The sequence below is a fragment of the Cinclus cinclus genome, chromosome 2 (assembly GCF_963662255.1).
Source record: "Cinclus cinclus chromosome 2, bCinCin1.1, whole genome shotgun sequence".
NCBI classification, from domain to species: Eukaryota; Metazoa; Chordata; class Aves; order Passeriformes; family Cinclidae; genus Cinclus; species Cinclus cinclus.
The window spans coordinates 32,111,691-32,235,073 of record NC_085047.1 but is presented as its reverse complement, the minus strand read 5'-3'; the positions used below and the strand labels follow the sequence as shown (position 1 = coordinate 32,235,073).

At 44.0% G+C, this 123,383-nt stretch overlaps 5 protein-coding genes across 5 annotated transcripts in view; 3 read left to right on the top strand and 2 right to left on the bottom strand.

Moving 5' to 3' along the window:
• The first annotated feature begins 5,790 nt into the window (after positions 1–5,790).
• Positions 5,791–29,951, top strand: LOC134041146 (ovostatin-like). The gene is made up of 35 exons (XM_062487456.1): positions 5,791–5,900; positions 6,419–6,602; positions 6,953–7,109; positions 8,213–8,265; positions 9,148–9,168; positions 10,221–10,389; positions 10,951–11,035; positions 11,845–11,956; positions 12,299–12,413; positions 12,606–12,715; positions 13,904–14,062; positions 14,436–14,663; positions 14,985–15,042; positions 15,499–15,644; positions 16,718–16,867; positions 17,412–17,582; positions 17,875–18,007; positions 18,563–18,659; positions 19,152–19,380; positions 19,945–20,068; positions 20,399–20,517; positions 20,966–21,017; positions 21,806–21,889; positions 22,775–22,951; positions 23,468–23,549; positions 24,025–24,181; positions 24,597–24,671; positions 25,652–25,817; positions 26,054–26,274; positions 26,832–27,047; positions 27,467–27,591; positions 27,769–27,859; positions 28,428–28,496; positions 29,427–29,532; positions 29,890–29,951. Exons 1-35 carry the CDS (start codon positions 5,791–5,793, stop codon positions 29,949–29,951), a joined length of 4,413 nt encoding a protein of 1,470 aa, XP_062343440.1.
• An 8,042-nt stretch (positions 29,952–37,993) lies between these two features.
• LOC134041148 (alpha-2-macroglobulin-like) lies at positions 37,994–73,567 on the top strand. Its single transcript, XM_062487459.1, has 37 exons — positions 37,994–38,268; positions 42,263–42,446; positions 43,147–43,303; positions 43,862–43,914; positions 44,606–44,626; positions 46,982–47,150; positions 48,987–49,071; positions 49,768–49,891; positions 50,617–50,731; positions 50,859–50,968; positions 51,302–51,463; positions 51,727–51,954; positions 53,268–53,331; positions 54,576–54,718; positions 55,060–55,209; positions 55,421–55,591; positions 56,304–56,414; position 56,538; positions 57,699–57,825; positions 58,110–58,338; positions 59,395–59,521; positions 60,073–60,194; positions 62,557–62,608; positions 63,250–63,333; positions 63,441–63,617; positions 64,511–64,595; positions 64,780–64,936; positions 65,225–65,299; positions 67,482–67,647; positions 68,601–68,824; positions 69,204–69,422; positions 69,782–69,909; positions 70,243–70,333; positions 70,909–70,983; positions 71,415–71,517; positions 72,099–72,140; positions 73,542–73,567. Exons 1-37 carry the CDS (start codon positions 38,180–38,182, stop codon positions 73,565–73,567), a joined length of 4,446 nt encoding a protein of 1,481 aa, XP_062343443.1. The 5' UTR covers positions 37,994–38,179.
• A 2,988-nt stretch (positions 73,568–76,555) lies between these two features.
• On the bottom strand, positions 76,556–106,161 carry A2M (alpha-2-macroglobulin). Its single transcript, XM_062487435.1, has 36 exons — positions 106,076–106,161; positions 104,247–104,430; positions 103,046–103,205; positions 102,095–102,147; positions 101,579–101,599; positions 101,058–101,226; positions 99,742–99,826; positions 98,861–98,984; positions 97,285–97,399; positions 96,937–97,046; positions 96,279–96,437; positions 94,670–94,897; positions 94,282–94,345; positions 93,688–93,830; positions 92,871–93,020; positions 92,005–92,175; positions 91,226–91,376; positions 89,430–89,538; positions 88,885–89,113; positions 88,490–88,616; positions 87,735–87,856; positions 86,417–86,468; positions 85,828–85,911; positions 85,263–85,439; positions 84,671–84,755; positions 83,319–83,475; positions 82,953–83,027; positions 82,507–82,672; positions 81,330–81,553; positions 80,734–80,952; positions 80,247–80,374; positions 79,823–79,913; positions 78,524–78,592; positions 77,992–78,094; positions 77,369–77,410; positions 76,556–76,581 (listed from the first exon to the last, which is right to left on the bottom strand). The coding sequence occupies exons 1-36, from the start codon at positions 106,159–106,161 to the stop codon at positions 76,556–76,558; spliced, it is 4,458 nt and encodes a 1,485-aa protein (XP_062343419.1).
• A 3,333-nt stretch (positions 106,162–109,494) lies between these two features.
• KLRG1 (killer cell lectin like receptor G1) lies at positions 109,495–118,241 on the bottom strand. The gene is made up of 5 exons (XM_062487455.1): positions 118,124–118,241; positions 113,322–113,414; positions 112,511–112,662; positions 110,551–110,654; positions 109,495–109,606 (listed from the first exon to the last, which is right to left on the bottom strand). The coding sequence occupies exons 1-5, from the start codon at positions 118,239–118,241 to the stop codon at positions 109,495–109,497; spliced, it is 579 nt and encodes a 192-aa protein (XP_062343439.1).
• A 3,571-nt stretch (positions 118,242–121,812) lies between these two features.
• Positions 121,813–123,383, top strand: part of M6PR (mannose-6-phosphate receptor, cation dependent) — a 4,643-nt gene continuing 3,072 nt past the window's right edge. The window contains exon 1 of the mRNA XM_062487454.1: positions 121,813–121,931. Coding sequence (XP_062343438.1) covers positions 121,867–121,931 — 65 coding nt within the window. The 5' untranslated portion in view covers positions 121,813–121,866. The remainder of the gene's footprint in view (positions 121,932–123,383) is intronic.

Here is a 123,383-nt window from a genome sequence, read left to right as displayed (position 1 = left end):
TATGTCAACAGTCTCTGAAACTTCAGGAAAAGACTTTATGGGTATGATTACCTCAGTAAAACCCTTATAGGATCTGTAGGCTGATGGCTGAATTCCTAAGGGAAAGCAGAACTCTATGACCCTTCCCAAGTCAATTCAGAGAAGAAGGGCAACCAGCCAGGGAAGGCTGTTCCACTCTAAACTAATGGAGGGAAAGAGAAGAAAATAAGAGGGACTAAGGAAGCCTCAGATACTTACAGATCTGTCATTAAAATGCATTTATGAGTCACTTACTCAGAATGAAATTAAAGAACAGGCTTTCCATAGAGCAGAAAAAAGCCATTGCAGTATGAATGCGTCACAGAGATACTTCTTTTTACATATGCCTGTCACAAGTTGTCTCCTGAAATGAAAGCAACTGCTTCTGCCTTTAGAGTGCAGAAGTTGCAGCTATGAAGAGAGGGTAGTTGTGCACAGCTGTGAAATAGAAACAAAGGGTTAGGGGTTTGATCAGAGGTGAAAATGTCAGAGAATGGTTTGGGCGCCCCCACCATGCTGGAGATGGCTGGTCTCAGTCACCTTTCTGGTAGCCAGAAAAGACAATACATAACAACATCATGTGCAGCTTACATCAGCTCTTGGTACCCAAGATGATTTCTCAGTACCAGTCATGAGCTGATTGCTGGCATGGGAGATTTAGGGGGGAACATGCAGCCAGACTAGTTTTCCCACCTTAACTAGTTACATTTTATGGATTACGTGTGGAATATTCCCCACTAGATACTCATTGTTAAGTATTTTATTTCCCCCCTTTAATAAAAACCTGATTTATATTTGCAAGTGTGAAGAATGAACTTACTAAGTACCAGAGATTTTTTTTTAGGGGCTTATTTAGTTATTTTGTTGGTGACCTCTTCACATTTGAACTAAACCCTTGATGCTGCCTACAAAGACCACAAAGAAAGGAGGGCTGAAAAACTCTTGTTCCTGTCCATTCAAGGGCAGTAAAACTGCAAAGCACTCCCAAAAGGAATGCAGACTCTCTTATTAGCCTAACTATAGCACCGCATTTGTAGTTTAGCCTGAAGGCTACCAGGTAATCTGTGTATAAATAAGAAAGATAATTTCATTTGTATATCCACAAGTTTCCACTCTGAGGCTTGCAGAGGTGCAGTGACAATAGCCAGATTCCAGCTTTACTCATCTTTCACTGGCATTTGTCACCAAAACTGCACAGCAAAGACAGGCTTCATACTTCAGCTCACAGTTCTTCCTGCTCAGATCTCAGCTTCTGCACATGTGTGGAGAAAGGTTTCAGTTTTGAAAGCAGATTATGGATGACCCATCCACACTCAACAGAGTCACTGAAGCCTTGCAACTGGCTGACCTTCAGCTGCCTTCATCTTTTATATGGCTGCCTTTTCCAGGCATCATAGACCACTGAAATAAACTGCAGCCCTCCCCACCACCACATTTTGTTGAAAAAAATTCCATCACTCATCAAAATCACTACAACCTGTGACTGTTCCACTAGGGATATATGTATATTTTCTTTTATGACCTCAGCATCCATTTAGCTGCTAGAAGACTTTGCCAAGGCTCACAGATCTTAGAACAATGAAAGAAATCTTGAATGCTTGACTAGAGACCTTATTGACCAAGCAGAACTTTATCTGTAGTTACCATGCTTCAGCATTGTTCCCCAAACACCTGGGCCAAACTAAGCATTTCGACCTTTACTGTGTTTAAACAAATCATTACAATCTAATCTTCTTAAAGATGGTTTTATAGGACACAGTCATAGCCAAAATCACAGATTGATGCAGTGCTTTTCAACTAATTTTTGTAGCTGTAATGACCAAGTTTCTTTGCGTTGATTTTCTGATTGCAGCAATTAACCTGTTCACAAGAAAGCTGACAGTGCCTACACCATAAATATATAGTTACAGATCTTGCAGACACATCCAAGCTGGCTTTAGACTGCATGAGTGAGAAGGAATTATAGGAATTATAGAATTATATGAAATGTTAGCAGCCAAAAATGCTTCAAAAGCCGGAAAAAAACATGGTGCTCTAGAGACAGTTGTAATTTTCCTAAAGTCATTTGGTGATTCCCACAGGAAAGAGAGGTTCTTTTCAGTAATAGTGAGTGAAATTTGAGGTCAAGAAATCACACAGAAAACCCCAGAAAGTACTGTGACTGAGCTGACCTATATGAAAAATTATTTGCTGTTGAGTTGTATTACTATAGCTTTTCACAGCAAGACAAATTTTATTTGTAAATATAATCTTATACTAGTAGAACATATCTAGTGCCTCAGATAAACCAAACCACACCATAAAGGCACATTTTTTGGTGTCTAACTATGGCTGCAGCAGCACTGTTTCAGTGGCAGAATGACAGCTGTACTTAGCTGGTAAGTAATTTTTTTAACAAAGATAACTAAATCAAATTTAACTAAATCAAAACATCTCATTCTGCTGTTGCCAAGGCTCCCTGTCACTGCTCTCCATCTACAGACACACAGATCTCTCTCTCTCTGTGCTACAGCTAAGCACAAGCAACTGAGATCTGAAGTTATGGCTCGGGTAACACTCAAAGTTAGCCTGGAAAAGGCCTCCTTTTGAGTCAAGAATGCAAGATAATCTGTCTGTATACAGACATTTCTCCAACATTACCCAAAACAAAGAACCTCTTCCAGTACTTGAAGCTACAAGAAATACGGAGAGAGACTATTTAAAATATATAGAGACAGAACAAAGGGGAATGGATTCAAACTGAAAGAGAACACATTTAAATTAGAAATTAGAATGAAATTCCTTAACGTGAACTTGGTAAGGCACTGGCACAGTTGCTCAGAGATGTTGTGGATGCCCCATCCCTGGCAGTGATCAAGGCCAGGCTGGATGGGCTGAGCTACCTGGTCTAGTGGAAGGTATTCCTGCCCATGACAAAGGGGTTGGGACTGGATGGTCCTTAAGGAGCCTTTCAACCCAAACCATACCATGATTGCATGAAATACAGACTTAGTGATGAAGTATATCTCTAACTTCCTCATAGAGCAATCTTCACAAGCTTCTTGAACATATGCAGCTGAGTTTAAAAGAATCGGTAGGATTTGAAAAGCAAAGACATGCAGTCTGCAAACAATACTGACAAAAAACCATAGAAAACAAATGTCAACAGTTTTGTAAATATTTGCCCTGAAAGCAAACTTTTACTTGTATCCAGTGGAACATTGTTTGATTCTCCTGTGAAAGACAAGTTGTTATATGTTATAGCCAAGAAGATGGGATGTCCTCTGTTTTCCTTTGTTGTGATAAGGTTACAGTGGCTTTTTTTCACCGTGGGGATTTGTTTGGTTGCAAACCTACTAATTCAATAGTTTCTCTATGAAAGATCATTGCATTTTTGTTTATTTCCTTACCAGGTGCACCTACTTCATTGTGATTAGTGGAGGTTTTAAACTAGTGCAGTGAATTATCTGGATGTAGGATACATGGGTAATCTTTGTCCTTCATTTGGTTACTGTTCAGGAGGTGTGTGTGCTCAGAAGACATTGTGACTTGTGCCAGTTCTTGGAAATACAATAGTGCACTTTGTGACCAAAGCCACAATCCAGCCTATATTTGGGCCAAAACACCTGCTTGTTATAACAGTAGGTTATACACAACTACCCTTCTCCACCTTTACAACCTTTGAATGTCACCTAACCCACTTCACCCTCTGATTAAACATTCAAAAGTTGACTCAGAAAGCTTCTGGATTGTGATGATTGTTGATTTAACTTGTTTGGAATTAATACTTTATTAAGTTGCAATAAATTTATACTTACCTGAGAAAGCCAAGAAAAGCAAGAACCTGCAACACTGGTCATCTCCTTTTTCCACAACGCCAGCTCAAGTTCAAGGCCTTGTTAGTGAATTTCTATTCTCTGGAGCTCAGAGAATAGGTATCCCATTGCAGAGAAGATAATTCCAGATCCTTAGGGAAGCTCCTTAACTGTAGAATCTCTTGAGATCCTCTGCAATAGAAATGACAGTGAAGTGGACTTTCAGGACATAACCTCACTCTGTTGTCTGTGTTCTAAGCACCCACACCATACCACCTCTGGGGAACCACCTGCTACTTCCACCATGTTCCCTTTCCACATGGTTTGATACTTCTGGGAAAAATTTGAAAGCATGAGGGAAAATGTTTCATAGACACCCTATGTGCCCTATGTTTTTATAGAAAAAATTTCACAGACCAGAAAGAAACCAGAAGAGACAATCATAAAACATATCAGGATATTAGAGAAAATCATGCTCCCATACAGGTACTCTGCCCTTGGACCCATATCTCTCTGGCAAGCAAGCAGCCACCCAATTTTTCACTCACTCCCATTTTCCAGGAAGCATGTCAAAGAGACTAGTGAGTTGAAATAGCAGCTTAAAAAGGAAAGCAGAAGGTGCACATGAAAGAGAAGTCAAAGAGGGACTTATTCACTGCTTCCTATTTGCAGGCTGATGTTCAGCCACTCTCTGAGATGTAAGGTGTCAGTAAAGTAGTGGTTGCTTCAGAAGACAAATGTTGTTACCACAAATGTCCCTCCTCCTTTCCCCCACCTGCTATTGCTAAGCATGGTGTCATTTGGTAGGATATCTGTACTACATGGTAAGATCTGTACAAAGTTTGGATACAGGACCCAAACTTTGACCTGTTTGGGTCATCTGTCCTGGTTGTGGCCTCTCACAGTCCACTGCCCACCCCAAGCTCCTGGTTTTTGGGTGGGAGATGGGGGAGATAGAAACCCCTGACACTCTGCAAGGACTCTTCAGCAAGAGCCAAAACTCTGGTGAGTTATGAACACTCAAATGCAAAGCACAGGAGGCTGCTGTGGAGAAAGCTGACTTGTAACCTTCATGCCAAACAGGTCCAGTACCAACATTAATGGGAAAAAATTATTTACAGTTATCAAATAACTGCTTTCCAGCATTGTTTTTCTTGTGGGGACCAGCCCACCTGAGTGCTTTGTTTTCTCTTCAGAGTGCAAAAGAACAAAGGAACTTCCTTCTCCCTAATAAAAAAAAAAAAAAAAATCCATTAGCTTCCACACAGGTGTGAAAACTGGAAACCTGGGGAACTAACAAATTCCCATAGACCCAGCAACTGGCTAATTCTGAGCTGAAATGAATCAAACTTCAACAACACTGTCAAGTAAGTGCTCAATGGCTAAGGTAGAATTAATTAAGACTTTTTAGATCTATTTCTGTTTATAGCTTCTCTATTTTTCCATTTTGTCAATTTTCAAAATACCTATGAAGCAAAGGAAAAGAAAGGTCAATGTATTCTTTTAGCCAGAATCTGGTGACAAAGTACAGAAAATTGGTCTACTTCACCCAGATTGTCAATCCAGTAGGTAAATTACAAGAAAATGGGGGAAAGCCCTCAAATGTTAATCTGGTGTGACAGACTTACCCGTGTTTAGGTCACTTCATGCTTTTCAGTACTGTGACAAGTCTCAGTGTAAAACCCAAAGCCCCTTTCCTTGAAAATAAGACCACTAAAGATTTTTTGTGCAGACATTCAGAGAAGTGCTGTGAAATGTTGCAGTCTGGAGACAGTGGGTTGATTTTCGTGGCAGTAGTGTTAGGGGAGGTTCTTGCAAGGAGTAGGATCAACTGGGATCTCCACCCCTGGCTGCAGTTATAAAGGCACTAACATCAAAGGAAGGAGCCAGAGAGGAGTTGAAGAGCAGACTCCTTTCCTCTGGAGCACTGGGTGAGAATGTTGTAGAGCTCTTAAACTAGTAGGCAAGGAATTTTTTCATGGGAAGAGAACTTATCTCTTTCTTCTGTCTCCCAGTGAGAAAAATGTGGCTGAAGTTTCTTTTGGCTATTCTTCTCTGGCATGTAACAGCTGCAAAGGAACCTGAGCTGTAAGAACTATCCTATTACTACTATTAGTATTTGTGAAAAGGCTTTAAAGACCGTGCTAATCAGTGTTATCAATTTTTCTCTAAATTTAAATACCCCTAGGGGTCATCTTTTATATCTGAAGAGCTAAAGTGGAATGGGGATGGCAAGTGAATCATTCTCATTTAATATGATCAGACCTTCCACATATTGGCAGAACTTTCATGGAAGTTGACGTGTGTCCAGAAAAGGCAATAGCAGTAGTGACAGCTGGGCGCTTTGCTAAAACCAGGAGGGTCCAGGGCTCAGATAAAGGGCAAAAAGGCAGGAGCTGGAGGCAATACCAGAGCTGTGGGCAATACCAGGACTGGGCTAGTTCAGAGCTGCAGGACAGAGTGAGGAGCACTGGCAGTGTGTCCTATTTAATCTGAAGAAATTGGTGGGTACTGAATACTAATGATTTTATGTGTTTACTTTATCCTGTTGAGGCTGTTTCTCCTGTACATGCGAAATTGATCACTTTGATGTTCGGATTTCACAGGCAGTATGTCCTGCTGGTGCCTGCTGTCCTCCAGAATGACTCTCCAGGTCAGGTTTGCCTGCAGCTCCTTAACCTCAACGAGACAGTGTCCATCAGAGTAATCCTAGAATACAACTCTCTTAATACCACTATTTTTAAGAAGACCATGACAGCAAGCAGTGGTCTGCAATGCTTCAAATTCAAGGTAAGTTAATTTGAATTTATGTCCCCATGGAAAAGAAATGTAAACAGGGACAAAAGGAAAAAAAAAAAAAAAACCCTAAAGCAGAGAGCACAGGAAAGGAACAAACAGGGAAAGAAATAAGACTTTTTAAAGGGAAAAGGAAGCATAGGAGAGTAACACAGTAACAGACAAGGAGGCATTTTTTGTAGGCATAAGTAATAAGAAAAAGCCCAAGAAAGGGGATGAAGCTGGTAGAAGTGAGATTGTGTCTCCTTGTAGGAGCTCAGGCCACAGGTATTGCTGTTCAACAGGTTCTGTAGCAAATTACTTCAAGACTAACAATCTCCCCATGCTTTCCTCTTTCTTCACAGCTTCCTCCTGTCCACTCTGCACCACTGGCTTTCATTTCCTTCTCTGCCAAGGGCTCCACAGTCAGCCTAGAGGAGAGGCAGTCAGTGCTGATCTGGAACACAGACAGCATCGTCTTCGTGCAGACAGACAAACCCATCTACAAACCAGGACAGACTGGTAAATGTCTAGAACATGGGCCTTAGGAGGCAATTTCTTAAGAAAGAATTTCTTTGTCTGGTGTTTTTCAGGCTGAGCTACATTCCAGGCAGTTTCTTCAGAGTTTCTCTTAAAACTATTACAGTTATTTGCTGTGGAGCTTAGGGAATCATCCTCAGGATCTTAGGAGAATGTCATCCCATGATGTCTATTATTTTCTTCAGCCCCTCCTCCCAGGTGATAGAAGCTATCACTGCTGCTATTTCATTATTGATGACAGGCCAGGATAGTGGGAAGAGATGATTGGATCAGAAACTGGCACAGGACAATGCTTCCCTCTCTGGTGCTGGTCAGCATCAAAATAGTCTAAATAACAAGAGAGAAATCTCTTTAAAATGAATTATAAGTTGTTAAAGACAAAATCATGCTATTTACCTTCTGGCCTCCAATGTGTTTGGACTTTAGATTTTCATGCTGTATTCCTGCACTTATGCTATCCCCTTATCCATGCTTCTACCTGGCCATCAAGCAGAGCTCCATTTTTCTAGATCCATTCCTCAATTAATTTCTAGGCTTTAAGCTTTCTAGCACACGCTACAGGAAACAACAGAAGAAGACTTCTTCCCAGAGATTAGTCACATAATGCAGCCATTAGACTAGATTACTTTTACTTTAATTAGGATGAGTTCTATCTACATAGATACACAGTAGGAAGAAAAGCTTTCCAGTTGGAATTTGGTGCCATCAAGGTGCCAATATGGACTTTTTATTGGTAAAATGGCTTGATTTTGAGCTGGGGCAAGCATCAGACACAATCAAATTATGAAAAGGTAATGCAGTTCTTATTTCTTCAGTCATTCCTTTCTGTGAGGTTAAACTTTTTTGAAAGTAAACATTTCATTACTAACATTAAAGGAAACTTTTATGAAAGAGTACAAGAATTTGACACTAGGGGAAAGAACCTTAATCAAAGTCTATGTAGGACAGATGCATTTTATTATGTGCATCCTGTGCAAGCAGGACAGTTGGAAGATCCTGTGAAACCGGGAGCACTAATGAATGCAAATCATCCTCAGCCAAACAAACTATGGTCAGTGCTAACACCCTGTTCCTTGCCTTTCCAGTGAGGTTTCGTGTTGTTGCCCTGGATTTCAATTTTAAACCTGTGCAGGAGAAGGTGAGTGACCAGTAATGTTCCCCTGTATTTAAAATTGCTGGGAGACAACTTCTTCTCAAGTTTTACATAAAGCATTACTGTGGATAAAATGAGATGTTGCAGAGACTAGATGCCAAAGAATTAACCTGATTTACTAAGCACATGCTGTAATCCACCCTTTCATTAGAACAACAGGAAAGAAGGCAAGTGTGTAGCAGTTTGAATTCCTGGCAGGACCCCTTCTGTTATCACTGGGAAAGAAGCTCAAAACCCCCTCCACTTTGTTGCCACAGACATTATTTTAGCTCTGACCAGAAAGCCCATGGCTCAGTTTCCTGGCTCTTACAGTTCAGCAAATGTTGCTTGCAGGCATCAGTAAATCACCCACCTGGCACTTTGCCTATTTCAGGAATGAGGGAAATGAAAGAGAAAGTTGCTGCCACAATTATTTATTTCCTCAGAGGAATTCTTTCTGTTGCCAGCAGTCTCTCTTCATGCTCATAGTGCATAAGGAAATGAATGGAAGGATCTTCACTGGCCTCCTCTCCTGTGCTTGTAATGCAGGAGACAGCACAGTGGTAGCAAAAGAACTGGTGCTCATAAGAAGCCCCAGTCATGGTTTGTGTGCACCTCTGTAACTCTGCTCACTCATGCACTCTGAGACTGCACTAAAACAAGTACAATCAGAAACTGTCCCACCATTCTCATTTCATCCCTCTCCTTTATGCAAGCTTCTTATTGAAATAAAATTGCTGTTAAACTGATTAAAACAAGAGATGAGGGCCTCTGATTAATGGTTTTATACTGAATATTGGTTATATACTTCTCCCAGTCCTGAGGAAAAATAATTTGAGTTCAATCAGCCATCTAATATCTTCTTCCATCCTGTTTTTCTTCTTTCAGTACCCCTTGATTGCAATTCAGGTAAGAAATTTTTGTCTTTGTACTGCTTTATTCCAGGCACACGTCCTTGCATGGGTTTGAATGTGTCCATATACAGACAAATGTTGCTGCTTAGTACACCAATAGAAATTAACAGAAACTCCACAAAAACAAGGATGCTCTTTGAGCTTAACGTGGAAAGCACACCTATAATAATTTCAGCAGTCAAAATTCGTAGTGTTCTTATATCTGCCTTTAATTCCCCTCCCCTTCCCCCAGTTTGCTCAGCTTATTTTGGGGCATATACTTTTGTTACTCTAGTGCTGCTAAAAACTATGAACAAATATAGGTTGTGAATGCAACTACTAATTATGTCAGTACTTTCATGGCATTTTCTGGTGATTTTTAAAACAATTGCAGTTCATGTCTAGACAGCATACTTTCAAGTTTCCATGTTAGACTATGAAGTCAGAGGACTTTATTTTCTTTGCAGTGAGAACATACATCTTTTGAGCCCTCCACGTGTTTTTCTTCTAGTCATTGCTATAAAGAGTCAAGGAAATAGTGTGAATGAGTTTTCTTTAGTCTAGCTAGCACAACATATGCTGAGAGGAAAATGCCACCCCACTGAATGCAGAAGAAAGGTTTCTTTCCTTCTTCTGGCAGCTGAAAAAAAAAAAAACAACAAAACCTGGGGTTGCTAAAGGCCAAGATTTGTGTGGGATAAACTTGGCTGAAGGGAAAGCACAAAGATTTTCTTTCTCTACCCTCTTGACACAAATCTAGAGCAACATATACTAAAGAACAGGAAAGAGCAGTATTGTGCAACTTTCCCTGATGACTGAGACTAATAAGTAGGCTGGCAGAGAATGCCTAAATCATGAATAATAGATAAGAATCTAACACCATTAATAATAACTTGAATAATCAGACTACAAAGGCACAGTTTAACTCAATACACGTGCATTAAGCAGCTTCTCCAGCGAGTTAAAACAACCTGCTCTGTTTTCTTCTTTGTTGCTGGTTTTGTGTGCTAGTAGCAAAAGATTTCCCAAACAAAAAAAAAAAGTGACTCTATTTTTTTTTTGCTTCAGGATCCAAGGGGCAACAGGATCTTGCAGTGGCAAAACGTGAAGTCAGAGATGAACATTATTCAGCTAGAATTCCCACTCACTGAAGAGCCTATTCTGGGGAACTACAAAATTATTGTATCAAAGAAGTCAGGAGATAAAACAAATCACTCATTCCTTGTGGGGGAATATGGTAAATGCCACCCATTTTTTTTATTCAGTGTAGAAAACATTATTAGATATCAGCCCATATCAAGCAACCTTTTTGACTGCTAAAACTTACAAACAGCTTCCTGGCAAATGCAGCTTCAATTAGTTGTCATTAAGAACTGGGGAAAATATAAAAGAAAGAGAACAGTTAAAAAAAATATAGGAAACATTTACAATTTTTCACACATTCAGCCAGGAAAATAATCTGCATAAGAAATCAACAAGTTGATTGCAAATTTCAGTGAGACAAACTAAATTTTTTCCCAGTTATGTCCAATTTTCTTCACCAAAGTTCTGCAAGGCATCTGGATATGACAGGATTCACTTCAGAAATCCTGTCTTCTCTAAAAATGTTGCAGAACTACTTTAGTAAGCCTTTGCAGATCAGACCATTTCTTAATCACATTGCCACCCCGGTTCTGAGATCCCATTCCCTCTATGACCAGCAATAAGATATATCCTCATTTTTGCTTTCATCATAGGAGGGTCTGCAAATTTACATTATGCCAGTGTTGGGGTTTTTTCTTTTCATTCTTTGTCCTAGTGTTGCCAAAATTTGATGTCACAGTCTCTGCACCAGAAAGCCTTACAGTCCTGGATTCAGAGTTCACAGTGAAAGTCTGTGGGTTGTAAGTACCATGTGCAGAGTTATTAGGTAATATGCTGAAGTGGAAAGACTTCCAAAGGACTGGGGAAGAGCCAGGGCTTAGAGAAAAAGCCAAAATATGCAGGGGCCCAGAAGAGGTTGGTGAGGATCAGCTTGGTCATTGGAGCTTTCATTTATTTGTGTGCTCATCTCATTTTATTGTAAAAGTATTCAGTTCCACATGGTGTTCTACGAGGGGGATAAATCTCTTGAGAGGTTCCCTGGTAAAGTAGGATGTGTCCACTCCCAACAACCCACTTCAGAGGGAGACCTTCATAAAGCAGAGCACCATTAAATTCTAGCAGTGATGTTATGGTTCCAGCTGTATAACTCCCCCTACAAACTTGGTCCTTCACAAGGACCTTGCTTACACCAACACCAAGATCTTGTGATTTGGAATCCAGAGTTGAAATCCTGATCCCCTAGCAGATGTGAGGAGTTTTGCTTTGATTTCAGTGAGGCTGGAACTCCAGTTTAAGCTGAAGATCAGACAGTCTTAATTTGGTCAGTAGCCATGTCTCTTCATTATGTTTATAAAGGTATTTGTTTTTACATTCAAGACGTAGGTTTGTTTTATAGATTTAGGTGTGAAAAAGAACTTATTTTGATTTCTGAGTTATATTTTCTATTTTGTTAAATCAGGAGACTTAGGAAAAACCTGTGAAACTATTCCATGCTCTGGCTTCCCAGTTCACTGCTTGTCCTGGATCTATTCCAGCACACATTAGCTTAAGAAGATTTTTCAAGCATTACCTCACAGACCTCCTCAGATCATGTTTCCTCTTTGCCTAGATACACCTATGGCCAGCCTGTTGAAGGGAAAGTCAATCTCAGTGTGTGCAGGGATTTTGATTCATACGGGAGGTGCAAGAAAAGCCCAGTTTGTCAATCGTTTACCAAAAATGTATGATACAAAATTATTATTCCTCTTTATGCTTGTCCTCTCTTCTGTGTTCTTGTTTCTCTCCCTTTGCCCATCACACTTTGCTTTCTCTCTTTGAGGCTTCTCTTCACCCTACTCATCTCTTTGCTTGTGTGACTAGCTAGGAGCTCAGGGCACCTCATTTCTCTTCTTGGCTTCCTGCAGTACTGAAGGATTGACATGTTTCTTCTTCATTACTCAGTTTCCCATAAACATGGATAAATCATGTTAAAAGCACTGGGAAATGCTTTTTGATGATCCTTGACAATAGGATCATTGTCAATATGATCCTTGGCAATAGGATTTGGCTTCTTCCCTTTCCAGCTGGAGAGAGATGGTTGCATCTCCCAGGTCCTCAGCTCCAACATCTTTGAGTTGCATCGCACTGGTTACATGAGGAACCTTGATGTGAAAGCCACTGTGACAGAGAAAGGAACAGGTAACCCCTTCCAGACAGACAGAAACAGCAAAAGCCATGTAGTCAAGAAGGAGAGTAGGAGATATCCTCTGCTACCTGGGTACAGGAATGTCTCCCTGATTTTGCAAGCACAGTGACCATCTCCAGGAAACTCTGAGGATGCTCTGTGCAGGACAAAGTGTGTCTCCTCATGACTCTGGGCATGTCTTCCAGGCCTGCAGTTTACAGCTGCTCAGGTTATTTCCATAACTCGAGTGATGAGCACCATACAATTTGAGAACGTGGATCACCACTACAGAAGAGGAATTCCTTATTTTGGACAGGTAAGCAAGAGCTTGGAGGGCTTGTATTGAAGATGATTGGCAGACAATCATGAAAAAAACAGTGATGGCAACATCTAGGAGACTGTTTTGGGTAGGGGTGTTCTCCCCAACCTTTTTTTGTTACATGCCATGCCCTACTGGTAATTCTGAATACTGAAGACTATTAGTTTATTCTGACTTTGATTCTGCCAAAAATACTTGAAGTCTGAACAATTCATTAATTAGCATTTCTCTAACTTGCATTTTAAGTTTGCTATAAATCACTGCCTCTTCCTTCAGAACTGACCATCACATGCCAACCAGACATGAATAAAAACACCAGTGGATGAGGGAAAAAAAGAGGGAAAGGAATTTAGGACACACATAAAAAATCAAGGAAATAACAAAAGTTTCTGTCTCAGAAAGGTTTTTCATTATTTTGTTTCACGACAATACCCACATAACTATGTCAATGGTTTAAAGGGTAGGGATAAATCTCTCTCCTTCAGTCCAGCTTTTGTCAGTGAGGACAGGATAAGGAGGCCAAGTAGCACTGAAAGGAGACAACATTGTCTTTCAAGGGTGGTTTTTTTTTTTTCCCTCTGTAAAGTCTATACAACATTATTATTTGGTTCCCATTCCCACTCTGTTCTTTTTCTTTAAAAAAATCAAAATGAATGATCATTTCTAGCAATATAGAATTTACTTAATGGGATCTCTTAATCTGGTGGTTTGTTTGATTGTTTGTTTAACACATAAACAACAGAGACAGTGTAGACAGAATCAGAAAAAATGTTCAAAACAAAGATGTGGAGAAAAGGTTTTCAGACACTAAAAACAGCAGCAGCTATTGAGCTACTTGAGCTACTTTCAAGACTAAAGAAGGAAAAAAGGAAGGGAGAAAATAAATTTTTAACTGGAAATATATAGTCAGAATGGACTGATCAGGAAAGAGATGAGACATGAAAGTTCTTGCTCCACAAAAGGACATTATCAGTGGCGTGGCAGAGGCTCAACTCCCACTCCAAACCTCATAAGATAGCTCAGATAGTTGCCAGAAAGTGAAGAGAGACATTTCAGTTTCAAGTGTTGCTTTGAAGGAAGATAAAGAAGTAATTCTGCTGTTTGGAGACCAAAGGAGTGCAAAATCAGTATCTGCATGCAGAAAGACAACAATATGCTCAACATGTTTCACATTCCCTTTTGCAGATCAGGCTGGTAGACAAAGACAGTACTCCAATTTCCAATGAGGTTATTCAGCTATTTGTCAATAACAAGAACACCGACAACTTCACCACGGATCATAATGGTATTGCTGAGTTTAGCATTGACACATCCGAAATGTTTGATCCCGAGATCAGTCTGAAAGTGAGTATGAAACAAGGCTGAAGAGAGGCACACAGAGACATGGCTGCTTTCAAACTGAACCCAAAAAAAAAAAAAAAAAAAAAAAAAAGATGGGATGAGGCTCCAATTCTGGTAATAAAAATATGTTTCCTTCATCTTTTTTCATGGTCTAGAGCTCTCAAAAACTACCATAAGAGGAGTGAATTTTGAATTTGAATTGTTGCAAGGCAATGGCTTGCTGCAGGGCTGCTCTTCCTTTCCAGTTTGGCTTTAGATGCCGTTCTTACCTATATGCATTACATGACTTAATCATTCTGATGTCAGAATGTAATGACGACTTCCCTAGCGATATATGTTTGTCTTCCTTTTCTTCCCCGCTCTCTCTTGTGTTCAGGCAATTTATAAAACCAGTGACCACTGCCACTATGAAGGCTGGATAGAGCCTTATTACCCAGAAGCATCCCTCTCCGTCCAGCGCTTCTACTCTTGGACTAGCAGTTTTGTGAGGATTGAGCCCTTGTGGAAAGATCTGAAATGTGGACAGAAGAGGATGATCACTGTGCACTATGTCTTAAACACAGAAGGATACAAGAGAATCAACACCATGAGCTTCTACTATGTGGTGAGTAGGAGGCTGTGGGTTGATTTGCTGAAACGTATTTACTGGGCAGCTATCTGGCAATCCATCCACAGGAATTAAAGCAGTGAGTGCTCTTCATAGTATTCTCTGTCCCCCTTCCCCCTTACTTTTGCTTCTGCTTTGTGATCAGCAGCAAAGTTGCCAGCAGCAGCAGTGGAAGCATTCAGCTTGCCCTAAGGGTTTTGTTTAAGCATTTGATATCATCTCATTGTAGATTTCCCTGTCAATGAACAATGAACCTGATTGCTGCTTTCTCCCTCCAACTTCTGCCAACTCATACATGTCTTGATCTTCTCTGCACAGGGTATGGCAAAAGGCAAGATTGTCCTTACAGGGGAAATTAAAATTAATATCCAAGCTGGTAAGTTAAGTTGCTGATTCATATTTTTGGATTAAAATAAACAAACAAACACCCAGATGGTTGACTATAGCAGTTATAGGGAGGGCCACATCTCTCTCCACCCATGCATGTGTGCATGATAGCAGCACTACCTCTAAGATCACTATAGAGTCAGGTTTAGTCCAGCAATTAATTAATTTTATATGAGTCAAATAGTGCTCTCTAAAGAGACATAGGGAATGCAGAGTGTCTGCTTTAGGGTCTTACCTGAATATGGCCACATGTTCAAATCTACAATGAATCTGAGACCACCTGGATTAAACCCAGGCCCGCCACCTCCTGGAAAATTGTTCAGTTTATCATCTAAGTCCAGATCACTCTACTGACTGGTACAGTTACATACCCGTTGAGTTTGGCTACTACTACAGTAAATCTTTGATATTCCTTCCTTATTGGTGCCTCTATTTCTTCTAACAGGTCAAAATGGCACTTTCACCATTCCACTTGTGGTCAGTGAGAAAATGGCTCCAGCCCTTCAGTTGCTGGTGTACACCTTACACCCTGACAAGGAGCTGGTGGCAGACAGTGTTCAATTGCCAGTTGAAAAGTGTTTCAAAAACAAGGTGAGAGGCACTAAAATATGGCAATCCTTACCTGCTGTCAGATAAATACAAATTCTTTGTGCATTCACCCACAAGGTATTTCCAGTTTTGTTTCTTGTTTCCTTCCACTTCTTTCTACATTGCTCCTTTCATTTTTATTTTTTTCCTCTTTGGCCTTATATCTTTCCTCTACCTTCTGGCCTTATTGTCAAAAGATATATCTTCTTTTAACATTAAAAACTTTTCAGGAGACCCACATAAATCCCAAATGATTCTTGCTTCTCTTAAACTCTACCAGTGTTCCATTCAGTTTTAAGACTTTCTATTCTTCAACACAGTGAACACACTTTAGACTTTTCCCACTTCATCATTCAATCAAATTTTTTACACTTTTTTTGTTGAAAAATATAGTTTGGGTTTACCACAACTAAATACAAATAGAAAATAAAGCCAAAATAACATTCTGGGGTTTAAGTATTTCTTCCTTTTTTTTTTTTATTCATCATTATAAACTCAGATTTCACTAGTAAGATTTTTCTAATCTTTAGATCCTAAAAGCTAAAATGCCTGAAAAGTATTGAACAAGACAAACCAAGTGACATTAAACAAAATGTTTCTAGTTACCCATTTCTAGTTACCCGTCCTATTTTTTTCCTCTTACCTAAAATAAATGTGAAATATATTTCGTTCCAAATAAATTCAAAATCTGTTATATATATATTTGCTAACATGGGCCATGGACCTAGGAAAAGTACAATTTGTTCAGTGAAGGGATTATTGCACGTAGTCAAGTCATTATAAAGTTCAATTTAATTCAATAATGACAGCAAAAGAATCACTTTGTTTTAAATCACTTGAGGTAGGCTTCATTTAAGCTATCACAGGAATCTAAGTGTGCTTATTGCCCAAGTCCCTGTTGTAACAGAGCCTGGTCAACAGCTACAGTGGAGACCAGACATCCTCCTCCAGGCAGATCTTCTGTGCTTTACCAGAAAATCCTTCCACTCTCCTTCTCGCCCTCCACACACATACACAGTCAGAGCAGCCCCAGCAGCACGGGTCAACCACGCCAACATCTGTTTGACGAATTTCAGGTCCGCTTGGAATTCTCTGAAAAGCAGATGCTCCCAGCTTCCAACATCAGTTTGGTCATTGAAGCTGCTGCCAACTCCTTTTGTGCTGTGAGGGCAGTGGATCAGAGCGTGCTGCTCCTGAAGCCAGAGACAGAGCTGTCCATGGAAATGGTAAGCTTCCAAATGCCTTGTCTCCTTCCACTGCTTCTTCCTCCTCCATTACAGCGTTTCTCCACTTGAGATCATTAGACTGAGTTAGGCTTCTATAGCATCTGGCATGTGATGGTCATAAGCCATCTTTAGTATGCCATAAACAGGTTTTGTTTCCTGTGGATTTTAAATCCTCTTTCATGTGGGATTTAGTTTAACTTGTGACTGGTCTCTGGCAGCACACCCCTCCAGCTTATCCACTATTCCCAGCTTTGTTGCTGAGGGTAGACCCTTGCTGCAGCAGCTGGATCATCAAGGAAGATACTGAGCAAGATCAGACCCAGCACTGGAGTACCCTGTGATACATGGCTGGTTACTGGCCTCCAGCTAGACTTTGTGCCACTGATCACTGGCCTCTAATCCCAGCCACTCAACCATTTCTCAGTCCAGGAAACAGAGCACGGTTTCAAACAGGCTGTCATCTCGGTTTTGGCAATTTACGGTATTTGACTGTAAGTAACGTTGTTGTTTAAATAGACAGTTCCTATTTCCTTACTCCTCACAGGTATACAGCCTGCATCCCCTACAAGACTTTCAAGGCTACATCTTCCATGGGTTCAATCTAGAAGAAGACTCCCAAGAGCCCTGTGTCTCATCTGACCACATCTTTCACAAAGGCTTGTATTACACACCTGTAATGTCTGGATTAGGCCCAGATGTGTATCAATTACTCAGGGTAAATGTCCTGTACATTACCTAAATATGCTGAAGTGAGTTTCTGCTTATGTTAGATTCTGCAAACAACCCTATTAGCAAAACTCATACATGACAAACTCTCCTCTTAGACCTCTATTCTTAATTGATTCTGGTGCCTACTGTGATTTTCCAGCACACAAAGCTCCCAAAAGTCTGTATACATATCTCTGGGCATCTCTGTGGTGGAAACACAGTAATGGGGAAGAGGGAAGAATGGAACAAACGTCAGCTACAGTGTGGTTACAGCTAACACTAAAATGTGTTTTTTACAGGATATGGGAATTAAATTTTTTACCAACTCAAAGGTTCGACAACCAGTTGTATGCACTGGTGAGACTGTAAGACGTCAACCATATGTAATGAATGCAGGACACATGGCTTCTGCACACCATGTCAAATCATCAGGTAATACACAGGACAGGAAAGAGACTTTACCTTTGTCTTTAAAGGAACATTAACCACTTTGGTTTTGATATTAAATATTAGCCTGGCACAGAATGAGGTAGCATAAGATAATGGCCAGTGCCCAAAAGAGTCTTTCAGGTCTACACTTCTGATTCATGTCCAATTTCACACTGGGAATTGTGGGCAATTGTCAGTGTCACACAAAACTAACACAGTTGACATTGATCCCCTTCTGACCAGAGCTAGTTGGAAAAGACTGCGCCACAGAGTGAACAGTAATTAGAGCTAAGAGACAAGTAATCTGAGTTCTAGCCCTAGGTCCCATGTTCATGAGACACCAAAACACTTCAAGCAATGTTTTCTTTTTCCTTTGACACCAGGTTACATCTGAGAGATCTATCAGCAACATTTAATAATATCTGTGTGCCATTATGTATAGTCTCAGGTAGAAGGAAATGGTAAAACACTTTGGCCCATGTGCATTCAACCCTGCCCTCTCTGGGCATCTGCATTATATGAACCAGGTTTTACTAAATTCTCATTATCTCTTACCAGGTGAAGCTGGTAGGGAGGAACGAGAGAGGACATTCGTCCTTGAGACTATTCGGGAATTCTTTCCTGAAGCTTGGATTTGGGATATAGTTCCAATTAAGTGAGTACTGCTTCTTTCATATTTTTGCCTTGCCTTAGTCCTAAAGGAATTACTAAATATGTTCTCTGATGTCCTGCAAGGTGGCAATCCCTTGCCAAATCTTCTTTTTTGGCCCTAAACCTAGTTTTTCAATCATCATCTGCCCATCCTTTCCACAATCAAATTACCAAAGATGTCCTTAAGGACCCCTGTTCCCACAGCATGTGTACCATGATTCATGCTCTCTTCCTCAGAAGGACACTTCTATTTAAAATACGGATTTGCAGAACAAGAACTCTGAGTTTTCTTTCCAAACCCAAGGATATGATGGGCAAAAGAACTTTCAAATGGACTTTTCTCAAATTTTAGTTATAAATTTCAGGGATTGTATGTGGGATTTCTGCAGATAGAATTAGGTAGTTCTGGTTTTCAAAACTTGTTGCCTCTACTGAGAAGCAAGTTATCTGAAATTTACCCTTTCTAAAACTTTCGTCCTTTCTCCATTCTCACCAGCTCTACTGGAAATGCCAGCATCTCATACACCATCCCTGACACCATCACCAAATGGAAAGCCAGTGCTTTCTGTGTGGAAGAGTTGGCTGGATTTGGCATGTCTGTGCCTGCTACCCTGACAGCCTTGCAGCCTTTCTTTGTTGACTTGACCTTGCCATACTCTATCATACGAGGAGAAGATTTCCTGCTTAGAGCCACTGTCTTCAACTACCTTGACCAGTGCATTAAGGTGTGTACTTCTGCCCACATTCTTAGACCTTAACCCTTCTCCAAAGAAGCTCCAACAAAATGACTGGTGTAGGTGGCCGGCTCAGCTCTTGACTGAGGTGCTGCTCATTCTAGCTGACAACAGATTATCCTGACTGGATTTGTCCTGTGAAACCAGTACAGAACAAAGGGAGATCTTGTGAGCTGTGACTAGGGCAGGTCTGTGAAGCAACTGTCTTAAGATACATAGAGAAAGGAAACAAGGGCTTCACAGAGTGTCATTCACCACCCACAGTTATGCAAGCCATCAGTGGTTTCACTGGGGCCTTTTCCCTAAGAATCAGGTGTGCATAGGATGCTTAACATCCTCTGTTAACAGTTAAACTGTTGAGAGAAGCAAGAGGGACAACAGTTTAGATTACATCTGATGGATGATTAATCAAACATCATAATCTGAGGCCTTAAATCTGCTGTACACTTAACTCTAGATGTAAACAGATAGTGTCCCACCCCCACTAACAATAAACCACCATTTGCAATATGGTACAAAACCTTCATCCCATTACACTACTCTTTCTATTCTCAGATTAATGTTTCACTGTCAAATTCCCTTGATTATCAAGCCAAACTCATCTCCCCAGAGGATGATGGATGTGTCTGTGCCAAGCAAAGAAAGACCTATGTCTGGAATATTTTTCCCAAAGAAATTGGTAAGTGCTTTGAATTTAATTTGTTTCAGTTCCAAGACTGATGCTAATTTATATCTCACCTGAAAAAAACTTAATCCTTTTCCAACCCAGAGAGCTTGGCCTACCACTGTTCTTTCCAGTTGTCTGGGTTAAAGAGCTGCTCCACAGCTTCAGTGTGTTTATCATTGCCATTTTTAGAGATCACTTCTCTTCCCATATGTCTCACCTACAATGACTGATCATTCATTATGTTGAACTACTTTATCTTATTCATCAGATGAAATTTCTTACTTTGTCAGTCATCCTGCATGGCAGAGGTCCATTTTTTTTTCTTTTTTGCTGCTATTTAAGGTAATGTAGTGCTCAGCATTACTGCAGAGACCAAGGATGATGAAGGTTGTGGAGACAAAGCTAACAGGAATGTCAGTATTGACTACAGGGACACCCAGATAAGAACACTGCTGGTTGAGGTACTGCTGACAGCACTTGCTGTTTGTCCTATACTCCGTTTCATAAGGAAACTAAAACACAGCAGAAGTACCAAAAGTAAAATATTTCAGCTTCCCTAAAGAACTCCTGGTATGGCTCCACCTTAATTTGGTTGGGACAGGGTCTGGCTGTTCAATCTAAAACCAAGTCCACTCCCATCTGATGTTCTCTATCATGAGGATCAGTGGGTGTTGACAAGTGCATGTCTTCCTTGTGCAGAGGAGAAACTGGAAATGAGGGACCCTCATCTGATGTGATCTCCCTTTTAGGAGCAGCCACATCATACATAAACTTGTAAACTGTTGCTTCAATCCATTTGTTTTATTATATAGGACTTTGGGGAAGGGGGTGGCTTTTTTGCCACTGACTTTCTTCTGCATGCTTTTGTCTCATACACTGCATGTGTCTCTTCTTTTCATCTCCATGCAGCCTGAAGGAATCAGAAGGGAAAAGACTCAAAGCTCCTTAATTTGTACAGAAGGTAAGTGTCTTATGTACTACTGTCTTGAGAAGAATTGAAAGAAGGGATGGAGTCTGCACCCTTTCCTGCAGTGTTTGTTGATGCTTTCCCTTCCCTTTTTCCCAGAGTTTTCCTTATGACAGCTAGTGTGAGTGTAATAGTTGAGCTCCCTGCTACCTGTGTGGTCTGGTGCAAATCACTGAGGCAGCATCTGTGCCTTGGTCAGATGTGCTCAGATGCTGCAGGAAGGCTGCTATAAACCTCTCAGAGGGAGACAACAATTCTGTGCAAATTATGTTCTGTGTTTCATTCAGTCGTGTTGACTGCTGTCCTCTCTTCCATGGACTGCTGTTTTCCACCTCTGGTGGGAACAGGAGAGGGAATGTAAGGTTCCTTTCCACACCATCTCAGTGCTGGCAGCAAACAGCTCCTAAGGTTTCCTAATTGGCCTAAAAGAGGCAAAAAATCTGTTCTGACCCTCACCAACTTCTGGTAAGGCTCAGAACAGCTCCTTCAGTGATAAAATGCCAGTTGTGTCACTGAAGGAATCCCCAAGGGTCACAGATACTACAACCTGTGAGCACCAACCTTACCCTGTTTTACTGTTTTTCATTGAGCAATGACAGTGATTACACCACTTTATCTGTTTTTCTCAGTTTTGATTTTGATGTGCCCCCTTGTCTCTTTATGTTCTTGGTGAATGCTGTGAGTTTCACTTTATCGTTTTCTCTTGTGTGCAATTTGTACCAGGAGCATTTCACTGTTATAATTAGTATTCCTAAACAAATGACAAATATTTTTCTCCACAGATGATGTAGTTATTCGAGATATAGCTCTAGAGCTACCTACAAATGTTTTGGAAGGATCAGCCAGAGCCTTCTTTTCTGTTGTTGGTAAATACATAATTAATTAAACCTTAAAAAAGAAAATATAGAAAATGCAACATGAAACCTCTTTCAGGATTCAAAATGTGAGTTTCCATTCCTAGTGTGGGAAACTTTTGAGAAAAGAAACTGATTCTCATCTTGTCCAGCAATGCTCTGCATCAGCAAGATGAAGTTTAAATATCAGTTGCGTCACTCTTCACTATTCTGTTTAAATTTAGTGCATCTGAAAGCCTTTCTTTGAAGCAGCAGCACAGTTCTGACTTATGACCTCAGCCAGATTCATGCCAGTACAGCATTCTTCTTCACACCCACCTACAAATCAGAGATGGCAGTGGAGTCTATTCAGTCTTTTCAGGACATGGATTTGGTTACATGACTCATAAGCCATAAAATCCTTGCTTTGCAATGCTGGTGACTTTTAGAAGCTCATTCCAGAAAACCCTTGCTGGGACTGTGCCACCTTTCCAAGAAATAGCAATTAAGGGGTGGCCTGTGATACATCTGCTTTATCAATGTCACTTTGCAGCATTAGCTGTTAATTTTGCAATAAATGCTTGCAATAAATAGCTCTGGTTATTCCCTTCCATCCTTTGGAAACAGAAATTTCCTGTAAGCTTCTTTCATTTCCAACAAGAAGTATCTGCTTAAAGTGGCACCAAAATAAGGAGTGCTTCTGGTAAGGGCAATTTAGACTCTGTAAGGAGAGGCAGGAAAGGGATTCTTTGTTGTCTGCAAAGCAGAGCAGAACTCAGCACTGAGAACTTTCCGTTTTTTCGGAAGGCTCCCAACCCCTGCTAGAATTTTATGACTCTGCCTGTGGAATGGACATTATGGGCAATTTCAGTGGCCATGAGCTGTGCTAATCCTCCCCTCTCATCTCCTCTTCCCTAGGTGACATCATGGGCACTGCCATGCAGAACCTGCACCAGCTCCTCCAGATGCCCTTTGGCTGTGGGGAACAGAACATGGCCCTCTTTGCACCCAACATCTATGTCCTGGATTATCTGAACAAGACAGGACAGCTGAGTGAAGAGGTCAAATCCAAGGCCATTGGATACTTAGTGAGCGGTGAGGGCTTTGTGGTTCCCTTACAATGTGTGCTGAAATTCCTGTTGAGGGCCAGTAAGGAAGCAGCAGCAGCAGCAGCATGGCTATCCTGGCAGATGGCATCACAGCTCTAGCACAGCCCAGCCACCCAAGTATTTCCCCTGAACAAGACATTTTTTTACTTTCCTTCATCTTCTTATCTTGTGCCTTTTTGCTGACATTCAACTGCCATGTTTCCTTTGAGGTTTTGTCTTTCAGTCCTCTTCTCTTTTCCCACTCAGTCACAGCATGTATCCTGATCCTGTAGGTTTAGTTGGAGCATCAACCTGATAGAGCTGTCCCTATTCTTTCAGTGTTTCTGCAAGACAAGGTGTTCTGTATTTCCATTTATAGGATCCCTCAGAGCTCCCCTCCTTCTTGGTAGATGCACATTGCCTTTCCATTCTTTCCCACTGTGGTTTCAGACAAATATGTTAGCAAACAAAATAGGGTTTTTCTTTTACATCCAAGAACTCTTCCTTTTCCATGTTCTCTCAGGCTACCAGAAGCAGCTGTCATACAAACATCCTGATGGGTCCTACAGCATCTTTGGCACCAGAGATAAAGAAGGGAACACCTGGTGAGTGACTGGGAGCAGAACTGGCTCAGAGATGAATTTGCATTCCATTATTATGGTGCAGGTAAGAGGCAGCTTTGCTGGCTAAATCAGATGTACAGAGCTGTCTAGGACTGGATGTTGGAAAGTACTAAAGGACATGTCTCTCCATCCTCTGCCAGGCCATGTGCATGAAAAGAAGTTGATCCCTAAAGACCCAGCTGACTTTCTGATTGATACTCCTGCTGTCTCCTATGACATCCTATGAGCACTGTGGTGCTCTGTAGACAGGATCAGCCAGAGTGTGCTGGAAATCCTTCCCATGTCCCATCTAGCTACTACTCCTGTAACTATTCTCTCTCTGAAGAGCACACAAAGAGAAAGCAAGCCACCAACACACTGGCTGTAACTCTTCATGCTCTTCAACAGCACGAATGGGATTGCTGATTTCTTCTGTTTCTTCCAGTGCTCATCTCACAGTTTCATCTTTCCCTTGCAGGCTCACTGCCTTTGTGTACAGATCATTTGCACAAGCTGGTCGCTTAATCTATATTGATGACCATGTCCAGTCTCAAACCCTAATGTGGCTGTCAAGCAAACAGAAGCTAGATGGCTGTTTCCGGAGTGTTGGGACACTCTTCAACAATGCATTGAAGGTAGCAGAGAATTACTATTTGGTCAAATTTATAATTTTTCATTAAGAATATGTTCTTCTCTTACTGCCAAAAATTATGTTTCACTCCAAATGCCTGTCTTGTTCCAAGGGCTAATTCTCCACATCTTATAATGACTATTTTCAGCTCAGTTAGCTTTCATACACCTACTTTATATGTCATGTGCACCTGAGATATGGTTACAGGACTGTAAGCTTGAAGGAATGCTGGTTTTTGGATTTAATAGCAAAGGCTTCTCTGGATTTGTGAGCTATTCAAGAGCTATGTGAATGCTCTCTTTCCTTTTGGGCTGCCTCCAGAACTGTCTTCACTCTCTCAGCTGGGATGTGGCAATTCATATTTAAAGGCTCTCATCTGTTGCATTTACAGATGATTCCTCTCTCCATATTGTTTTTAGGGAGGAGTAGATGATGACCTGTCACTTTCTGCCTACATCACCATTGCCATGCTGGAAGCTGGGCACTCCAGTTTGGTAAGGAGATTTACCTGATATTGTGATGGAACTGCCCCCCGTTTTTGCCTTGGGTCCAGCATCTGATAAATTGTCTAGGTAGTAAAGAGAGAGAAAGAGAGGGAGAAAGCTCTCAGAGTAGGTAACCATGCTCTGTATCTGCAGGGGCTGCTGTGATAGAGAAAGTCCCCATCCCTATACCTCTTAAACCACCAGTATTCAATCAGAAACTGTACAAACCTCAGTGGGATTAGATCTATTTGCAGGACACAAAACATTTAGTGACACCCTTTAGTTTCCAATAAAAAGACTTGACAGGTAGAAACCCACACATGACAGGTAGTAATCCACACCAGTATGGCTTAGTCTCAAAGACAGCCCAGTAAAGAAAGTTGTTGCAGGTATATCTATAAAATCTACAAATGGAACTAAAAGATATGTTGGAAAAACAAATGTCCATCAGAGCAAAAGCTGATAAGTCCTTTCCAAAAAGTTGGCAGTACAAAGGGAACTACAGAAGAGATTATGGGCTTCAATACACGAGTTAACCTGCACTTTTTCATATCCCTTCTGGGGACACCGGAGTCAATCTATACATTTTTTTGTGTGTGTAAACCTGGTACAACATTACAGAATTAAAGTTACACCAGAGTCAGTGAGGATAGAAACCACTAAGATTTGTTCAAGACAACTAACTCTTGCCTGTAGAAATGCAGAGGAAATAATTTTCACAGAGATAAGCAGAAGGAATTATCTGTGAAATATATAGAACAATCTCATCAAGAACACCATTAAAAGCTATTTGATTTGTTTGATATTTCCTGCAAAATCCCTCCTTAAGGAATTCTGTATTCTTTCTCCTGAAGTCACTATACAAGCTGAAGTCCCACTCACATTGCTGTAATAGTGACAAGATGAGGAACAAATTCAAAGAAAGTAAATTTTTGAGCATCTTAAGACTACTATCCTGAATTAGACCCATATTCTTTTTTGTTTTAAAGTACCCTGTAATCCGAAATGCCTTTTTTTGTCTGGAGACTGCATCTGAGAAGAATATCAGTGAAGTTTACACTCAGGCACTCATGGCCTATGCTTTCTGCTTAGCTGGCAAGGCAGAAAAATGTGAATTATTCCTTGAAAAGTTACAGAAATCAGCAAAGGAAGTTGGTGAGTTTCAGTCATTTGGGGATTTTGGGAAGTGGGACTATGGAACAGACCTTAATGATGGTCTAACCTTGGCAATATTGAGAGTGTGGGCACATGAACCAAACCGTGTGAATAATCCGTGGAGTTAATCTGCAGGGAGTCCTTTTGAGGAAGAGTCCTGGACACAGTGAGACTCCAAGGCAGTGCTGAGCAGTGACACCTGCACTCAGTACTGGCTCCTCTCTTTGTTTATTCAGATGGCTCACAGCACTGGGAGCAGGAGGAGAGGTCACCATCAGACAAATCTCCCTCCTTCCTTGACCATGCCCCTTCAGCTGAAGTTGAGATCACCAGTTACGTGTTGTTGGCATTGCTCTACAAACCCAACCGGAATAAAGAGGATCTCACAAAGGCCTCAGGGATTGTGCAGTGGATCATCAGGCAGCAGAATCCCTATGGAGGTTTCTCTTCTACCCAGGTGCCAAAACTACCTTCCACTCCACATCTAGTCCTAGGAATCGGGGCACTGTTTCAGGGTTCCAGCAGGGTTCTGGCTACCTAGTCCTGTTTCTCTTTTCTACTTGCTATCTATGAGAGAAAAAAAAAATTAGGAGACCAAAAACTTCCCCCCTCCCCCCCCCCCCCCCCCCCCCCTTCTTAACTATAGAAAGGTTAAAACCATGCAAAAGTAATTTGACTAGCAATAAATACAGATATTTGTGTCGGGGATGAGCCTAGAAAACACCAAGCCCCATCTGTTAGATGACCCATGAGTTCTGTGTAGGTCTTCAAAAAACACAGGCTTCATCTCTGCTGCTCAGATTTTATGTTCTGAGACCCTTGTATAAGGGGAGAGATTCTTCTACCCTAAAGCATACATGGGGAGAATGAAATGGCTCCTTTTGTATGGGAACCCTGGAATTACACACAAATTCATAAAGAAGCAACTGTGATTGGTATTGCAACAGTGACTGATCTCCTCTGCTCCGATCATGCTGTGTAGCCAATTGTCTTTATTATTTTCTTTTTCTTCAGGACACAGTCATTGCCCTTCAAGCACTCGCTGCTTATGGTGAGGCCACCTACAACTCTGCTTCACAAAACAGAGTCAAGATCACTTCCATAAAGCCTTTTGAGAAGGTATTTATTGTCAACAATGAGAATAGGCTCTTGCTGCAACAGATTCCCCTTCCAGAGGTCCCCAGCAAATACAGCCTGACAATGAATGGCAGTGGATGCGTATTTATGCAAGTAAATGTCTGCTTTCTTCTTCATTGTGCCTGACATTTTGCATACAAGATAGCCATTGTTTTGATGATTTTCTAGCTGACTTCACTTTATTTTTCCTAATTGCTTGATTTCCCTAAACCACTTAAACCCTCTTTTCCCAGTCCCACATTCTGACTCCTGGGGAGTTCTGGCATGGAAAAAGCGTCCTTTCTGATCAACATCTGGTTTCTTTCTGGGAGGTGACTCTGGGTACCAGCACCTTCATTGTTAAAGAGTAGAAGTCTTATGTGTTCATCATTGATGTAAGCAAGGATCTTCCACATAAAACCAAGTTTTCTGGAAGCATTGCCAGAAAAGTTCACTACATCTGATATTTGTCTTTTTGGAATGCAAAGAAAACCTTTGGCATTCTTGAACAAAAGGGTTTTTCCCTCTTCCAGACAGCACTGAGATACAACATTCACCTTCCAGAGGGGTCCTTTGGATTTCTGCTTTCAGTACAGACATCAAATGCTTCCTGCCTACAGGATAGACCAGCAAAATTTGATATTGTCCTCATAAGCAGGTAACGTGCCATCAGCAAACCAGCTGTGCTGATGACAAGACACACAGAGAACATTGCTGTGTGTTTTCACTTCAGCTTATGATGTCGAGAACCACAAGTTGATCAATATGCTGATGTTATCAGCCTGTAAGACACAGTACCCCAGAAGATTGCTGACAGGGCTCTCTGTTGTTTCAGTTACACGGGGAAACGCAGCAGCTCCAACATGCTCATTATTGATGTGAAGATGCTCTCTGGCTTTGTTCCTGTTAAGTCCTCCCTGGATAAGGTAAACTTAGAGGAGCAAGGCTAAATTACTCCCCACAGGGACAGAGGAGAAAACCAGAGGCATGGTTGAGAACCATTCAGCCACAGACCATGCGAGGTGTTTGCATGGCTGCACTGTTCATTACTGGGTGGAGGGAATGCACCCCAGGGAGCTTCACACACACAGACCCTCCTATATTTAAAACTAGGAAGGGTTTCAGCTCAAGCCTGAGCAGGTGGGAGCTGCAACCAGAGCTGGAACTGCGCAGGTAGGGAAAGGGTGGGAAACCTCTCTCTCAGACTAGTTCTGAAACACAGATCACACCAGAGTCAGGCAGAATTCCCCAAATGAATTGCAGTGACCTGTGCATTTAGAAAGACCTCATGCCCACAACTAAGTCAAGGGATAGGTTTTTGTCAATCCTTTCAATCTATTCAGCAACATGTGGACTCTAAAAGCCAGCTACCAGCCCTTGAAACTTGACTAGGAGAAGAATGAGTAGTACAGACATGCAGCAGTTAGGTTCTGAGGCAGCACTTATTTTATAATGTTTTACAAATATATTTATCTCAATTTTCTTTTTTCAAAGCTCATTGACAGTCATACAGTGATGCAAGTAGAAAACAAGAAAAATCACGTTCTCCTTTATCTGCAAAATGTAAGTTCTGGTCACTGTCTATTTGATTTTCACAAAGGATGGAAACAGCATGTAATAGGTATAACCACAATATGGACATACCCTATATGGTGCATTTATCATGTTCTCTTCCTCAACAGTTTTCTACTGTAATCATTAAGCTGCTTACTTCTCAAACTGCATGTAACTTCCCAACCTTCCAGACAGCTTCAAACAGATACCTGTCCTACAAGCAGCTAAAAAAACAAAACCAAAAAAAATTTAAAAAATAAGCATGTTGAAATTAATCAGAATTCTTTCTCTTTTCAATAAAAAGCAGATAAACACCAGAAAAGAGGTTCCCTTGTGTATGTCTCTTTGGTAGACTTCTTATAAACCTTGGTCCTTCTAACAGGACAGGAAACACTGCTTTTATTCTCCTCTGGAAAGATTTCATTTTCTTCTCTTACACTAGATCATTGCAAAATTTTGCTTGCAATTTAATCCCTCAATCAGAATTTACTTAGTAAATCATTTGCTCAGGGCACTGTAGAACTAACAGAAGCCAATACCCCAGTGATGCACACTGTAAATTGATTCCCAGTTTCCTGGTGGCACATAATGTCCATGTCTGAAATGGGAGAGATTGGAACACCAGACTTTATTGTCCTGGCCACTGGGAGATCCTGGAAAATTAAACTCAGTCCTTTTGGACAATCTTCCCACCCCTGACAATAGAATGTGTAGTAATTACAGAATCAGGTGATACAAACAGGACAGAAAATCTATTAACTTTTCAGTTCAGTTTCACTTTGGACTCTCCAAATATGTTTAGATAATGGTTGTCCCATATCTGTAGGTGTGGCATCAGTGGGATTTGGAATATGTGAGGGTGGTCAGTTACTCCCCTTGTCTGCTCTAGATGGTGTTGTACAAATAAAGACTGATGTGATCTCTGACCTTCCATTCCAGATCTCACAGAAGAAAAGGAAAGAAATCACTTTCTCAGTTGAGCAGGACTTTGTAGTGACCCACCCCAAGCCAGCACCTGTGCAGATCTATGACTACTATGAAACAGGTATGTCTTTGATTTTAGCCAGTGCGAAGTGTGGCGGAGGGACAGGGACAGCAAAAACACTGTGTGCCTTAAGGGAGACCCAGAACCAGCCCTGCTGCAACCAGCCTCTTCTGAACTCCATCAGCACCTGAATCTAGGGCCAGGGATGAGACTCATTTCATTTTAATGACCTTGGTCTCATGCCCAGGGTGATCAAACAGGCATGACTAGAAAGTTGTGAAAATACATGCACCAGACAGAATAAAGGATATGTCAAGGATCTCCAGTTTAAAAGTGCATAGGTTATATCCACCTCCAGGGAAAGGTGCCAGAAATATTCTCCGGGTTAACAAGAATATTTCTATCCTTTTTCTCCAGAAGAGTATGCTGTTGCTCAATATTCATCACCTTGCAAAGAGGTTGTTGCAGAAATGGACTAAGGATTTCAAAAGGTAAGTGAAAGCCATAAAATAACCAAACAGGCAGATAAGGAAGTGAAGTATAAAGCATCAAAAGCAGAGTGAATAGAACAGTAACCATTCTCAAATAAACGAAGTCTCCGTGAGGCTTCTCAGAGAGCAGGCAGAGACAGTGACCAGATCCTGTCCCTTGACACCAGTGGAATCCAAATGGGGACCACATCACTCTTCGTGGGAAGAGCTTAGCTTCTAGAATGAAAGGCAAAGTGCAGAATAATGGACAGACTGGGAAATACCTTCAAAGTTTCCTCAAATGCACGGATGCATAGCCAAAGAACCATTTACCTATGGCCATCCTTGAAAGTCTTCCCTCTGCAGCCTATGCTTCCAAGGTCCAAGCAAGGTTTTCCACATGGACTAACACAAACTTTTTCTGGAGCAATAAATACATTGTCTGAGGAGAACACAGGGTGGCATGAATCATGGAGGCAGTGTACTAACTAGTCAGAGGTATGATGCTTCTTGGCTGTAGAGGACCAGCATCCTACTGTCAGCATCCTACTCAGCACAGCAGTTCTGCTGGCTGTTATCTCATGAGCAGTTTCTGAGGAGTCCAGGCACAGCTTGCTGCAACACCTTGGTCCAGCTTTTTTCTGTTTCACACAGAAAGAACTGACTACCTTGTATCTTGAAAAAAAATACCTGTGTTTTGTAACCTGCAGCTATTGGTTTGTTCTCACTGAGGTTATCTTCCGTTGATTTTAACCTGCAGGAGCACAAAAAATGTTGAACAAGTGGTCAAGCACTGTATTTTCTTCTGTCATGAAGTCCTGGAAAGGCCTGTTGCACCTTAAGAATCAGAGTGGGATTCCATGACGTTGATCGAGCTAGAGTCTGATTCTCTGTTTCCTTTCACAGCACATCTCTCCATTTCTGTAGCATAATCATCTATACCTTTCTACCAATAAACCTCCCTTTTACACTGGGCATTGGCTTTATTTCAGTGTCACAGAACAGGCATTTTGATCATAGTCCAGGTGTCATGACTGCTGGCTGGGGGAGGATGAGGAGAGGAGCACACTCATCCTGCTGCAGCACTTGGCCACGTCCCTCAGCTACAGCTGATAACCACTGGCCACTACTGCAACACGCATCCTGTTCAAGCCCCGCACATCCAGAGGTGCCACTCGCTGCTGCTGGACAGCCCCTCGCCTTTCCCATGCCCGGCTCATGCAGTCTTCCCGCACCTCCTGTCATCCCCTCCTTCGTCACGCTTGGAGCCGCGGTGGTTCCTGCAAACACGAACGCACACAGCACAGCAGCATCGGGGGGGCTCGGGAAAGAATCACAGATGCTGCTTCTCTTTCCCGGGAGCAGCAATGGCACCGGCAGCCCTCGCCCATCCCGCCGGGCTCCAGTGCCGCGGGTGGATGAAGCCGGGGGGGACAACGGGATACGAGCAGGGGCCACGAACAGGAATTTAGTGCAAAGTGCCGAGGGATAGGATGTGTTTCGACAGGATCCTTTCCAACAGGAGATTTGTAGGAAGCTGCGTGCGGACTCGCATTTTTTTTTTTTCCCGGGGAAAATCAGGTCAACACAGAATACCCTTCTCCTCAAATCTTTTTTTTTTTTTTTTTTTTTTTTTTTGTAAAACGCACTAAACAATTTGAATTTTAGAACTCCACAGGGACAACCATGCAGGATATGCATGATACTGGTGTTATAAAAAGACACTTTCTTAAGTTCCACAGATGAGGAATTTGCGGGACATGAAATGGCTTTGGGTACAATTCTGATCTCCATGCAGAATTCCAAAATTAAAACATCACTGGCAGTAGGAAGAAGACGAAGAGCGCTAGAAAAGCTGTGACTGTCACATTCCTGACTCAGCACAGATTGTAGCAACTGACTTGATTTACAAAAGCATTAGGCTGGACTAAAGCAAGAGAAATCAATACTTACAGTAAAAAGGTTGAAAAGGACAGCAGACTGAGTGGATGTGGATACAAGGTGTATATCTTCCTGAGGAATGTAAGGCAAATTAACTTAAGGCTTCAGTGTCTCACATGGAACACATAAAAAATGCCCTCAGGTCTGGCCAGCTATGTTATTCTGTTCTGCCAAAGAAACAAGGTCCTGTAAAAAAAATAAAAAAAGGAAGTGCATTTTTATCATACTTTTGAAACCTTATCTTCCTGCTAGGCCAAACCTGACTATTGAAAGATGAAATGCTCATTTCCCACTGCAAACTCTTCCTTTGCGTGCTGAAAATGAAATGTTTGTTATCCAATTTTATCCTATGACTCAAACAGATAATTGCTGGCTGCAGTCAGATCTAATAAACATCCCATGCTCACACTCTCCCTCCAGATTTTTACATCTAGATCATGTCTCCCTGCCTTCCACTCCCTTGGGGAAGAGGGATATTCTTAAAACACATTCCATCACCTCCAAGAGGTCTGGAACCTTGGTGTTGTGTTTCAGCTCTAGGTTTTGCATCACGCACCTGAAACTGAAGCAAGTATATTAATAGTCAACTGAATAAGCCAGTGACACCCCCTAGACTGTCATTTCTTCCTCTGCCCTCTGATAACCCTGAGGTGCCAGGGGAGTGTTCCAGGCCACAGAAGGTAGAATTACTGTAGTTTTTTTTGACATACAGACTAAGCAAACTTTGTTGTCCAAATGTGATAAAATCAGGCTCACTGGCCCAAGAGCTGCTACGAGGTACCATACTGCTGCCAACTCAAAGGCACGTGCACTGGCTTACTGTGCTTGGTATTGCACATCTCGTTTAAAGAAGCTGAAATTGTTGTGCAGGACACTGGACTGAGTCTGCAACATTGCAATAAATGGGAAACTTCCAGCCTCACTGTAGGTGTCTGCCAGTGCCCTTGTCCCTGCTCTGAAGCTTCTGGATGTCCTGTGGGTCCATGCATGGCTCTGCTAGAAGTACATTAAAAGCTGTTCTGAAATGCAATTCTTATTACTAAAAAAGAGTTAACGAAGTATAACCATGCCATAGTGTCTTTGACTAAAATGCCCTGTCAAGCGTACTTCCCTTTTGTGTTAAATAATTCTTTGTAGAGTTTATTTGTACCATGGGAATTGATTTGCTGCTCATGTGGAGTCTAGGCTCAAGAATCAGCAGAAAGCTGATGTTATAGCCTAGTTAAGAAGAAGACTTATAATGACAATACTATGAAAAGTGAACATAAACCTTTATACAGTAGAAGATGAGTCTCATCCATAGTCTCATCCTGCAGACAGCAGGATGCAAAATCTAGTGGAGAAAAAAAATGGGTCTCTCCAGAAAAATGAGCTCTAGTGTCATTCTCTTGCTTAGGCCTCTCAAATGCTTAGCTAGGGTCACAAATGCTTAGCTAGGGTCAGAAAAAGGGGTCCTCAGTCCAGGGAGTTTGGTTGCTCCATCTTTTTGACTCAAAGCCTCTGTGATCCCTGCAGTGTCACAGGTATTAGTGGCAAGCCATTAACAACAGCACAGCAAGACCCCACCTGTATGATCTAGATGTTTAGGTTTTCTTCTCAGCACCTTTGTCAAATATGAAGTGTGAGTAATGGCAAACCAATTCAATGATCAGAGAAGATGAGGAATGTGTCAGAAGACCCTTCAGTCAACAAATGATGATGTCAAATTGCTCCGAGGAAAAAACTCAGTCTTGTTCTCTGATTATTTATTTTTTGATTTCATTTGTACCTGTTGGACAATTAGGGAGGTAGGGCTTTTCTGCACTGAAGAGACCCCCACCATCTGATTCATCAGTCAGGTGACACAGAAGAGTGGTCACATCTCTGGCACCACTGGCTGTGAAACACTGAGCATCAGAGAAGGACTTCCTGAGGAACACCACTCACACATTTGAACTTTTTGTTCAGAGCAACAATGAAGAGTTCCTTAAATTTTTGAAGTGGAATAGCAACATAGTGTAAGCCAATCCTGTGTCTCATAGCAAGAGAAAGCTTCTTTCTGCTTCACCTGGTAAAGAGTCACATTTTGAGGGTCAAGAAAATCCTAAAAGCAAGGTATTACATTGAATACAGGACCTAATAGCCTCCCTCAAGGGAATGTCTCTATCCTCCCCTTTCTGACACTCCTGCATCTCAGCACACTGATCTCCTTTCTGGCACACCACTGCTCCTGCTGGGCAAACCAGGCTCTCCCTTAAGAACATGATTTCAGTAGGGCTTCTGGACCCCATGTTGTCACACTATATATACACATGTGTATATATAACCTGGCAGCTGGGAGATTTAAAAGTCCTATGTTTCGAGAGAGAAGAGAGGGTACATACAAATGAGGCAGTCAGAGGTGAAGGGAATAAAAATCACCACTGGCTATTGACAGGACTCTGTGCATGCTGGTGAAGTGCTAACCTCACACATTTTTTCAGCCTCCTACCCTTTGACTCACTGCCCATGGGGAGGTTAAGGCTGGGTTATCACTGGAAGCTATTGCATAACCCTGCCAGATGTTTTCCACTTCACTTCTCTAGCAGTGATAAGATCCAGGTCCCACTGGTTCACCTTGCTGTCCTTGCTGTCAAGGCAATGTGTGTCCCCAAGGCCTGTGACAAGGTAAAGCACATCTGGGAAGTCCTGTGTATTGACTGTGGGATGCACAGCTAGCTCTCTCTTCAGAACCCATGTCTAAGGAGAGATCTTGTCCTCTTCCCAGTGCAGGCTCTGTAGCAGGACACTGTGCTCAAAAGGTTCCTGATGAATGGTGTGCTCTCCAGTTGTGTCACACTGTCATGGCTCACACATCTTCCCCTGACTGAAACGTCATCTCTGCCCTGCCTAACAAGTTGAAACAGAGCAAAGCAGATGTGCAGGGAAAACTATTAATGTGACAGTATCTGATTTCCTTGCCTTGTACTCCACTAGGACTTTCTTGTTTGGCTTTCCTGTAGCATTCTCTATCTCAAAAACCTGGACAAACACATCATCTCAGCCCCAGATCTTCTCTGCACTGGAAAAAAAGCTCAAGTCATGGATAACAAACATCAGGTTTAGCTGTAGCACAGAGAGAGCCTGATGGCCTTGCATTATGTTACCCAGCAAGTCAGGAAACGAGCTAAGCACAAAGCCCTCTCCCTTGGCCACCTCAGCTCAGACAGAAAGCTCTGGGAGAAGGGCGGAGGAGCGAGGGTCTCTGCTGAGACACCTGTGCAGCAGGTGGGGGCTGCACCAGGTGGGTACAGCATGGGCTGTGCCACAGGGAGGTGGCTCTGGCACAGCCTTCTGCTGCCTTCCCCGAGCAGCCCTCCAGAGGGAGGCAGTGATCTGGAGTTTTACTGTTTTATAGATAAGTGAACTTTAAATCTAAATGGGAGCAATCTCTGAAATGCCTACACACTGTGAGTATGGGTTTTTTCTACACTGGCACTTCTGTTCATGGCCTTGTGCTGTGAAGTGTGGATGGTCTCTGGGGATGGATGTCTCATGATGACTGTGGGTGCCTGTTCTGTTGTTATATAGCCCTTGGGAGAATTTTTTTTTTTTTCCTTCCACGGGCTCATCGTTTCCCTGTATGAAGTTTTGCCCATTGCCTTTGCTCCTGCCACTGTGCACCCCTGAGGAAAACCTGGAGGCAACACTGTTCAACCCGACTTGAACATAACCTCAGGGTCAGCAGAAGAACCTTCATAAGATGCCTGTTCCTGAGGAGATAGCCCAGACAATAACTTAACAACCAAAGCTCTACCGAAAGTCTGTATGCATTTAATTCGTCTTTTTATATGGTAAGTTTTTATCAGAGGAGTCATATGACTCAAAAAGAGATTGTCCTTAATTGAGTGCTATTCCTAGACACATTTGTAAGTGTTTTGGCTTTTTCTATCCCCCTCCTTGGCAAAATTCTGAGTAGTACAAAAGTATAAATTAAAAAATCTTGTCATTCATTACTACATCAGGGATTATCTTCAATTGTCTGTAATATCAAAAAATAGCTGCTAACATGCAAGCAGTTTCCTGTTTACACGTTTTAAAATTATTATATATAATTCACTAGTTACCTTAGATGGACTTTATAATGGGATTTCAACAATTTATCTGGCTTTGTGTGTGCTGTGTATTGTATCAAACAGGCCTACTGTAGATTTCTCATGCCTTGTTTATAGCCTTTCTTGCAGCATACTGTATAAATTTCTTCTAAGGCAAGACCAAGTTTATACATACTGTAGGTGTTTGTTATAATATAGCTGAGAAAGACAGAAAACCTTTCTATACTCTGCTTATGGTTTACCCTACAGATGGCTACCTCACACCACACAAAATATGGTCACAGGACCATTTATAAAATTCAGCTAGCAGTCTGGTTTGAAATTTAATCGACAAAGTGAATTAAAATGAAAATAATTCATTGATGGTTTTGCCATGACTGAATTTACTCATTTGTTCATATGACAGCAGAGAAATATGTGTTATATTTGACAGCCTAGCTGAGCATGTCTGGGAAAAGCAGTTCATCTGCCATCAGGCCCATCTCTCAGGTTAAATTATTCAACAAGCAACTAAAGTGGATAATCTTTATTCATTCTGACATTTTCAGTTTCATTTGAAGTTTAGCTGATGAAGCTGTTTTATGGTATTTCATTTCATTGTGTATCTTCCTGTTCCTGCTTGCTGCAACTTGTAAAATGTTCATATTGTGTGAAGCTTTCTGATAGATGACCTTCCCTTCACTGTGGTCTGTGAAGTATTTTGTCTCCTGTACAATGACAAACCTCTTTTTATGTCTTTGGCTGCTGCTGTTATTCCCGTTGATTTATCTGAGTACTTTTTCCCATCATACTTTTTTGCCATATGAAATAAACTGCTTTGGGTTTGTTTGCTTTAGATTCTCAGTCTGGGAAAACTAATATCATAATTTGGATTTCCTTTAAAATAACAATCCTGATTTTTTTTCTTCTGTAATAATTTTTCTGCCTTTAGCTGAACAACTAATACAATTTATTAACTGTTGCTGTTAATATAAGTCTTAGGTATTGCATTGGGTTTTTTTTCACCTGCCATCACACAAAGCTGATGTATGCACTAAGGAGAGACATTCCTTTGCTAGAGCTGCTGGTTTCCAACAGGAAAAGGTTGAAAGAGTGCGGACCACCTTAGGCATGATGTCAGTGTCCTCAAGAAATGTTTCCACAGCTTTTTGTTTTCAAACATGCCTGTTCTTCAAAGCCAAAGGTTAAAGTTCACTTTATTGCTTGGCTTTGGCCTTGGGAGCTGAGTGCTGTGCTACAGCCCTTGAGAAGACTGAACAGGATCATATTAGAGAAACAAGTGTCTTTCTTGGGATTATTTACCTTTGTTGGCAGGGGTTCCAAAATTGCTTCAGACTTCTGGAGCAGACAAGGATTCCCATATACACTATTGTGATAGTACAGAGAGTATTTACAAACAATATCAGATACCTTTTCTTCCTGCAATTGCAGCCAGCAGTGAGCCACTCTGTTTTTGGACAATTGGCAGACGCCTACAAGGCTGAAAAATAGTAACTGAAAAGGAATCAGGGGAAACTATACCAGAACTGGGTTAAGGTGATTAAATTTACACAGCTCAATATCTTGCTTTATTTTCAAGGGGAAATGTGTTTTCTATAGTGGTCATAAACTTGGAGGTGTAGGTCACATCAAATTTCTGTGTCATCTTTTGCAGTGAGGACTGTAGGGCTCAGAAGAAACTTTGCAGAATGCTGTGACTGGAATTTATCAATATTCATGATGGCCTGTATTAACTTACTAATTTCATCTTTTGTGACAACCATTCCAACTCAAAACAATGTATTTTAAAGTGCCGATGAAGAGGAACTATGAAGGAAATATTGCGGAAATTTAAATCAGATTGCTGTGATTGGATGCTGCCCACAGGGAATATTACCATGTGCTGAACACAGTTCATATCCTCAACACTGCTGATTTCAGATTCGTTAAGGAAAACAGGGTATGAATCATTCAAAGATTTCTAATATAAGCATTATTCAAATAAATACCCTTCCCCCACTTGCAGAGTCTCTGGCCAAATCCTGTCCCTCTGTTCCAGCTCCTCCTTGCTGCCTCTCCCTGTTTCCGGATGGGCCCTGGCCCCCAGCCCTTATCTCCTCCAGCCCCTGGGCTGTTTGCAGAGAGCAGCTATAAAGAGGCTGAGAGAGAGCAGAGAGTGGAGGAGAATTACAAGGTGCAGGAAAACAGCAGCGCTGCTTGGGTCACCACGACCTGCTCTGCACCATGGGGAAGGACAAGCTGCCCAGCAAACCAAACATCTTCCTCCTTCTTCTCTTCTTCCTTCCTGGAAATACTCCTCTCAACACAGAACCGTAAGCTACACGTGCGGAGGGGGGAGGGAGGTCTAAGTGCTCCCTTTTTCCTTCAGTTTTCTTCCCACTGATAGCCAAGCCCTGAGTTTCTGGAACAGCCCTGACAGTGGTCCCCACTCCCATCCTGTAATCCCCGTCTGTCCAGCCCTGGGAACCCTCCCAGCACCACCTCTGCCAGTGGCCTCCTTCCCCATCCCCACAACCTCTGCCCACAGTGCCCTCAGTCCTGCCCTGCAGCTGCCTGACAGTCCCAACCTGGATCCTCACAACACCTTTGCCTAAGTATGTTTCTGCCTAGAGGCCTCTCAGGGGCTGGGATGCTGTGGACATGATGCCGGATTCTGGGTGCTTACCTTTCCTGGAGTATCCTTATTTCCATCCCTGAGTTACTTCTCCCCATCCTCCTGTTGCTTTCAAGCCAGTTTGTTCCCCTTTCTCCTGCCAGTTTGTTTCCCTTGGCAGCATCAGATGTACTTGTTCCCAGAGAGGATCTGTGACCTAGATTCTCTTCCTCCAGCACGGAGGTTGGGCTGGTGCCAGCGCTCTCCCTGGACCTCCAGACCAGGGCTGTGCAGCCCAGCAGCATGGCTGCAGCCTGAGCTCTGCCCATGGCCCTGGGAGAGAGCCAGCCTGGCATGGCACAGGCGGGCTGGAGTCCAGCATGCCCACCCCAGTCTTGCCCACCGGGCAGTGCTGCCCTGAAGCCTCCGGGCTGGGTGGGATTTTGGCTGCCATTCCTCTTGCTGCGCTGACAGAGGTGCAGTTCTCACCAACACGGGTCTTGTAATGCTCGCTGCAAGGATTTTGTGCCCATGAGCACTGCCACAGGGCTGGCAGAAGGTGCAGCGTTACTGCTGCCACTTGCTGTGTGGTCAGAGGTAAAGCTGTGACTGGGTCAGCCTGCAGGACCTTTGACTCACACTGTATCATCACTCCCTGCCCTGTTTGGGTGCTTCTGGGGTAGATCAGCCAACCAAGTCTGCTTTGGGGTCAGGCAGAGCTCTCTGTCTCCCTACAGTAATCTGGTTTTACTAAGCAATGAAGGTTAAGTAATCTTAATTCATCCTTGCCCAACATCAGGGGGAAAGGGAATGAAACCACACTGTTCAGACCTATGGGCAACATAGAATCATAGAATTGCCTGGGCTGAATGAGGCCTTAAAGACAACTCAGTTCCAAACCCCCTGCCATCGACAGGGACACCTTTCTCTAGACTAGGTTGCTCAGAGCTCCATTCAACTTGGTTTTAAACACTTCAGGATGGGGTAGCCGCAGCTTGTCTGGGCAGTCTGTGCCAGTGCCTCACCACCCTCACTGTGAAGAAATTTTCTCCCTAGTGCCTAAGCCAAACCTATTCTCTTTCAGTTTGAATCCGTTCTCCCTTGTCCTGTCCCTTGGCAACAGTCTCTCTCCATCTTTCTTGTAGGCTATTTTTTGTCCCTTACCTGGGCCCCGTTCTGGGAGGGAAGAACAAAGAAAAGCTGAGAGGTGGGAGAAAGAGGGGTGTTTTTGGGTCCACAGAAGGAAGACAGGAGCCCAGCAGGGACGCAGTTCCAAGCAGTGAACTGCTAGGTAGCATAAGGGTAGTGGTTTTGTTGTGGGTGAAGGATAAATGAGATGCTATATACAACACAGAAAGGAAGCAACCCTTGAACTGAAGACAAAAATTAAACTTCCAACCAAGACTTGCTTACTATGCCCTATGCAGGTAGAGGTATCACTCCTTTGGGCAGAAATAGCTGCTGCTATTTCTGTTTCAGAGGTGGCCAGCTGGACAGGAGACACAATAAAGGCTCAGATTATATATTAGAAAAAAAACCATATTCATCAAGCTAGTGCAGCAGGGGAACAGGTGACCCGGATAGATGATAGAAACTCCAGCTATGGTGTCCTTTGCAAAAGTCCTGTTCCAGGAGGGAAGGTGGGCTTGAGACATCCAGAGGTCCTTTGTAAACAAAACTTCTATGATTTTGAAAGAATGCAGCCAAAGGTATTGTTCTCCTGCTCTGGTTGTGCATGTAAGCTGTTTTACAGTGCAGTGGACATGCTTGGGAGTACTCTGCATTTGGTCTTAAGTGTGAGGTCAAAATGATGCCTGAATTGGCAGGTATGGATTTGGGCTGATGAAATTGACTGCCTTCTTTGGCTGGGTGCTTGTTCTAGTAGGTAGCTGAGAGTTGATACACAGACATTATTCCACCTTAAACTACAGTATTACCTTCTCTGTATAGACAAACTCACCATTTTACCCTCAGCCACCATCTCTAGGGTCTCCTATTCCTTGATGCATGCCTCTGTCAGAGTCACTGCCTCTCTTGTCAGAGCAGCTCGTTGCATGCTGAGGTCTCTTTTGTCAGCCCAGATGCTTTTTGTCCTGGAATGTCTATACATGGATTTTGTGACCAAAGTTACTTAAAACACTCACGATAATTTAATTCATCTGTCTCTTCTCAACAGCACATCCCAAAACACCTAAAGAGAGGCCTATAAACAGCATGGTTTGTTTCAAAGGCAGGGAAGCCAGCCTAAGGGGAAGTTCTGCAAGTTGGCCAAAATTTCAGCAGAACAGTGAACAGGAAGAGAAATGAGGCCAAATTCCCCACGAACTAGGTCATGCTGTCCTTTCTGTATACTGGATGTTATTGTCACATTGCCAGTGCCACTGACAGGGGCAGGAGGAATGGCATTAGGGGAAGCAGCATGGGCTGAAGCCGTGGTAAGAAGGTTGTGGAAGAAAGGAAACGCTGGAGAAAGTAGAGAGTCACAAGTTGTAGCTCACTCTCTGGGAGGCTGGAGTTCCCTCCTTTCACAGCTTCGGCAGCAGCACTGGCTGAGCAGAGATGCCAGCAGGCTCCTCACTACATTTCATCACAGTGGTGCCTCATGGTGAAGGAAATCCAGGTACTGCCTGGATCCCACTGCCTCCACAACAGCTTTAAGACTCCCCAGAAAGCTCGGAGTCCAGGAAAAATGGATGTATCTGTGTTTGTCCTCTATTTCTTTCTGAACACTTCCTGACAGTCTGTCTGTTACTTATTACTGACTGAGAATTTTCCAAGAATGACCAACGGTTCTCAAGTCTGAGTGGTAGGAGCTTGCTTGTTATTTTCCCTTTATGAACAGTTCATTTGCTATTTTTGCTACTCAGTTCTATCATGCAAAAAATCTTTTCCACAAATAGGTAAGTTAATTTTTAGAATTTCCTTATCCTGCACAATTATGAGAAAATTGTACTTCTGAGATCATTTAGGTATGTACTGAAGAGCAAAGGCCTCAACACAAACTCTGGAGGTTTTCACTAGCTCCTACCCCTTCTGTCCTATCTTTCAACCAGTTAATCCAGGACAGAATTAATAATTTGATTTATTAGTAAAATGATCCCTTTTATTGAAAGGCAGCTTAGTTTAAGGGTCCTTTGTGGGGGACCTTTGTCAAAAGCTCTTTGAAGATGCAAGTACACTTGAGCTGCAATAAAACACTACACTCTGAAATCCTTTGTGTGCTCGTCTTAATAAGGTCCCAAACTGCAAGCACTCACATCTTTGCTCAGCATGTGAAGGATCTGGAAACCTGGATAGGCAAAGGCTGGAGCAGCCAGACAAGTGGGTGGGTTTTTTCCAACTGTTTTTAGCTAATGCCTCTGAGTCTCAAAAGGAGATTGTGGGATATACAAAATTCAATTAACAGCCTGAAACCTTTCAAACTGTCCTTACTCCCTGCTGTGAAGCCAAACAAAACATCCTTTGTAAAGCACTCTCTATTAGCATAGAAATTGTTCCTTCAACTGCAAGCATTTTCTTGCTTTTAGGCTAATTAGTTAGACCGTTTAATATGTATAAACCCAAAATAAAATGAATGCTCATGTTATATGCACTGCAATTTGAAGGGATGGCAATGGATTAGGCATGCTGATTTGTTAATTTCCCTTCACTTAATACTGTTGCCTTATAACTGTTTCACACTTCTGATCTTTGTTGCTTCCCTCTCTTCACAGGCAGTACATGGTGCTAGTGCCCTTTCTGATACATACAAATTCCCATGAGAAAATCTGCATTCAGCTCACCTACCTGAACGAGTCTGTGACACTGAGTGCCACCCTCGAGTACCTTGGGGAGAACAGGAGCTTGATTGATGACGTGGTGTCAGAGAAAGATGTGTTCACCTGCATCCCTTTCTCTGTGAGTATCCCATCCTTGTGGGATGATCTCTTGTGTTTATTGATGGGGCATAGTAGATTCAAACAGTCCAGAAATGAGAAATAAGACACATTGCAATCAGAGACCCCTAAGATAAGTCAAACAAAAGAATGAACTAGATCTGGATAACTGATTGTGGTAGTCTTATGTGGAGTAATTTTCCTCCATTATCAAATTCTGTGTTTCACATTATACTTCTCTGCATGCCTGTCTTAGAGAAGTCTTTTGGAACTGTGACTGACAGAATGTGCCCCCTGTTTGTTTAATATGTGTAAGCCTGAGATGAAAAATATCAGCATGGAGTGAAAACTGTAGAAGGTGGGGAATTGTCAAAGACAGTGAGGTTCATGAAGTCATATGACTGCTTCTGGAGCTTATTCACAATTTTTTACTGTGGAAGGCTGGTTGGTGAGTAATATAAGCAACAGGTTCACATACCCTAATTAATGAATCTGGGTTAATTTTCTTTTTGAGAAATCATGTGATAGAATAAGATCAAGTTCAATATTTCTCTAAGAAAAGTATATAAATGAAGGAAGGCAATTATGTTTTTTTCTTGCTCACTGCACTGAGTCTTTTTTGTCCATTTAGGGAACTTTCTGACCCAGCTAGCACTTCTTCCTTCAACACTCAGTGCAATGGGGTGAATCAGTAAAGCAGTTATCCTCTTCATTTTCCTTAGCTTCCAAAATCCAATAGCACATCAGTGGCATTTCTCACTGTGACGGTGACAGGGAACACACTGCAGTTCAAGAGCCGCAAGTCAGTGTTGGTCAAGAATTCTGAGAGCTTGGTCTTCATCCAGACAGACAAACCCGTCTACAAGCCCGGACAGACAGGTACCAGGAATTTGGCTGGTGTTGACTCTGACAGCATAAAATCTTAAGGGCTTCATTCTCCAGAGGTGCCATACTTGTATTCAAGTTTTCAGATTTCTTCATGGTGGGATCTATAGTACCCAGTAAATCTTTTTTCTGTCAGCTGAGGTCTAGTTCACAGCACTTTCATCATTCCTAGTCTTCATTCTCCAGGCACAGCATCTCAGCCAGATGTAGGCACCAGCTCCAATCCATTCTACTCAAGTAGAGGCACAAAACTGGGATGACTGCAAAGCAGAGTCTCCCTTGCCTGCACCAGAATCAACAAAGCAGGACGGGCATTCCCAAGAGATAATTCAATTCAGCCAAGACCTGATTATCCTTCTAAATTTATCTGCCCCTCACTATCTGCAAGAAAAAGCACCTCAAGTAATTGTTTCTATTACTTAGAGACCTCAATTCAGAGCCTGTTGATCTGTGGAATGAATCTGAGTTATAAATTATTGAAACATTGACATTTCCTGGTGATGGCTACAAATTTAACAGTGTAATTTCCTTTTTTTCTGTCACACTCTTCAGTTCAGTTTCGGATCGTCTCTCTGGACAAAGACTTCTACCCACTGAATGAGAAGGTAGAGTCTTAATTCCTTGTTGTTAGCCAGGAGATTTAATTCTTAATTAACACCACTGTTATCATCCAGAACCACTGAAGGCAGCCTTTAAAGCGTATGATACTCTCTCACACCATGCTTTACCTGTTCCATATTCTATTCTAGGACACACTCCACCTGTCTCTATTGGCTGAAATAAACATCCCCCTTTTCAGAAGCATGTAGATGTTTAAAGCCAGATTTGTGAATCAGTGTATGTGGCTAAGCAAGTGGGCAGGAATCTCATTACTGAAAAAAAATGTGTGGGACAAGTTTCTGCTGGTAGTGACAGGCGTGCAGTTGTTTCTGGCAGTGGGTACAATCCCACACTTAGAGAGCAGAGTGACAAGAACTTGGTTTTATGGAACTGGTCAGGGGTGCAAGCCCACCTTTTATTTTATTTGACAATCAGTTCCTCATGCAGACAAGTTCTTTGAAAACTCATGCTTCATCACATCTTCATACTGTGGTACGACAAAAGGTCGGGTCCTAAAATATTATAGAAAAGATTCCCTTAGCCATTGAGAACAAAGGAAAAAGAGCAAGTACAGAAAGGGAGCAACCCAAAGGACTTCTAAGAAGTTTGTTCTTCTGCCCTTCAGTCCAAATATGGATATTACTTCTGTGTGATTAATGTTTCTAACATTGATTTTCTTTTGTTCTTTCCCCACAGTTTCCCTTTGTCTACATTCAGGTGAGTGGAAAACTACATTATTACTTGCAGAAGAATGTGCAGGCACAGAGGTACCAGTCCCCAGTGGTGTTTTCAGGCTGAGGGGCAAGGGAAAATCACAGGCACGTGACCTTTTCCCTTTGGTTAAAGGCAGGCTGAGGAGCCGGGCATCAAAATAAGTTCCAACAATGGTGCTTTGATCACAGAATGAGCTGTAGGAGAAAACTAATTAACCATTACAAGCCATGCTATGAACAGAACTACACTTGGCTAGAAGTCATCAAAATGGCTTATTCCTCTTCTCAGTCAGAACAGAGTGTTTCTGTCTGCCAAGTGTGGTTGAAATTAGAGACCAGTGTTAAATAAGCTGTCAAAACCAAAGAAACAAAATCAGGTAAGTAGACATCATCTGTCTTCCCAAGCATTTTCTTTTTGTCCATTGGGTTTTTTTAACGACTGGTTGAACTTCAGTGGCAGGCAAAAGTTAACAGGAAGGATGTTTCAATGATTCAAGCACTCACTTTTTCAGATGAGAACCCAAAATTTACAGTTATTGTTTGGGATATCTTCTTTTGAAAAAACTAATGATGAGGGCTTATGGATGGACACTGAAATCAGTGTGCACAAATTTTGTTTTGGTTTACGTGATTAATGAGTCCTGTGTAGTCAGTCCTTTTACTATTCCTTGCTGCGTGGTGTTGTTGTCTCCATTCTGCACCATCTCTGTCTAGAGCTAGAGAGTCATCACAACAGAGGAGACATAAGGTGGGCCAAAACGAGGCTGTGCCCCTTTTTTGTATCCTCTTTTCAGAGTGCTCTCATTCTCTCCTCCCATCAACAAACTTCCACAAAGAGCTGCAGAGCTGGTGGGCTGCAGATGATCTGTGAATATTGGAGAAAGAAGAATAGGACAGTGGGAGATGTGGATTAGCAGGCCAAAGGGAGCAGCTCAGAATTACTTTTGGCAAGGACTGTCCCATGGGGTCCCTTTCCTTTAAATGAGATGATGCTTTACCAAGTACAGGAATTTCATGAAAGGAGCAAGAACAAATACATCCGTTCCACTGCCTCCAGAAATATGTCTTTGCCTAACAAGCTGAATAATTTAGTAACTTCTGTGTAATTAAAAAAAATAGAATAACTTCCTGAGGAAGAAAACAAACTGGCTTTCAGGCCTTCCCTATAGATACATCACAGGAATGGCTACAAGTTCACAAGCTCAGCCTGAAATGTAAACGTTTATGTAAACATATTCTTGAATTCCTCTTCCAAGGAAGCCCAGTGCTGTCCTTCACAATAAGTGGTGAACTTTCCAGCAGGGCTGGAACATGATGATGAAGAAGATGTGGTCAGAGCCATGGTATGCATTTTACTGACTGTGCCACCCTCCCAGGTGGCATCTTGTGAACACGGCCCCTCTTCTGTCCCCTGACTGATGGCCTCCAGCTGGGAGATGTCATTCACATCTCCATTCTCCCTAAGCCCTGAGATAATATCTCAGTGAAGTAAATGCACATAGTCACATACCTTGAGTCACACACCTATCTAGAGTAAATAAACTTTTGGCGACAGTCAAGGTACAATGTAAAGAGCAGGCAGAAAATGAAAGACTATAAACGTTAACCATCCTGCTGAGGAGCCTGAAAAGGATGCATTAAACCATACGGAACCACTGTGCTGTTTCAGTGACTTCTACAAGAAATTTGGGGCTGAGGGGATTAATTATTGATAGTGAGTTAATAATGAGCAAAACACAAATGAAGTAGGGGTGAGACTTCAGCTCCAGCATTGGGAGCATGGAGACACAAGGGAGGGCTCTCAGCTGAATGCCTGTATGTGGAAGTATAGTATCCTCTGCTCCTGTCACCATCCCCCCCCACCCAGCCTCTAGCTTAGGACTCTTACACATGCACATTTCTCAGTCCCATAGATAAGTCAGGTGTCCGATTCCTCAGCAGACTGTGTACTGGTACTTCAGCAGTCTTCATTCCAGTCAGGGGGAAAACAAAACTTTTGCATGCTGTATGGCCAGTTAAGGAAGTTAAGCTTCCTTCATTTCTCCATGTGCTCCAATTACTTCTGATATCAGTTCTGTTCCCTTCTGTTATCCTACCAGTCAGTCTGTCTTGCCTTGTCTTCCTGGCCCCATCCTTTGCAGGTAAAGCTGAGGGGGAGATAACACCCCTGGGCATTAAAAGTGTTTAAAAGCTTTCCTGCATTCAAGTTACACAGAATTGACAGGTAAGTACTTTCAGAACCTCACAGGTTGTTGAATCATTACAGATAGGTATTTCCCAGCTGGGATGTGCATACAGTGGGCACTGCACTGCTCTGTCCCTGGCACTCTCCTGTACTGTCTTGTACCCTCCCCTGCAGGATCCCCAGAGGAACCGTGTGTACCAGTGGCAGGGGGTGGAACTACAAACAGGCTTTACACAGCTCTCCTTCCCCCTCACCTCGGATCCCATCCAAGGCTCCTACAAAATAGTTGTGCAGAAGAGCTTCTCATCCCATGTGGAGCACTCCTTCAGTGTGGAGGAATTTGGTAAGGAGAGGAATTTGACAGTAATGCCTTTTACTGTGACTGCTCGATTTGGAATTTCCTGGGAACAACATGGAGAAGGTAGGGACTGAATATAACAGGCAATGGGTTCATAGGGGCTGAGCCAGGCAGCACAAAGTATCAGAAGTGGTTGCTGACTTTACAGCATCTCAGCAACCTGCCTAAGCTTGTATTTGCTCATAGTGCCCTTGGGAGCACAGGACGTGCCAGAATTCCTGTGCATGGCTCATGGCACCAATTTCAGCTGACTTTGTCTTAGTTGATTCCAGTCCAGCAGCTTGTTGCAAGTAGCACTAGGTATGAAGTAAGAGATGACAATATTTTGGTGACTCTATTTTACTTCTCTCATCATCCATATAAGGTCTCTCTCTCCATTCATAGTCCTCTCTATTTTTGATCTTCCTTGTTTCCGTGACAGCATAGAAACATGTTTGGTAGAAAATTTGTGATTGAGGAACAATCCATGAATGCTGCAAACAGACTACTAGGAGAGACTGAGTAAGGTGGAATATGGTGCTGCAGGGAGCCTTTTTACCCCCAGTTCTCTAACAAATCTTCTCAGGTGATTGTAGATGTGTGTTCTGACCATAGTGCACATTTGAGAAGGAGGATTTGCCAGAGCTTCACACTCTCAAGCTCTCCACTGACTCTACATAGAGACCAAATATTGATCAGGACCTGCTGTTTCTGGAATACGCATGCCATAGATTGCCATTGAAGTCCATGGGACATGGCTTATTTGGCTTCAAGTCAGGCATGGTGAATAAGTTGGCCACAAACCAGGTTATAGGCTTCAACCTGCCATGGTGACAGATGGCCTGTTCCTCTTCCAACAGAGACTGTTCTGAATGTCCCACAAAATCAAAGATGCTATGTCCCATTGTTAGCCTCCTACTAAACTGATTTTTCTTTCCACTGTTCTTTAGTCTTTTTCCTATGGATCTATCCTATTGCTATTTCCCTTAAAGTCTTTAGAGGAAATGAGCCCTGGGGTTGAAATGTTGAGCCTTGCCTCCCATCTTAGAGGCAGATTTATGTCTAAACTGTATAACCCAGGGTTATTTTCCATTTCCTGGATGTGCACCCACTCTGCTGTTATTTCCTTGCACTGTGAAAAAGCCCTCAGCTGCACCACCTGGAAGCAGGACATTACATGCTTCAGTCCAGTCCTGGGCATGAGGTGGTGTAGGGCTGCAGGATGCAATATGGGAAGCGGGATGTAACTTAATACTCAGGAGCAAAATATATATTTTACTTGTGCCCCTTTATATTGGGTTTTTGTGCTGCCTCTTCCACTTAAAAATACAGATCTGAGAATCTGGCTAGATTCACTTGACCTCTCTGGATATGCGGGATGATATCCCAAGGTGCATCTTAGTGAGCCTAGGAGCAAGTCGGGATATCCAGAACAGTAAGAATCAGCAAGAGAATTAATGATTTGGGGCATTTCAATGTAGTAAATGGCAAAGGTGATGAATGTGCTGCTCCAAGTCCCACCTGCAAATCATGTCTTGTGAACACAACACACAGGACCAGTGTGTCCTTCTGAATGGACACAGGTGAGGGACCTGCTCAGCTGCCTGGAGCCACGTATGCCTGTGTTGCAAATAAGGGAAGGTAAGGACTACAAACTTCCTTAATTGCCTTTGAACCCATAGAGTGGTGAAGGCTGAGAAAACCTATGGAAGGAGTAGAGATCTATACTGAAGACCACAGAGAGATCCCTATGAAGAGGATCCTGGCTATATGCTTGGGTTGCTGTGTAGCACACAGGTCTCATTCACTCTTCTCATATCAAACTTTCTCTCTTCCATCTAGTGCTGCCCAGGTTCGAGGTCCTGGTGAAGGTCCCAAAGATGATCACTATTAAGGACAACGAGCTTCCAGTGTCTGTCTGTGGTCTGTGAGTCACAGAGCTCCAGTAAATTTCTCTTGCTTATCCTTCACTCTGCCTTTTTACTGAGGACCAAAAGAAGTGCTCGGGGAGGGTTTTTAAACTTTTCACAGGCCTGTAGTGAGCACTTACTTCATTCTGTCAGTCCTGAACCTGCTGCTTGGCCTGAACAGTCAAAGTGAAGGGTCTTCCCTTTGTCCTTTAAAAGACTGTGTCAAACAAATCTGCATCTTTCTCTTCCCAGTTTATTTCACATTTTCTGTCTTTACATTTTTTCAGTTAGAGCTTCTCTGCCGGTACTGAACCCTCAAACTTCAAGATGTCAGATCAGACATCATTTAAATTTGTGATGAAAACCCAGTGTTGTCATTTTTAACTCCTAAATCACTCCTTCTGAGTACCTGGTTGCCTTTCCATTTCTTCATTGAACCCTGAGCAATTTGTAATACAGGAATGCTCCTGGCTAAAATAATTTTCTGAAGTCAACCTTTTTCTTCAGAGATGTCCCACCTAGAACAGGATGAATGTATCTTCCGTGAATGATGGCAGAATTTCACTATGGAAATTACGGAAATCATTAAAATGTCAGATTTATCAGACTTTAAGAAGTATTACAAAATCATCTACACAAGTCTTTAAGGCGATGTGTCTGAGTGTGACTGATTGTCTCCCTATCTGATACATTGTTTAACACATTGTGATTAGGTACACCTATGGGAAGCCTGTTCCTGGTTTGGTGAATGTCCAAGTATGCCGGAAATTTTCCCAGTCTGCTTCAAGTTGTTATGGAAAAGAAGCAGAATCTGTGTGTGAAGAATTCACTAGGCAGGTGAGTCCCAAGATGAAAATGTAGTGTTTTTTCTGAAGGTTAGCGGGCAAGGTTGTCTCAAGAGAGATCAAATATGTTGGGAGATAGTAGGGCATCAGAGATAGCATTCTCTCCAGGGAAAAGCAGAGACTCTCAGAGGAAAGCATTCTTAACAGAGGGATCATTAAACTGGAAACAGAACTGATGATGGAAACCTGACCCCATAGTAACTAGCAACAAACCTCCAGCTGCCAGCCATGAGGTCTTTGGTATTGTTCCACAAACTGGGAAAAGAATCTTTGAAGGAATTTTCTAACTATGAGAGGGACTGACTGAGCAAGGAGCAAAGATGAGGAGGAAAGAAGAAGGCTGTATAGAGAACAAGGAACAAAGATCAGGTGGTATTGTATATGGGTCAAATACAGGAGAAAGAGCAACAAGGTAAAGAGAGAAGACAATGGAAGAAATAGGAAGAAAAACAGAACTAAGGCAGGAGGGAATTAACAAGGAAACCAGTGTGGTCCTTGGAAAACCGTGTGTCAGGTAACTCACAGACACAAAAAATGTGCAGATGGAATAGTAGGAAACAGGCTGAACACAAGTCCTGGTCTTGGAGACAACCCTTGAAGAAATTCTGGAATTTCATGAACAGAAGTTGAGCATGTTGGGTTTGGGATATCTATTCTCATTCCTCAAGGCAGACTTTGTTCACAGAATTTCAATTTTCTCTCCAATCCCTTGCTTAGGCAGATGCTCGTGGGTGTGTTTCTGGTGTGGTAAGGACCAAGGTGTTTCAGCTCCTACGCAAGGGATATGAGATGAGCATTGAGGTACAAGGCAAAATCACAGAAGATGGCACTGGTATGTAGGACATGAAGAAGGCAAAGTGATGGCTGGCCGTAACGGGAGGAACTGGCAAAAAATAGGAAGGTGGAGTAACATGACTAGAAATTAATTAATAATCCCTATTTGCTGTGCTCTGTTTTAGGAATAGAGATGACTGGAACAGGCTCCTGTGGTATCACATCCACCATGGGCAAAATCCACTTTGACCTGTTGGACTATGTGTACAAACCAGGGATCCCACTCTTTGGGATGGTAAGGAGCTTCTGAGAGCACGGGCAATGAATGCCACAGCAAACACACAGTGCACAATCCCATCAGATGGATTGTAGTTATAACTACTGAGGAACTTAGGATCCTAATAAGTAATTTCCATGGGCTGACTGGGTTGTTTTGCAGAGATTTTTCTCAGTTTTTCCCTCAGACAGCTCAGGGCATGCCTTTCACCTTTCCACATTCTTTTCCTTTGTTCTTCTCTATCAAGAAATATCCTGCCTGGCAAGGAGAACAAGAGGGAAGAGGATGTATTACTTAAGAATTGTTTTTTGTTGCTAGTTTTAAAGCTGAAGTTTCTTATTGCTTACTTAGGTGAAGCTGGTCGATGGCACTGATGCTCCACTTGCCAATGAAACCATCACGATTACTGTGGGTGGAAACAAATACAAAGGGAATTACACTACAGATGAGCAGGGACAATCCTGGTTTTCTATAGACACTACCAGCTTCACAGAACTCTCCCTGGAAATCCGAGTGAGTGACAGAGACAGGGGTAAGCCTCTGTCTTTCTCTTCAACAGGGGAAATGTCTTTCTATGGGTTATCAGTCTTTTCTGACAATTGGAAAGTAAGGCAAGTTTCTTGGTGGGTCACCTCACTTCTCTGTCTTCCCTGCATGTTATCCATAATCTCCTAAGAATGTTAAATACACAACATATCCACAGTTTTTCTGTGGACCTTTACGTGACTTTATACTTGATTTTGTTTGGTTATGAACCTTGTATTCTCCTTTCTCAGGCAGATCATAAACCTGAACTGAACTGTTATGACAGTGACTGGATGACACCATCCTATGAGCATACCACGCGCAGAGTAACTCGCTCTTACTCCCTCAGTAAGAGCTTCCTCAAAATTGAGCCAAAGCCTGAGGCATTAAGCTGTGGCTCCTCAGCAGAGGTTCAGGTGCACTATATCTTCACACCAGAGGCCATAGGGGAGCAGAAGAAAATTGTCATTTATTATTTGGTAAGACATATTTGGGGTTACTTTGATCTACAGCCACAGAAAGTACTGTGTCACCTATAGCTGTGTTCCATGATGAGCAACCAGAGCACTGATAGATGGCCAGTAATGATGATGAAGAGCATTTGAAATGGAAAGTGTGGCCTGCAACAGTGCAGTCTAAATACACTTCCCTAATGTTTCTTTTCTCTGTCTTCTCTGTGCAGAATTTTGGGAGATGACAATAATTGGAACAGACTGTAACATGCCGGCATTAAGAACTATGAATTTGTTAATTTTGGGGATCAGAGAAGAGTGACTAATTGAACTGTGACCAAACAATAACATGTCAGTCTCTCTTGGGAGAACAGGAAGAATCAAATGAATATCCAAATAGAATGTCTTTCTCCCCAAATTTGTTTCTCTGGTTATCCCATTTAATGACACTAGCAGAGAAGAAAAGACTAGCGTTGAAGAACAATAAAAATATCACTAGAACAGACACTTCCGTTCTGGTGGACTGCACAGAACATCGGGGGACTTAGGCTGATGTTCAAAAAAGAAAAAGAAACCTGTGCTAGAGATATCTATGTGCTTATTTTCAAAACTGCTAACAATTAATGAAAGGACAAGATACCTGTTTATCCCAGTTGCCTGGGAAAATTGATTTGAAGTGTGTACATACAGACAGCAAACAAGCAGTGAGAGAACTTCCATTTTTACTGATGTGGATCACACATCTTGAAATTCAAATATGGTGTTATGGAATAAATACTCTGTATCAAAAGTAACTGAATTAAAAGCATTTTTGACTGTGCAAAAGGAGTATTTTTTCTAGAAATGAGGGAATTACAGGAAGCATTTAGGCTATTGCTTGCTGCCTGACTTCAGGTACCTAGTTCAAGCTCTTATTCTTTGAAGCCTGTGGTCTTCTGTCCCAACTCTGTGCAGTTATAAAACTAGTCCTGGTGAAATTTTTCTTCGTAGTGTTTCATGATGCAACTGAGAGAGGAATGAAGAGACTTTTTGACCTCCAGTCTGTTCCAAATTGTTAGAAATGTGCAGATGACTCCCTAAGTTATGCGTGGTTAGAGGCAAAATGCATTTCAACATGATCTATATATGTAATACGTACAAAAGCAAAGATAAGTATGATCAGTGTGGTCCTGCTAGGAGCAAATATTTCTGTCTCCAAAGACCCAGTAAATTCCACCCTGGCACTTGTTTAGCATCCTCTTGGTGTTCCTCAGACTCTTACAATTAACCCACTGAACATTCCTTCTCCTACCTTTCAACACTGGTAGCAACAGTTCCAGGAAGATTTCTCTGTTAAACAGGTGATGGCCAAGGGACAAATCGTTTTAGCTGACACCCATGATCTGACTGTGAATCCTGGAAATGGTGAGCAGACCTATACCTTTTTAGCATTTCTGATGGTAATTTAGAGCAGGGGGGAATGTAGATAAATTACTTCAATTCAAACACTGAATTTAGCATTTCATTCAAACTTTGCACATAATTTTTGAATTTTCAAAATTAAGCCTTTTAAGATGAAGTGGCTTTGGTTAGTTTTGTTTTCTCTGAGTTCCAATAGGTGCTACTTTTTTTTAATGAGAAAATGTTAGAAAATTCTACCAAAAATAAGTATAATGTTTTGGCCATTTCCTAAAACCAGCACTTTCTGATGGCCGCTCTACCCTATTCTGATTGTAGATGCTTACCAGCGTTGTGAGACTTACATGTACAACAAGCAGGAAGAGTGTGCCTCCATTTCTTTGTCGTTCCCACTTCCCCTATTTTTTTAAATTGTTCCTGGCTTGTAAGCATGCAAACACATGCATACCTATATTGTAATCAACGCATTTAGATTTATTCACATAAACGTCCAAGGATTATGCATTTCAGTAATAGATACAGGCCGTGATGCAACTTTTAATGTCTTTTGTAAATGAAAAGAGGGAGACCTTTTGTAAGTCTGTGAGAAGGAGTTGCACTGCAGTGGATATAAACAGATGATGGCAGTAAAAGATCCCATGTGCTGCACAAAGTTCTGTATCCTCACTAGAAGTGGTGACTAAACTCCCACCTGGGCAGGTACCAAGGGATGTTCTGTTACCTTGTGTAGATTGTGACGTAAAGCTCAGGCCCAGACAGAAAGAGTTTTCCAGCACAGAGGTGCATTTTCTACCATGTTTGGAGCAATAGTTTAGTGTTCCATATATGTACTTACTTAGCACTAAGCTTGCCAAGTCATTCTTTCAGCCATTCCACAACCTTGACTGCTGTCACCCTTTGCAACAGCTCTGTTACTTTTTTTTGGCCTCAACTAATTTTTTGTAGATGTTGGAGCTTGAGGGGAATAAAGGGTTGGGAGCATCAAGAAATTATTCAACATGTTAACTGGGGAGAGTCCAAAAGGTAGGTTGAAGCCCTCCAAACTCGTGTCTTTTGTCAATTTACAAGCAGTCTTTGAATGCAGGTGTCTTCAGCAGCAGCCATAAATTTTAGTCATGTGTCAGTTTTCCGGCTCCAGATAACTAAAAATGTTCAGCATGAGTGAGCTTCACTTTTTTTTAATCTGGGGAAGGCAAATGCATATATTGGAACCTCTTGCATATTGAATAGTCTTTTGTTCTCCCTGTTAGCTTACGGGACATTTCGGTTGAGCTTCTCTGTCGAGGCAGCAATTGCTCCCCTGGCACAGATTCTTGTGTACACCACTTCACCCAGTGGGGAAGTCATCGCCAGCTCAGAAGATTTCCAGGTTGAAATGTGCCTCCCCAATAAAGTGAGTATAAGTCATGGCTTACGCAACCCATGTTTGTCTTGTGGACAGCAGCTCAGTTTAGATTTCCAGAATAAAGGCAGAATTTACAATGGGTTCATGAAATGTTCTGACTAGATGTTGACTGAGGACTGGTGACCAGAATAAGCTAAAATGCTATGAAAATAAAAAGTGGGGCAAGACAGAAACAAAAAGAGAATCACTCATCATTCTTTATTACATTGATCAAAGATGAATATGCATTAGACACTAGCAGACCTCAGTTCACTTGGCTAGAAGTGTCAGAATAATAATGTAACAGTGTCTGGAAAAGTGGTTGCTTGAACATCCTTTTGGATTTGCAGGTGAGATTGAGTTTTGCACCCAAGGAAGGTCTTCCTGCTTCCAATGCACACCTGAAACTCCACACCTCTCCAAGATCCCTGTGTGCTCTCCGTGCAGTGGACAAGAGTGTTCTCCTTATGAAGCCTGAAAATGAGCTTTCTCCCAGCTCTGTGAGTCTTGGCTACTTTTGGTAATGAGCAAGTACAAGAATCAAGCAAGTATTCACCAACAACACTGTAGACATGGGGCTATGTGTTTTTACAGCTGCATTCCTTACACTTGCTTTTTAGAAGCTGACATTTACCAGTGGAGTGTTAGGTTGTGTCTGTCCCTGTAATTGTTGACCTGCTGCATTTTTCCCTGTTATTCGCACTTCCCCAGGTGTATCACCTTCTCCCACTGAAGGAAAGCCAGGGTTATACCTTCAGGGACTACTACTTGGAAGAAGACAATGCAAATCCATGTGTGTCACTTGACAATCTGTCATTAAATGGATTTCTCTATGTACCCATCTCTTCTGATGGTGAAGGGGATGCCTACAACATTCTCAAAGTAAGCACCAGCCTTTCATTTTTCTCTTTTGTTCCCTTTTTGAATTCAGTCTCCTCTCTTCTCACCTGCCCTGAAGGGCTTTTCTATAAAAAAATAAGCTCAGTTGCTGTAAACTCTCTCATGTTTGTACGCAATAAAATAATCAGGCCCAGTTCCCACATCTATTTTGCCCATAAATAGTAACTGAGTGCTTCTCTAAGCCACGAAAACTTTGAAAGGTCTCCTCCTCCTGCAAATGGGCTTGGGTAAGGAAACAGTCCTGATAAATTGCCTCTAGTGCCACAATAACAGAAACACCTCATTCACTTGTGTTTTCTTTCTCTGGTTTAAATAGGTATTTATTAAAGTATCAGTTAATTTGATAACCCACAAATCTGTGCATGTCCATCCAAAGCGTCCTGCACAAAGTTTTTTGGGTGCCCTCACTCCAGGGCATTCCACACATGCCATTTTCGCCGAGGCAGCTGTCCCCAAGGTAGGCCTGTGGCCTTACCTTTCCATCTGATCATGCCAAGATTTAGCCATAGTATGAGAATAACATGATAGGGACTCCACATCTGTGTCAAACCATCCTACCTGGAATGTACATACAAGCCCTTGTTATCCTGATCAATACCAGACTTAGGTACATCCAATCTTGACGTGCTAAATAAAGTTTATTTTCAAACAATTTTTTTGCATATTTTTGTTCTTCTTTCTCTTTGTTTACTAGGAATTGGGCTTAAAAGTCTTCACTAGCAGCAAGATCCATAAGCCTGAACTCTGCGAGCATTACCCAGAACACATGATGGAAAGGAGTTACAGTGGTTCTAGTACCTTCTTGGTTTTACCTCTCACACAACCTCCTGAAATTTACCTCCCTGCTTCTTTCCTTCTCTCTTTGAATCTTTGAGTATTAATTACACAGGCAGATCTGATTGTATTCAGATATGCTGACCTAATTAAGGGTCCCTCTGTTCTGGACCTAGTCTTAAAATCTGCAACTGATCACCTCTGCCTGTGTCTTCCCAGGCAGCCAGATGTGTCTGGCTAGAACAGTGTGCTTGGTGACTCCCACACCAGCCCCTACATCAGGGGAGGGCTTGTAGGCACTGAAAGAGTCTTTCAGCACAAAGCAGTGGGTTTTTGTTCCCATCAGATCTGAATGCAGCTATGAAAACCTAAAAAAGGATCATCTGCTTCCAGGCAGCCACATTCTAGCAAAAGCTAGAAGAACAGCTAGGGCAAATGTGGGCCAGGACAAATGAGAAGGTGGTACAATCTTGTGGGTAGATATTTTACCACTGGGGGCAGAGAGATTTGGTTTTGTTCCCAGTTTCCCCGGTTGCATGACTATAAGGGGCTAGGTAGGTCATGTCACCTCTCTGCAGGTTCAGTGACTATGCAGATAGGAGAATGATAATGCTTTTGGTTGTTTGCTTCCTTAAAGAGATCTGATATTGGAAAGACTATATAAAAGACTCACCTATATCACTTACTGACTTTTATGGTGCAGTACCCCAGCTCCAATTAAACAGCTGTAGCTTGTGGTCCAGTGACAGCTTCTAGACTCCTACTCATAAGAGATCAGACCATTGGTTTTGAAATAGAGGATTTGTCCAGAGTATGGTTCACGACAGTCTGCTTTTGGGAAGATGTAAATTCTTCTAAGGCTGATGGAAAAGCCTTTCATAAGGCACAACAGTGTGCAACACTATGAGAAAGCATCTTCCTGTATATTTGCTAATGGCCAGAGATGTAAAGACCCATGTTCATTTTTTAAAAAAATTCATAGAGGGAGGGTTAAGTGTGCCTTCTGTTTCTGGTGATGTATAAATGCAATCAGTTCTTCAACCTGATTATTAAACTGTGTGCCATGGTAATATCTGGGGACAGTAAGTATCACATTTGAATCTGTATTGCTGTATAAATATATCCTCAATAACACCATCATACATGATTTTTTTTGGTACTGAGGGGTTTGCTGGCAGTGGGGATCAAAGCTGTTCTTTCAATTTTAAAAGTTGACCTAAGAATAACAATTACCTGGAGGAAAAGTGTGTTCCTGGTTTAGAATGGAGTTTGACACATCTTTTCTTTCCTTCCGGCCCTGGAATACATTTGATAGTCACTACAATGAATCTGCATGGAAAGTTTGCTTATGACATGGCAGAAGATATGGTTGATGGCAATCCTATGGAGACTGTCCGGAAGTACTTCCCTGAGACATGGATCTGGGACATAGTTTCAGTGAAGTAAGTGTTTAAAGGAACATAGAGTGTGGTCACTAGGCCAAAACCTTGGACTAGGTTAAAGCCTCGGTGGATGTATCAATATTTCAGCGAGAGGAGTATTTCTAGTAGACAAAGGGATTTTTAAGGACATTAAGTATAGGATGCTTTAGAGGAAGATACAAAAGCCAGTGCCTATATCCCAGCAGGTCAGGGGTTTGCTGTCAGCAGATGTTGCTCAGTAGGCTGAGAGGAGAATCAATGAACACCAGAATATAACAGAAATCTTGTTCTCTGTCCTTCACCAGCTCCGAGGGAAAAGCTGATCTAGAAGTGACCATCCCTGACACCATCACTGAGTGGAAAGCCAATGCATTCTGCACTTCAGCAGACACAGGCTTTGGCCTGTCCCCGACAGCATCCCTCAGAGCCTTCCAGCCCTTCTTTGTCGAGCTCACCATGCCCTACTCTGTAGTGCGGGGGGAGTCCTTCACACTGAAAGCCACCGTTTTCAACTACCTGCCTGCCTGCATAAGGGTAAGAGATGTCACAGCTTTGCTCAGCCTTACAGCTGAGTGGAGACTACAGTGGGCCTTTTCTAACAAAGTGTTCCAAGCCAGGTGACTGATCTTCAAATGTGATTTCATATAGGTGTAAGTTTGTATGAATCCTTGTATTCAGTGAAGAGGGAGTGTGCTTTCCTGCCAAAGTTTTGAAAGCTGCATTTGATTCAGAGCCTGAAGCTCTGCTACTGAGGGCCCCCCAGCCTTGTCATCACAAATTTGTCATTATTCTACAAAAATAGAGAACTTGATTTCTTCACACATCACAGAATCATAGCATACCCAAATTCCAGGTTCACCAGGGTGGATATTTGTGTTCAGCCTTTAGTCTCATCTCACAAAACTTTGAGGAAGATTTGCTGGAATGTGCAGACTTCCTGTAATTTGTTGCATATGTCCCTAAAACACTGAGGACAGCTATATAGCTTCACCATTCTTGCATACCTGCATTTTTTTCTAGCAAAAAAAGACAAGAGAAAATTTGGGATGGGATTAGTACAGAATCTCAATCACCTGTGCTTAGTTTTTTATAAATACAGATTTTTATTCTAAAAGCAATGAAGATGAAACAAGGAGGGGCTTATCCAGTCATTCCAAAGTACTCTTACTTACGTCCCTGTATTTCCTATTTGTTTGCTATTTTCAGGCTCTTTATTTCACTTTTCCTTGTTCCCTTATTCTACTTTTCTTTGTTCCCTTACTAGCTTTCCCACTGCTGGTGTTTTATCTCTCCACCTAACTAATCACAAGGGAAATCTTTAATTCATGGCACAACTGGTCTGTGCTATTCATTTTCCCAGAATCGATTTCCTTTCCAGAGATCCTGTTCTCTACACTTACCTCCCTGATCTCCTACAATTGTACAAATTTCAGTAATTTCCTCCTTGATCAGGCAGTTCTTTCTCTGCAGTACCCATAATGTCCTGGTGTAACCAGCTCCTCTACCTATTTCCATGTACTGCATTGTCTGCAATAACTCCAGCTTCCCTGCTGGACCAGACCTCATGACCCCTCTCTGTACAACTGGCAGGTCAGTGTGTCTCTGGCTGAGTCTGCTGATTTCCTGGCTGTACCACTGGGGAAACAGGAAGAATCCTACTGCATCTGCGTGAATGAAAGAAAAACTGCTGCTTGGGCAGTAACACCAAGATCTCTAGGTAAGAGACCAGATGGCAAGAAGATACTGGGATCAGGCATCAGTGTATGGCATCAGATCTTTGGTGTGAGGAGCTAGGTGACTCCAAACCTGTTTGGAAGGATCTTCTCTGCATCAGAAGTCCAGCCCTGAGGTTGAGACACTACACTGGGTGTAGTGTTTTAATAGAAATCACAAATTCCCTTAATGCATGCAAAAAACTCAGACATTCCAGTTGTGGTGCTAAGAATGTCGTGTCTTAATGTGCTTGGGTCTGAATTTTTTTAATCAAAGCTTGCTTTCTCTGAAGCCTCCCAGAAACAGACCATTTGATTTATGAGACCTTCCCCATCACTACTCTTCATGCTGATGGACTAACACCTATTTGGGGGGGCCATCACAAAGGAGGTGATCTGGAAAGATGAATCTGGATCAAGATAAAACCCTCTCTCAGATTTAGTTCTCCTCTTGGAAAAGCTTCTCTGTAATACACCACAGAGCTCCCAGCACAAACACAAACCTGCATTTCCCTGGCTCTGCCTGGCAGGGCTGACTGACCCCTGTTTCCTCCAGGGCAGGTGGAGTTCTCAGTGACCACTGAGGCCCTAGGGAACCAGCAGCCCTGTGGGAACTACATTGTGGAGAGCCCTGAGAAAGGGCGGAAGGACACGGTCATCAGAGAGCTGCTGGTGGAGGTACGTGGGCTGCTCATTTTGGTGGCACAGGAAAGCAGCAGTAGTAACAGCAAGAGCTGCTGTGTGATAAAGGTTTTCTGGTTTAGCCATGAGAGCAGCAATAATGGCTTGTGGGACTCTTATTCTGCAAGCTTTTACAAAAGAAGCACTGATAAATCTAACACAGGCCGATAGAGCCCATAACTCATAATGTTGCCATCTCACAGTCAAAGCAGAGTCTTGCATTGCATAGAGGTACAGGAATAATAAGGCAGGCAATAATGCCAGGCTTTTCGGAGACACATCATATCAGAGATAAACGAGAAATCCTTGGGTTTGCCTGTAATAAATCACAGGGATAGGCTGTGAATAAAACACTAGACAGAAAGCTTATGCTTCTCCTCCAGCCCTTGGCCTATACTCTGGAATATGGAGCAGTCACTACCATCTTCAAATATTTCTAAACAAAACTAGCATCACTGTTTTGAATTGTTTTTATTACATTTCTAAGAATGTTCAAAACAGTGTAACTAACCATTCATTTTTACATTCTTTTGTACACTTCTTTTCTTAAGCAGTGTTTTGCAATGATAAAAACATAGCTTTTCACATGATAAATTGCCAGTCATAAAATTAATCTGCAGTATAAGACTCCCAGTGATGCTATTAGCAAGCAAAGAGTACCAGCTTGTTGTATAGGGAAATCTATATAATAGTAAGTCCTCCTTACATTGCAGACATTCCAGTTTTCAGTAAGGCAGAGGTAGGATTCATGTAGCTTCAGGAAATGTTTTGCTAACCAGAATGTAATGATGGAACAACAGTCCTATCTGCTAGTGGGTTTTTTTTGTTTTTTTTTTTTTTTTTTAATTATTTACAAATGGATTTGAATGTATAATACATGAACAACTGTTTAACATTTCAGGAAATTTTCCTAATTTCATATACCCCTTCAGGAAAAAGACTGTTTTGTTCTTTGAAGATGCAGGAAGATAGAACACTGTAAAGTCTTTCCTCGCAGATGGCAGGGGAACGTAAATTACTGAACAAGTATTAGAGTTACTTCTGTCAGGGTGTCTGAGAGATGGCTCATCCTATCCTCTTACTGTGGTAATTAATCTACAGCAAGCCCTGACAGGATAGAATTGGAGATTAGCCTCCAAGGCTCAACAATTAATTAGCAGGGATGGATACAGTGTAACATCCTTGGGGTGAAGCTGCATTGCCTTGAGCACATGGATGACAATATTCCCTGCAGCAGGCAGTGCATCCCAGACAGAGAGAGGAGTGAATGTGCCAGAGGCCCCAGGGCATCTTCCTGCCCCTTGAGAAACCAAGCCTCACTGAGAGCTCTTTGGGAAAATGAATTTTTTTCACCCAAGGATTTTTCATTTGGAAAGGAAAATCTTTTAAACAATTAGTTTGTATGTTTTAATTTCCTGTTGAAAATCAAACAAATCAATGCGTTTCTCATTTAGTTGCATATAAGAATGACATACTGAAACAAGCAAGAAGGTGCCTTTTCAAACAGAAGCCTTTAGCTCCGTCACAGTTTATCCAAAAAAAACCTTTTTATTTTTTCTCTTTTTTTCCTGCTCTTTGAGTACTTTTCTGTCTTTTTGTACTGAAGAATGAGATAAAATGTATTCTGATTGTGAGAAAGTGAAGACAATAACACCATTGTTTACATGCTGGGAAAAAAATATCAGCTGGCAAAAGCTGGAAACCAGAAGTGAAACAATGGGAACTCTCCTATTTAGAGGTTACAAATTTGGTGCAGGGATCTCACTAAAATAGATTCTGATTTTAAAAAGTTTTCTAGTTAACATTTGATTCCTGAGTTTTCTGCAAAATATTTTCACCCATCTCAACAGAAAAGAGGGATTCTTTTCTGGCTGCAAAGACTAGACTAGAACTTAGAAAACAGTTGACTACAACACACATTTAAACTTTGGTTGTTGTCTTATGCCAGTTGTAGGTGCTTTGGAGTGCTCTAGCTGCCACCAGTCAAAGTTCTTGCATCCTCGCAGTGTGCCAGGCACTCAGCCATCACCACAGCCTGGAGAGCTCTGCTAGACTGGGCCACAGTGAGTGGCAGCTTGGATGACTGGGTCTCATGTCTCTGTTGATAACATCACCTTGCATGTTGTCTCCACCACAACCTGTGAAGCTGAAGGGCTTCTCTCTGTAATAAGAAAGACAAGAAAATATATTACATGTCATACTTGCAATTAGCCAGTGTGTTACAGTCCTCAATTATCCTCAGTTTAGCACATGGAGGAGAAAAATTTCTAGGCAATTTTCAAAGAATGCCTTTTCCTTTTGATATTTCTTCCTTTTCTTTGTCCCTGCTCTTTCTCTTTTTTTTTTCCTTTTCCTCAAGCCGGAAGGGACTGAAGTGGAAACCACGTACAACTCTGTGCTCTGTGCATCTGGTAAGAGCCATTTGTTTTCCAAAACTTTCTTTGTTGAAGTCGAAACTAAAGACCAAGGTGAAATAAAGGGTTTGTGAGTGCTCCACTCTGAGAAGAAAGGTACAGAGATCTGATAAAATTGAACAATCTAGATGTATGTCCAACTGTTAGTGAAAACAATTCTTCCTGTAGAAGAGCTGAGGATGTGATAGTGTCTACAATTAGAGAGGGAGAAGCATGTCTTTTAGGAAATGAGGCTGGCCAGGTCAATGCAAGGAGAGAGTATTTGGGATTTTATATGGTGACCTCGAATGCCTTTCATTTGACAGATGCAAAATCACAAACCAGACTCTGCAGTAAGCCAAGTCTTCCCACAAAAGCAGAAAAGGCTGGCAAAATAGGCTAGAAAAAGTGTATTTGTCAGTCAAGGCTGGTTGATGGTGCCATGTAGAAGTCCATGACAATCTGTGTGTGAGGGTATTGCAGCCCAATACAAAATTTGCAGGATGGGAAACTTTCATCAGCAGAATTACAGATGAATGGATTTGTTGAAGTCAGAAAAGCCCTCTTCAGGGGATAGTGTCTCACCCATGGATAGCTGCTACCCATTTATTGTTGCTACATCTGGAAATGCAACCAAAATGATCTGCTTTTTATTCCAGAAGAGTCGGTGTCGGAAACAGTCTCCTTGGTTCTCCCAGAGACTGTGGTGGATGGCTCAGCCAGAGCATATTTCTCAGTGCTAGGTAAGTGAAACCTCCTCAAAGTGTCACATGCTGTTTTGAAACACTGCTCCTTCAGGTTGTGCTCAGTCTAATGGCCAATTTACACTGTGAGTTGTCCTGTTGCCCAGGTGACATCATGGGCACTGCCATGCAGAACCTGCACCAGCTCCTCCAGATGCCCTTTGGCTGTGGGGAACAGAATATGGTCCTGTTTGCACCCAACATCTATGTCCTGGATTATCTGAACAAGACAGGACAGCTGAGTGAAGAGGTCAAATCCAAGGCCATTGGATACTTAGTGAGCGGTGAGCTTTTGCCTTTGTTCATCCCTTCCCTTGGCTACTGGATAAGGACACTGTTGGCTGCTGGCCTAGATGATCTGCTGGAGACTGTCTTCAGAAAGGAACAGGGTACTGGCAGGTTAGGGATATACAAGACAGTATCTGTAAGAAGGAATCCTACACTCATTTGGAGGTACAGGGTGAGAGACAGCATCCAAACAGGAGCACAGAAAAAGTCCAGGGCTGGCAATAACTCAGGATTTTCCTCCATAAGGAAAGGGTTATATGAAATACATAAATCAGGCTATAACCACTAATCGTGGCAGCTGCTTATGTGGATCTATAATTCTCCTTAGGACTGAGGTGTAGAAAGTATTGCTCATCTTTGACCAGGGCAGAATTTTACCACATTAGCTAGGGCACAATGACAGACACAACATCAGTGCCATCAGGTGGGCATCTGCCAGCTAGCAAGGGGCTGTTGTGACTCAGTTATTTTTGCAGGAAAATTTCATTTCCTGCAAAGAAAATTATCCTGTTTTCTGCATTCCTATCCTGTTTTCTGCATTCCTATCCTGTTTAGGACTCGCATTTTTAATCAATTCTCCTGTGGGAACCATTCTCCCATTTCTCTCAAGTCTGGGATGCATTTACCTTTCCTCATGAAGTCTTGGGCAGAGAGCAGCAACGACCACAGATAGCCAGTTTCCAGGTGCTTTTGGAGAGAGGAAGAGCACAAGAGTATAAATATTCAGAGCTGGGGGTTTCCCAGAACTTCCTTTGTAATACTGAGCAGCATAGGTCACATTTGTGCCATAACCAAGGGAGACAGTGTGTCCCATGTCTGCTGCATTTCTTTGCACGGGTCCTTGAAAAGCTCTGTGGCAACTGAAATACATTTTCACTCTTCATTTCAGGGTATCAAAGGCAGTTGAAGTACAAACACCGGGATGGCTCTTATAGTACCTTTGGGCCACGTTATGGGCAAGTTGGAAATACCTGGTAAGACTGCAGTACCTCTGGCTTTTTGTTTCTGCTTTTTATGCCCTCTCATTCCTCAGTGTTCTCTTGGACTTGGCCATTGTGGAGTTTGGAATGGAGGTGGAGATGAAGTTAAATGGGCCCTATGGCCTCTGATGGAGACAGGGCCTGCTCAGCACGTCTTGGTCCCCTCTATCACTTTCAGGCTCACAGCCTTTATCCTCAAGTCCTTTGCCCAGGCTCGACCTCACATCTTCATAGAGGAGAAGCACATCCAGGATGCTTTGAACTGGCTTACTCAAAAGCAGAAGGAGAACGGCTGTTTCCGTAGTTCTGGGACGCTCCTGAACAATGCTATGAAGGTAACACATCTCCTGGTTGGCTCCACATGGGTTTTGTCAGGCTGGAACTTGACCATAAGTCACTCTGGCATCAAGAGAGTTATTTCAGCACTCAGGGTGTGGGAAGGAGTGAGGAGTTATATATGTGGGCTATCACAGAAGCAGGAAGAAGTCAGCAGCATCTTCTGAAGGACTCAGTGTGAAAAGGAGACCAGGGAGAAGTTGTCCCTGCAGGATGTAGGTGTGTAGCACAGGGAGAAGCCAGTGGCACTGTGTGGGATCAACAAGTACTTTTGTGTTTCCCTGCAGGGTGGAGTGAATGACGAGGTCACACTGGCAGCCTACATCACCATTGCACTGCTGGAGATTCCTCTGCCTGTAACCGTACGTGTCTGCACCCCAACCTGAGCCACAGATGGTACTAACCTGCCCTACTAGTGTCCCCACACCCAGATTATCAGGTCCCTTTACCTTTGTAAAGAAGAAATCCTGTCTGAATAGTCTTTCCATTTAAGCCTAGACTGAAGGAACATCTTCCTCCATTCTGCTCCCCTGTCCCATCCTATGAACACATTTCACTTAACATTTTTCTGAGTTATTTGTGGATGATAATGGATTTGCTCCATACAGCGTGGATTGACAGTGAGTTAAATAATATTTAATTCTCTGAAGTGAGCCAAATAGGTTTTTTGCACCTACAGAAATCTCCTTTTGTTTCTTAGAATAGTACAATCTTGTTGAACGACTCCTGGACCTGTTGGGCAGATAAAACACCACAGGTCTGTAAAAGGATGGCACACTCAGGCATTCATTGTCATTTTCTCTACTTACTCTAGGTGGTTTTATGGGAAATCCCCATCCTCAGTGCTTGAAGAATAAGGTATACATATACATATACATATACATATACATATACATATACATATACATACACATACACATACACATATACATATATATACACCTATAGGGAATACCATCATGGCACTCTGTGAAAACCCTGAGGCCCACTTAAGAGCAGTGTGGGTTTGGTCATTCTGGTCCCCTCACTTTGAGACAAGGTGGTGGTGCAGGTAAAACTGGGGTAGCAATCACAGCAGGAGCACTGCTGGGCCAGTGTGGTTGCCAGGCTGTTGCAATCCCTCTGCTCCAAATGTAGGAGGGAATGTTCTGTGTTCAAAGTATTTTCCTGTGTAGCAAGAATGAGCAGAAGGAATTTTTTTGTCTGTAAGGTGGCATGGATGGTACTATCTTCACCAGAAGAGCTTTCTTTCATTGTTATGTCGGGTGTTTAGAAGCCAAGCTCTCAGGCAGAACCATATTGGATAACGAGGATGTTTTCCAGCTTCCTGAGTCCAAAATTGCCACGGAATGTGAAGGAAGGGGTTTGTCACAATCTGAGTGGGGTATGGGGGCATTTCAAATTAAGGTGCATGAACTAAGATTAGTGCACTCCTTAAGTAATTAAGGCTCATACAGAATTTTTCTCTAAGTAAAATAAGCCATATTAAACCCTCATAAATACCTCAATAGCACTGTCCTTAGTACATGTGTCTACTGTCACATCCTGTCACTAGACTGCACTCCTCCCCAGTATTTCCCTTACCAACCGTAGTAGCCAGAGACACAACCAATTTTGGTTTTATTCTTTGCTTTCTTAAAACCAGCTTCTCCAAAAGAGTTCACAAAAGATTTCTTCTTCCAGTACACACACAATCAAAGTCAAAGCACGAAGCAACAGAAAAATATGTCTTTTCTTTCTAGACATTTTGTTAAGCTGTAAATGTGCTGTTAGCTTTCAGGTCATGGCATGCTCTTACTGCATAGCTACTTTTTCAATTTTATAGCAGCTTTTCCATCACAAATGAGGAGTAGTCGTCTCTTGCTTAAAGGTTGTGGTATAACAGTGTCTGTTTGTCATAAGATCATGTAAAGTAGCTACATTTTATTTGCTGTAGTGGTTGCGCTCTTAAACCAGTACATGCATTACTAATGTGAACATCACAGAAACATTCTAGACAATACAAAAAACACGCTCATTTTTTCTTGTGCACAATGTGCAAACTAGAAACTACAATACTTCCAGCAAGTGAATTTTTTTCCAAAGGCCCTGGAAAAGGGGAAATTAACAAAAAGGAGAGGATAGAGCAGAGGGCAAAACCACAGAACAGTCTTAGAGTCATAGCTGTTGGAAGAAAGCAAGTATTCAGTACAGCTAAAGCAATAAAGTATTTCAGAGAACTCCTCTTATCCCAGAACACAGTCAGACCACTAATTCTTCTCAAGGAAGAAGGATTGCAGTGCTACTTCAGTCTTTAAATCAAAATGAGAAAAAGCATTACAACAAGACATGCTAAAGAAAAGTAGATGCAAGATAAGGAATAGAGTTTGGCTTCCCATTTGTTCTAGGAATTATTAGGTCTGGAGGGAAGGGATACAGCATGGTAAAATCTTTGTGAGGCCAGAGAGTGGGATGCTAAGGCTGCACAGATACCATCCCGATCCCTGTTGTTCTAAGATGGAGCTCATTATGACCACCTCTAATTCTGTCTCTCTCTCCTTCCAGCACTCAGTGGTGCGGAATGCTCTGTTCTGTCTGGAAACAGCAGCAAATCAGAAAGAAAACCATGTGTACACCAAGGCACTGCTGGCATATGCCTTTGCCCTGGCAGGGAACAGGGAGAAGAGGAAGGCACTGCTTGACTCACTTGAAAAGGAAGCTGTGAGAAAGGGTGAGTGTTCCTGGTGGGATGTGGCTTTCCCCAGCCTTACACCTTCCCTTGGTAGAAGGGCTTTTGTTAGTGGGGCAGTGGCTGCAGGCACTGGCCTCTGTGGCTGGGGAAAGGTGGAGGGAGAGGAAAGATTTATGCAAAGGGATTACTTTCTGGAGAAGTCCCTCTCAGGGCCGAGTCCTTCTTCTCTGCTCGGAGGGAGCTGACCAGGAAGCACCAGGCACCATCCCCTTGGTGCTGAGCCCTTGTGTGGCTCTTCTCCCACCTCTCTCATCCCACTCCTGTCACCACAGCAGGCACTGCTTAGCCCAGGCTTAGCAATGCTCAGGGACATTCCTGCCTTCCAGGGCAGGGGCTGAACACAGAGCACAATGCATGTCAGTCAGAGAAGAGATGGGTATGCTGAGAGAGGAAATGAGCACAGGGCATTTTGGAGGCCACAGCACAAGTTCTGAGTCGTCAGGGAAAATCCTGTAATCACTTGAAACTAATCTGCCCAGGTCAGGCAGGACAGAGAGTTTGGCCAAGCGATGGCAGTGGAACTGTGAAGGGAGTATCCCCACACCTTTTGCCTTCTCCACCTGCGGGTGACTGGTAAGCCCTGGTCACATTCTTTGGGCCATTTGGCCTCACGGAGTTTGTCGCTGCCGGACCCCAGCTTCTCTACTCACAGAGGGAAGGAGCAGCATCCTCCTGAGGTCTCTGTTTCCCTGCAGTGCCCAAGTCCATAAATGTCCATGTGAAAGTGGCGTCTGGGCGTCAGGCTCAGCAGTCTCATACTCATTGTACACCTGCAAAATGAGTAAACATCTGGCCCTTCCCAATTCAGCCTGCATGACAGGGACATCCTGGAGGCTCCATCCTCCCAGCTGGAGCAGCAGCAGGTCGAGAAGTCCCTTGCAATATTTAATAGTAGCAATTGTTTGTTGTCTCTCTCGCTGCCTCCTGTGAAGATGGGTCTGTTCACTGGCAGCGGCCTGGGAAGGAGCCCGAGGCTGATCTCCCGTACTATCGCTCCCGAGCTCCCTCTGCAGAAGTGGAGATGACAGCCTACGTGCTCCTGGCTCACCTCACCTCGCAGCCAGCCCCTGCCCAGGAGGAGCTGTCCTTTGCATCCCTTATCGCAAAGTGGATCAGCAGCCAGCAGAATCCCAATGGAGGCTTCTCTTCCACCCAGGTGAGCTGCTTCCCTCTGGCCACCTCACACATCAAGGTCAGAAGATGGGACATGTCAGAGAGCCAGGTGGGAGCCCAGGAAGTTTTGTCAGGAAGATGGGGACTGGAGCCCTGCAGTAGATCCATGCAGTACCTACCATGGCTGCCAAGTTCTCCAGAGGCTGTAGACAAGTATGTCAAGTAGTGCCCCTGGGAAGGGAAATATGCTGAAGCTGCTCTCTCTCTCTCTCTCTCTCTCTCTCTCTGTCTTTTCTTCTGAGCACTGCAGAAGGTGAAGGATGGAGGGGAGAGTGCCAGGTGAGGGAAAGGGCAGCCTGTGGGAGGACAGGCTGTGGAGAGGCTAATTGCATCTCCTGGGTGCTGGGACTCATCTCTTTCAGGACACAGTGGTGGCTCTCCAGGCCTTGTCCCTGTATGGAGCTGCCACCTATGCCAAGAGCGGGGCAGCTTCCAAAGTGGCCCTGCAATCTGGAGGGGATTTCCAGCAAGACTTCCAAGTGGATCCCAGCAACCGGCTGCTGCTCCAGCGCGTGCCCCTTCCCCAGGTGCCAGGGGAGTACAGCGTGGAGGTGTCTGGTGAAGGATGCGTCTACCTGCAGGTGAGGGTGATGGGAACAGCTGGCATCTGGGAAGGGAGTCCCTGGCCAGGCAGGACCAGGGAGAGGACAGGATCATAGAGTGATCCAGGTTGGAAAAGACCCTGAGGTCACTGAGTCCTTCCACTGAGGTGGAGGAGAGTAAAGAACGGGAGGGAGGGCAGAAGCGGAAGGCTGTGGGTAAAAGGAAGCTGATAAAAAGAGTAGAGAAATGTGAGAGAGAGAGTGGGAGAGAAGGAGGGAAGGCCCTGCAGTGTGGACGAGCTGTGAGAAGCGGGGGGCCTGGGTGGGGAGAGGGTTCCCTCTCTGCCACGATGAGCAGGCACACTCACGCTCACACAGAGCTGCTGGCTGTCCCCTAGACAAGCCTGAGGTACAACGTGCAGCCCACGCAGGAGGAGGCGCCCTTCATGCTCCATGTGTACACAATCCCAGAGGCGTGTGGGGACTCCAAGGCTCACAAGGTCTTTGACATTGGCATAAATGTCAGGTGAGTCTGCGCTTTGGTCTGAGCTTTCCTGTCAAGCCATAGGAGCTGGGGGAGGTCTGCTTGTCCCTGTGGTGAGGCAGTCTGGAAGCTCTGGGAGTGCAGCACATTCCTGGGAAGGTGAGCAGGAGGCAGCTGTCCTGTGAGGAGAGGCTCTGTAGGAAGCATTTGTCCTGCTAGCCTAAGCCTGGCCTAGTGGGAAGCTGTGTAGATGACTTGCAGAACGGAGAAGAAGGTGCTGGGCTGCCAGGTGGGGTGCCAAGTGTTTTGGAAGTGCTGCAAGTGTGCCCAGCTCTGAGCTGCTGTGCACTGAATCTTTGTTACTTGGTTCCTCAGTTACACAGGAGAGCGCAATGTCTCCAACATGGTGATTGTTGATGTGAAGATGCTCTCAGGATTTGTCCCATTGAAGTCCTCAGTGGGGAAGGTAGTGTGCTGTGTAAAGCATTTATTTGAGTATATTTGTTTTCAATCTGGGGCATCAATTTCTTTCTTTAAATTAGCATTTAATTATCTTCCTGGTATCTTCTCCTTTCTTAAGACCTGTCCATGTTTTACCTCCAGATCTCCCACCCCTCAGCTCTGCAGTAGGGGTGAATGAGGGATGCCAGCAGCAGCATTCCCTTCCCAGTCCTCAAGCTCTTGTGGTAGCTTGCAGTTATATGTGCTGATTAGCCCCAGATCAAAAGCTGGAAGGAGATCATCAGGTCATATATTAGGGGCTCAGGGGCCTTGGGAGATATATGACAGCCCTGACAATGATGGTCTCTCATTCCATTTTTGCATCAAGAAGATGAAAGAGCCTGAGATGGTGGGAGCTGGGGAAAGTCTTAGTATGCAGGGCTTCATACAAGTTTGTTTGACAAGTCCCCTGGGAGGTACACTTCCTGTGCTTTACTACTCAGCACCTACATGGTGAGATTTTAGTGGTGGGGAGAAACCGAGGAGGACTCACTGACTTTGCTTCAGATCATCAACCTCCTCCACATCTCTTTTTTCCAGCTCTCAAACACGCGTTTCTACCAGATCCAGCGAACAGAAATGAACACAAACCATGTTTTGCTGTACATCGAGCAGGTGCGGAATAACCCAGGGGTGCTGTGGGGCACACGTGGAGCTCTGCAGCACAGTGGCAATAGCACAAAATGAAGATGGAGAGCATTGCTAACATCTCCAGGCTTGTAAAAACAGAACATAAACAAGTCACTCACCTTGTCTGTCTCATAGGAGACCATTCTGTCCCAGCCCTCAGCAGGCATTCCCTACACCCTGTGCACAGATGAGGCCCTAATTTCCCCACCAGCAGAGCCTCCCCAAGGATGGGGAATGGTCTCAGGGTTTGCCCCTGCCCCTCAGCCAGTCCTACAGCCCTGTGTCCCCCCAGAGCATGTCCCCAGGGTGGCTGGGGACAGCGTGGGGGCCTGGGGTCAGTGCCCAGGCACAGGGGAGCCCCTGCAGTGCAGAGCCCCCCTGAGCCTCTGCTGCTTCCCTTCCCTTCCCTTCCCCAGCTGGGCAGGGAGACCCTCAGCTTCTCCTTCACGGTGGAGCGGGACATCCCCGTGCGGGACCTGAAGCCAGCCCAGGTGAAGGTCTATGACTACTACGAGACAGGTGAGTGCCAGGAGTGCCTGTGGGAGTCAGGGTGGGCAGTGGGATGCGTGCAGGGCCGGGGCAGCTGTGGGGACACACAGCTGTCCCCAGCCTGGCACTGCCACCCCAGCCCTGCCCTGAGCTCTGGGAGCGCAGAGGGGCAGGGGTAGGGCCGTGGATGCTGGGGTCCCGTCTTCATTTCTGGCCCTGGAGCGTGGCCGTGCCTGTGCTTCCAGGCAGAGCTGCTGCTCCTTGTGCCTCTGCTGTGCTGGCTGCTGTGCCATGGTGGCAGTGACAGAGCTTTTTGTCCCCACCTCAGCCCAGTGTGCTGGGAGGGGGTGTCTGAGCAGCCCTTGGGTACACTGGGGTGGAGATCTGCAGGAGCTGCCTGTGTAGGAGGCTCTGATTTGCTGCCACTGCCCCCAGGCAGGGCTGGGACTGGGGCTGCCCCCACCCCAACTGGGATGTCTGGGGAAAACTGGGGATGGTGGCACCAGCCTGCTCTGGGGTCCTGGGAAAAGCATCTCTCTGGCACCCATCCCTCTGCTGGCAGTGCCAGGGGTCATGAGAGCTCACTCTCTCCCTTCCATTCTGTTTTCCAGATGAGTTTGCTACACAGGAGTACAATGCTCCCTGCACCACAGGTAAGGTACTGCATCCTTCACTGCTCTCTACACCTTCCTCATTGTATTTTTGGTCTTCCAGCAAGCACTTGTCTCTTCCTGTTTGAATTTGGATGACACTGGCCCAACTTACAGGCACAGATCTTTCATGGGAGTTACAGAGATGGCAAGTTTGGCTTTGGCTGCTACTGTCTGGAAGAACCTGTGCTCCCTGCTCAGGTTCCTGTTGCTCCAGGGCCTCTCAGGAGGCAGCTGTGCCTCATCACCCTGGGCAGTCAGCCCTCAATCTCGATTTGGAATGTGAGCTGGCAGGACAGTATACTGTCATCTTTGGGGGATCCTCTGCAATGCAAAGCCATGTGTGTTTGGCTTAGGAGCTCAGGTAATTCAGATGCTTCTGTAAAAAGCTCTGACCAAGGTTATTTCCCTACTCCTATGTGGAGTCTCCCAGTGTGAAGACTGGCAGGTCTTGCTTTCCATCAGTTGCCTAGTTTCAGGTATATCGAATATGAAGGCTTTTGGGAAGCAGAGTTCCGGGGAAATGGTTTTTCACAGGACCTGACTGTGACACCTGGGAACAGAGAAAAACTGATTTGGACTTGGAGAAGGCAAAAGCTTTGCCTTATGCTGGTGGGTTTATCTCCTTTAGTGTTTTTATCTGAGAAAGTAGAAAAGAGTCTGAACTCTCACACTTCTATTCTATACTGCTTGTTAATTTGGTCTGTGTCCACAGGTACAGCTGTTTTCTGCTGATTCTGCACCTACAGTCTCCCTTCATGGAAAAATGTGCAGAAGTGGGTAGTAAGACATTTCCCAAAGGCGTTTTGGTGTGGTCTGGTTGTCCAGTGTGAGACTCATGGGGAGACTTTAGATTTTAGGCTACTCTTCACCAGTTCTGTTACAAGGCAGAGATTTTATCTTCCTTGGAAAGGGTGATGGAAAATTGCTAAGAGGCTCATCCACTAATCTAAATGTACAAAGGTGGCCTGCACTGACTAAAAGGCAGATCTCAGTTGCCAAGCTTCCTTCCCTGCCCAGTATAGCAGAGCAATAGAGTGCAGTACATCTCTTCCACTCCTTGCAGAGAAATAAACAAACACTTCTCTCTGATACATCTTGCCTGTTTGCACTGTGCTCCTGTGTACATCTCAGCTGTGACAAATCCCACTCTGCTTCTCTCTCCCAGTGGGTCAGGGAGAATTTCACCCCTCACTCAGCCTCTCACTGCCTTGAAGGTACACAAGTAGTGAGTGCTGTGGATGACCCTCCACCCTGGTAAAACAGCAACTCTCTCTCCTGCACTGTGCTTCACACACCTGGCTTCCACATCCACATCTTGCTCCCTCTGCCTCTCAGCCTTAGAAAGCAGATGGACATATCTCTCTGACTCCTGTTCCCTCCCATCTTCTTTCATCCTTGCAGAGGAGGTAGACCAGAGAAATGACTGAAGAACACTCCCAGATGCTGGAACCCAGCTGCCTCACTACCACCACCACCACCACAACGTGATATATTAATAATGCCTGCATGGAATGGAAAGTGAACTTTGCAAATAAATTAACCGTACTCATCAATGATTTTTGAACAGTTTGTTCACAATTCTGATATTTCCTGCTCATCTTTCAGTCACAGATTTAAACTCCCTGGCTTCTTCGGTTAAAGAGTAACCCATCTAGCAATGCCTCTGGGCAGGGAAATAAGGCTAACAAGTGAGGAAAGAAAAAGAGGACAGAATTATGTAAGTGGGGGTCAGTCTTTCTAATGTATCTGTCTCTTCATTATGTTCTCTGAACTTACCATCTGAGATGCAGTCTAACCAATGGAGAAGGATGGGTAGCTCTTGGGAACAACTTCTCTCCCCTGGCTTACAAACCATAACCTCAATTTAATTGGTCTCTGCAGAGGCCCATCCATGTCTCCCACCATTAGGCAGCCATTAGGAAGATCAATTAATGTTACATAAAAACCAGCTTCTATGATCTTCCCTGCAAACACCCCTCCTGGGATTGTCTCTTGTTTGTAGAAGAGTAGGAGAAGACAGAGCCTGCCCTCTTCAATGATTAGACAGTGCCAAGGGGGCAGGAGGGATGTGTGCATGCATTATGCCTTCGGCTGTGAACTTAAAATGGCCTGCTCTCCAGCTGAAGCTTGAGCCTTCTTGTTGAAGTTTCCATTATCTCATGTCTGCTACTTTTGGGAGATTCCCAAGGAGAAGCTAATGGCACTTGCCACTAACCTACCTGCCTAAGTCTAGTTTAAATGGTACATTCATTTAAATCATATATTACTTTGATGAAACTGTCTCTAGGCCACTTAGACACCTCCAGGAATGTTCCCCCTTTCTTTGTTTTGTCTCATGAATTTGTGGTTTTAACTTCTGAATGCAAAAATAAAACACTTATGTGACTGTTTATTCTCATTAAATGCTTCGTGTTAGGTATCATGGCATGTTGTGCATCCAAAGTATGCACAGTTCCATCCAATTTCTGGTTTAGCATGCCTGTACAATCAGTGTCATTGAGAACAAATAAAATTCTTCATCTGTTTTGCTAGATCTTAATATTGTGTCACTTTGTATTCTGTGATGTTTGGTGTTTACACACTCAAGACCTTCTGACACCTCACTCATATTCAGAAGAGTCTGTGGAATGAACCAGCTTCAGTGGCAACTGAGCAAAATTTCTAATGCAGCTAAATTGCATTTTGTTTTGAATTAGAAATAATATAGCCATCTATTTTTCAACCATGATGCAATAGCTTTTCCAGAGAAAGGAGGTCTGTATTTGTGAAATAAGCTACAGAAGGCACTCTTATAGGTGTGTTTGCTTAAGCTTACATTGGCAGGGTGAAAGGCACCTCTGCACGTAGAAACATGTAAGTAAAGCACACATGATGCCATATGATCTCTTGAACTGAGGCTGACTGCCTCTGCATCCCTGTGAGACATCTAGACCAGAGAAAATACAACCATTTGGAAAATTTACATGAAAAATGTTTAACCTAAATTATGAGATGTGAATCCAGGTCCTCCCCAATGAAATCTGCTGAAGCATTGCAAGCCTAGTTGAGAAGGAGCAAAAAAAACCAACAAAGTATTAAAAGTTACTCAGAAAACCCAGAGGAGATCCATGGGTCTCCACTGAGGATAAAGTTCTTATGAAAAATGCAAGGGGCTTTCAATCATAGTGTGGTTCTTCGTTGAAATTTTGCCTAAGATTTTCTTGAGTGCCATCATGTGTCACATACAGGAGAACCAGACGATCAGTCCCAGCTAGCACAAGTTTAGGAAAGGCAGGTCCTGCTTTACCAACCTGATCTCTGTCTATGACAAGGTGACCCACTCAATGGATAAGGGGAAGGCCATGGATTTAGTTTACCCAGACTTCAATAAAGCCTTTGACACAATTTCCCACAGCATTTTCCTGGAGAAATTGACTTCCCCTTGCCTGTACAGGTGCACTCTTTGCTGGAAAAAAAGCCTGTCTGGATAGCCAGGCCCAGGGAGAGGTGGTGAATGGAGTTACATCCAGCTGGTCACTGGTGGGGTCCCCCTGGGCTCAGTGCTGGGGCCAGTCCTACTTAATTATCCATGACCTGAGGGGAGCACGTGCACCCTCAGTCAGTTTGAAGAAGGAGTGTTGATCTGCTAGAGGGCAGGAGGGCTCTGCAGAGGGATCTGGACATGGGTCAAAGCCAGTGGTGTGAGGCCAAGCACTGGGTCCTACACTTGGGTCACAACAGCCTCATTCAACCCTAGGTGGTTTAGCAGTGGACTGAGCAATGTTGGGTTAATGGTAGGACTTCACCTCAGAGCCTCCTCCAACCTAAAAAATTCTGAATGACACTGTTAAGGTCCCAGTTCTTCTCCTCTCCTCTTCTCTCCTCTCTGATTTCACTTCAGCTGTTTAGAAACAAGCAGACACTGCTAGAATGGAAAAGTCCACAGGTCTTCCCTTCACTTCCACCTGGGCTGCTGCAAAAGATCAGATTAGACAGGTTCACAGTGTCCTTGCACCTCACGGCAGTGATTTCCCTGTGCAATCAAAGGCAATATGTAATCAGAGGTTTATGTCCAAGGATCACCTTATGTCCTCTCTCCTTAGAGAACTGGCAAGCATGGAGAAAATTCTCCCAACTGCTGAAAGCTGTCTGCCTTCTGGTATTCCTGAAGAGTTCCCAAACACCACTTTGCCATGGATGGCTCTGGATTGAAATCTCAGGCCATGACATGGATAGGAAGAAAGACAAGCATAACAGTAACAGAAAACGAGGCCAGAGACATAGGATGAGAACAAGAATTAATTTATTTATAGTGTTGCTCCCTTTTTACCTTTGAGGTGTCCTCCTCTAACATTTCAATACCCATCCCTTAACAAGATCTTCTAGGGGCAGAGACACATTAGCTGATACAGCAAGGCTCCGACAAGATGCATTCTTCAGGAATTTCCTTGTTCAGTCTTGACTGGAGGTGGGAAAAGAACAAAGTGAGATAAATATTCCAGTGAGTGGTATCCAGAGCCCTGGACATCTCTGTGTTCTGGTGGCTCTGTGAGTTCAAGCCCTGTTAAACTATGAGAAACTGCTTCACCTAAAAATGCCCAGTTTCATAAGACAATGCCCAGACAGATAACAGAATGGGAATGACTGGACACATTCAAAATATCTGTGCCACACAGAGGGGAGGAGGATTCATCCTGGAGATACATTAGCTATCCAAGCACACATTCTCTCTCAGCAACTGCATTTCCCATGGGAAAGCAAAATTAACCCCGGGAAGAGTTTGAAAGGTCTTCATTAAAGAGATGTGAATAACATCATCATTTAACCAAGGTATTTGGGAGACAATTCCTCAGGACTTTCAGTGTCTGCAGCACAGCACATGCGGCCCTAAAAAGAGCAGAGACACCAAAGGCTGAGTGGGATGTTCCATCCCAAGAGAGACCTGAATCTTATTTGCATAAAGTGATATGAACACAGAGGAAAAAACAATTGCCACTGTACAAAGGCAGTAACACTGAAATTGCTATACTCAGGGAAGGAAAATGAAAGCTGTTTCTGATCTTAGAGAGGAAGCTGGGTGGCAGTATTGCTTTTGGTCTCTATACTGAGATGGGGACTGCAGCAGGCACAGTGAAGAAAATGCTGACAGTACACACATGCCGAGGAAACACAAGGTCTACAAAGACTCTAGTTCAAAACAGTTTGCAACAGTCCCTGCTGGAGCATCTCAGTTGTTCCTGTGCACCTACCTGTGGTGCAGGGAGCATTGTACTCCTGTGTAGCAAACTCATCTGGAAAACAGAATGGAAGGGAGAGAGTGAGCTCTCATGACCCCTGGCACTGCCAGCAGAGGGATGGGTGCCAGAGAGATGCTTTTCCCAGGACCCCAGAGCAGGCTGGTGCCACCATCCCCAGTTTTCCCCAGACATCCCAGTTGGGGTGGGGGCAGCCCCAGTCCCAGCCCTGCCTGGGGGCAGTGGCAGCAAATCAGAGCCTCCTACACAGGCAGCTCCTGCAGATCTCCACCCCAGTGTACCCAAGGGCTGCTCAGACACCCCCTCCCAGCACACTGGGCTGAGGTGGGGACAAACAGCTCTGTCACTGCCACCATGGCACAGCAGCCAGCACAGCAGAGGCACAAGGAGCAGCAGCTCTGCCTGGAAGCACAGGCACGGCCACGCTCCAGGGCCAGAAATGAAGACGGGACCCCAGCATCCACGGCCCTACCCCTGCCCCTCTGCGCTCCCAGAGCTCAGGGCAGGGCTGGGGTGGCAGTGCCAGGCTGGGGACAGCTGTGTGTCCCCACAGCTGCCCCGGCCCTGCACGCATCCCACTGCCCACCCTGACTCCCACGGGCACTCCTGGCACTCACCTGTCTCGTAGTAGTCATAGACCTTCACCTGGGCTGGCTTCAGGTCCCGCACGGGGATGTCCCGCTCCACCGTGAAGGAGAAGCTGAGGGTCTCCCTGCCCAGCTGGGGAAGGGAAGGGAAGGGAAGCAGCAGAGGCTCAGGGGGGCTCTGCACTGCAGGGGCTCCCCTGTGCCTGGGCACTGACCCCAGGCCCCCACGCTGTCCCCAGCCACCCTGGGGACATGCTCTGGGGGGACACAGGGCTGTAGGACTGGCTGAGGGGCAGGGGCAAACCCTGAGACCATTCCCCATCCTTGGGGAGGCTCTGCTGGTGGGGAAATTAGGGCCTCATCTGTGCACAGGGTGTAGGGAATGCCTGCTGAGGGCTGGGAGAAAAGTAGCATTAAGTCTAAAAACTTAGAGCTTGTAGTAAGAAAAAGACAGTAAAATATTCAGTTCTATTATTAGCAGAGCCATGGCAGCTTTGAGTCCCAGATTTTTTTCTCTATTTAGCCAAAAGTCCCAATGCCCGTATTTATCTCCCATCCTCACCTTTTCCAGGTATAATAGAACGTGATTGGTATTCAGCTCTGTGCGCTCAATAACAGGGTGGCCTTCCAGCTGAAGAAAGAAAACCAAGATGTTACTGCATTGATGGTGGTCTCCCTGTGCCCCTTGCCCAGCCCTGTGCGTGGTATGTACTCTGGATTAAATACTGCAGGACTCAGGGAACTAAGTCAGCAGCACAGAACTGCCTCCTGGGTGTGCCACACAAGTATCATGGTCTCCAGCCCTCCCATTCACCAGGCTGGCTGAGGAACTACAACCTGGTTCTAGAAGAGCTTTAGCCCTAGATCAAGCACAGCAATGGAAGAATTAAATGAAAATATGTGCCTTCTGGCTTGCTAGTTCTGCACCATATTATTATAGCCTTTATTTTCTGGTTCATGCACCTACTCAGCATCTCAAACACCTAAAGAGTCACAATGTTATGTTTTCAGATCTGCAAAGGGAAAAGGCAAACAGTGCGATTTTTTAATCTACTATGCACAGACAATGTTTACAGGGACTTTTTGGTAAACAGTGAAAATAGAAGTGTCCATTATCAGTCTAAAGAATAAATTGCTTATTCTATGTTTTCTTAGACTGATCACATCGTCTCCCCTTGTGCTGGCCTTAAGCCATGTAAAAAAGAACACTGTACAAGTCAAATGTGCAAACGACAGTGACAAAATCAAGCTGGAGCTCTGTTGTTCACTACAGACATTTGAAAGGTGTCTTGAATACAAGAAAGTGGATGTTTTCTCTTTGTATTCAGCGACTGGATCATTGAATTCTGCACTCACTTTTGTACCCCTCACTTCAGACCTCGGAGCAACTCCAAAGAAAGACAATGATTCTGGAAAAGGGACTGGAATCTAAGTCTTATGAGGAGCAGCTGAGGGTACTGAGATTGTTTTTTATTGTTTGAAGAAAAGGAGGCTCAGGGGAAACTTACTGTCTCAACAATGCCCTAAACAGAGGTTGCAGCAAGGCGAGGGACAGTATCTCCTCCCAGACGAATAGTAATAGAAAAAGAGTAAATGTCCTCAAGTTGTGGCAGGGGAGATTGATGTTGAATACTAGGAGAAAGTGCTTCACTGAAAGAGTGATGAAGCAGGGAACAGGCTTCGTGGGGAAGTGGTGAAGTCATTGTCCCTGAAAAAGTTTACGAAAAGGGTAGACGAACCACTTTGTGATATGGTAATAAATGGGTATGGTGGCATTACGTGGAAGGTTGCATATGGAGATCTTTTCCAACCTTAATGACACTATGATTCAGTGTTGCCTGTATGACAAACAGGCTCCTACCTTCCTCACTGAGGACTTCAATGGGACAAATCCTGAGAGCATCTTCACATCAACAATCACCATGTTGGAGACATTGCGCTCTCCTGTGTAACTGAGGAACCAAGTAACAAAGATTCAGTGCACAGCAGCTCAAAGCTGGGCACACTTGCAGCACTTCCAAAACACTTGGCACCCCACCTGGCAGCCCAGCACCTTCTTCTCCATTCTGCAAGTCATCTACACAGCTTCCCACTAGGCCAGGCTTAGGCTAGCAGGACAAATGCTTCCTACAGAGCCTCTCCTCACAGGACAGCTGCCTCCTGCTCACCTTCCCAGGAATGTGCTGCACTCCCAGAGCTTCCAGACTGCCTCACCACAGGGACAAGCAGACCTCCCCCAGCTCCTATGGCTTGACAGGAAAGCTCAGACCAAAGCGCAGACTCACCTGACATTTATGCCAATGTCAAAGACCTTGTGAGCCTTGGAGTCCCCACACGCCTCTGGGATTGTGTACACATGGAGCATGAAGGGCGCCTCCTCCTGCGTGGGCTGCACGTTGTACCTCAGGCTTGTCTAGGGGACAGCCAGCAGCTCTGTGTGAGCGTGAGTGTGCCTGCTCATCGTGGCAGAGAGGGAACCCTCTCCCCACCCAGGCCCCCCGCTTCTCACAGCTCGTCCACACTGCAGGGCCTTCCCTCCTTCTCTCCCACTCTCTCTCTCACATTTCTCTACTCTTTTTATCAGCTTCCTTTTACCCACAGCCTTCCGCTTCTGCCCTCCCTCCCGTTCTTTACTCTCCTCCACCTCAGTGGAAGGACTCAGTGACCTCAGGGTCTTTTCCAACCTGGATCACTCTATGATCCTGTCCTCTCCCTGGTCCTGCCTGGCCAGGGACTCCCTTCCCAGATGCCAGCTGTTCCCATCACCCTCACCTGCAGGTAGACGCATCCTTCACCAGACACCTCCACGCTGTACTCCCCTGGCACCTGGGGAAGGGGCACGCGCTGGAGCAGCAGCCGGTTGCTGGGATCCACTTGGAAGTCTTGCTGGAAATCCCCTCCAGATTGCAGGGCCACTTTGGAAGCTGCCCCGCTCTTGGCATAGGTGGCAGCTCCATACAGGGACAAGGCCTGGAGAGCCACCACTGTGTCCTGAAAGAGATGAGTCCCAGCACCCAGGAGATGCAATTAGCCTCTCCACAGCCTGTCCTCCCACAGGCTGCCCTTTCCCTCACCTGGCACTCTCCCCTCCATCCTTCACCTTCTGCAGTGCTCAGAAGAAAAGACAGAGAGAGAGAGAGAGAGAGAGAGAGAGCAGCTTCAGCATATTTCCCTTCCCAGGGGCACTACTTGACATACTTGTCTACAGCCTCTGGAGAACTTGGCAGCCATGGTAGGTACTGCATGGATCTACTGCAGGGCTCCAGTCCCCACCTTCCTGACAAAACTTCCTGGGCTCCCACCTGGCTCTCTGACATGTCCCATCTTCTGACCTTGATGTGTGAGGTGGCCAGAGGGAAGCAGCTCACCTGGGTGGAAGAGAAGCCTCCATTGGGATTCTGCTGGCTGCTGATCCACTTTGCGATAAGGGATGCAAAGGACAGCTCCTCCTGGGCAGGGGCTGGCTGCGAGGTGAGGTGAGCCAGGAGCACGTAGGCTGTCATCTCCACTTCTGCAGAGGGAGCTCGGGAGCGATAGTACGGGAGATCAGCCTCGGGCTCCTTCCCAGGCCGCTGCCAGTGAACAGACCCATCTTCACAGGAGGCAGCGAGAGAGACAACAAACAATTGCTACTATTAAATATTGCAAGGGACTTCTCGACCTGCTGCTGCTCCAGCTGGGAGGATGGAGCCTCCAGGATGTCCCTGTCATGCAGGCTGAATTGGGAAGGGCCAGATGTTTACTCATTTTGCAGGTGTACAATGAGTATGAGACTGCTGAGCCTGACGCCCAGACGCCACTTTCACATGGACATTTATGGACTTGGGCACTGCAGGGAAACAGAGACCTCAGGAGGATGCTGCTCCTTCCCTCTGTGAGTAGAGAAGCTGGGGTCCGGCAGCGACAAACTCCGCGAGGCCAAATGGCCCAAAGAATGTGACCAGGGCTTACCAGTCACCCGCAGGTGGAGAAGGCAAAAGGTGTGGGGATACTCCCTTCACAGTTCCACTGCCATCGCTTGGCCAAACTCTCTGTCCTGCCTGACCTGGGCAGATTAGTTTCAAGTGATTACAGGATTTTCCCTGACGACTCAGAACTTGTGCTGTGGCCTCCAAAATGCCCTGTGCTCATTTCCTCTCTCAGCATACCCATCTCTTCTCTGACTGACATGCATTGTGCTCTGTGTTCAGCCCCTGCCCTGGAAGGCAGGAATGTCCCTGAGCATTGCTAAGCCTGGGCTAAGCAGTGCCTGCTGTGGTGACAGGAGTGGGATGAGAGAGGTGGGAGAAGAGCCACACAAGGGCTCAGCACCAAGGGGATGGTGCCTGGTGCTTCCTGGTCAGCTCCCTCCGAGCAGAGAAGAAGGACTCGGCCCTGAGAGGGACTTCTCCAGAAAGTAATCCCTTTGCATAAATCTTTCCTCTCCCTCCACCTTTCCCCAGCCACAGAGGCCAGTGCCTGCAGCCACTGCCCCACTAACAAAAGCCCTTCTACCAAGGGAAGGTGTAAGGCTGGGGAAAGCCACATCCCACCAGGAACACTCACCCTTTCTCACAGCTTCCTTTTCAAGTGAGTCAAGCAGTGCCTTCCTCTTCTCCCTGTTCCCCGCCAGGGCAAAGGCGTATGCCAGCAGTGCCTTGGTGTACACATGGTTTTCTTTCTGATTTGCTGCTGTTTCCAGACAGAACAGAGCATTCCGCACCACTGAGTGCTGGGAAAAGAAAGCCAGTGATTAGAAGGGTGGGGAGAAATGAGGCTTTTGCCTTACTAAAAGCAAATCATCCTACTGAACTTTCAGGAGGGGACTGCCAGAAGGAGGTCTAGTAGCAAGTAGGGTACAATATCTCCCATGTATACCAAAAATGACAGTTCTTATATCACAGGGCTCAGCAACCAAATCATTTTTCCAGTCTGGAGCAAATTATGGTCAATACTGTGTTGCCATAGACTGACACCTCACAACTGGCTCAAGTTGGGATTCAAAAACATACAGTCACGGGCAGCGGAACCTCCAGCAACGCGATAGTGATGTAGGCTGTCAGTGTGACCTCGTTGTCCACTCCACCCTGCAGGGAAACACAAATGTAGATGCTGACCCCACCCTGCTTCATATCTTCAGTCTTTTATCCCACTCCAGTGGGTGCAGTGCACTATTCTGCATTGCAGACCTCTAGCTTGCCTCCTTTCTCTTGCAGCTGATGTGAAGGCATCACCAGTAAGCACAGAATGGTGAATGGCTCCCTCCCCAGTGTTTGCCATTGGCAGGGGAATATCCCATCTCCCTGTGTGCTGAAGAAACTCAGCTAGCCCCATCTGACTTATGGCCTCACAAAGAAACAACCAGGCAGACTTGTTACCTTCATAGCATTGTTCAGGAGTGTCCCAGAACTCTGGAAACAGCCATTCTCCTTCTGTTTGTAGGACAGCCAGTGCAAAGCATCATGGATGTGCTTCTCCTCTATGAAGATGTGATGCCGGGCCTGGGCAAAGGACTTGAGGACAAAGGCTGTGAGCCTGAAAGGGAGAAAAAGAAAGGGCCTGAGCAGACCTGTTGCCCATTTCCATTGACAGGCCCCGTGTGCACTTCATCCATCTGGAAACAGGCAAGAAGGCCTGGGGAACTGTGGGCCAGTAAGTCAGACCTTATGTATATTATATCCTCACCTCAAAAAATTTTGTCAAAAAACTGCTTTCCACTTTGATTTTTGTCTCTCATTTTTGTCTCTCACTTAGCTCAATAAAACCCTGTGATCTCTTTGTGTTCAGGCTATAGTTTGAAGGACAATGATTGTTGATTTGTCTTTGAAAAAACTCTTTGAAAAATATAAGCATTTGCATGCCAATTAGCTAAATATGCATAACAGAAATACTCAAAATTACAAGGAAGAATAATTAAATTCCCACAAGCTCATGGTTTGGCGGCAGAACTCTTAAACTGTAAATCCATGTTTCATGGGTTTCCCAGAACTCCCCTAGAATTTCAAAGTAAATCAGAACATGTTAAAAGAGTTTTTGTTAAGTTTTTGTTTTGTTTTGCAAGCAGTTATGGAAAAGAAGTAGGCATGTGGTAAGAAGCCAGCATGCTGTCAAAAGCCAGTTACCATTTCAGAAACTAAAAGCAAACTGAGGGTGATGAGTTCTTCCATTGTTATCCCTACTTAAAATTGAAAGCACATGACCATGATATACAGGGGCAAGTCAAAACCTTTCAATGAGTTGAAGTGGCAACATACATGCTCCTCCAGTTTGTCTTTGCTTAGTAGCATATAAGCACTTGAAAGAAAATATTCAGCACTGCTCTTGGATTCTCAACCTTTTCACTTGTGTTTCCTCATATGTTTCCATATGAAACCATCTTTTCCAGCAGACTTCTCAGGAGATGCTAGTCTAGAAGATCTGCCACTGCAACTCCTCAGCCTTCTTCAGTCAGGGTGTTAAATCCCCACACCCTTCTTCCTCAATTTATCTCTATTTCCTTTTTGTCTGTAAAGGTCCTCAGAGCCACTGGTGGGAGGAAGCACTTCAGCCACACAGCTGGCTGATGTAGCCTATTTATTCAGAAGGAAGCAGCATAGGGACCACACCAGCTCTGGAAAACCTGCTGGCCTAAAAAAGCATTCCCTATTTCCTGTCAGGCAGTATTCATTATAAATGTGTGGGTGAGAAAGAGGAGCATATTGGAGAGGGATAGGTGGCATTGAAATCTCACCAGGTATTCCCTGGTTGACCATAACGTTGTCCAAAGGTACTGTAAGAGCCATCTTGGTGCTTATAGTTCAGCTGCCTCTGATAACCTGCAATGGAAAGATAAGGCAAGCTTCAGATGCAAGAAAAAGATTCAGATGCAAGACAGAGTCTGCTGAGGGATGGGAAAATAGAAAAATATCTCCATCAGCAAAAGCAAATGAAAAAGGCATAGGTCAGTCCTATCCTAACCAGTATGAAGTGCTGGTACATCCCCACTTCCATGCACTGCTTGTCGTGCATGAGGAAAAGCAACACCTGCCTTTCTTGAGAAGGATGGCAGGACCTGTAAATGAATGAGTCACTGCAGCAGTGACAACTCTGCACTGCATTGCCACCCTGTGAGAAAAGAGCTTGCAATTATCAGGTACAGTAATGCTTACGCAACAGAAAATAATAAAGTAAAAAACAGCAAAGGGCCCCCTCAGGCATACAGCAGAGACCATCTGTGTTTGAGAGAAGACCTCTTTCAACATCTGGCCAGCATCAGACAGACCCACCCCAGGCAGGATCTAGAAGAAAGCCAAAGCAGAAGAAAAAGCCATGTCCCAGCTCACCGCTCACTAAGTATCCAATGGCCTTGGATTTGATCTCCTCATTCAGCTGCCCTGTCTTGTTCAGATAATCCAGGACGTAGATGTTGGGTGCAAACAGGACCATGTTCTGCTCCCCACAGCCAAAGGGCATCTGGAGGAGCTGGTGCAGGTTCTGCATGGCAGTGCCCATGATGTCACCTGAGGAGCAGGAGGTGCCAGAGGGATGTTAGCAATACTTAGAGCTGACTGAGAATCAGAGGGAGCTACTGAATGACAGATGCAGGAGATATCAGAGAAGAATAAAATATAATCTGGATTGATAAAGATCCTGTAACAAAACACAGAAGAGCAGAGAAAAAGAAAAAAGGGAAATGAAAGAAAGGCTAGGGCATTGTGAGAAGACTAAGAAAAAGGGCTTACAGAAAAAGAAAAGGAATAGCACAAACAGAAGGGAAAGTGCTCAGGACAGAAGAGATTAAAGACAAGAATGAGCTGTGCTAGAAACAAGAGAAAAAGCTGTGAGGTAGGAAGTCAATACAAGGAGTCAGAACCAACACATGGTTCTTCTGTCAGGCTGTTAACTCACCCAGCACTGAGAAATATGCTCTGCCTGAGTCTGGTACCACATTTTCAGGTAGCAACAGGGAAAACTCCTCTTTCACAGGCACTTCTGAGAAAGAAACAAGACCCAAACAGCTTCAGTGCAATTTGAAGAAATGGCTAATGGAAGGGGAGAGGGTCTCAGTGAAACAATAGGAACTCTTTCTATTAGAAATGTCCTGATTTCAGTTACTTCATATTTCCCTAGCTGCAGCACGGTCTCTGCATGAAACCACTCTCAGCCACTTCTAAGCACTGCAGATCATGTGTCTACAGCTTCCTCCTGAGTGTGCAGGAAAACAAGAGCTCTTGTAACTCCACTGCCAGAACTAAAGAGAACAGGGATGCAAATATCCATGCTAAATCCGTCCTAGCTCATACCCTGATGCTTAGGCAGGATGATCATTTCTTTAGGACTTTCTTCTGTCTTACATTTCAAACTCCCTACCAACGGGGCATGTTTTGACTTCCCAAAAATGTCAGACTACCTGGAATATGATAGAAGCAGGCCTTCAATATCCCACCCATCAAACCACACAGGAACAAATAGAGAGTGTGTGAAGAGTGGGCTTTACCTTTCACACAGAGCACAGAATTCTGGGTTGTTTCCTTCTCAACTCCTTCAGGCTTGGATGGGATGAAAGAAAACAAGAAAGGTGAAAAATTACTGAGACAGGAAATATAGACAGGAATCCTCACAAGGGAAGAGAGATATGTAAAAAGAAAAGTGAGGGAATGGAAGAAGGGGAAGCGGTCACAAACATTCCCTGCAATACAGAGCTCTGAAATAATTTAGACAAATAAAAGAAATGTGATCCTAAGTGTCTGTTGTTATATGTGGAGGAAAGACAGGAAAAGGAGAGGAGAACACTGCAGGACCATCAAATGGATGACCTGCACACAGTGAGAGACACTTAACATCTTTGTGACAAAGGGGTTGCAGCATTACAGGGAGCTGTGCTGAAGAGAAGTCTGCAGTGCTATTTATTGTAATGCTGCAGATGTTTTAGGGGAAAAAGCTGTGCATGTTAACCATAGAAAGGGAGGATGCAGTACACTGTAGTATCTGGTGACAATACTGATAGCACATGGTGGGCAAACATTAGGGAGTTTTATGATACAGAAGAAAGCTCAGAACATAGAACCTAACTGCAAGATAACCACCCTCAGTATATACTAAATTAACAATTTCCTGTAAAGGCTATCCAATACTGCCGCATAGGATTTCCTTGTGTTCCACATCACATAAGTAACATTTCCTGCCACAGGAAATGGGTAAGCTGTAAAATTTCAACATGTTTTCTTGTGTAGTTTTAAGGGGATTTTTCTACAGTCATCAAATTCCCACAGGTGCTTGTGAATCCCTCACTTTCATCCTGGTGCCAGCCTTATGTTACCAAACCATAATTGCAAAACGCTCAGCTTAAGAGGCAGTTTGCTTGGCCACTCAATTAGCTGAGAAGCAGCATGTGCTGACTGGCACATTTACTGGGGGTGTGTAAAAAGGAGGAGTGAGGCTGTAAAGTGTATTGAAATAGCAGGTGACAGATGGGAGCTAAAGGGAAGGATGGATTACAGCAGGAGTCCTGTTACAGTAGAAGACAGGGGAAGTTGATTGTACCAGGAGACATGACACATTATTAAGCTGAAGTCTTTATGTAGCCCTGTAAAAGTACAAAGATGATGTACAACCATCATATTGCCATGCTGCACAGTGATCCCATAAAATCATAGACCAGACAAGGTTAGAAGGGATCTCAAAAGATCATCTGGTCCAAACTTTAACAAGAAAGGGAGCTAGATGAGATTATCTAGCGTCCCATCCAGTTGTATCACTGTGTAAGCTAAGGCCCATAGGAAAAGCTCAGTTCTCCCTTCCCACAGCCCACGTACCTCCACCAGCAGCTCTCTGATGACCGTGTCCTTCCGCCCTTTCTCAGGGCTCTCCACAATGTAGTTCCCACAGGGCTGCTGGTTCCCTAGGGCCTCAGTGGTCACTGAGAACTCCACCTGCCCTGGAGGAAACAGGGGTCAGTCAGCCCTGCCAGGCAGAGCCAGGGAAATGACATTCACTGCTACTTTCAGGAGTTTCAACTTGCAGGCTCGTGGATGGAGATTTCTGTCAGAGCCAGGTCCTGCTTCTTTCCCATAAAAACCAAGCTCTCTACATGAGCTGTGCTATTATTGAATGGTGACTCTATTTTGGGGACTCTTTTACAGAACCTAGGATACCACAGTGCTGAGTGTGACTAGCCCCACTGCTGTTCAACACAGTGCTGCCCTGCATGCACACCATAGCTGCTACCACACCAACAGTGGGAAAAAAAGTGTGAAGACCCCACAGGGAAGACGCCTAATCTCGGGCAGGAATGGAACAGAATATCTCTGCTGGCCAGCAATACGTCTGGCCTCAGGAGATGCTGTCCAAGGGCTATAAGGCTTGATGGTACTGCATGTGATGCCAGACACACAGCTGGACCCTATGAATCCCCCAGTCTTTGCCTCCAAAATATCAGTCTTTGCCCCTCAGATCAGACACATTCAACTGAAGTGCTTCCCAGGAAAATGTCTTGCTCTAATATGCAATACTGAACAGGGAGAACAGCACAAAGCCCTTCCTGCATTTTCCAGCACCCTGAGACCTTTACCTAGAGATTTGGGAGTCACCAGCCAAGCCACAGTTTTCCTCACATTCTCACAGAGACAATGAGATTCTTTCTCCTTTTCCACCACAGTAGCCAGGAAATGAGTAGACGGAGCCAGAGCCACACTGACCTGCCAGTTGTAGAGAGAGGTGCAATTAAGAAAAGGTGATTATGAGAGACAGGGAGGTAGGAAGCCATAGTAATAGCTATTTGCTCAGTAGCAAAGGAGCAGGAAACTGGAGCTGTGGGTTCTGCTTTTAGAGTATACAGGAGAAATAACATAAAGTATCAGGGGTAAAGGGTCTAGGGCTACTGAGAGATAAGGTAAGAAGGCTAGGCAAAGGCAAGGGGTGCAAAGAAGGCACACAGCTAGAGAGAATAATTTAAACCTCTCTTACCCTTATGCAGGCAGGCAGGTAGTTGAAAACGGTGGCTTTCAGTGTGAAGGACTCCCCCCGCACTACAGAGTAGGGCATGGTGAGCTCGACAAAGAAGGGCTGGAAGGCTCTGAGGGATGCTGTCGGGGACAGGCCAAAGCCTGTGTCTGCTGAAGTGCAGAATGCATTGGCTTTCCACTCAGTGATGGTGTCAGGGATTGTCACTTCTAGATCAGCTTTTCCCTCGGAGCTGGTGAAGGACAGACAGCAAGGACAGAGGGATCAATTTTACAACATTTTGGTGACTACCTGTACCCCTTGTGGCCTAGAGAACAGTATTTGCTGTGTGAATGATGGGGCACAGTACATTTGCTACTGTAGGACTACTCCACATCTTGTTTCAGTCCACTCTTTGGACAAACCTAACTATGGCTGAAAGTAATTTCATCTCAGAGGATTGCCAAATGGTCTCTGCAAACAAGGAAGGACAAACACTATGGGATTCATGTTTTCACCTTATAAACCCAGCTTTATTAAAAAGGTATGAGCGAGCCCTAGGTACTCACCTTATAGGTACTAAACTCCAAATCCAGGTTTCTGGGAAATACTTTCGAACTGTCTCTGTCACCTCTTCAGGAGTGCCTGACTGCACAGAAACTCTATCTGCCAGAATGCCTGAATGTGGTGAGATGAAAAAGAAATCAACTATTGATAATTTCAAACAAGCAAAACCTACATCAGTATCATGCTTCAGTCTGAGAAAGTGTCAATCAGAAGCAGATGCTTGTGGCTGTAGTGAGCAATGGTAGTTTCCACAGCAGTGGAGTTTCAGGGCCAGGGCTTATTGGCAAGAAGAGCTAGCCTTCCATTATTTTCTGCTGGTCACCAGCAGACCTCAAAGTTTGGAAGCCAGCACTTTACAAGCTTAAAAAAAAAAAAAGGATTTAGAGCAAAAGCCTATTTAGGACCTACTATGCAGGCAGCCTTCATGCAATGTTCTTCTCCATCCTAATCAGGCCAGCCAGCAATGGAACATCCCTCAGTTGAAGTGTTTTTTGTAGGGTCATTACGACTCAGAGTACCAACTTCCTGTCAAAGCTATGGCCTCCTCAAGAACTAGGCTGAAAATGCTCAAAATAAAAACATGCAGCTGGAATACGGGAAGGGTATAAAGAGCCATTTTGACTAAAACAAAGTTTTCATGTACAAAATATATTCCAAATAAAATATTCTGTGTTTGGGATGAAATGTGTTTAAACGTTTTGCTTTACTTTACTTTTCAATAACTGGAAAACAAAGATGGGGTGGGTGGGACTTGGTTTGCTTGCCTGTCACAGATAGAAAGAGGAATGCATTCATGCAGAAAAAAAAGAGAATTTCTTAAGGAAGTTCTTTTTTTTGTCATCTTTACTATGGCTAAATGAATTTCTGCATTTGGATAACAACTGAATAGCTAAGAAGTATTCATACTAACTGTGCAACAGGCATCTCCAGAGCCTGAGAAGGTCTCAGGGACAGGTGAAAGGTGCTATCAGAGCTATATCACATTGCTCCTGGCAAAAGAGGCAGGCAGCTTGATTGTGTTTTTGTACTGTGGTATTTCAGTCTTCTTCTGCTTATTTCAGTTTAAAATAATTAAAAGGCATCTATCCTGCATCTTAGCAACTTCTGTCAGTAGCTGAAATTGTTTTAAAACTGAACATATACAAAAGCACAGGTTCTAGTGCCAAAGGAAAATTCTCTGAATCAGCCATCCAGCTAGAATAACTTAGAATTTTTAAAATATTTTCCTTAATGTAAGACTGAAGGATGATAGGGTCAATTCTGGTGCTCAGACTGTTACAGTACAACAGTTGAGATAGTCCTTAAAAATAGGATAATAGGATGGGTTCATTTCAGACTGGACTTCTACCATTTATGTCTTACCATGCTATGCTCCCAAAGTCTACCAACTCATCACTAAAAAATTTGTCACCCACTTCATGGTTTTGACCATACATAAGACTGGCTAAGTCAATAAGAACAGCCCGGAAATGGTATTGGAGACTCTGTAAGCACTAATCTAGGAATAGAAGTCTACTGTAAAAGCCTGATGAACAGAGAATTTATCAGCAAGATAATATCCTCTGCTCTGCCAGTGTTTGAACACTGTCTAGTTCTGCTGATTTCTAACATGGAGCTACCAAAGCTTGTCTGTAGACCTACACAACCCATTCAGAAGCTGAAATCTGTAAACCTATCAGCTCGGCACTGCTTCCAAGGTTTCAATTCACAACCCCAGCTCCTGTTTAAGTTTTCACCCCAATTTTCAAACAGGATCTCTGTTCAGAACAGAAGCAATAACAAAACTGAGTTTCTTTACCGCTTGTCCTCATTGCATTCATGGGTGTTGCAGCCATGGTTTCAGGTGCTCCAAAGGCAGCTGGTGTATGGGCAGGATAGATGTGATTACTAGGGCTGCAAAACCAAGGTTTCCTCACGTTGGTATTTGTGAAAACCTTTAAACCCATTCCCTAGGGGAGAAAAACCAAACGGTTTTTTTTTATTATTATTACTGAATCCTGTTGAGATTTACACAGCAGACATGACAATGACATTTTACTGCCTCAAAATGGAGAAGTTGTTACTGTGTGTGGATTGGACCTTGAGATGATCCCCCAATCCTTGGGTCTGAGTGCCTGGGTGGCTCAGAGAGACCAAAGGATATATCCCCTCTTTTTCTAGGACACAAGTTCCAGTCCAGTTTCAGCCTAGGCATCAGGATTATCCAGGAAGTAGATACACAGTTTTCTCTCTGGAATTAAATCTCTGTAGCTACAATGCAGCTCAAGGACATATTGATTTATTTGAGGTAACTATAATGGCATGGGATCATTTACCTCCAATTAGGACCTCACTTCAAGTCAACCTCAAACCTTTTCCTATAAGAAAATTTTGACAATGATCTGTTTTACATCAAATGTGAAGCATATATGGCAAGACAAGTGGCACTGACCCTCACTGAATATGCCTCTGGATAAAAAGAAGTGTCAGATTCTTCAGATGCACAAACCCTTGTTAAGTTTCATGATGCCACAGAAGTCTTAAGCATTCTCAATCCTTCTCCCACTCCACTCCCTAACCAGGCCAGGGAGGTTATACCTTTAGGATGCTGTAAGTGTCCTCTTCATTCACCCCCGTTACTGGAACATAGGTGATCCCATCCCGAACTATTGGCTCCACAGTCATACAATTCCACAGGGGCTCCTCCAAGTGTACATTTGGACCATAGACATAGCCATGGAATTCCTTCACTGGAAGTAACTTATACACCTTGGCAGAAAGAGAGAGAGTATTTGGCATTTTAGTGTCTATTGTTATGAAACACAACTGAGGGGCTTGGATGCAAGCACCATTAACAGTCACATCACCAGCACATATATCCACACTGCCATGGTCCTTCCTGTGCTGAAAGCAAATAGTGTTTGGGAATCAAAAAAGGGGTCAAAACTTGGAGATACTGCCTCTTCTTTTATGCTCTGCATGTTACTCTGGTTATTATGACTCAAATAAAAAATTGCATACATCATATTGCATACATCAAGTAGTTACATTGGCCAAACCATCTCTAATACTTTGTCCCTACTCAGGGACCATCATTTTCTGCTTGGCAAAAGGCAAATAAATTCTTTGACACTTCCAGCTGCTACCCCAAGAAAATTAATCCATGCATAAGAAGAATAACTGAAAAATTATCATCAAACACACAACAGCATTTGGGTCTGGCCAAGACAAGTAGGCCCCTTAAAAGGGCTTTCTAATTGCCATCCCTAAAATCACACAAAACCCCTAAGAAACGACTGCTGCCCAGTTCTCATCTTTTTGCCCACTGGAGGAAGATGATAAGCAGCACAGAGGAGCTTCCCTGTGTCAGCTCTGACAAGAGGGACTGTTCCCTGTTTCCACTCCAGCACTGGCTGCTCTTCCTCTGACCAGGCTCCGACTTGTTCCATAGACCAAGAACTTACAGAGGTGGGTGACAGGTCAGCTTCTGGCTTCATGAGGAGAACACTCTTGTCCACAGCACGCACAGCACAGAGGGAGTTTGGGGAGGCTTGGAACTGCAAGTGAGCATCTGAGGAGGGCAGACCTTCTGAAGGGGAGAAGCTTAAGCCCACCTGTAACCACAGGAAAAGCTATGTCACAGACACCCTACTCTCACAAGACTTTTTCTTCAAGTTGAGTGCATTCATTTCTAACATTGCAAGGTCCCCATATGCATGCACACTCCCCTCTACACTTCCTCTGGGATACTGTTCTCTTCTAGCAGTCCCAGGGGAATCAGCACCAAAAGTCCTTGGCAACTATAAGTATCACAATTGCTCATAAAATTTTTAAGGTGGTTTTGGGTTTTGTGGTCATTGTGAATGTGATGAGGCAATCCCACACAGGAGCTAGATGTGATCACACAGTGGAGCATGTCCTTGAACTAGGACCAGTCACTGTACTGCACCCAGAAACTGTAAGTGGAGAGAAAACCAGCTTGCAAAGACCTTGCTCTTTTTCTCTTTTTCTTAGTCAGGACCATCTGCAGGATCAGCAGCTTTTATCAATTGCTAAAGGGGGTTTTATCAGTGTAGCCCCTGCTAGCACTTTTTTCCCAGCAGTTGATCTCCTCCAGGTTAGCACAAACCAGTAAGAAGTGAAGCTGCCTACAACAACTGATATGCTGCTTGTCCAGTGTTGGTGTATCTAAATAAATTACCTTAACCAGGCTAAATCTAAATAAGTGAGTTTGAACACACTGCAGTCTGGTGACTGCTCCCTCAGGAAGTGGACATTTACCTTATTGTTGAAACATAATTCTGTGTTGAACTTGGCTGAATCAGCAATCACCTCCCCACTGGGGACTGTGGTGTAGACAAGCACTTGGGCCACTGGAGCAATATCGGCTTGTACAGACAGCTGTAGTGAGAAGACACCATTGTCTAGCAAACAAAACAATGGCAAAAAGTTAAGGTGCAAAAAACTCTGTCTTGGAGTAGCCAGGTTTGACTTTATGCTGAACTTTATCCTAGCCATTATGAAATTCCAGGCATCCAAGTGGGATGAACTGGTGCTCACAGAGATGTGTAAGCCTCCCTGTCTGACTGAAAAGGTTTTTTTCCAGTGCATAAGTATGCTAAATTTTGCTTCAGCTTCTAAAAACAGACTATCAGATATATCTCTGAGAAGCACTGGAGCCCCAGAAAATGCAGTCAGGAGAAAGATAGTGGCACAGGGGATTAGACCAAAACTGTGAAAAGCCTAAAGGCAGAGAAAACAAAGGCCAAACTCTTCCCAGATCTTAGAGGATATGCAGATGTTGATCCCTGCATTTACATGGAAGTTGCCTAGCCCCCCATAAGAGTGACAATTTGGTGGGGGAGAGGAACTCACCACTTTCCTGGTCCAAATCCAGAATGTGAGTGTCTCCTTGCTTAATGTTTCCCTTGGCCATCACCTGAATGGGAGGAGAAATTTTGTTGTGGTCTTGCATTAGCCAAACCTGAAAGTGAGGGACCCTGCAAGGAGAGCAACTGAGCTGTATGTCTACTGCCCACACCCACCTCTCTGCCTCTCAGAATCCCTATGCTCACCCTGAGGGCACAGGGACATCCTTACTTTTTTACTCCCAGCTCAGACTCTCCTTTTTGTTTCTAAAGAACATATGAAGGATGACAATAAAGTATTTAAAGACTGCTGCCACAAACCACAGCTTACATTTCTAATAGTAGAACTTATAACTGGCAGTGACAACCTCACTGTGTGGCAAGTGCAAACTTACCAGATAGTAAAAGGTGATTTTCTTCTGCTCTCCTACAGCCTCTGGAGTAAGGATATAATGCACCCGGATCTCTGTGGGGGAGCCACAGCTTAGTGGCTTGGACTTGGGCTCAATTTTGAGGAAGCTATTACTGGGAGAGTAAAAGCGCTTTAGCTGGAGATAACTTTCTCCATAATATGGAACAACCCAGGAACGTTCATAGCAGTAGGTGTTTGTTTTGTGAACTGCCTGGAAAAGGAGAAAATACACACATAGATCCTCAAATACAGGTGGCCAAACTGAAGACAAAAATTCATGGCCTAATATTAAGGCTTTAGTATTTTATTTTTGTACTGAAGTAACAAGGAAATCTACAAAATAAATAATAACAAAACAAAAACAAAACAAACCCCCAAAAAAACCCAAAAATCCCAACACATGAGTTTGGAAAGTGCAAGATAGGATCATGGTATCTTTAGCAAATCATTGGGAATGATCTCACTCCCAAAGAAGCTAGAGTTTGTGCCAAACAAGCTGAATCTTATCAGATTTTTGTTTACTAACAGTGTCACTTTAAGGGTCTTTTACACTAATGCCTTGCCCTCTCCAATATTCTGATTAGTCTAAAAGGAAAAAAAGCCAATTTTCATTTCTTTCTTTATCATCAGCAGTGAAGAAGGGATAGTGCTGTTCAGTTCAGGTATTACCAGTGCCAAGAACAAGCTACAGATGCTACAGAAAAAGAGGACAATCTCCAACTAATAATTCAAAACCTAAACTGAATAGAAGCTTAGGAGCTGAGAGAGTCCAGGTCCTATTAAAAATGAGAGCAAGGGGAAGATATTTCACATTTAGAAGAGCACTATTTCAGCATTTGATGTGCCTCATGCACCCTTTTTCCATTATTTTTCTCATTATACTTGGAAATTCTCGCCTTTTCTTTATACTGCAAAAATTTGAAAATTTAAAGTGTCCAGTAGTAACTTCTGGAAATTTTTTAATGGTTTTAGTCTGTGACAAGGGAATTGTAGGGAGAAGAGCAAATATAATTCTAGACATAAATATTCTCCCCTACTCCAAGATGCAATATTACCAAATATGCATATTACACAACAACTTCCATTTCCCACTAACAAAAAGATGCTCAGCAGCACCTGTTTGTCCCAGACAAATTCCACAACAAATCAAACCAAAGCAAAAACAAATGGACAAACAAAAAAAACCAAAAACCCAACCCCCCTCCCACTAAAAAGAAAAAAAACAAACAAACCCAGAGCTGTACTTAGAAACTTGAAAAGCTAAATTAAACTCCAAGATGTGCAGATGGGAGATAGACCCACCCTTGACTAGGTAGGGCTGGTGATCCCTTGGAGCACAATGGAGTATTATGGTCTCTTGATGTTCCTTCTAACCTTCTATTGCATTTGCCAAGCAGAAATATTTACAAGATAAGTGCAATTGTGACCTGGAACCTCAGTCTGCTGTATGACTGTTTCCACCAAACTGGTGTCAAGGTTCACACAAACAAGGAACAATAATCTGACTAGTTTTGCATATATAGTAGAAACTTTAGAGCTTCCCCTCCACCCCTGTGGGGGACTTCATTGCCTTCTCTGCCCAAAGGACTTACCCTAATTCCAACATTTTCAAGGGCCAATGAGGAAGTGTTTAGGGAAAACTCTGCCATGCCCTCTTCATTTGTTGTATAGTTTTGTTCCTGTCCTCCTTGAAGAGAAATTCTCACAATTTCATTGGCAATTGGAGCATTAGACCCATCCACTAGTTTCACCTGGAGGAGCAAACCCAGTACAGTTTAGAAGGAGAGGGATGGCTGCCACCTGAACAGGACTGGTAGAACACCAAGGTAAAGACATTGATCCCATGTCAGACAAAGAAGCCTCAACAGCACTTTACATATATCACTTTCAGAGACAGCTGCAAACTTTCTGAATAATTTTTCTCTGCCTCTTTCTTATATCTGGCTCCGGGTCAGAGGAGTGGATGTGGAGAATGACATGCACTCACACACCTGAGGCCTCCAATTAAACAGGTGACTGTAGAAGTAGAATTTTCATAGACTGGAGAGGCAGAAGCATTAAGGATGAAATGAGGGCTGTGCTGTCAGCTGCTGTTCCCCAGTTTGAGAGCCTTCAGAGGAAAGCAGACTTACAGGGATTAGCAGCACTGAGGTCCAGCATCCTTGCAGAGTTGGGGCATACATCTGACCCAAAGGTTCAGTAGCATCATTGCTTGGCACTCATGGCCTTCCATTCTCATGGTTTCCCTACCTGCCCAAAGAAGGGGACTCCTCGCTTGTAGTAAGTATCTGAAAGTGCAAATGTGACCCTGCTAATGGTGGTTGTGATCTCAGAGAAGCTTGTTCCAGTCAACTCCACTCCTGCAGAAAGAAGCATGAAGAACTAATTTGCCTCTGCTTGACCAGAATTCCTTTTACTCTAGCCAACCCTCCTTTGCTGGACAAACTCTTTTCTTGATGGTCCTGGACTAGAAGCAGGAAAACTCTAAGATTCCAGAAGGGCAAGAGTCTGCTTTTATCCCTCGATCCTTCTGGACAAGCCCCTCTGTTGCCCTCTCCTGGACCCATTACATGGCTCTTTCATCCAGATGATCCATACCTGTATCCTCCTCTTTAATTTTAGCCTCCACATTGAGCTTGTTCTTATACCCACGTCTCTTGAGCTGGAATAGTTTGGTCTTTACCACTTCAGAAATGCAGCCATAGATGTCTGTCTGTTGGAGGAAAACAAACAAGACCATTATATTCTCATTTATACAATGCTTATTCAACTTAATGAACCTGTCACTGTGTGTTGCTCTGAACTGAAAGAGTAGCCCATAACTTCACAGATAATCTACCTCTGTTGTTTTTATCAAAACTGGAAAAATACATAAATTACTTAGCAAAAAGCATATTGAGGTCCTTAGAGCAACATTAGAGCAAAAAAGTTTGCAAACTAGACAATTTTTGTGTATTTTTGTGTATGTTTGTGAAGTTTGAAGCTGCCAACACTTGGTACGAGTACATAGGGAATTAGTCAACGTATGCCACATAAGAAAATTCTGTCAGGCATCAGGCTTGTTAGAAAATAAAGCTGCTTACTTAAAATGTGCAAGCCATATGAGTAATACATAAACCAAAGCCTGTGTATTTATAGAAAGTGGATGACAGCTGGAAAAGTATTTCCAAAGCTTGCCACCTCTCTTCAGCAAATTCGTGTACAAGGCAAGTCTCCACAGAAGAGATGCCTGGAACAGACTGGAAGAGTATTTCTATTTTCTTTTGACATTGGTAACAACAGTAGTAGCAGAGGTAGCTGTGGACTCATGTGGCTCACACTGTAGCAGAGCCCAGGGGACAAGAAGAATATCTTCTATATGCTTTCTTCTCCTGGCTTATTTCCACAATTGCTATTACTCCAACTTCTGTCAATTAACACAGTATTGTTGCACCTATCTGTGCTCCAAACACCTTTCAGCTTTGCACTTGCCAGTTAAAAGCTGAAAGAAGTGGGGGGTCTTTCTATCTGTCTTAGCCACTGCTGCAAAACCCTTATTTCTTCCCTTCTTGTTCAAAATGCATCAGCCTCTCTCCAGGTTTCTGCTCCTTTCCTTCCTCTAATACCAGCTTCTGTCCCCATACACTGTCTCCAGTGTAAACCAGATCCAACTCTGTTCTCATTGCTCATGGCTTTTCTATCTCACTTTGCTCTTATGGTCTCTACACTCCATCTGACCTTTCGGTTATTTCTTTCATTTCTTAATTCTCCATCAAGTTCTGGCCTTTACCCACATTGCTCTTACTGCTCAGAACCTTCCCCCGTAATTTTACCTTTCACATTTCATCTTGCACCCAATCTTCTCTCATCCTCCAGTCTTCCTTAAAATACATGGATTTTCACAGAATCATAGAATCACAGGATGGTTTTGGTTGGAATGGGGCTTAAAGGCCATCTAAGTTCCGATTCCCCTGCCATAGGAAGGGCCATCTTCCAACAGATCAGGTTGCTCAAAACCCCATCCAGCCTAGCCTTGAAGACTTCCAGGGATGGGGCATCCACATCCAACCTGTGCCAGTGTCTCACCACACGTTAACACTATGTTTGTACATACTCAGAGCCAGTCTGTGGCTACAAGGCATGTTCAATAACGCTTTCTCCAAACACTCTACCCACCAGAGTAACCCTGACTCACCTGTCCAGAGAACTCCTCACAGACTGCTCTAGCCTCTTCACCATAGCAAGATGCAGCTGCATGTTCATACTCCCGGCAGACACGGAAGCTCACGAGACCAGGAACAGGTTTCCCAAATGTGTATCTACAATCAGGGAGGATTGAAAGGAAAACAGAGACATTGGGAATGTAAGAAGAATGTAGAAAAATTACAGGCTCATCCCCACTGACGCCAGCTTTCTTCCCTAGAGCTGCCTGCAGGATACATATGGTCATCATGGGAAATATAAAGCAGAAAGGTATCTGGTACCATATGATTATGCCGATTTTGTTGAGAGTCCCGCTCATCCTGGAGAACATGTTGCAAGCATCTACCCAACCACCCAGTTGTGAAAGAACTGGTTTATGTATGTATAAACACTGGGTCTTTACTCTCGCTCTTCAACCCAGGCCATGGCTCTCCCTACAGGATCTATGGAACACTGCAAGGCAGAATCCAGTGAGGTGGCCAAAAGGAAAGAGGGCAGCTGTATCTCTTAGGGTTTCCTCTCCACAACAACAAGCAGGAGATACAGTTAAAACACCATCCCTGGGTAAACTGAACTAAAGACCTCACTCCTAGCACTGTAGCTGGTGTGAAATTCTCAATGACTCAAAAAATATGCAAGAAACACTCTCACAAAAGAACACATCAAAAATATGTTTCTATATGTTACATACAAAGTGTATCAAACAGTAACTGTTGCCTTTTGTCTAACAGTAGATATAGTCTGCTTAGTCCTGGGACCCTAAAAGGATTGAGAAATATAATAAAGTCTCATCTCTCAGCCTCCCAACTAAACTTTGATCAGCAGCTCAGGAAAACACTGAAACCAAGAAGAACTTGAAAGAATGACACTCACAGCCCACAAACTGTGACCTTCAGCTCCTCATCAAGAATGCTGATCATCTTAGGCATTTTCACTGTCACTTCGAATTTTGGCAGCACTGCAGCAGAACCAAAGGAAAACAGTCTATGTGGTAGGGAATAACATCAGAATGACACATGAAGGTGCTCAGAGGCTGTTCTTACAAATTACCTAAAAACCTTTTACATCTAAACTGTCAGATTTTAGAGGCTTCTGTCACCTGCACAATCCACTGAAGTAATTGAAAACCCCTCAGCCAAGCATTGTGCCAGGTAAGAAGACAAGATTATTACACCAGCTATTAAAATACAGCACCTTCCTAGGTAACACATGGGCTATCAGTCCCACAGCAGTAGGATACAGTAAAACAGAGAAATAAATCAGTACAGGTTTCCCACAAAACATACAGACTGCAGCCTGGTCTCTGCATTTTCAAAGTATGTAGATCTTATCAATGTTCAAAACAGGAAGACACTCTGGCTTCCCCAGTGATACAGCACAGGGTGACATCCCATCCACACCCAGTTACAGAAGGCGAAGCGGATGGTGAGAGTCTTGGGAGAACTAGGAGGGGATTCAGGGCACAGGACAGAGCGTGGTCTTGCAACTGTGCAAGCTGAGGTCAAAGCACTTCAAGTCTCATCCGCCAGGACACATCTCTTCTGCATGAGCCAGGTCATATCAGACCATGCAACAAGGGCTGCAGCTGGCTTGCTGGGGTGGGAAGATATGCTGGTTGTGATTATGTGCTGGTGTGTACTGGGATACCATTTTTCAAGCCAAGCAGATGGAACTGGCACAGAGATGAGAGCAGCAAAGGGAGGTTAAGGCACTATGGAATCACACAAGCTACAGGGTTAGCTTGTGGGGCAGAAAAGGCAAGACATTAATTTACAGCCTACTTAGCCCCAGCCTAGACCCAGACTTATGGCGTGACATTTGGTGACATTTGACAGATATGTAGCCAACTGCAGATGAGGCTGTGGCCTAAAAGCACCTCTGAAAGGAGGAAAGGCTTGTGGCTGTCAGCATAGACTGATCCAAGCACTTTGCTCCTCCTTATAGGAGCCTCACTGAGGGCGGCATTCTGAAGAGCTGCACTCCATGGTCTGGGGCTTAGGGAGGAGTGGAGATAGGTCACTCAACTCCTTCAATCTTCTCCTCCTAAAGAGATGATTCTTGGGAGATGAAAGACACAGAAACAAATTTCCAGTGATGCTGGACATGGACAGATCTGCTACACTGTTCAATTCAGATTTTATGTCCTGTGAGACTAGCTGTTAGGTACTTGAAATTGCAGTGACAGTTACCGTACTCCTCCACAGAGAAAGAGTGCTGAACTGTCTTCCCAGAGGCCTTCTGTGCCACCACTGTGTAGGTCCCTTGCATAGGTTCAGAGGTGAGGTTGAAGAACAGCTGTATAAATCCCAGCTCTAACTCTACGTTTGTCCACTGGTACAGACGATTTTTCTTTGGGTCCTACAGATAATGTGATCACAAGGAGATTGTGAGAACAATGGCAGTCTGCAATGAGGTCAAGCAAAAACAGTGAAGGGAGGGACGGCCCCTGTGTTTCAGGAGGCTGCAGGCCAGGACTGGAGGGCACTAGCAGAGTTTTGGGGGAACAACACATCAGGATGACAGAGGGGCTGTAACCCAGGCCCAGGTACATGGTAGCCACCATAAGAGTTAGAATTCTGTATAGTTGAATTAATGCAATGGACCAACTTAATACAGAAAATAAACAAGAATCATCTTGAGGCAACTGTTTATTATGCCTAGATTGATAGATCTGAATAGATGTGTATGTGAATTAAATGTTTGTACATACCTCAATATACACCAGTGGAATCTAGAAAAACAAGAAAGGAAGCAGAATATTTAGACAGAGTCAAATGACTAGGGCTATGACAACATTTCAGGGTAAAAGATAATCATCCAATGGGGTAAGGAAAAAGGTTTCTGGTATGGATCGTCAGAACACTTTGGGTGTGAGAAGAGGGGGAAAATCCTTTGTCTCAGGCACAAAAGACAGCCAAAATTACTAATTACTAACTCGGGATGATCTGCAGTGTTAATAGGAACAGGTGCACCCTTTGGTAATGGCAGATTTCTCACTGTTTATACCAGCACTGTCCATTTGCAGTTTGTCAAATCTTTCCAAGAATGCAGAAGGCAGCCTTGTGCAGAAATTTGACAACAGATCCTGTTAAAAAGATCTGAGGTGACCCAGAATTTTCAGTTTACTCGGTGTACTGAGAGGTCTCCCCAACAGAAACTATTTTTCCTCCCTTTACCCACATTGGACTTAAGGTTCAATAAGTTGAAAAACAAGTATCATGCTTACCATTTCATTCACAGGTCGGAACTCTTCATCCAGAGAAACAATTCTGAACAGGACTGATGAAGAAAGACAGTGAGGTTCCACAGTGCAATCCATAACCAGAAAAATCAGTTGCAAAAAGAAATAGCATAACAGACAACAGGGCTGTTCTCTTCTAAAGAAATTCCATTTACTAGAATGCTAGGTCATGCTATAAGATTAACCATCTACTATGGGTACATGAATAAGAGGATGTTAAGGGCAAATCCATGACAGAATATCTTACTGATCACAGGCATCAGAATCTCATTAATTTGGACTAAAGTTAAGTTGCCTTTGTCTACTTTGCAATGGGGCATTTTTATACCAGAATTTTATACCAGAATTCATATATATATATTCATATAATTAATTATAATTTTATTATAACTAAACTGACTTCCTAGGAAAGATGAATGCAAGCAAATTACTTCAGCACTTGGCTGCGAGTTTGTGTTGGCTTTGGATGGAGGGAGAATTCAGTACCTCTTTTAGGACATTTGTTTTTATCCAGGCCAAATTTAGGAGATCACTGGCCCAGAAGAAATAAATAGCTTACATAATTCCTTCTGTCTTCATTGAGCAGAATCAGCTGCTGCTTTGGAAGCTATTTCATGACTTTGTCTGAGTTTTGGCCCTCTTCTCTATAAGATAAACATTCAGTCTCCCTCTGATTTTAATACAGACCTCCTAATTGCATTGATCACAACAACAGAGCCCACAGTGAGAGAGGGAGAGTATGAAGGTGCCCCAGATATGTGCATGCACCTTAAGATTCCCCAAATTTTCCCTGTATGGAGCAATAAAACATAAGTCTCAGCCATGAGGTGGCAGTTCTGACCCCCACTGAAAGCAACCAGTATCTGGCCAGCATGACCCAACAGTTTTAGTACAAATGTCTGTTTCAAATGCAAATCTCCAACCTCTTCCTGGTACCTGTCTGTCCGGGCTTGTAGATGGGTTTGTCTGTCTGGATGAAGACCAAGCTCTCGGAGTTCTGGACCGCCACGAACTTGCGGCTGCTGAACTGCAGCGTGGCCCCCCTCACCGTCACACTGAGAAACATGGCTGGTAACCAGAATCTTGATTTTGGAAGCTGGAAAGTAAGAAGGAAACTATGTAACAGACCACCTTTAAAGGCTTCCTGATCTAAATTAGCCTTCATGAAATAAGAGATCTAATGTAATCAGGAGGGACTCAACACTGAGGTGAGAGGAACGATAATCAGGAACAAGGCATTGATTTTTATTTGTCCCATATTCCTACCCATTCCTCCTGCTGTGGCAGTGATTGCGCAAGTACTGAGCAGCAAAGGAATTCCTAGCTCTAGCACCCAGTTTTTAAAAATTCTTACTGCCCTGACCAAACCTTTCCAGCCTTTTCCTTTTGACATTCACAAGCAGAGTGGAATAGTCTGTCTTCTCTTTCAGGTTATGTCCCTAGTCCTTGCAGAACATCTCCTTTTCCAAACCAGACATACCAGACATCTATACCTCTCTTTCACAAGTGACCAAGTCAATCTTCAGCCTACATCTGACAAACCAACAAAATGCCAACCTTTTCAGTGTCCTGAAGACCAATTCCTCACTCTTTAGGCCAAAGACATAGTCTAGGCTCTGAGCTAAATGATCAGGTTTCCTAGTTGCTTACAACTCGTTATAGTCTCTGGGACTTTCAATTACATTAAATGATAAATTTCCTGCTTTTCTGGGTTTTTTTTTCAGATACAGGCAATCACAGCTCTATGTTCTTACATTAACTCAGTATACACCAGGTGAAAAGTACCTGAGGTTAAAAAGCTCTACCATAATTTGAAGGCACTCAAGTGACAAATTGAGGATGTTGAAGGATGATGTGCAAAGCCATTTTCACCAAACAGCCATCAGGAGTGTCAATATACTAAACCCACTTTCTTCTGTCCTAGAAAGGGGGTGGCTTTCTAGGATTCAGTGTCTCACAGTCATTTAGCATATTAAGGAGATCTCAGCAGTAAGAGGGTGTTGAGGATGGACACGAAGATACCTTTAGCCAAGAGGTAAGTGAATATCTACATAGTGTTACTCTGGTTGTTACCTCTCAGTGCCTTTACATTTTACACCTGGCACAAAGGATCATCCCACAAGGATGGGATACTCACAGAGAAAGGGATGCAGGTGAACACATCTTTCTCTGACACCACGTCATCAATCAAGCTCCTGTTCTCCCCAAGGTACTCGAGGGTGGCACTCAGTGTCACAGACTCGTTCAGGTGGGTCAGCTGAACGCAGAGTTTCTCTTGAGAATCCGTGTGTATCAGAAAGGGCACCAGCACCAGGTACTGCCTAGGAACAAGGGAGAATGATAGGTCAGAAAAGCATGAGCAGGTAACAGGAGCTGTGTATAAAGAACAAACAAATCAATCTGATGACTACAGCTTTTGCCATACAGGGAGAAGGGTGCATTTTCTAAGAGTGTAACAAGATTTCCAGCACATCTGTAGCAGCAGGAGAAAGCAGAGAGGCTGGTCTCAAATGTAAAATACCAGAGGAAATCCTCCACACAAACATCTGGAAAGGATATGTTTTTCTAGGTTCTGGCACAACAGCAGCAATTCTTCCCGGGATACTGAAAAAAGGCGGGTGGGAACTCAATTGCCACCTTTGCTAGACACTGTTAGTAGCATTCAGGAGCCACACAAGTGCCAGTACCCAGTGAATAAATTTCATTGACTACACACTACAAAGCATCTGTAGCATCTCTCACTCCTCACAGAGATTCAAAACTGCCACAGTGTGGTGCCAGATCTTAACAAAAACACAAACAAATTTCAGGGAGGCATGCCCTGCTGTCTGAGCTCAACAGGGGATCCCTGCTCAGCCTTGCACAGCCTCCTTCTTCCCCAGCATGGCAATTTGCTGGTGGTGTCCCAGTGCCCAGCACTGCATCTGGGAATCAAGTCTGATCCACCTAATGCTAACCGTGCTCCCATTTTTGTGGATGAGGACTGGCCTCCAGTGGGCATATTCCAAGCAGCGAGCAGATTGGAGAAGAGCCCTCAGTATTGCAGCAGTGAGGCAAGGCATTCCCTTTAGCAGCAGCAGAGGCTCTGGCACCATTTTGCCCATTAGCTGGTCTGCAGGGATCAAGCTCTGGGCGCTCAGATCCCATTGTCTGTTTCCCCTACATTTGATGAAAGCACTACAGCACAGTCTTGCTCAGAAATTCCCCTGCACCCCATGCAGCTCTGTCATGGGTGAGGTGCCCCGTGTTTTGCAGGGGAGGAAGAGACATTGCCAAAAAAGCCAAAGGAGAAAGTCTTTGGGATGTCAGGACCCTTCATGTGTTGCTCCTACCACACATGCACACATGCACAAAACACAAATGCCCTTCGCATACAAACAGGGCAAAAGAAGGAGAAGAAGGGAGACATGAAAATATACTCTCATAGACCTGGACAGTGTCACATTACCCTGGATAAGAAGGGAATTTTCATTCCTTTGGCTAAGCTAAAAAATGTGAATTAAAAAACAAAGCCATTTCCAAGCATGCCGGATGAGCTATTTGTTCTTTTTCTTCTCATTATCATCTTAAAAATCCACTTCCAACTCCTAGGCATTTCAATCTGGAAGTAGGACAGTCAACCGAAAATTAAACCTTTCATTGTCCTTTCAAAACAGTTTGTCTCTTAAGAAGACCTCATTGCACAAATATTTATGAAAAGTTGTCTTTTAAAAGAACTAATTTTGTGCATAAAATTCTGTTGAAATCCTGTCAATCCCCTGAAGTTTTACTGATATCTCAGTTTCACAGCTTGTTTTGCATCTCCCTCAAGCACTAGAGTTCCTGTTTGTAGAAGGCATTCTACCCAGCCCTGGTGTCTTTATTCCTGGATAAAAGAAGTTAGATAGAAGACAAGGGACAAAGAAATAGACACAGGAATACAGCCAAGGTGTCCTGCCTGCCCAGAGACCCCCCAGCATAGCTTACGGCTCTGTGATGGGTGAGGTGTCTCCCGGAAGGAAGAAGAGGAGGAGGAAGATGCTTGATTTGATAAGCAGCCCGTTCTTCCCCATGGTACACAGCAGGATGCGGTGAGTCAAGCAGACACTCAGTGGTGTGGTCCAGTGCTGCTTTTACTCTCCCTCTGCTCTTCCAGTCAACCCCTTTATACCCTCCTCTGCAAACAGCCCAGGGGCTGGAGGAGATAAGGGCTGGGGGCCAGGGCCCACCCGGAAACAGGGAGAGGCAGCAAGGAGGAGCTGGAACTAGCAGCTCCAAGTCTGGGCAGAAGGCCAGTGCTGGGGGAGAGAGGGAGGGGAGGGTTCCCGGCAGGCCGGAGCTGTGTCTCTTCTGGGGCAGGACAGAGGCAATGGAAGAGGAAAGGCTGTAGCTAAGAAGGGCTAACAGCAGAGCATGAGGGGGAGGCCTCCATTTCTGGCAGGGCTCTCTGTATGGAGCTGGACATTGCACGGCTCATGGAGATTGCTGGTATAGCAGGAGCTGTTTGATTTCCTTCAAACTGGGAACAGGAGATTGAGCCAGGATTTGGGAAACAAGCATGGATATGTGTAACTCCCATTAACCGGTCGTGAAAACAGGGAATATAAACTAAAAAAACCTTCCCTCTCCACCCACGCTGTTCCCTTTTGCTCTCTGTTCTTGATCCCATCAAAGTTAATGCCGGGAAAAGAGGCCTGAAAGTGCCTGGAAAGTCAAGTAATCTAAAATGATCTGGCCTTCACCCCGACAGAAACAGGGACAGTGACATGACGGGAAGCTGCCAAAAGTTCAACCCATTAACGGCATGTAACACATTAACCAGCTGCCCACACACAGCAGAACGTATGTGGCTTGGGTCTGACTTTCCTTCTACTGGTTCTTGTTCCAGGTCAAGTTATTGGTACATCTAGATCAAATCATTGCTGTTTGATGGAGACATCCTGGTTTAATTAAGTGCAAATTCATGTCATGCACTGTGATGGGCAATGTTGTACCACAGAGGGAAATGGGGTTTTTAGACCACTTGTCTCTACTTGGCCTGCAGCAGGAGGATCAATAGCTCTGGTAATTATTACCCTTGCAAGTGACAGTAGAATATCTGTCTTACTTATAGTTCTAATGCAAACTCCAGAGAATGGAGATCTATGTTAAAGCCTAATTTTCAGATTAAAAAGTGTGCAGGATAAAATGAGTTTCAGCCTGTCCTACCCTTCTCCTACTATAATCATCAAAACTTTGGTAAGCTCAGCAACTCTGGAGTTAAGAAATCCAAGCGCAGTGCAATAACAAATCTTCATTACAGACCTCATTCTGCCCTGCAGTGACCTGCATAGGAAAAAACAGGATAGTAGTGCATGTGCAATTTCCTTGGGGACTGCACAAAAGTCTAGATTTGTGCTCTTCCTCCTGCATCTGATTCCTAAAGATGGCTTTGCTTGCCCAAAAGAAATATAACCCAGAAAGTCTGTCTCACCCACAGAGAAGAGGATTTGTACATATGGGCTAGTCAAAGCCTTTTTGAAGACGACAATTTACAGTGGTAAAGGTCAGGAGCTGGACTGATGGAACACAAAACCAACAGGATGAGATGCAGAATTGCACATGGCAGAGGGAGCTAGATCTACCCTTTTTGTCAAATAGCCAAAGAGCTCACATGGCTCCCAAGCCAGCTCCTGATCATGAGGACCTTGGTCCAAAATGTGCTTTGTAGCCAGAAACTGAAGAGATATGTTTTCAATCCATCTAGGCAAGCTCAGAGACACCATGCTCATCCCACCTATGTATCATGATAATATGAAAAGCTGTTTCTTCAGTGGTATTCTCTGGTAAGGTAACTGGTAGGTTCCCTTCTAGAGATGCTACCACCATTTGGACAAAGCAAGCTAAGTGTTCAGCATTATTTCATAGTGTCTGTCAACTTTCTAGGAGTTTCTAGTAGAACAACTATCTTTTGATAGTTGAATGGACTCTGGCACAGATAAAATTACTCAACCAAAGTAACCCAGACAACCCAAGATAAAAACTCTACAGTGTGGTAGGAGGTCAAAACTTTAGTTTCCCCAGGTCTGCCTGTTGCAGTCATAGCTACTGAAAAGCAGACCCACCCTTGCTGTGAAACATTCTCACTTGAGACCCTCATCTCAGTGAACTCTATATGAGGCTCAGTAGACATCCACTTAGCTAAGTATGCTAAGACATGTAATTTTGTCTTTCTCCACCTTGACATCTTCATGTGTAGCATCCTGTTAAGCAGATGGAAGATAATGCCACTGGTAGCTGGTAAGGATTTCCTGCAATTATAATAACAATATGAAGCAAATATATGCAGTCTGAATTGAAATGCTGAAATTGGTTATTGTGCTTCTATGATTGTAGGAATAAGATCTCTCCTCAGCCTTCTCTGCTTTAGAAGAGACAGCTTTCAGCTGTCTCAGCCTCTCCACATAGGGGAGGTGCTCCAGTCCTTTCATCATATTTGTGGCCCTGTGCTGGACTCTCCAGTCAATATGTCCATGTCTCTCTTGTACCAAGCAGCCCAGAACTGAAGACAGTGCTCCCAAATATTCACTGTGTTTTTATGGCATTCAAATTCTGAGCCTGTCTCTGCTCTATTTGAACTGAAAGATTGTTGCATTAAGGGTTTATCCACTGCTTCCTCTATCTGAGGGATGAAAAGGCAGAGGTGGGGAGGAAAACAGGTTCTTGATGGATTAAATAATGACACAGAATTAGCAGTATTCCTTTGACTCCAGAACTCCAGGCTCTTGACTAGCTTGGTTAAACATGCCTAATTCCTTCCAACAGAGAGAACAAATGGCACAGGTACACACTTTTGGTCCAGTGCAGTCCTGGAGATTTATTTTCACTGCTGGATTTACAGAAGCTGTAGTTTCATTTCACCCTCTTCTCTCCACTCATACCATTGGGATGCAAAAGGAGAAGCTGCCACTGGAAGAAATATGTTTATATGTTTTTGTCAATGAACAGCAGGCTTCATTTTCCTGGCCCTTCTGATATCAATGGAGATGCAGGGAATTGAAATGAAATCTGATGGTCAAAAATAAAGGAAAATTACTAGGTTCCCCCCCCCCCAGAGATCTGAAGACACCTGTTGTGACAAAGCTTTTATTTGCCCTTATAGAACAAACAAGAGAATGACTAGGCAAGGGAATATGTCCCAGGTCTCATGTGGTCACAAACAGCAGCAATCTTGTGGACTTGTGGACAGAGAACAGATCTACTGGTGAGAGTAACTCACCCTTATGGGCAACAAACCTGTCCTTGTAAAACACTTTAGTGAGGGTATGGACAAGGCAAGTCCTTGCTCTGTGTGAAGCTTCAGTTTGCAGGACAATGATCAACATACCACTGATGAGGTCACTGTGAGATGAAAAAGCTTATGGGATTTATCTAAGTGTTTTCTCACAGATCCATGGAGCCCAAACTTCACAGCTGGAGGCATGAAACTGATCTTTCATCAGGACAGCACAATTTTGCACAGGGCTGTTAGAGTGGACCCTGCAAGAGACATGGAACAGTAGTGAGAACAAAAGAAAATACTGAGATTGTCTCCTGGAGACAAGAAATTAAAAACATCTGATTTTGAAGGGTGTAGCCCAGAGGAAGAGAAACAACCTGACCTCCTAAAAGCAGCTGTTAGAAAATAAAAGGTACACCAAAGAACCTATCTACCCACCACAGCTAAGTAATTTTGCCACCACAGAACCTAAATCAGAACCAAACAGGCCTGCAGTGGCAGGGTTCAGGCAGATATTCACCAGCATGTGAGTGGCAGTGGTGAAAGTTTCATGGAATGATCACTGCCTGCAAGGAGTTTGTAGGAACAGAAAGCTGGATTTATTCAGGGAACTAAGCCAAGTGCTCAGAGTACTGACCTGTTGACAGTGAGATCTTGGGCAAGTTTTCCTTGTTGGAGAGACTTTAGAAACTAACTCATTGCCTTAACTGCCATAAAAAGGAAAGAGCCAGGCAAAGTCACTGGATAAAAACATGTTTTCCCTCATGGAAAACACTGAATTTAGTCCAAGTAAAGACTGAGATGAAATTAAGGATCTGACTTAGGTTGGCACCAGTAGAGCAGGAAAGGGCTGGGTCCTTGTACCCAGTGACACCAGCATTCAACAGAATGGGTGCAAGGTGGCTAAACCCAGTAAAGCCAAACGCCCTTCTGACCAAGCATCTGTGTGCAGGTAAAAAAAGTCCTTGGTCTGAGCAGCTGGAGGGAAGTAGAGAGTGAGATACTAACACTTGACTTGCTTTTCACAGGTACATGCCCTTACAAAGTACAGGGCAGTAAAAAATAAACCCTGTTGAGCTTAGTGCAGTACAGGTGACAGGAAGAAGAAAATCTACCCAGGAAGAAAGCTCCTGACATCTGGCTGTTCTGGAACACCAGGCAACCTGAATAACCACTATTGTTTTTAAAACAGAATGAAACTCACTTGGCAACACTGAATATAGAGCCGTCCTCCCAAATCCATCCAGAGCTTGTACTGTTCCTCAGTCCAATCCAGAAACATTCTGCTTGAATACGTTTGAACAGATCCTAGAAATGATGATGAATTACAAAGTGACTAATGAAAGCCAGCCTGAAAATGAAGGTAAAGATAAGTAAAGAGAACAGGGAGCAAGATACATCCCCTCACCTCACTGTTCCTTAAGTGACTGGCAATATTGCTTCCCCACACCTTCTAATGGCAGGGCCAGGAGTCGGACTCAATGATCCTGATGGGTCTCTTCCTACTCTGCATATTCCATGATTCTATGATTCTGTGAACTGCACCCCAGTCTCCTGGAGTTTCCTGTACACAGCTTTATGTAGGAAGGTATGCTATTAACAACCTACTATACAGCTAAGTAGCAAGCTAATATGAAGTATTAACAATTAAAGGTAAAATCAGAGCAGGGAAGGGCAGGGTAGGGCAGGAAGTGCAGGCACTGACAGATATGTGTAACAAACCCACTATGAAAGCTGTTCAAATTTTGTACACATTTTCCTCCTATGTGTTTTCAATGTTCATTTCCTGTTAGCTAAGTTTTAACCTCTGGTTATTATTAAAAGGTAAAGCCTGCAACAGAAATTCTGCCCTGAAGTAAATTTCCCATCCCAAACCCTCCTCCCCACAAAAAAGACAGAGCCAGTAGAGGTAAGTTTGTCTTGTCCACCTTTGCAACCAAAGAAGAGCAACTTTTCAAGGATATGGCTGGGCTTCATCCTTATCTCCTGCTGCCATAAACAAAGCTTCAGAGAAGACCTCTTCAGAGAAAAGCATTAACAAAGCTGGCTTGGTAAAGTTGTGGGAATAGGAGCAGCCTGACAAACCACTGAAGTGTTGCTGGTGGTTTGGAGATGACTGCGCTTCCCTAAGCACTTGGAGGTCAAGCAATCACAGCCTTTGCAGTACAAGGCAGTGACAGCTAGGAAAGTCTTGTTTAAATGGGTGAATCTGAGGAGGGATAATGGGTGACACTCTAGTGGCAGAGATGGTAGTAAGAAAGCAGCTAGAACAGGAAGGCTTTCTTCATGCTGAGAAATGGGTAATATTGGGAAGATACCTATTTCTCAAGGAGTCAGGATTTGTCTAAGCAAATGTGAGAGCCAGGAACATACTCCCAGTCAAGCAGAGACCTGGCTTTGTAATCCTCCAGAGAACATCACACAATGCAACTTCTGTCCAGGAACTGGAAGCTGTCCACGTTCATTGGACCTGAGCTAATAAGCCCTGGCTTTAGCAAAACCGGCTCAAGGTTTCTGCTCTGCTTAAGCAGATGTGCCTCAGTGCCCCAGTAATCAGCACTACCTGTTTCTCTAGTGACCATACATGCCCCTGCCCCCAGACAGCACCTGCAGTGGAACACATGGTTCCTTATTTCACCAGCACAGCTGAGGTACTTTAGCAGAGGAAGTAAGCATTGAAAAGAGACTGAGAAAGAAATATCTAAGCATGAACACAGGGAATGGCATGGGTCACTGAGCAGGAGGGGCTGGAGCAGCACAGGGAGGAGAAGTATCGCTGTTGCTAAGCATTCCTTGAGAGTGGGGATGTATCAGTTTGTAGGCAATTAATACAATGACTGCTCAGTGCCATGGTCATTTCCTGTAATCATTCATATCAGCCTTATTGGGAATAGGAGAGGAGGTGGAGAGAAGCACTGGAGAAGGCTGTCTCCTACCATCCTTCACAGGATGATTCTGAGTACTGGACAGTGGCCCTCATCTCTCCCTTCTCCACTTTACTTCTCTGCTTCCTGCAAGCTTGGTGATGTGTAACATCACAGTCTGTAAGTCCTTCCTCTCCTTTAAAACCAAAATATTGCTGAAGTGACAGCACTGCTTGTATGTCAGTCACTTAGGTATCTGCAAGGAAATGGGAGATCCTCAAAGCCAAAGAAAACCATTACCATCTCCCAGGTATCACTGATGACCAGGAGGTGAGCTCCCTGTGCCCTGCAGGATTCCTGGCTGGAATTCCAGTCCTTTTTCTCCGTAGAAAAGGAGTAGCAGCTCCCTCTGTAGGCCACCCACTGTTGAGGGCAGTGTGGGTGGCAGTCACCTGTAAAAGAAGTCAAAATACCCATACTCTGCTCTACCATTAATCAACAGAAACACTTGTAAGCAAGGACCTACTGAGAAACAACTCATTTGGATAGTTGAAATGCAGAAAACCCAAATCAGGACAAGATTCTGAAAATAACAGTGTAATTTCAAAACCTTACAACAGTCACATGCACTCTGATGCTAGTGGCAAGCATGCACACACTCACCCTGCCCCCAGATTTCCACTGAACCACTCAGATGCCCAGTAATACCCAACTGGCTATCTGAAAACAGATCACACCCTGTGGGTTCACACCCCACCTTAGGTGGATGGATTTTAAGCAACTAACAGTAAGCTCCTCCACATCTGCATGCGTGCAAATATATTACAGGCCTATTTGTTCTACTGCTTACCACTACATTTATCAGGCAAGTCTACAAAGACTTTTCAATGTGTGTAACTGTTCTTTGCCACAGGATCTGAAATGGGTTTCCTGGAATCTGCATGAGGAATATATTCTTCAAAATATTCTGGATAGACAGTGGGTACATAATGCTGGTAGAAACCTAGAACAGCTTCTGGTTTTAACGCCATATAGTGGAGTTCCTGTGGTAGATGTGTCACTGGTCCTTTGCTGTTGGTTGCTCACGCTCAGCAGCCCTTTGTACACTTACTCATCTTCCAAATCAAAGCAACTGCTAGGGAGATGCTCAGTGTCCCAAACCCTATAGCCAAGCCCTTCAGAACTGCTGATGACAGACAGGGAGCTGTAAAAGAGAAAAGAAACCATAGTGAGCAGAAGCCAGATGAAAACTGACTGGTTTTTACACAGTTTGCTTGTGTCCTGGGCATTTCCACAAGGAACTGCACTATTTAGAGCATCATGTCTGTATACACTTTGCACATAGTGGACATCACTGTCCCTGCTCAGCCAAACTGGGGCCTCCCCATGCCCCTCCCTATCAGCCCAGGGCCCCATTTCAGCTGCGTTTGGGGACACCAATTCCCAGTACCTTTCTCCACATCAGCTACAGCTCTGCCCCTGCCTGGCCACAGAGCCTGCTGGTCCAGCCTCTGTGGTAGCTGACCCCAGCAGAGGTGAGCTGGAGCCACCTAAGCACCATATGACACCTCGTGCTGGCAGGAGCCTCCCAACAAATCCATTCCTGCCTCAGCATTGTAGCTTGGGGTGAAAACCACAGAGCTGCATTGCTGCAGCTACCATGTTCCAGCTCATGTGTAAAAAGAAATGCAAAGCTTTTCCCCCAGCTCACCCAGCAACAACAACAGGATTAATCTCAGCATCCTGTTCACATGCTCAGGCATGTGGTCATGCTACATATTCCCAAGACACTCCCAAGGCAGTTCTACATTTTTGTCTTCCATGGTGGGGTGGCAGGATGAGAAAACCAGCCTTGAAGACCTTGGGACATCTCCCCCTTTACACTTTCACCACCACTGTTTGCTGTTCACTTGCTGCCAGTGGCAGAGGGGCAACTTCCACTGTAGCCCAACACTGCTTACTTTCAAAGGACTGGTCAGGACTGGCCTGTAGAGGTCTGCTTATGTACAGCATGACATGTTAACCTCCAGGCTACATGTTGCTTTTCCATTGCCATCTCCTGGAGTCATGTTTGACCTCAGAGGCATTCACTTTGCATAAAACATTTGAAATCTCAGCACTAAATTCTCCTCTCTCCCAAACAGAAGAAAGGATGACACTTACTGGCACGGATGAGCTCCAGGGGAGTTCGGTTTGCTTGTTTTATTCATCTCAGTATGATAGCTGCACAGACAACAGCACTTCCTAAGAAGCAGTAAATGTGCAGCTAACTTACATACCACATCCTGCTCTTGTGATGTTCCAGAGCCTTCTACCCAAATCTAGCAACAAAATTCCCATGGATCTAATGAAATTTGAGGTGCTTCTCTCTTGGTCATATCAAGAGACCCAAAGAAACACATTTGATCTCTTGGTGGAAGATGAAAACAAATGCAGATCACATAAGAAGACTATTATGAGAAAGATAAAGAAAGCCAGTGCTGAAACAGAAGGTAGGGACTCCACTTAAGAACAAGAACACATCCTTTAAACATTGCAAGCTTTGTCCAAATACAGAAAGTAGACCAGATCAGTAAATTAATAAAAATTAATTATTTTTGATCTTGAGCAGTTTGCAGGCTTACTTATGTCAAGGCCAGTTTCTCATCTATAGCAACACACTTAAGCCTGTGGTTTTACCTAGAAGTTTCTAAGGTAACAAAGGGAGATCATAAGGGAGTGTTGTTGTAAGCATCATTCTTCTGGTAGAAAGATCTTTTCTAAGATAGAGGTTTTCTCATGTTTCCTGAAGCTTGTAGGATCTTCTAGCTGTCCCAAACATAGTTTAAAAATAGCGACATTTCTTATTTTTTTAAAATCATTATTACATAACAAAACCCCATCTCTTTTCAGAGAAAAAATACAGAAAGACTTTTCAGTTGCAACCTACTCCTCAGCTTCACACAAAGGGACAGCGAGAGAACTGAAGGACTTGGACTGTGTCTGGAGCTTAAACTTGGCTCTGCTCTCTATTCCTCTTGTTTGTACCCCTGGCAGCTTGGGTTTTGTCATCAGATTAGGCCTCGAGAGAATGAAGTCAGCCCAAGGTTAAGGGGCAGGGTGGAGGTTTTTCTCTGCAGATTACAACTGAAAAGTTGGCAAAAAGGAATAAACATCGGATGAAACATAACTCCTAGTTCTGAGATCACATTTGTATACTTGTTTTCCTTCTTCTCTTGCCTCTCCAAAGAAGCTGTCTCCTGCATCCTTCAGATCACTGTTACATTTTTAGGGAAAACTACCAGGACAAGGCAAATCAGCATGGCAGTCTTGGAAATGGTTAATCCTTAAATGTCAGCACCGGGCACAGAGCTGGTGCCTCTTAGCAATACATAGAGAAGTTCACTCTCCATTGTTTCAAACCAACTGCAAGAAAAAAGGGAATGATTCATCATCGAAACAAAATCCCAGGGCACCTCCACAACTCCAGCAGTGGGAGAGTCACTAAAGTTCATAAAAATGAAAAAAATATGGCATTAGATAATTTTGGAAAGAAAAAAAAAAAACTGAAGTGGGAAAACAGGAAGTGTTTGAGGTGAATTTAAGCTGCACTTGAAATGCAGAGATCAATCCAGGGAAGTGTAATAAAGTATTTCACAAATTTCACACCCGCTGTCCTGCAGTTCACACTTCTTATAACAGGTTCAAGGGTTCCTGAGTTCAGCTCAGCCCTGAACTACATGTGAAGCTGTTGCAGTAGATGGGAGAAGTACCTAAAATGATTTTGAAACAGGAGGAAAATTTGAATGGAGCATCCAGAAATATTTCCATATAGTTGTCTGGGGAACTGTGGAAAAGTCTGTGCAAGGGGGGAAGTGGACTGGTGGACATTTAATGTAATTATCCAGTGTTATCACTTTTGGGTACAAAACACCCAAAAGGTCTCTCAGTGCTCTGGAGAAATTACTCTGATACTCTCCATTCATTTGCAAGCAACGTGACCAAATATTTTCAGGTTTGTAAATCCAGATTCAGTTCAAAAACTGAAAGCTGTTAGCATTCTACAATTCAACTCATCTCGGACAATCTGAAGAATGCCACTGCACTGTCCCAAATAGCTCCCCTCAGCTCCTGCCTACCTCAGCACAGGAGCAGCATGACTACCTAGAGCCAAGGAGGAGAATTTGAGATAGAAAGATTCTGTTCTTGGCTGTGGCACAGACCTGGTTATTGCTGTTACTACAAGCATGCTGCACAGGCTAACACTGTCTTACGTGACTGCCGTACTGACATTCTGGTAGTGCAGCATATCTAAGGCTCTCTGGAAGCCAAACAGAAGAAACAGCCAGGGCAACTCTTCATTTTTGAGGAGTCCATAAGCACAAAACCTGTTGGTTTGACAAGAGGACTGATCTACACACCTGTGATACTGTGCCTACAAAGTCAGCAAGAGTGTGCATTTGAACAGAGGAAAAACACCTGAATACAAAAAACACACACCACTCAGAAGTGATGGAGGCAGGGACAGATTTAAACATAAAGACGTTAAAAAGAAAGGTACTTAAAATGAGCTCCTTAGGGATCTCTTTCATGCTGAAGAGAGCTGAGAAATAATCAAATAATATGCACAAAAAATGTGTTCAACTATCAGCTTCCTTATTTTTGGTTGTCTGACCATTGCTCAAAAAGATGAGGTTCCATAAAAGAATGTGGAGAGTTGTTAAAAAGAAAAATGCAAACATCTAAAGAGGGCATCAGTTAATCCCCATTCAACAGGGTGGGGGTGAACAGGAATGGCAGGAAATGAAAGGATGTTACTGTGTTTTTGGATGAAACTGAAAACATAATTTCTGGTGTAAACATATGCAAAAGCATGACTGCCTTCCAAACAGATGGAGTGTGAGTACCAGACAGGAACTGGGGAGTTTCTGTGCTGGCTTTGTTTCCATAGTGAAGCAAGTGACCAGGCAGCAGAAAACACCACAGGTATACAAAATTATTCTGATCAGGATATAGAAATCTTGCATCCCACAGTAAGAGTCCCTTTTGCTGTAACACTTGAAAATTTAAGGTCAACCATTAATGTTGCAGCCAATGCAACATCTAAATGCAAATGCAACTCATCTAAAGCATACTAACATTTTATAGAATCATAGAATGATTTGCGATGGAAAGGGCCCTACAGCTCATCTAGTTCCAACCCCTCCACCATTTTGCATGAAGGAAAGAATTAACAAAGAATGATCACCAATTCGAAGTTTGACTCTTTGAAGGTGGTATTTCTCAACTAAGCAGGCAGAGGAATTGTTCAGTGTGACATTTCCAGATCTAATCATGGATAATGGAGAGGAAATAAGGAAAGAAAAAAAATTAAGGAAAACACAAAGAAAATCTTCCTGATAGAAAAGTGCTCTGAAGAACTGTTTCACAGCAAAAGCTGAAAATTTGCTCTCTGGGAGGTATGTAACACTAGAACACAGAAAACAGGAAAAAAATCACAAAAGAATCCTGCATAGGCCCACAGGAGAGAGGCTGGATGATCTCATATACTTTCTCTGTCTCTGATCTCTGATTAGCATGCACCTCTAATTTATCTGTATTCGCATCTTGCCTGCCTTTCAAAGAACTACTGCTCACAACCTCTTGCTGCTGACAAGCAGACAACTTTAAACCAGTTTTGAAGAAAAAGGATGCCTGGGTTGAATGCCCAGGAGTAGGCACTGAAGGAGGTCAGTGAGAGGGAGGCGAAACATGCTGGGTCTCTAACTCACCAGCTTTTATTACATTAAAATATCCATGATAATTTTAGAACCAAAGCAACAGCTCTCTAAGCTGGCACTCAGAATCAGTGGCCAGTTCAAAGTGTTTCTGTTAAATATTGCTTTCACTCAAAGTAAAATGTTTCGTTGCCCTACCTCATCCATCTTTCCTCACCTCTTTTTTCCTGTGGAGCTTTGGCCCTTGGTGGAGGAGTCTGAGAGAATTTGACAGAAGTATATGTTACTTCCTCGCTGTCTTCAGCTGCAGAAATTTCTGATCTGCTTGCCTCCATGCCAAAGCAAGGAGTGTGCACAAAAAGAGGTTTCGATTAGGCTGTTGAACAACAGGGCTCTACATCTGCGAAACAGGAAACCTGAGGCTATATTCAGAAGCCAAGAAATATGAAGCTGCTACCTCTATCTCCAGCTGTTCAAGATAACCAAATTTACAACGGAATGGAGAGCAATGGAACTGCAGCCGCTTTCATTTTCTAACCTGAGGAGGATGTCTCAAGAACAGCTGCTAATGGAAAAGGTGATTAATCACAAAGTTCAGGGTCTTCTAATTGTCACCAATGCAAAATGGGCATGGTTACACCAATGCAGCAATTGGAAGGATTCATGCTGCTCTGAGAAGCTCCCTTAAAGGCAGAAGCAGCAGGATTGTGGCAGCACAAGGTGAAAAAGGTGAATAGAGAGAGTACAAGGTGAAAAGTGGGATAAGCAATGGCTAAGACAAACTGGCAACCCAACTGTAGTCAAACAGGAAGTAGAGATGAACAGCATGGGTTTGAAAAAGAAGCCTTGTGAGTTTTGGACAATTCCACTTTGGACTGGGACCTCTGTCTATACCTGATACTGGTGTGACTGTGTTTGAGACACAAGGCAGGCACTGAGAGCTGGCATTCCTCAAGATGCTCCAAGTCAACGTCTCAACAGCATCAGTAGAAAGTAGACAGGGAGGTCCTGAGGAAAATCTACCAAAGGGGCACAAAGAGGATAAAGGGACCAGACCTGTCCTGGGAGGAAAGACTGAGAGGTCTGGGATTATTTGGCCAGTTGGAGAAAAGACTTCTTGGTTGGGATCCAATTAATGTATAAATACCTGAAGGGAGGGTACAAACTCTTCAGTGGTACCCAGTGACAGGACAAGAGGCCATGGGCACAAACTGAAAGACAGGTGTTGCCTCTGAACATCAGGAAACACTTTTTTACTGGGAGGGTGCATGAAAATTGACTGAGGTCGGCCAGAGAGGTTGTGGTGTGTCCCTCAATGGAGAGTGGCCTGGACACAGTCTTGGGCTGTAGGTGGATCAGGTTGTAGGTGGCCTGGCTTGAGCAGGGGTTGGACCAGATAACCTTGAAAGGTCCCTTCCCAACTCAATAATTTAGTGATTCTGTGGTCAGCAACAGGAAAGGCTACTTTTAAGTATTGACCATTGATGAGAAGAGTTCAAGTTGTGCCACGGGAGATTTAGATGGGATATTGGCAAAAATTTCTTCACCAAAAGGGTTATCCAGCACTGGGACAGACTGCAAAGGGAGGTGGTTGAGTCACCATGCCTGAAAGTGTTTTAAAAAGATGCAGATGTGGATCTTAGGGACATGGTTTAGTGCTGGGTTTGCCAGTGTCAGGTTAATGGTTGAAGTCAATGATATTCAGGGTCTTTTCCAACCTAAAAGATCCAGTAACTCTATGGTGAGGAGTATGGATGCTTCCAGTAACCTGAAAAAGCTCTTAGCTGCATGGTTGGCTGGGTTTTGTTTTAAACCCTGTTTTGATGCCTTCTGTTTTGTGCTCAGAATGGGGATATTGGTCAGGTTCAGGGTGGATTCTTTAGTACAGTACCCTACAGTTAATTTCCAGTAATTGTTTGGGCATGCTCAACAAAGGAGTTGGGATGATGACTGTTCCCCCTTCTGGTGACATGTTCTAACTTCAATTATTGCATGGGAGGATGCTTACCTGACACAGAGTGGCCAGTTTGTTACAATGCACATGTTGGGGAAGGGATTGGTTATTTCTGCAAATTCCTCCACTTGTGTGTAAGGGTGGCATATTGCACCCACAAAATTCCTTCCAATCCTAGGTAGGGCCTGTGGACAGCATGATAGGGAGAGTGTGCTTGAAAGGAAGGGGAAAGCTTAAGACAGCAGAACAAGACAAGAGGAAGAAAGTCTCTCCTAAATACTTCAAATGAGAAGTCTTAAGAGAGTTCTCAAGCTCAGAGGGAGAAATTTGCTATATTCACAAGGGAGAGTTTAGCTGGGAATACAATCTGTATAGCTGAAAAGTAACTAACGGGATTCAGACACAGCTTAAGTGTCCAGAGTCCAAATCTGATTTTGTCCCCTCTTTGTGTTTGGTAGATTCTCTCCAGTATGTCCATGTTCTGTCATACTTTGCAATAAAGGTGTCTCTCCCAACTCCTGCCAGTTTTGTCACTTTTTAAGTGACAGGCTGCCTGCTGGCCCACAGTGACCACAAAGACAGCGTTATTTGTGAATAACTGGAGAAGTGAAAGCTGGTGGGAAAGAGCAGAAAGCTCTGTTATAATGTGGTTTACCTTTTTTCTTTCCCTAGTATCAGCTGTAAGTTCAGTTCTTTGGACAGGAAGTAGAGAGGGAGGAATCAGTGTAGAAGGTGTGAGGGCAACTCTGTTATTATCTAAGTGTGAATAAAAAAATCTGACTTCTGCAGCTGTGCCATACTGTCAGTATGGAGTCACAGCAGGAGTAAACAGAACCATTTTCCAGGAGCCAGCAGCACTTCTTACCCACTTCTTCACTACTGAAGCAGTGTACTATAGGGAAACCTTCCAAATTTCTCTGAAACAAGTACCTTTTCCAGCATGTTGGTACATTCACTATATGCAGCATTTGTTTGTTAACTAGAGGATGCAAAAGCCCCACAACTCTAGCAAAGAACATCTGTCCCTTCCAGTAACAGACTCCTGGAAAGTGGATGTGCTCTGGGAGCACATCATAAGGACATAGATGTCCTTGGAACAGGCCGGTCTCACATTTAGAGCTTTATTAATGACATCCAAGGTACTCAAGCATACTAACCTTTGTGTGCTGGACATGGAATTCCTCTACAGTGCCAAAACCTGCAGGAGCTGGGGGAGGCACCTTTTTTCCAAAGTGCAGCAACAAAACATGAAGCTAATCCACCAGAGACACAAAATGAGGACAAAATCAGAAGGATCAAGGCCACAGAGCAGTTTTGTGAAGCGGTCGAGGCTCCCTGCTCTGGACAACGCTCGGGAAGTACCAGATGGGGATGGCAAAGCCCAGGGTCGGAGGGACTGCCACCGCCTCCGGCAGCGGGAGCGAGGGGAAGGGGGATACAGAGAAGCCTTTCACTCCTGCTGGTACGGCCACCTGCCGGCGGCTGCTCCGAACCTGCTGCGAACCAGGAAAGCGGAGAGCACGACTTCAGCGAAGGGCAGTCACAGAGCACTTGGTGATGGAGGCGATGTGCAGCCGGGACCTCGGCGGCTGTTTCCCGCTGTTTCCCACAGCCTCGGCACTGGAAGCGCGGCTCCCTGCGGCACCGCCGTGACTCCGCTCTGTCAGGGCTCCGCCTCCCTGCCCGCCTCGTCGTTCATTGGCGGAAATGCGAGTAGGGGCGGAGCCGCTGCGACAAAGCCCATCGCCCATTGGCTATCGGAGAGGAAGTGGGCGTGTCCCAGGGCGCCGCCGGCCCTGCCCGCCTTTCTCCCGCCGCGCATCATTTGCTCCGAAGCGCTGCTGGGCGGGCGATCCTGGCCGCTCCCCCGCTCCCATTGGCGCCGGGCTCTAGTTCCGCCACGCTCTTCCCGGCTTCCGGCTCGCGGGGCGGGCGAGGGAGCCGGTGGGGACGCGGAGGAGGCCGGTGCCGCCCGTGTTTGTGGTCCCCGGCCCGCCCAGCATGGCATGCGTGTGAGCCGCGGGTCTCTCTTCCCTATGGGCGGCGGCGCCTGGTCCCGGGGCGGCCGCAGGTGGGTGCTCAGGTGGGGCTGGGGAGCTGCGGAGCGGGGCACGGCGAGGCCGCGGGGCGAAGCCGCGGTCCGTCCCGGGCGGGTCTGGGGCAGCGGCCGCCGGCTGGAGGAGCCCGGCCTAGGCGCTCCCAGAGCCGCGCAGCAAGTTCCCGGGAGAAGCTGTGTCGGGGCTGAGGGCAGGTCCTGCCTTTGGCCTCGGGAGAGAGCAGTCACGAGCCCTCGTGTCACGGGCTTCCTCATTTTAGAGACCGCGCACTGGAACAGATTGCCCGTGGAGGTTGTGTAGTCTCCCTCGCTGGGATATTCCAGATCCGTCTGGCCACAATCTTGTGCCGTGTGCTCTGGGATGACCCTGCTTGGGCAGGAAAGTTGGACCAAGTGACTCACTGTGGTCCCTTCCAGCCTGAACCCATTCTGTGATTTCTGCGTTCCCAACCTTCTGGTGCCCCATGGCGAGCCGAGCCCCCGCCCAGCAGCTCTGAGCTGTGGCGGTGGGTTCTGCGGGGAAATCATTAACTTCAGTCAAACGGGCTCCGTGTCCGCCTGGTGCTTATTTAATAGAGGATCTGCTCTCCACCTGCCACCGGAGCTTACCAAAATCTTCAGCACAAGAAGCAGAGGGATGGGATATGTTGCACTGCTTTGTTTGGCTGGTGCCATCATTGAATGCTTCATTTGTGATTTTAGCCTGAAAGCCTGAAATCCAAACCTTAGAGCCAAAACCCGAAAGCCAAACCTCACTGATTATTATTATTATTATTATTATTATTATTGTTATTATTGCTATTATTGTTATTATTATTGCTATTATTATTACTATTATCTTAATTACTGCTTCATTGATTGGTTCTTACATAGGATGCCTCGCTTTCCTCCTTCTCTGGCTTAAACTGGGAAGGAAAGGAAGAAAGAAACTGTTCTGTGAAGTTGCAGTTTAGCATTATTAATATCTTTTGGATTTTCAGCCAAAGGAGTACTGAAAAGATCATTATAAAGATTAAGGCACTTGAGCAAACAGAGCCTGACTAATCACAGTGGCTCTTCCATGTGCGCCCTTTACATGAGAGCTGTGAAGATGATTGATTAGAGGCCTCATAAATAATTTTCTGCTGACTGGCTTCTCAGTGCAACACCATAACAAACAGTGGACTACGCCTGAAATTTACTCCAGTGTTCAGCCTGCTGGACTCTGCTCTGGCAGCTAATTAATGTGCTCAGTAGCAAAACTTTTTGTGGTCTCAAGGCAAATTCAGAAAAGAGCCCCAAAATGGCCCAGTGAATTATCTTTGGCTGCACGAGAGATTCAGATTTAGTGTCTCTTGTGAACTGTGAGTTGTTTCTAGATTTCAGCTTCTCCTTTTTGCAGTCAGGACCAAGGAAGTGGCTAATCATTGATTCCATGACCCTGAAGTTAGTCTGCAGGGGGCTCAAACCAATCACTTGCGAAGTGAA

Bases quoted from the DNA above. Each gene is read 5' to 3' on its own strand.
- LOC134041148 (XM_062487459.1), top strand. From the start codon at position 38,180: ATGGGGAAGGACAAGCTGCCCAGCAAACCAAACATCTTCCTCCTTCTT. The intron at 63,334-63,440 runs GTAAGTGAAACC...CCTGTTGCCCAG, and splicing joins AGCATATTTCTCAGTGCTAG to GTGACATCATGGGCACTGCC. The intron at 68,825-69,203 runs GTGAGCTGCTTC...CATCTCTTTCAG, and splicing joins GAGGCTTCTCTTCCACCCAG to GACACAGTGGTGGCTCTCCA.
- KLRG1 (XM_062487455.1), bottom strand. From the start codon at position 118,241: ATGGAGGCAAGCAGATCAGAAATTTCTGCAGCTGAAGACAGCGAGGAA. The intron at 113,415-118,123 runs GTGAGGAAAGAT...TCTCTTTTACAG, and splicing joins AGCTCCACAGGAAAAAAGAG to CTCCCTGTCTGTCATCAGCA. The intron at 110,655-112,510 runs GTAATGGTTTTC...CATCATTTCTAG, and splicing joins TCAGTGATACCTGGGAGATG to GATCTGTTCAAACGTATTCA.
- A2M (XM_062487435.1), bottom strand. From the start codon at position 106,161: ATGGGGAAGAACGGGCTGCTTATCAAATCAAGCATCTTCCTCCTCCTC. The intron at 98,985-99,741 runs GTGAGTGTCATT...CCCTGATTGTAG, and splicing joins AAGGTCACAGTTTGTGGGCT to ATACACATTTGGGAAACCTG. The intron at 80,953-81,329 runs GTGAGCTGCTTC...CATCTCTTTCAG, and splicing joins GAGGCTTCTCTTCCACCCAG to GACACAGTGGTGGCTCTCCA.
- LOC134041146 (XM_062487456.1), top strand. From the start codon at position 5,791: ATGGGAAGAGAACTTATCTCTTTCTTCTGTCTCCCAGTGAGAAAAATG. The intron at 10,390-10,950 runs GTAAATGCCACC...TCTTTGTCCTAG, and splicing joins ATTCCTTGTGGGGGAATATG to TGTTGCCAAAATTTGATGTC. The intron at 25,818-26,053 runs GTGAGTTTCAGT...TTGTTTATTCAG, and splicing joins GAAATCAGCAAAGGAAGTTG to ATGGCTCACAGCACTGGGAG.